At 41.9% G+C, this 144,179-nt stretch overlaps 2 protein-coding genes across 2 annotated transcripts; both read left to right on the top strand.

Moving 5' to 3' along the window:
• Positions 1–6,760: 6,760 nt before the first annotated feature.
• On the top strand, positions 6,761–107,415 carry MST1R (macrophage stimulating 1 receptor). The gene is made up of 22 exons (XM_063426567.1): positions 6,761–7,044; positions 62,494–63,433; positions 64,124–64,475; positions 67,606–67,794; positions 77,019–77,141; positions 77,236–77,406; positions 80,872–81,050; positions 81,268–81,406; positions 81,789–81,928; positions 82,064–82,234; positions 83,644–83,722; positions 91,181–91,405; positions 92,040–92,186; positions 92,954–93,122; positions 93,252–93,341; positions 94,177–94,377; positions 94,747–94,827; positions 95,005–95,186; positions 96,172–96,281; positions 104,390–104,555; positions 105,232–105,368; positions 105,826–107,415. Exons 2-22 carry the CDS (start codon positions 62,565–62,567, stop codon positions 106,067–106,069), a joined length of 4,164 nt encoding a protein of 1,387 aa, XP_063282637.1. The 5' UTR covers positions 6,761–7,044; positions 62,494–62,564; the 3' UTR covers positions 106,070–107,415.
• On the top strand, positions 24,804–26,915 carry LOC134568187 (protein LSM14 homolog B-A). Its single transcript, XM_063426570.1, has one exon. The coding sequence runs from the start codon at positions 24,870–24,872 to the stop codon at positions 26,136–26,138; it is 1,269 nt and encodes a 422-aa protein (XP_063282640.1). The 5' UTR covers positions 24,804–24,869; the 3' UTR covers positions 26,139–26,915.
• Positions 107,416–144,179: the final 36,764 nt, after the last annotated feature.

Consider the following 144,179-nt stretch of genomic DNA (forward strand, 5'->3'; position numbering starts at 1 on the left):
TATAATTCTCTATATATGAATTACCCGTCTATAACACACCCCAGTAACATCATCTTTTATAAATAGCGGTTACAGTACGGTTAGCATAGGTCAAAGCACAATTTAAGGTCACAATACAATTATTAGTGGTTATGGTGTTAAACATGCAATGGACGACAATGATTAGTACTTATATACAGTGTCAGTAAATATACAGGGTTATGGTACCGTGCACTATAATACAGCAACACACTATTAACACTCTCGCTAGACGGCTGAGCTCGCGCAATCTAACAAGATATACACTTTACTAAACAATATTTAACACATTTACAATTCCCAACTAAACTATTGGCCAGTACCTTGAATGGACTACCTAAAACTATGTACACCCGTTTTGGTTAGCCACACTGCCCAAGCACCACATATAGCGAGCTAGAGGACCGAATTTACACAGGCGCCTCTTAGTCGATTACTATCAAAAATCTAGTGGGTTCCAAATTTTTTTATTTTTTTTTTAATTCTTTATTTTTCTGTGCAAGTGCTTGACAGACATATTTAACGTGCCACAACAGCACACATACGCTTATCATAGACAGTATCATGGCACATGTACATTGCACATTTTTTTTATATGAGACATAACTGAGTAGAATACGGCATGAGATCTGGAAAACATAAATGGTTGATACATCATACTTATCCAACTAACAATATACGTGGTAGGTTTAAGAGTTATCAGATTATGCAGGCTTAATCCAAGGATTTATGACATTAGTAATTGTATGATTTGATACAGAAGTAGTTGAGAACACAGGCAGGCCCCATACAGTGTGATTGCTGGCCATGCAAGGATATAACAATAGAACAAGGTAGGTATATTTCAAACGTTGGTACATTTTAAGCAGTAACTAACTATCTTGTGACATGCTGGCTAGACATTGCTTAGGTAGGGCTACTGGAGCTGGGCATATCGCTGTCGGCTGACATAAGTCTGTGGGAGTGGGTTCCAAATTTACACGCCTTCCCACTTAGCCAAGATAGGTTGAGAGCTAGCGAACCGAATTTACACAGGCGCCGCTAAGTCTCCCGGTCCCTCCGACCTAGCGAACGTAATATACACCCTAGAACGCTAGTCTAGACAAGACACCGGTGTCCGGCTAGGGCTATTTACACCAGAACCCCGCCTGACTAACCAAATCAAACGGTCTGACTAAAGAGCGTTCGATTGAGCGGTGCGCCTTCGCTCCTTCCCTCCGACAGAGGGGGCAGATTCCATACACAAATAACCCCTTATGGGCCTACCGCACAATCGGTATACCCCTAGTGGGTCTGCCGTCTAAAACAGCAGTTGTCTTACCTCCTCGTTCCTGAACCTGAGTTCACACTCATCGACGGGGACACCCCAGCACTTCTTACGTAGAGGCTGATGATCTCCTGGACAACAGACCAGTGGCGCCGAGACGAAGGGAGGTCCACGCAGAAGTTCAGGGGTGCAGCCGTAGAGAACGTGGGCAAAGATAGACCGTCTCACGCCTCTGCCTCTCAGCTACCGTTGAACGATGAGCTTCCCGGCCAATGCACCAAATGATACCGGAGAAACTGACGGAAGCCAAGCACAGAGAGATGGACACAGGTTTCTTCAGGAAGGAAGAGATTCTTTATTGGATCACCGATCGGGACTCAGAGGGACTAATGTCACCAAAATACAGCAAGTTCTGAGCCCCGGACAATAGTGCAGGCTCCTTATATAGGCACATAACTCCTCCCATATTAAGCTCCATCCGCACATTCTCTTGACCAATCAATACAAATAAGAATTAACTTCCTGCTTGACCGCATGGCCTGTCCAGCACAATGGAGGAGGGGAATACTATATCCTGTATTCTTGCACATGCTCCGTACACTACTGATCGTATCTTGCCTCGTGCAACCAACTGATCGATACGTCAGCATATGCACGTACACATGCCACGTGGTAATCTCGGCCTACTAAATTTATTTTTACCGAGATTCCACCACACTAACACTATAGTATTCCTTTAATTCTCAACAATCCCCAGCTTAATGAATAACTGCAAAATGCCTCTTGTAAACTCTATTTATTATTCCCAAATACAAGGGCATTTTTTTTTAAATCTAATAAAAAAAAAAAAAAAAACTAACATTTCTACTATATTTATTTATAGTATTCTAGTGTTGCATTTAACCTTCACATATTTCGCCTTAGATATATTGAAAAAAATGGATTAAGCTCCCCTTTTATACAGCACTGTTTAACCCCTTAACACCGCAGCCAAATGTACAAGTTGTGAACAGAACAAAACGTAAACAAAACCTGGCATTTGCGCTATATGTCTGTCCAACCGTAATTCACCTCTTTCATATGAAATGCATCCCCCCTTATTATATATCATTTTATTCAGGGGAAACAGGGCTTTCATTTAACATCAAATATTTAGGTATTGAACATAATTTAATATAAAAAATATATAAAAAAATGGGAGAAAAAAAGAATTTTTTAATTTTTTTTAGTTCTATGTGACATTTTAACTGTGGATGTCAAAATACTGTTTGCTTTTACTGCAATACAATACACATATTTGTATTCAGCGATGTCTCACGTGTAAAACAGTACCCCCTATGTACAGGTTTTATGGTGTTTTGGGAAGTTACAGGGTCAAATATAGCGTGTTACATTTGAAATTGAAATTCGCCAGATTGGTTACGTTGCCTTTGAGACTGTATAGTAGCCCAGGAATTAAATTTACACCCATAATGGCATACCATTTGCAATAGTAGACAACCCAAGGTATTGCAAATGGGGTATGTCCAGTCTTTTTTAGTAGCCATTTGGTCACAAACACTGGCCAAAGTTAGCGTTAGTATTTGTTTGTGTGTGAAAAATGCAAAAAACGCCAATTTTGGCCAGTGTTTGTGACTAAGTGGCTACTAAAAAAGTCTGGACAAACCCCATTTGCAATACCTTGGGTTGTCTACTATTGCAAATGGTATGCCATCATAGGGGTAATTTTCATTCTTGGGCTACCATAGGGTCACAAAGGCAACGTAAGCAATCTGGCGAATTTTTATGTGAAAAAAATGAAACACAAGCCTTATATTTGACGCTGTAACTTTTGAAAACACCATAAAACCTGTACATGAGGGGTACTGTTGTACTCGGGAGACTTCGCTCAACACAAATATTCGTATTTCAAAACAGTAAAAAGTATTTCAGCAATAATATCGTCCGTGTAAGTGCTGTTTGTGCGTGAAAAATGCAGAAAATGTCACTTTTACTGGCGATATCATCGTTGTAATACATTTTACTGTTTTGAAACACTAATATCTGTGTTCAGCAAAGTCTCCCGAGTAAAACAGTACCCCCCATGTACAGGTTTTATGGTGTCTTGGAAAGTTATAGGGTTAAATATAGTGCTAGCAAATTAAATTCCCTATACTTTCGGCATGGGTTGTCAGGCAGGTCCCGCTAATTGTAATTAATTAGGATACCTAATTATGTAAAATTATTACATAAATATATGTGTAGAATTAATATATGTATATATATACATATGTGTATATATACGTATATATATATATATATATATAATTTTTTTAAATATTTTTATTTATATATAGGTATATATAGTGATATATACGTATATATTTATGTATATATATATATATATATATTATGATATATATATTATTTTGTTCTACGTGTATTTTGATATAAATATATATATATATATAATTATCACAATACAGTTAGAACGAAATAACACACATCTATATATTTTTTAATTATTTATTTTTAAATATTTTTTTAATTTTATTTTTTTACGTATTTACATATATATTTTTTTATATTATATATAAATATATATATAACAATAATTATATATATATTTAATCAGTATCAGTCTACGTGTAATTTGATATTAATATATATATATATATATATATATATATATATTTATTAATATTTAAATACACGTCGTGTATGTGTAAATGTGTGTGTGTGTGTATGTGTATATATATATACTTAGATCATATATATATAATATATATGATCTAAGTATATTTTATTTGTAACTGTAATTTTTTTAATTTATTTTTTGAACTAATATTTTTTTTTTTTTTACAGGACAGGGGGAAGAGACAGTGTCAGCCAGTGATTTCACATCACTGGCTGACACACAGGATCAGTGATCACAGTGACTGCCTGTCACTGTGATCACCTCCTGCAGATTGGGTAATTGACCACAGGGGGGAGTGCCTGGGTGGTACAAGCACTCCCCCCTTCCAATCTGCAGGGGGATCATTGTGCCAGTTACATGTGTCAGCCAATAGGCTGACACATGTAACACTGATCGCAGTGACAGCCTGTCACTGCGATCTCAGACTTAGCAGATCGCGGTCACTGACCCCAGGGGGACTGCCTGGGGGGCCAGGTAAGTCCCCCGACCGCGATCTGCACAAGGGGAAAGCCGCCGGCCGCATGTGTCAGCCGATTTGAAATCAGCTGACACATGCTGAATACTGGTCGCAGTGACAGCCTGTCACTGCGATCAGAGACTGCAGATCGCGGTCACCGGCCACAGCGGGGGTTGCCCGGGGGGCCAGGCATCCCCCCCGACCGCGATCTGCAGCGGGAGAATACCGCCGGCCACGTGGGCGGCAATAAAAGCGAGGACGTACTATTACGCCCGCCGGCGTTTAGAGCCGGTTTCTGCGTGGCGTAATAGTACGTCCTCCGGACTTAAAGGGATAATCTTGTATCAGCTTTGGGACCATCATAATGGACGAACTCTTGGCCAATCTAATGCTTATTATACAGAACTACTGGGGGGCCAACATTAATGTTTACATTTGTCAGAGTGTAGGGAAAGAGTCTTTGCACTAAAAGCACTAACTTAGAATGTAGTGGGTTTGTTACTTAAAGTGTCTCTTTAATTTATCCATGTAACCAAATGGGGCTTTATTGTTCAGTTCAAACAATTTATTTGTGGTTTTTCTTTAGAACAACACTGTTCCTATCATGTAATTAGTTCAATAATTGAGTTTATTCACTTAACCTGGAAATGTGGGGATTTAAAAGGGAAATATTTTAGGCCTAAATAGCCAAATGTCTCAGTTTAATCTATTTTGGTCTGCAATGTTGAATTCTTTAGCAATTCCCAACCAATCCCAGTTTATTGAATACACCTAGGATTGTGCTTGTTCCAGACAAGTATTTATACAGCTGGAAGTCTATTTGCAAGACCTGAGTTCTTTCTGATCTTCAAGTTTGCTTTCAATCTACCTATCATTACTGTGCTAGCCTTTCTGCCTTTCTCTTACTGTCCCCCTATGCCCTATCTCAAAAGAAAGTACAGGGAAGGACAACAAGGAAGTGAGGTGTATCACGGCATTTATTTATTTATTTTAAATTAAAGCTGTCATTACATTTATTTGCTAATGCTGATATAACTCTATTTGCCATTTATGCAGTGCCTCCATCATGTCTGTTCTCTTAGTGTTTCACTTGAGGTAACACCCCCACCCCTGCCTGCCTAACCTCTGCCCTTCTTAAACAAGATGGTCTATTATAGTACAGTGTTTCCCAACCCAGTCCTCAAGGCACACCTACCAGTCCAGGATTTAAGGATTACCCAGTTTTGTCTAAGGTGTGTTTTCTTTTTTTTCTAAAAACACCTTAGACAAAACTGGGTAATCCTTAAATCCTGGACTGGTAGGTGTGCCTTGAGGACTGGGTTGGGAAACACTGTACTATAGTATACCTGTCCCTATTACTGTGAGTTCCCCTTTCCCCCGGTGAGTAATGGGTTAAAAATAGGGTTACCAGATCCTCCATATTTTCAGGGACACATAGCAAGTATACATATTAATGGGCAGCACATGACAAGGGTTAAGGGTTGCCGTGTAGTATGTAAAACTCAGGAGAAGGTGTATAAGATTAAGTAATTAGGCAATGAAGAATCCCACAGAATATGCATTATACATATTGCAGGGCAACCCTTTCATGCTGGTAACCATAGTTAAACATCCTCTTTTACTTACTTACCTTAACAACAGCGCTGAGGCTCCCTCAGCGCTGGCTAGGTCTTCTCCTCCCACAACATCACAACGATGGGGGAACCCTAAGCTTTCCTGTGTGGAATTTGTAGATGTTTGACATCCTCATGCAATGCGTGAGGATGTCCAATGTTGTTTTATTGACCAAACTCCATTAGCGAGCAGGATGCGACTCTATTGGCTGTCTGGAAGACCACCTCTAGAGGGGCACTTCAAGCTTCAATGAGATGAAGTGGTCTGGGTGCCTAGATAGTCCCTTTAATTAAATGTTTTCTAATATTGCCATCGTGTTTAACTACCGAATATGTTGGAGCAAATGTATAAAACATTTCTAAAACATAAATACCTACTTTAATAAAATAGAAACGTTATATGCTCTTAACGTCCAGAACTTCTTGTATCATTATGTACGTTCTGTGACGCCAGACAAGACACCTTGACAAGGAAATTCCTCTCACTGCTACCTGCACTTCTCTGACAGTCCCTGAATTGTGTGCCTGCAAAGTGCACTGTAACTCTGTTACTGTACAAACATGTACCAGGCAGAGCTTGGTAACAAAAAAGAAAGGTATCTTTAAGACTGCTGATAAATTCAGCCCTGAATGGGAGAAGTATGTAGGGAGCGGACAGGGTGTTGTGGGTGGAGAAAGTAAAAGGGACAGATTTTTAATATGTATTTGCGTGTTGTTTCTGCATTGCCAGATTGTGCAATAGAAAACTGCCTGTAGATGAGGGTGGAACTTTGAGCCACCTCCCTCTTCTTCTCTTGCCTTTCAGAGCCACATATTTTCGTATTCCTACTCTTAAACAAGCTCCACACACCTCTCCTAGGTAGCCATTGCCTGGTCAAACCTGTGGATTAGGTAGCCCCCTCCTGTATGAGAAGGAAGAGGGGAAGGAATTGCAGTCCCCACACCCCACCCTCTACACATTCCCTTGCTGGAACAGTACAACAGACAGAACAGGAAGAGATACAACATTCAGGTAAGTGCAACAGTCTGTTTCAAACTAATATGCAGCTATATACAGCTTTCTGATTAGAGTGTGAGCTCATGTGTTTAGTGATTCTAAGGAGAAGGCTTAAAGTTAAACAAAGTGTGTTCATTTGGGTTATTTTTTCTCTTTCTGGGTATTGCATTGAGGTGTAGCCAGATTTTTTTAAGGGAAAATAACTAAAGCAGGTGTGCCTGAGGACAACAATGCAAAATCTTATATAACAAAATACATTGAATTTATTCATGAATGTCATCATTTTAGCCAGTGGGTATTTTGTATAGTGTGCCAATATAGCAATGTTCGATATGGCATTCCATCTGCCTTTCTGCCTCAGTGTAAAATAATGGATCTATTGACCCTTTAATCGCCTGATCTGGAACAGTAGTGAGGGAATGCCTAATAAGATAAGGCTAGGCAAACTCCCTGCTTGAACATATGTGAATCCTCTAAAATGGGTGTTTTTTTTTACTAATAATTCACCGTTTGAAATGATCATGACAGACTGCAAGTTCATGCCTGCTGCAGGTTCTTAGAAAACAGGTTTGAAAACCACTTGTTTAAAATGGAGAGTGTGCGTCTAATTTGTGTGTGTGTGTGTGTGTGTGTGTGTATATATATATATATATATATATATATATACACATATATTAGATTCTTTCATTTGTTAGGCACCTGAGCATGGTAGTAAATGGAGGTGGTAGATGGCACTTTTTTATGTATATTTGAGAAATGGTAGATGATGTATTAATGTATATATGATTCTAAATGAAATTTATTACAAATCAGCTATGTTTTTTTTAGTTTAGTGATATTAGGCTAAACATTTTAATTCACTTTTAATGTCTGACAGTTCATACTCTTTAGAAAAAGCTGTGATTTATTTTTATTGTACAGCTCTATGGAATCTGATGGCGCTATATAAATAATAATAGAAAAAGCTGTGATTATAGCTAAACGTGTGTCACGTATTCATCCGCTTATAGAAATGTGGTTAATGACATTTACTGTCCACACAGGAAAAGTTGTGCCGAGCAGCAACCTAATCCACAGAAGGGTTAATGCTGAGCAGCAATTATGCAAATGAAACCTGGTAACTGACTTTGGGGTCAAAGGCCGGTTACAGCCTATCAGAACTAAAGGAGGGGTATTTAGGCCCAGTTCTCATCCTGCTCAGTGCCCTGTCGTGGTTTCCCTTGTGGTTGTCCGAGAGCGCGTTCCTGTTATTAGTTTTCTACCTGGTTTTTGACTTTGGCTTTGCTTATTGACTTCTCTATATTCTGGTATCCTGAAATTCCAAAACAGTCAATTTGAGTATTTCATAAAGGTTTGATCTTTATGAAATACAAATCAAATTTTTGGTATGGGGTGACCATGCCGCTGTATCCTCCTTTTTTAATTTTTTTATGATCTGCTTTCTTTTAACTGTATATTTATTTAGCAATATATACCATAAACCAGTCCCAACAATGCAAAACCACGGAAAACATTTGAAATGGAGTGGAGAAAAAAAAAACCATTATTTAATTTCTCATCTACACTATACGGACTGCCCGGTGCGGAGGACAGAATCTAGAACAATGATTGACAGGGAGCTAAGATGGAGGCACCCTGTTGCAGGACATGGTGGTTTGGGTTTATATTTCACACCTAACAAATACATATGTGTTTATATATGAGGAATAAGTAAAACATTATATTACAATTCCTGGGAAGTGACACTTTACAAAACTCTGAATTGTAACAAATTAAAGTCTAAATGGCAAAACATACCCCAAGATACCTGTTCGAGAACAATTCTCCTACTCCTCTATAGTCAAAGCTTGGCTCTTTTGCCTGACCTTTTCCATTCAGTTTTCATTTTGCTGTAATTGTGAGTTTAGTGAATAAATCTATTAAAGGGACACTATAGTCACCAGAACCACTACAGCTTAAAGTATGTTCCTGCAGTCTTGGCACTGTAAACACTGCCTTTTCTGAGAAAAGGCAGTGTTTACATTGCTATGTAGTGACGCCTCTAGTGGCCACTCTTCAGATGGGTACTAGAGGTGCTGCACAGTGAGCTGCACTGGTGTTCAGCATGTACGCACCCTGCGTGGAGACCCTGAACGTTCCCCATAGAGATGCATTGATTCAATGCATCTCTATGAGGAGATGCTGATTGGCGCAGCATGGTGTTTTGCCGCACATGTGCAATAGCCTCCCAATGCTTTTCTATGGCAAAGCATTGGATTGGCTGAGATCGTCAAGTTGAAAGATCTCTGTGTGAGGGGGAAAAAAGGTGTTTTAAAAACAACTTTTCAGCACAATCAGAAGGGGGAATGTGGACCTAAAAAGCCATACCAGGACTTTTGTGTCAGGTATACATGTTTTGTATTCCTGACACTATAGTGTTCCTTTAATTACCTTGTCATAGATATACAGTTAATGCAGGTCTCATTCATAACTGTACGGGTTTCTTATAGTTGCTTTGCGCAGCAATACCACTTAAACATGAAAACCGTGATTTACTATTGACTTGTAATTAGAGAATTATCTGGTTTTCTTTCAGTCTATAACAGGTTTGTACTCTGCCTCTAGCACAGATTCTGAACTCTCATGGGGTGTACATGTTTTCAATTTCACAGGAGGCTGTAAATGTGCTAATATGATACAAAAAACATCCAGTTTAAACATCTAATAACCAATTAGTCATGAATTGAGTTACAACACTCCTTATTTACTCTTTTATCCCCACAAGGCACCATTTCCTGCACACTAAGTGACTGCAGAAATGATTACATCATTTAAGATGGATTTTCTTTATGGAATTCAGACGAAGCTATTGTCTGAACTACATATTGTACCGAGTTAATATGCAGTGAGTAAATTTGACACCAATAATAGCTTATCTAGTAATATCAATTTACCCCCTCAGTTGTAGTTGCAGCTGGGCCATTTTAGCCTAACTTTATGAATTCAGATTAGAACTTGCTCCAATACACGGTTAAGAACAATCCTGGAAAACATGACAAATTGTAGGCTAAAATGCTACAAAGAAAACCTAGTGGACTTTGAATTTCAGTTTACGCTTTAGTGAATAACACTTTCTGGATTCACTAATTTAAACTGGGAATGATTTGAGAATTAAAGCAGCATATTAAGCAGAGACCCTCGGTGGTGACTTCTCTGCTGGGTTTCTAATGACAGTGGGGTGGTCTTCCTGCCAGTCCACTTCAGTTCCAGGTGCTTTTGGAGTGGAAGGGGGGTGTTGTAGAGCAGTTTAATAAAGGGATTGTACATACATTTTAGAATACAATAGTTGAGCTGGGAAAAATAAGAGTTATAAGGAGAATTAAAGAAGTCAAGGGCAACTCCAATAACCATAACCACTACACATCTGTTGTAGTGGTTGTGGTGTGGTGTGGTTGTGGTGACAAAAGTGCCCTGGTGCGGTTTTGAAAAAAAATTTTTTTCATGAACAGATTGACTTATTCTCTGAAGTTTGCTAATACCCACTATTAATACAAGAGTGAGCTGTAGTTGTTATGGTATTCAGTGTGTTCTTTTAGTGAATAAATAACCCTGTATTACTTGTAAATAGAGTGAAAGTCCCCCAGGCTCTTACTGTAACTCCTAGATGAAACCAGTTTCATTTCAGTGCAAACATGAATTTTGAGATGATTACCTGATCAGCTGCACCAGATACTAACCTTAAAGGGACACTCCGGACCCCTAAATCACATTCGTTTACGGAAATGCTTTATGTTTGAAGAATGTGTTCTCTGTTTGTAAAACGAAGAGAAATAAAAGTGACAAATGCAATAGCAATTGGCACTTTTATAAATACCCTCCCCCCCCCCCTGCCATCTCCCTCCCCCCTCCCATGGGGGTAGTCTGTGATTGGACAGCCACAGAAAGTCTGGGCTAAGGAATAAGGTGAGGACTTTGAAAGGCAGCAGACAATAGACCTGCAACTTTTGCAAGCTGCTGTTAGATATACCCCCCCCTCCCAAATGAAAGCATGCACAATTAAATGCATTTTTTTTTTTTGAATAATTTTTTATTTTTTATATTCTTTATTTTTGCTGTGCAAAAGGCAGTCCTCAGGCGATCATTTTGTTTGACATTTGAGGCAAATGATTGACTTGCACACATTTTTTATAAGATATACATGTGTAGGTAGTTGTGTTGTAAAAGCTTAGTTAGGAGTGAAACGTGCGCCTGTTATGCAAGCATCTATTATTAAAAGCGTGTCATGAAGAGTAGTCGAGTAGATGTCGTTTGTTTGAGTCTGGTGCGATTAGTGGAGTCAGTGCTTGAGCTTATCACCCCCGGCCACCAGAGACAAGAGCCCCCTGTGAGTGCAATGAGTGGTCAGGGCTTGTGTTGTGTCGTGTGCCTGTGTAGGACCTTGTGTAGGCATTTTGGTGCTAGCGTGTCCCCCCAAGTTTTGTGCATGTGAAAAGACATGTTTGTTGTATGTGAGTAAGGCATAGGTTGTCAGAAGCCAGCGATATCAGTCCTCGAGTGCTCCGTAACCCAAACCCTGCACGGGAGGCCTGAACACTGTAGCAATGAGCGTGCGGATAGTGTCTCTTAGCCAGCCCATGGCCGCTGGCGTTGGTGGATGTGGCCTCAGTGTCTCGGTCGGGCATGGTGAAGTCCTTAAGATTGGGCCGGTATGCAGTCATAGTGGTTGGTATGCAGGTGTTTTGTAGTGCTCTGATGTTCCATTCTTGCAGTGGCAGTTGTTAGTGTGAGTGGGGCAAGTCTGCCCAATGTCCGTTTGAGCTGCAGCTCGTTGTACTTCTTTTATGGGCTTTTCTTGCTGTTCATTCCGCTGTGTGGCTGGTCTTGGGTTGCTGCTGGGCAAGAGGTATTGGTTGGCAAAGTGTTTGAGTGGTTGGGGGGGGACGCAGCGTTTTGACTAGGGCTCAAGCCCCATGGCTGTGGCAGGCAGGGTTGGTAGCTTGGCGCATGGTGCCGGTATTTGTGGTGCCTCTATTCGCTGTGAATCTCCTCCACCCCCTTCCTCGCGTCTGCCTCTTGGGGTAGGTGTCTCTCGAGGGAAACTCACTGTTAGGTGTTTGGCATGCCTGTCCGGCGGGGATCTGCGGTCTCCGTGAGTTGACGCCTTCACACACTGCCTCCGCCATCTTGGATTCAGACTTCGGGCCTTCTGGATACAGCGTGGTCTCAGAGTGCGGCCTTGGGGTGAGGGCCGGGATCACCCCCCCCGGCCCACAGTGGGGGGGACCGAGGCCGGGTCCGCACTAGTGTAGCGTGTCAATCAGGCATCGGAAAGCGGGATAGCGGAGCGGCAGTCGTCCACTCACCGCCACCGAGAGTTCCCGCCAGTTGTAGCTGAGATCACCCCTCCGGGGGACTAAAACTCAGGGAGCAAGCCTCTCCCCGGTTCCGGATGCCTTCTGCCATCGAGGGTCGCAGTGATGGGTAGGTTAGGTGGGCAAAATCTAGTTTGGCAGGCTTACAGGGTCTTTGTTTGCAGGAGCTGATCGTCCCTGCGACCGCTCTGCTCGGCGGCCCGGCCCCTCCCTCCTAATGTCCATGTTTTATATCACTGTGGGCCTGAAAAGCTCCCATTATATAACAGGGCTCTGTGACAGACAGGGAAGATTTATTCACTAGGAGGTTTCCTGATAGATATGTTAATTTCCTCCATAATATTATTATTATATTCTATATATACAGTATTTAGCCATCAGGTAGCCTTGGCAGACCCCCAGGGGCCCAGCTGCCGCCTATGGGGCCCTGCTGTGTCGAATTTTTTTTTTAAGGTTTATGTACTAAACACTAATTTAAAAAAAACCTTAATGATTTTTTTTATTTTACATTTGGCAGTGAAGTGTCCCTTTGTCAGATTCTCAGAAGAATGTTTAAATGGTTAATGAAGAAGAGAACGCACCTCACGTGTTGTGTGACGGGAGTTTTACGACCGTCACAGTGCTAATGGGCAGAATCTCAAGCCTGGAAACAGCTCCTTCATAATCTGCATTGACTTGATACCGGACTTTAAAAGACCAACTTAATTATCATAACCACCTCAGTGCGCTGTAGTATTTATGGTGCTAGGAGTGCCTCGGCTTCCCCCTAATTGTAAGAAGTCAAACCGGTTTAGGACGGTTTGACTGACTTTTTACCAGGGATCTGCCAGGTGCTGCTACCCACTTTGACCATTTCCAACAATGAGCTGGAAGTTGTTTGTCTGAGCTAAGTCTTGTAGTGCAGGGCTTATCTCATTTTCTGAGAATGGTCAGCTGACACTGTACGTCGTTAAGCTAGTGCCGCACTGCTAATGAGGAGCTTCTGGCTCTCTGCAGTGGTAAGGGGCCAGGGAGGGGAGATGGTACCTGGAGACCCTAGGAAGGAAGTCCTTTGACTATTATATAGGGGGGGACCAGGGCACGCTTGGCACCATAACCACTTTAGAAGGCTGTAGTGACTATGGTGCGTGGTGAGGGTCTTTAATTGGGTTGTTATGTCAGTTGCTGAAGGTCTTAATCCATGTTAAAGGCAAACAGCACCATTTGAAATAAGGCAACCCCTTGGCATTTTTTTTTATATATTATTAAATTGTGAAACTTCCAGAAAAGTGTCAATTTCTATTTAATAATTCTGGAAATAAATGCCGCCTTATTTCTCAATCGCTTAAAGAGTGCAGGTGCTTATGGCCTGGCAGCTAGTAAATTATTCTATTCCAGCAGTGACTTAGAAGATTACTCCAAGCACCATAATCACTTCAGTGATTTGAAGTGATCATGACTCTTGCAGTCAGTACGTGCAGAGTGTCCGTAAGAAACTGCTCAGACTGAGCTAATTTACTTTGCTGCTGGAGGTGTAAATTCACGATGGCCGCACCATCAGTCAGCCAGAGTAGGTATAGTGGCAGCAGAAATGTCTTATAGCAATAACTTTACATGAATCCACAGTAACTAAAATCCCTTGATACGTTAGTACAGGTTTAGTAAGTTTACTTTTATTACCTGACTCACCTTTGGAATATACAATTTACCAGAATGCACCTGGCATCTACCCAGCTGATCAAATTGTGTTGATTTAAAAGAACACTCCAAGCCACTAGAGAGCTCTCTGGTAAGGCAGGCCTCAGCTCAGTTTAATAATACCTTACATGTATGAAATCATATAAAAAAAAAAAAATAATAAACACAATGTACAGTAAGTGAAATGAAAATGTAACTTCACTTTACCTGTAATGATGAGAGTTGATGGCGTAAGGGGAAAGGAGAAGAGATATTATTGTTTGGATGGGGATAGGTAACTGTTCTTCCGGCATTTAAAATGCGTCGTAAGTGAGACGTAGCTTTATATTTGAACATGTTTGCAGCATGATTTGTTCGGATACCGAAGATTGTTCATGTACAGAGAAATTTTTTACTCAATTTTTGTTCGACTTGTAAATTGTTTGAGAAAGGGACCGTTCGTGTTCCGAGGTTACGCTGTATTTTTTTGTACATGGTGTAGAAAGAAGGAAAGCATTGCATTCGATATACTGGAGTTGCAATTACAGATTGTAGAGTGTAAAACCCAGATAGAAACCTTTTACATATGATAGGTAATAACTTCTCTGTCTGCATATATATATGTATTATACATGTGCATTTATATTTTGTTTTTTCAAACAGGTGCCTGAAATTGCACAGCATAATTAAGATGTGGTCTTACATTTATAAAGCGGAAAAATAATATTTTCATCCAGAGAATTAATGCCCGTTTTTATGCCTAATTGACCTTATTCACTGCTTATTAACATTGCACATTGTTGCCTAGTTTGTCATCTATAACAACTCCCAAATCCTTCTCATGTGTTGTTATCCCTTATTCACTACCATTCAGGGAATACGTTGCTTGTGCATTCTTTACCCCAAAGTGCATAATTTTGCATTTACCTGGAATCAGTGAACAGGTTTGAATGTCTTATAGCTCCACCTTCATTATTCGTTTGAAATATACGTATGGGTTAGTGGTTTTAGGATGTGCCAATAAGATGTTACTTGGAGTTTCCCTGCAAGGAAGATGCATAAAAGAAAAAATCAAAAAGGACTCTCTTCAAATGTTTCCAAACTGTCGTGTGAATCAATCACATGTGAACCTTGTCTATAAATTATGACTCATGTTAAATAACTTCATCAGGACCAACAACATGTCAGGACTATCACAAAAACTTGATATTTGCCTAATCTTGGTTCTGAAGGGGTTACATCATTATGGGAAAAAACACAGCCAACATGCGTCCATACATATAACAGGATGTGATGTCATGGATTCTGTGGTAACAGAACATTTTCAAAAAGTAAATAGACTACATTGTTACAGTCCCTATTGTAAAATCATTCATCACACATTGTTCATTAACATGTGACATCCATTAATTGTTTACATTGTAACATAGAATGTCTAAAACATATAAAACACATTTTCTAGTGTGTGCCCATACAGAATTCAATCATACAGGTACACAAGTCAAAAAGAAGCAGAAAAGTAATAGAGATGATTATTAATACTTATTATATGTCTGACATTGTAACCATTTGTAGAGGGGCAGACACTCTGACAATTAAAGAGTTGGGTTACATTTACTCAAAAGTTTAATTTGCGTTCTATACTTTTAAAATATATATATTTTATTATAGTTGATGGCACCTGACACTGCTGTGAAAAAAATAAATCAAAGTAAGTGAGCTTTTGATACTTTTGCTAGATGTGGAACAACATTTGGTGGCACTAGTAAATAGTAAGACTAGTGGAATATTACATAGTCAATAGTTTACAGAGACTAAACTTGAGTGTACCGTAAAATTAAAAAGTAGAAAAAATACTGGCAATATCAAAATGTTTCAGTAGTCAACTGTCTTGTTTTATGGCCCCTGGCCGTTTCTTAATTTGTTTTGGGATCTGTCTGCATTCCGGAAATTTGCCAGAAGTTCAGTTTGCTATCTGTACCAATTAAGAACTGAACTGCTTGGTAGATTTATAAATGCGGTATAGTATGGCATTCTGAATATACAAGAGCCCACCTTATGGAGAGGAATGATATTTTATTGCCCCTCATGTGCCAACTTTCTTGGCAGTCATTTCTTTATGCCTCACTATTTATAGCTCCCTTGTATTGACCATATAAAGGGGAAACTAATGTAGAGAGGGCAAATTTAAATTTGGGCCCCCTGTAGAGCAGCAATGGCCAAAAGGTAGATCCTCTACTGCCATACAATTCCCACAGTGCCTTGCCAGCTTTTTATCTACCATTTGCTCATCCTAGCAGGGTTGTATTTGTGAGCAGTACCTGCGTGTGAATATAGGTGTGCTTCTTGTGTGGCATATGTGTGTGTGAATGTTGTTTATATGTGTTTAATGATGATGTCTGCATGCAGGGGTGTTTGAATATAGAGATATATTTGTAGGTGGTGATTGGTGTTTGAATGCATGGGTGTGTTTGTGTGTAGTGTTGTTTGCATGCATTAGCTTATTCAACAAATATACATTCAGACAGACACACAAATACTACCACTCAGAGATGCACAGATCCACTTACTGGCACACTCACGATCTCTCCAGCTCTCCCTCCAGTGGTGCACATTTCTTTCTCCTGAGCAATGGTTAGTCTGACTCCAAACAAGTGTCCATGCAGGTTGAAGCCATATCTCCATATATTTTGTGCTGGGAGCTATCCGCAATAACAGTGCCTCCAGGAAGGTTCCCAATGGGGCCTGCAACTCTACCCTCTGACCTGCTGAGACTCTGGTGCAGTCATACTGGCTGCACTGCCAGTAGTTCTGAGCTTGGAGAAAGGGTCTGTGTGCCTGCTTTGGACACACAGATTGACTTGCATGATTTTGCAGTGGAATAACAATGACTTCTTGGAATAAAGTTTAGTATGGTCATTAACACCGGAAATCAGGAGGTGGTGCTTGCATTGTAAGAAACTAAAAGGATGAAAGTGCCAAATTAGAAGCAATCCCCAATTGCATGTTTCTTAAGATTTAGCATTTTGTACCCACAACAGCACCTTGTTTTGCCTTGGTAAATCTCCTCTTCTCCCTAGGTACAATCTAGGGAGAAGAGTACCTAGAATTCTTTTAGATGTTTGCTACTATAATATAGTGTACATATTTATCTGAGAAATATACCACACTCCCATTCTGAGATATGAACAATTTACGACAACGTTTACTTACAACCTGGGAAAATATTCTCAGCCTATTCTTACACAGGAAGTAAAGTTTCAGACTATTGTTTTAGATTTTTATGATTCCAAACTATATTTTTAATTTCCAGGAGTATCCAGTTCACATTTGGAGAGTTACAGTTAATATTCTGATGTTGCTTCTTCAATACATGTTATGCTGGTTACCATGGCAATGCTCACCCATATGATGCATCATCTTCAATTGTCTGAACGTGAAATATATACTGTTCTGAAACGTTGCTTCTGGTATTAGATTAATCCGGTTTCATGTTACCCTAGTGCACAAATAATGTTGCCATATGAAATTAGGAGTGGTATAGCTTTGCCAGAAAGACCCGAGAACATGACATGTCCATTTATGCAGGGGTAGCAGAGAGGGAAATTGATAGGAAGATATACTTACCTTAAAGTGAACCTGTCAAGACAATAATCTTAAGAGTGATATCTGGATAAAGATAGCATACCTCCCAACACTGGGAGGTAAGTGCTCAGGATAAAGATTGATGGGCCAAAACGGGGCATGCCAGTGATGTCACTTGGGTCAACTGTAACGCCCCAAACAGACAGTCCTGCCTGGAAATGGAATGGAACTACCCACAGGACTGGTGTGTTTGCCTGGTGTGAATGCACAGACTGGTGGCTCTCCTGGCTGACCGCACTCAGGACAGATTGTGCAGAGAGCACCACTGAAATGCATGTAATGACTTCTAATGATACGCTTGGAATGTGCTTGCTGGAGACAGTTTTCCGTCTGGAGACCGTTTTATTATTATTATTATTATTATTATTATTATATTTATATAGTGCCAGCAAATTCTGTAGCGTTTTACAATGGATTCATGTGAAACATCAGGAAACCAACATGGGACAGTGTACAGATTCCCCAAATTGTCACGGCCCTGCCCTATCCAGGATAGATGTGATGGGCTGTAAGCTGAAAGGTGTCACTGGAGCCATGGTGGTAAGATAGAAAGTCTATGAGAAACGTTTCAGAAATCCAAGATCAGTGGCAGAAATGGAGTACTAGGAAAATGTCTGCGGGGAGACCATTATTTTTTTTTTTTAGCAGCTGACCTTCCAAAATGCAAGGTTTGGTTCTAAATCTAAAGTGTCAGGCAAAGAGGAAACTAAAGAACTCTTCTCAAGGGAAAACAAAATTGGAATGGTATGTGGAATTCGTGCTCGGCTGAAAAGTTTACAACGAACAGTGTAAGGGCATGCAAACAGTGGTGATAGCACTGAAATATGCACTGAAAGGAAAGCAAAGCATGGTCAGAGTTCAAATGGTCAGTGTTCCTTTTTCCATTTGGTTTGAAAAGGTCATTTTGGTTTGCAAGTTCCTATTTATTTAAGGGTTTGGCAGAATATTATGCAATAATGTGTGTGTGTATATATATATATTTATATTTCTAATGGAATGCTTCCTGTGGCAGATGTTCAGCGTGTGTCATTGGGGAAAATTAACCTCTGCAAGCCTTCAGACAAATGTATTATGCAGCTCATGTCATGCTCACGCAGATGTCTCTCAATGTATGACAAGTGCTACAAAATATATAGGGAAATACAGAATGTCTCATAAAAAAGTGACCCTTTTTATTTTTTTTTAATTGGTGTTATTGTTCTTTTTTTTATAACAAACTTTTCTAGCTGAAAGAATTAAGAGAGCACTCCAAGCACCATAACCACTACAGTGAGGTGTAGTGGTTATGGTGCCATGAGTGCTATGGCCTCCTTGCCGTTGCAAGTAGTGAAATAATTTCTAAACATTACTTGCGCTAGGCGCTGCTCTCCCCCCCCACTACTGATGACCGAGAACCAGAAGTTCCTAAGCAGGAACAGCCATTCACTGTCCTAAACACTTTTATTTTTCAGCACTTTTGATTTAACACTTTCATGGTTACAGTTACTGTGTGCGTGTGCAATGGGGGAAAATACATTGTTTCTATTTCTTCACTAATATTGGTGCATATATTGGGCTCTATTACATAAATTTAAATATAAAGCAAACTGCTCAAATAAAGCACTCTCATAAATGAAAATTACTTTTGTTGGAAAAGTGTGTATGTTGGGTAAAATCTATATTTAATATAAGCAAGATGGGTAACCGAGAGGTGAAACGCCTGAAAGTCAAACCATCTAAAAAAAAAGCATGTCAAACTCAATGGACAACATGGGCCAAATAAACAATTTTACGTTTATGTGGGCCACAAAAAAACTTAAAACTTCAGTTTTTCATAGAAACGTAGGTTTATTTTGAAAAGTACAGTAAAAAAAAAAAAAAAAAAAGTTGCCTAACTGACACTGGACGACTTCACGCTCGTAGGGCTTCAAAGTAAACAAAAGAGCTAACTTATTTTAAAGCGGCACTGTCATGCCGAACTTACCTTTCCTCAATCTCTTCCTCTTCTCCCCCTCTCTCAGGATCTGTTATTCTTTTCTTCCTGTCTTCTTTAGTTTTCTTTAAAACCATAAGACAAAGTAGGGACTCTTTGTCTTATGGGATTCCTCCGCTTGACCAGCTCTGACCAGCGGAGGAGCAAAGTGTGCTTCATTTCCGCTGGTCAGAGCAATTTTCCCATGATCCCTAGCTTTCCTCCCAGTTCCCACAATACTTCCTGTCAGTATTGCCGAAAGTCCTGTCACTTAGACAGAACGCCGGCAAAACTGCCGAATTGCATCCTAACAGAATGAGCACTGTTTCTCCATTGGTGTTAGGATGCAATTCGGTACTTTGTTCGTATCGGAATTTCATTCTAATGAATGAAACTCCGATCCTATTCATTGCTGTGGCTGCATCTTGCAGCCGCTTAGTAGATAGCTCCCTAATTCCCACGGTATCAGGGAGCTATCTACTAAAAGGCTTTCAGCCAAATTTACTAACACCAAGTAAAAATGACTTGGTATTAGTAAATAATATGCCCCTACTCGCTATACCGCGAGTAGGGGCATGTCTAGTAAGCAGTGAGCAGCCTGTGGCTGCTCACTGTAGAAAAAAAATAAAAAAAATATTGCCCCCCACCCCTAAATGACGGGTGGGGGCCGTAAAGTAAAATAAGGGAGGGAGACCTATTGTCGTCCCCCCCCGGCCCCCACCCCTGAGCGGTGGGTGGGGGCCATAAAGATAATGAGGGGGGGGGACCTACTGTCCTCCCCCCCGGCCCCCACCCCTGGGCGGCGGGTGGGGGCCATAATAGTAGTAGGGGGGGGGACCTACTGTCCTCCCCCCCGGCCCCCACCCCTGGCCGGCGGGTGGGGGCCATAATAGTAATAAAGGGGGGGGGAGACCTACTGTCCTCCCCCCCGGCCCCCACCCCTGGGCGGCGGGTGGGGGCCATAATAGTAATAAGGGGGGGGAGGACCTACTGTCCTCCACCCCCCGGCCCCCACCCCTGGGCGGCGGCCATAATAGTAATGGGGGGGGGGGGACCTACTGTCCTCCCCCCCCCGGCCCCCACCCCTGGGCGGCGGGTGGGGGCCATAATAGTAATAAGGGGGGGGGACCTACTGTCCTCCAGCCCCCGGCCCCCACCCCTGGGCGGCGGGTGGGGGCCCTAATGGAAAAAAGGGGGGGGGGACCTACTGTCCTCCCCCCCGGCCCCCACCCCTGGGCGGCGGGTGGGGGCCATAATAGTAATAAGGGGGGGGGGATCTACTGTCCTCCCCCCCCCCGGCCCCCACCCCTGGGCGGCGGGTGGGGGCCATAACGATAATGGGGGGGGGGACCTACTGTCCTCCCCCCGCCCCCACCCCTGGGCGGCGGGTGGGGGCACTAAGTAAATTCCCCCCCCCCCCCCCCATCAAGGTGACTAGGGGTGCCCAAGTCCCTAGTCACCCACCCCCCACCCAAATAAAAAATGCCCCTACCTACCCCCCTCACCCTAAAAAATAGTGAGGGGGGAATAAAATTGCTAACCTGTAAAGTAAAATTAAACTTACCATTCGACGTCTTCTTTTTTCTAAAATCTTCATTTTTCAGCCCCAAAAAAGGCCAAATAAAAAAACCATCATAGCCGTCGAACTAAAAATAAAATAAAAAACCCGAGCGCAAAAAAAAAAAACCTGACGAAAAAGAAAAAACCCGAGCGCACAAAAAAATTATCCATCTTCACCCATGGAGGGCTCCGCGCAGACTGAGCTCCGCAGGGCGGGGCAAGGCTTATAAAGCCTTGCCCCGCCCTGCAATTAGCCTAAGAACACTCTGATTGGTGGGTTTAAGCCAATCAGAGTGCTCTTTGTCATTTTACAAGCGTGGGAAAGTTCTTTGGAATTTTCCCACGCTTGTAAAATGACACAGAGCACTGTGATTGGATGGCTTGAAATCCATCCAATCACAGTGCTCTGTGTCATTTTACAAGCGTGGGAAAATTCCAAAGAACTTTCCCACGCTTGTAAAATGACACAGAGCACTGTGATTGGATGGATTTCAAGCCATCCAATCACAGTGCTCTGTGTCATTTTACAAGCGTGGGAAAATTCCAAAGAACTTTCCCACGCTTGTAAAATGACACAGAGCACTGTGATTGGATGGATTTCAAGCCATCCAATCACAGTGCTCTGTGTCATTTTACAAGCGTGGGAAAATTCCAAAGAACTTTCCCACGCTTGTAAAATGACACAGAGCACTGTGATTGGATGGATTTCAAGCCATCCAATCACAGTGCTCTGTGTCATTTTACAAGCGTGGGAAAATTCCAAAGAACTTTCCCACGCTTGTAAAATGACACAGAGCACTGTGATTGGATGGATTTCAAGCCATCCAATCACAGTGCTCTGTGTCATTTTACAAGCGTGGGAAAATTCCAAAGAACTTTCCCACGCTTGTAAAATGACACAGAGCACTCTGATTGGCTTAAACCCACCAATCAGAGTGTTCTTAGGCTAATTGCAGGGCGGGGCAAGGCTTTATAAGCCTTGCCCCGCCCTGCGGAGCTCAGTCTGCGCGGAGCCCTCCATGGGTGAAGATGGATTATTTTTTTGTGCGCTCGGGTTTTTTCTTTTTCGTCGGGTTTTTTTTTTTGCGCTCGGGTTTTTTATTTTATTTTTAGTTCGACGGCTATGGTGGTTTTTTATTTGGCCTTTTTTGGGGCTGAAAAATGAAGATTTTAGAAAAAAGAAGACGTCGAATGGTAAGTTTAATTTTACTTTACAGGTTAGCAATTTTATTCCCCCCTCACTATTTTTTAGGGTGAGGGGGGTAGGTAGGGGCATTTTTTATTTGGGTGGGGGGTGGGTGACTAGGGGCTTGGGCACCCCTAGTCACCTTGATGGGGGGGGGGGGGGAATTTACTTAGTGCCCCCACCCGCCGCCCAGGGGTGGGGGCGGGGGGAGGACAGTAGGTCCCCCCCCATTATCGTTATGGCCCCCACCCGCCGCCCAGGGGTGGGGGCCGGGGGGGGGAAGGACAGTAGATCCCCCCCCCCCCTTATTACTATTATGGCCCCCACCCGCCGCCCAGGGGTGGGGGCCGGGGGGAGGACAGTAGGTCCCCCCCCCTTTTTTCCATTAGGGCCCCCACCCGCCGCCCAGGGGTGGGGGCCGGGGGCTGGAGGACAGTAGGTCCCCCCCCCTTATTACTATTATGGCCCCCACCCGCCGCCCAGGGGTGGGGGCCGGGGGGGAGGACAGTAGGTCCCCCCCCCCTTTTTTCCATTAGGGCCCCCACCCGCCGCCCAGGGGTGGGGGCCGGGGGCTGGAGGACAGTAGGTCCCCCCCCCTTATTACTATTATGGCCCCCACCCGCCGCCCAGGGGTGGGGGCCGGGGGGGAGGACAGTAGGTCCCCCTCCCCCCCTTTTTTTCCATTAGGGCCCCCACCCGCCGCCCAGGGGTGGGGGCCGGGGGCTGGAGGACAGTAGGTCCCCCCCCCCTTATTACTATTATGGCCCCCACCCGCCGCCCAGGGGTGGGGGCCGGGGGGGGGGACGACAGTAGGTCCCCCCCCCCTATTACTATTATGGCCCCCACCCGCCGCCCAGGGGTGGGGGCCGGGGGGTGGAGGACAGTAGGTCCCCCCCCCCTTATTACTATTATGGCCCCCACCCGCCGCCCAGGGGTGGGGGCCTGAGGGGAGGACAGTAGGTCCCCCCTCATTCCCATTATGGCCCCCACCCGCCGTCCAGGGGTGGGGGCCGGCGGGGGAGGACAGTAGGCCCCCCGTCCCCCCCTTATTACCCTTTTTTTTTTTTTTTTTTTTTTTTACAGTGAGCAGCCACAGGCTGCTCACTGTTTAGTGGACATGCCCCTACTCGCGATATAGCGAGTAGGGGCATTGGGGAGATTTTAATCTCCCTTGTGCTATTATGGGGGTCATATTGACCCCCATAGAGTGAGGGGGGGACCTGGGGGGCTTATGAAGTGGTGGGGAGCTCTGCTCCCTGCCGCTTCTATAGTTACATATTACAAGGAGGGAGCTGCACGCCGGTAGCTCCCTCCTTGTAATAAACTGAACGAACAAACTAACACTGATACACAGTGTTAGTTTGTTCGTCTGATTTTTTCTATTCATTCATTCGTCTGTCTGATGAATGAATGAATAGGTGAAATTCCCGTTCGCATGTCCAGGTGTTTCACTGGGCATGTGCGGGAATCTCAGGGCTATCTAGTGTGGGTAGATGACGTTTCCCACAGGGACTTCACCTACCCACACAAAGATGGCGGCGCCCTGAATAAAGATCGGGCAGAAAATAAAGAATAAAAAATAGGTAATGTGGGGGGCATAGGGGCATTTGGGGATGACTAGGGGGTCGATTGGATGTAGTTGAGGCGGGAGGGGGGTTAAAAAAAAAACGGAATTCGGCATGACAGTGCCGCTTTAAGGAGAGATATATTTGCTTATAACCAATGTTTTAGTCCAACTACCTAGACATATTAAGAAAAGTTTGGTAATGGGACTGAAATATGACTGTAACAAATGACGTTACCTTGTTGATTTTGAAGTCCTTTGAGTGTGTTCTTCATTTTGGCTGAGATAATCAAACTTGATGATCTCAGCCAATCTAATGCTTTCCCATTATTGTGCATGTGTGGCAAAAAGCTGCGTGGCCAATCAGCATCTCCATGGGGAGCGTTCAGCGCCTCCATGCAGATTCAATCTAATACACTGCCCCCTCCCTCCAATCTAATACACTGCCTGCAAATCCAATACACAGCCACCCCTCCCTCCACTCTAATACACTGCCCCTTAATCTAATACACTGCCACTCCTCCCTCCACTTTAATAGAATACACTGCCCCTCCTCCCAGCACTCTAATTTAAAACACTGCCCTCCCACAATTTCATATACTGCCTTCCCCCCCAATTTAGCACACTGACCCCCTCCCGCCCCAATAGGAGCATGCGATCGGCCGTGGGAGGGAAGACCAGAATCAGACCGGAAATATCTTTGCAGCCAAAACACAAAGTGGCCCCAGGGCAGGTGGGCCGCAAATATATCCATTTTGGGCCACAAGTTTGACATGCTTGATCTTTAATCAATACTTAATTACAATTTGCGTAGCTAACAAACACAAAAAAACCCACAAAACAGTCAAATTATGAGTCAGTGGGTTCCTCGGGAGCAGAAAGAGTAGTCTATCCCTGGCCGCGGTTCCGGGAGAGGCGGCAGGCACGATGAGTTCCGGCACCCCGTACATCGGCAGCAAAATCAGCCTGATCTCCAAGGCCCAGATCCGCTATGAGGGAATCCTCTACACCATCGACACCGACAACTCCACCGTGGCCCTAGCCAAAGTGCGCTCATTTGGAACTGAAGATCGACCCACTGACCGTCCAGCCCCTCCTCGAGAAGAGGTTTATGAATATATCATATTCCGGGGCAGTGACATCAAGGACATCACTGTGTGTGAACCCCCCAAGGCCCAGCATGGTTTGCCCCAGGACCCTGCCATTGTCCAGTCCTCTTTGGGCTCTGCCCCAGCTGCATCCTACCAGTCATCCGTGCCTTACAGCCCATTCCGAGGCATGCCAACCTACAGCCAGCTTGCTGCCACCTCCCTCCTCAACCAGCAATATGCTGCCTCACTGGGTTTGGATAAGCTGGTGAGTCCCCCGGCATCAGCCGCGGCATCCAGCGCCTGCTCGTCCCCCTCACCGCAGCCTGCAATGCCAGAGCCGGATATCGTTGCCGATCCTGTACACCTCTCTTCAAAGGCTGGCTTTCCCTCAATACCAGTAAGGAAAAGCCCCATGGTAGAGCAAGCTGTTCAGACTGGCCCTGTTGAAACTTTGGCCCAAAAGAAGTTGCAGCTGGGAAAGGGGCCTCCTATTGGCCAACTTGGAAACAGACTGGGTCCAATGCCAAGCCAGCCTGTGCCAGTGAATGTTCCTCAACCCACAGCACCAACTCCAGGGGCGATAAATGATGAGAATAGGCGACCCCCAAGGCGAAGATCAGGTAACCGGCGAACAAGAAACAGATCTCGTGGCCAGACCAAACCTACCACCGTGAAGGAAAACGCTATAAAGTTTGAAGGAGACTTTGATTTTGAAAGTGCAAATGCTCAGTTTAACCGTGAGGAACTGGACAAGGAGTTTAAAGATAAATTAAACCTGAAAGAGGACAAGCCGGAGAAAGAGGGCGAGGAGAAGGGAGACTCTGGAGTGGAAACGCAAAACAGTGATGGCTCTCCAGAAGAAGATCCTCTGGGACCAAATATTTACTATGACCGGTCAAAGTCTTTCTTCGACAACATCTCTTCAGAGATGAAATCCAGACGCACTACATGGGCAGAAGAGAGGAAGCTGAACACTGAAACATTTGGAGTCTCTGGCAGATTTCTCAGGGGCCGAAGCTTCCGTGGTGGATTTCGCGGTGGTAGGGGAAGCGGTGCTCCTCGCAGAAACCAGACTACGCAGAGGGCTGGGACTGGGAGAGTGTGACAACCGGGGACAAAATACTATCTGCAGATGAACTTGTCTTCCATATTTTCCCTTCCCGACGCATTGTAGCAAATTGTTATGACCCAGTGGCATGTCTCCAGTACTGGGTGTGGGAACCTGTGTGGTTAGGAGGTAGACTGATGGTCACACTTTAGGAAGCTGCTGGTGGATGAGCAGCTGGATTTGAGCCCCAAACTAGTGATTTGTGGCAGAACCTCAAACCCTGAACTTTTTAAGTTGCATTTTTTTTTCAGTGGCCAGCTTTTAGTGGTGGGAGTCTTACTCTGCTGGAGCCCATATGATCTCCCTCCTGTGCCCAGAGTGCTAGTATCTTAATTCTATACTGCCACTCAGGAGATTTGTGTTTTTTGGTTTTTTTTTTAAATGGTGCATAAGCAGTACCTTGGGTGGTGGGTTTTAAACACCCTTTCTTTTCTTTATGAGCACTTGTTTTCAGTATCGCCAGGTACAAAAAGCAAAAGCCACCTGGGTGGAGACAAATATGTATATATAACCAAAACTCTGACTACTGCTGATCAACCATATCGTGCTGACTTGTGATGCTTCTTACAGCACACAAAGCTGGGCTATTCCTGCCAAAATAGCTTAGGCCTGTAAGAGAACAAGGCAAAAGCTTGCATGAGAGGGTGAATTCAAGTAATTTTTCTTTGTCTTGTCTTGGATTTCTTTGTTTTATTTTGCGAAATAAAATGCACTTATCCGGTATTGTCAATGACCCCAAATGACAATTTTTAAGTTATGCATTAAATAAGTTAAAATTAAAAAAAAAAAAAAAAAAAAAAAAACAGTCAAATTATTCTTTAACGTAACTGCAAAATTAAAAATGTGTAAGGGGCAAACTTTATTATCATTACCAGAGGACAATCTGAATCCAATGAGAAGGGCCGCCCATGCAGTAATGATGGGTGAACCCCCCCCTCCCCCTCCTTTTGACTTTCTCCAGCTTTGAGCAGATCCATTATATCTTTACCCGGTATGCTGGGATACAAAGGACCAAGCACACACCCGACCATGTTGGGATGGACAGCGTCTCCCCCCCCCCCCCCCCCTTGCATTCAGTGAACAGGAATAGAAACAACAAAACGTAGGAAATGGCAGTACAATCTAAAAGACAACACAAAAACAAAACATAGTGTATTACTGTTATAAATTATATATGCGCGCTGGTAATCTTTTGCATTCACAACATTGAAGAAATAAACGCATTCAAAAGGTGCCTCCCCCGATGGTGTTGGGGGGCTGTAAACCCATGCCTTGGTCCATGTGCGTTTCTTTAAGAACCGAAATCTAGAGGATGGTGGTAAAAAAAAATATACAGCTTTATTTATAAAAGGTGAAAATACACCAATAAAGTAAAAACAGAACTGGTTCTACGCGTTTCATCCAAGTACAATTGGACTTCCTCAGAAACCTAAAATCAATATGTGTAACAGCAGCATGCAATAATGACATACAGCACCTGTTTTATTGTACTTGGATGAAAGTGCATGCTCATACAGTTTACCGCTTTTACATTGACTTTCCATAGCTTTGATGTGTTTGAAAACCAGCTGTATTTAGCAGCTGTTACATTTTATAAGCCCCCCCACCCCATGTTTGGCAATGTGTTCACCGTCCTAATTTTCATAAAAGATTTTCTGCTCATGCGATTTGCACTCTGTATCACTGCACTAGAAATGCCAGACTAACATTTTCTTTAAATACCTCATTCAGGGCTCTTTTAGTTATAATTCCTCTCTATAATGTGTATTTTTAATAGGTGTCCCTAATTCAACTGCTAATCTGGCAAACCTACAACATGCCCAGAGCTCTGGCCCGGGCATGAGATGACACTTTTAGAATCGTTCTACAAAGCAGTTTTTAGGGTGTGTTCATAAAGAAAATTGCTGGAAATGCTACTGTGCATTTGGAAGAATTGGACTTGAGCAATGGCAAGGGATGCTCGATTTACAGTTACTTCCTGAATGTCAAGGAGGATTGCCAAAGCTTTGACAGCTTTGACTTTATAGGTTTACATTCTGCAGCACCATACCTGGGAGCTCTTTTCATGTAGTGAACATCAAGACTCAGAATTAATATGGATACAAGGAAACTTGGATTGTTTTGTACAAGAAAAGTGATACAAATTACAATTCGAATACAAAAATGTATATCGTGACTATATGTAGGGCAAATATGTTATATTTTAACACAATTTACAGGATGTCCAGTACTAAATGGGAATAATGTATAATGCACTGAGGATTTGACATGGCTTCTTGCCAGGACAGTGGATTTTTATAATTAAATCGGCCACTTTATTTATGGCCCCCTTAATTCCTTCTCTTCTTGTTGCCCCAATCATTTTGCTGTCTAAAATCATATCGTGGAGCTTCGAAGATACAAACCATATGTGTTTTGTTAAACAGCCGCAAATGTGTTTATATGTTAGTTTGCAAATAAAATACTTCTAAAAATGACTCATCCTTATCAGTGGCGTACTAAGGGGGGGGCGGCCCGCCCCGGGTGCCACTGACTAGGGGGGTGCCATGACTTCCAGTGTCATGTGTCACCCCCCATCATTACGCTGCGCACAGCCGCAGCACCTTTGCGGCCAAACACCGGCGGGACTTCCTTCTGTATGAGGAGGAGGGGGAGGAGCGTTGCGGGCCGCGGCGTCGCGCAACGTGATGACGTGCGCAGCGCCGTCAGTCCGCCTTCATGGATCTTCAGCGGAAGGATCCATTTCCGGGGGGTGAGGCACCCAGTGGTCGGACTCGGCGGGCAAGCAAGGCATCATCAAAATGTAAGTATAAAGTAGTTATTTTATGTCTGGGGCTGAATTAATTAAAGGGGGGTGTATTAATTAGAGGGGGGGTGGATTCATTAAAGGGGGGGTGTATTAATTAAAGGGGGGGTGTATTAATTAGAGGGGGGGTGGATTCATTAAAGGGGGGTGGATTCATTAAAGGGGGGTGTATTAATTAAAGGGGGGGGGTGTATTAATTAGAGGGGGGTGGATTAATTAGAGGGGGTGGATTAATTAGAGGGGGTGGATTAATTAGAGGGGGTGGATTAATTAGAGGGGGGGTGGATTAATTAGAGGGGGGGTGGATTAATTAGAGGGGGGGTGGATTAATTAGAGGGGGTGGATTAATTAGAGGGGGTGGATCAGTGGCGTACTAAGGGGGGGGCGGCCCGCCCCGGGTGCCACTGACTAGGGGGGTGCCATGACTTCCAGTGTCATGTGTCACCCCCCATCATTACGCTGCGCACAGCCGCAGCACCTTTGCGGCCAAACACCGGCGGGACTTCCTTCTTTATGAGGAGGAGGGGGAGGAGCGTTGCGGGCCGCGGCGTCGCGCAACGTGATGACGTGCGCAGCGCCGTCAGTCCGCCTTCATGGATCTTCAGCGGAAGGATCCATTTCCGGGGGGTGAGGCACCCAGTGGTCGGACTCGGCGGGCAAGCAAGGCATCATCAAAATGTAAGTATAAAGTAGTTATTTTATGTCTGGGGCTGAATTAATTAAAGGGGGGTGTATTAATTAGAGGGGGGGTGGATTCATTAAAGGGGGGGTGTATTAATTAAAGGGGGGGTGGATTCATTAAAGGGGGGTGGATTCATTAAAGGGGGGTGGATTCATTAAAGGGGGGGGGTGTATTAATTAGAGGGGGGTGGATTAATTAGAGGGGGTGGATTAATTAGAGGGGGGGTGGATTAATTAGAGGGGGGGTGTATTAATTAGAGGGGGTGGATTAATTAGGGGGGGTGTATTAATTAGAGGGGGGTGTATTAATTAGAGGGGGGTGTATTAATTAGAGGGGGTGTAGATTAATTAGAGGGGTGTATTAATTAAAGGGGGTGGATTAATTAAGGGGGGGTGTATTAATTAGAGGGGGTGTATTAATTAGAGGGGGTGTATAAATTAGAGGGGGTGGATTAGAGGGGTGTATTATTTAAAGGGGGGTGTATTAATTAGAGGGGGATGTATTAATTAGAGGGGGATGTATTAATTAGAGGGGGTGTATTAATTAGAGGGGGATGTATTAATTAGAGGGGGTGTATTAATTAGAGGGGGTGTATTAATTAGAGGGTGTATTAATTAAAGGGGGGTGGATTAATTAGAGGGGGGTGTATTAATTAGAGGGGGTGGATTAATTAGAGGGGGTTTATTAATTAGAGGGGGGTGTATTAATTAGAGGGGGTGTATTAGAGGGGGTGTATTAATTAGAGGGTTGTATTAATTAGAGGGGTGTATTAATTAGAGGGGTGTATTAATTAGAGGGGTGTATTAATTAAAGGGGGTGTATTAATTAGAGGGGGGTGTATTAATTAGAGGGGGGTGTATTAATTAGAGGGGGGTGTATTAATTATAGGGGGTGTACTAATTAGAGGGGTGTATTAATTAAAGGGGGGTGTATTAATTAAAGGGGGGTGTATTAATTAGAGGGGGGTGTATTAATTAGAGGGGGTGTAGATTAATTAGAGGGGTGTATTAATTAAAGGGGGGTGTATTAATTAAGGGGGGTGTATTAATTTAGAGGGGGTGTATTAATTAGAGCGGGTGTATTAATTAGAGGGGGTGAATTAGAGGGGTGTATTAATTAAAGGGGGGTGGATTAATTAGAGGGGGTGTATTAATTAGAGGGAGGTGTATTAATTAGAGGGGTGGATTAATTAGAGGGGTGTATTAATTAAAGGGGGGTGTATTAATTAGAGGGGGTGGATTAATTAGAGGGGGGTTATTAATTAGAGGGGGGTGTATTAATTAGAGGGGGTGTATTAGAGGGGGTGGATTAATTAGAGGGGTGTATTAATTAGAGGGGTGTATTAATTAAAGGGGGTGGATTAATTAGAGGGGGGTGTATTAATTAGAGGGGGGTGGATTAATTAGAGGGGTGTATTAATTAAAGGGGGGTGGATTAATTAAAGGGGGGGTGTATTAATTAGAGGGGGGTGTATTAATTAGAGGGGGTGTAGATTAATTAGAGGGGTGTATTAATTAAAGGGGGGTGGATTAATTAAGGGGGGGTGTATTAATTTAGAGGGGGTGGATTAATTAGAGGGGGGTGGATTAATTAGAGGGGTGTATTAATTAAAGGGGGGTGGATTAATTAAAGGGGGGTGTATTAATTAGAGGGGGGTGTATTAATTAGAGGGGGTGTATTAATTAGAGGGGTGTATTAATTAAAGGGGGTGTATTAATTAGAGGGGGGTGGATTAATTAGAGGGGGTTTATTAATTAGAGGGGGGTGTATTAATTAGAGGGGGGTGTATTAATTAGAGGGGGTGTATTAGAGGGGGTGGATTAATTAGAGGGGTGTATTAATTAGAGGGGTGTATTAATTAAAGGGGGGTGGATTAATTAGAGGGGGTTTATTAATTAGAGGGGGGTGTATTAATTAGAGGGGGGTGTATTAATTAGAGGGGGTGTATTAGAGGGGGTGGATTAATTAGAGGGGTGGATTAATTAGAGGGGTGTATTAATTAGAGGGGTGTATTAATTAAAGGGGGGTGGATTAATTAGAGGGGGTGTATTAATTAGAGGGGGGTGTATTAATTAGAGGGGGTGGATTAATTAGAGGGGGTGGATTAATTAGAGGGGGTTTATTAATTAAAGGGGGGTGTATTAATTAGAGGGGGGTGTATTAATTAGAGGGGGTGTAGATTAATTAGAGGGGTGTATTAATTAAAGGGGGTGGATTAATTAAGGGGGGGTGTATTAATTAGAGGGGGTGTATTAATTAGAGGGGGTGTATAAATTAGAGGGGGTGGATTAGAGGGGTGTATTATTTAAAGGGGGGTGTATTAATTAGAGGGGGATGTATTAATTAGAGGGGGATGTATTAATTAGAGGGGGTGTATTAATTAGAGGGGGTGGATTAATTAGAGGGTGTATTAATTAAAGGGGGGTGGATTAATTAGAGGGGGGTGTATTAATTAGAGGGGGTGGATTAATTAGAGGGGGTTTATTAATTAGAGGGGGGTGTATTAATTAGAGGGGGTGTATTAGAGGGGGTGTATTAATTAGAGGGTTGTATTAATTAGAGGGGTGTATTAATTAGAGGGGGGTGTATTAATTAGAGGGGGGTGTATTAATTAGAGGGGGGTGTATTAATTATAGGGGGTGTACTAATTAGAGGGGTGTATTAATTAAAGGGGGGTGTATTAATTAAGGGGGGTGTATTAATTTAGGGGGGGTGTATTAATTAGAGCGGGTGTATTAATTAGAGGGGGTGAATTAGAGGGGTGTATTAATTAAAGGGGGGTGTATTAATTAGAGGGGGTGTATTAATTAGAGGGAGGTGTATTAATTAGAGGGGTGGATTAATTAGGGGGGTGTATTAATTAGAGGGGTGTATTAATTAGAGGGGGTGTATTAATTAGAGGGGGTGTATTAATTAGAGGGGGTTTATTAATTAGAGGGGGGTGTATTAATTAAAGAGGGGTTGTGGATTAATTAAAGAGGGGATGTGGATTAATTAAAGGGGATGTGGATTAATTAAAGGGGGTGCAGCACGGGGGAAGTTTATTTAGAGGGGGTATGTTTAATTAAAGGGGGGTGCAGGTTGGTTTTTTTATTAAGGGGGTTGCAGTATTTTATTTATTAAGGGAGGATGTGCACTGCGGATTTTTGTTTTTTATTAAGGGGGTGTGCAGGGTTTTTATTAAGGGGGGGTGCATGTTTTTTGTTAGGGGGGTTGTGAAAGTTTTTGTTTTTTATTAAGGGGGTGTGCAGGGTTTTTATTAAGGGTGTGCATGATTTTTTTTAATTAAGGGGGCTTGTGCAGGTTTTTGTTTTTTTAAGGGGGTGTGCAGCTTTTTTTTTAATTAAGGGGGATGTGCAGGGTTTTTTATGTGTAGGGAGTGTATGAAATTTATGTGATCGGGGTGCAGGGTTTTTATGTGTACGGAGTGTATGAAATTTATGTGATCAGTGTGCAGGGTTTTTATATGAAGGGCGAAGGGCAGGGGTTTTCTAGAAGGGGCGAGACCAGGGGCTTTGTAGAAAGGGGCAGGGGAGGAGTTTTCTAGAAGTTTCACACTACAAAGGCACTGGTCTTCCCCCTTCTACAAAAATGGCGCATTTATACAAAACCCCTGCCCTGGCCCCCTTCTACAAAACCTCTGCCCTAGCCGCTACATCTTTTGAACTCAAATCCCTTTCCTATGCTATTTCTAAGGATCCGCTCAATAAAGTGGTATGGGTGCCAGGTCCTTTTAGTTTTAACCCTGCAGCTGAAAACATATGTTTCACTGAGGGTTAATCCAGCCTCTAGTGGCTGTCTCACTGACAGCCGCTAGAGGCGCTTCCGCAATTCTCATTGTAAAACTCACCGTGAGAAGACGCTGGACGTCCATAGGAAAGCATTGAGTAATGCTTTCCTATGGGCAGTTTGAATGCACATGCGGCTCTTGCCGCGCATGCGCATTCGGATCTAACGTCGGCAGGAGGAGGAGAGGTCACCAGCGCCGAGGGAGCCCGACGTTGGAGAAAGGTAAGTGGCTGAATGGGTTTTAAGGGGTGACCTCTTCTCCCCTGCCGACGTCAGCTCCCGAGTGGAGCCGAATGCGGCAAGAGCTGCGCGCACATTCAAACAGTCCATAGGAAAGCAAAAAATTGTGGGTGTTTTCTTACATTTTTATTATGGGGGGGGGGGGGGGGGGGGTGCCACACTCAGGGTCCGCCCCGGGTGCCAAATGCTCTAGGTACGCCCCTGATCCTTATACATGGATATTTACCAGGAGATTTTAAAGTCACCTAAAATTTCTCAATAACACTTAACCTCTTTTCCTGTCCCAACCTCAACAAAAAGTCCTATGTTGGACAGCAGAAAAATGTTGTTACAATGTCAGACTCTGAGCTGTATCGTAATAAAATAATCCTATACATGTTTATTTTTCCTTGTTGCTTGCCCTTTTCACATACAAAGATGAATGCAGTAGAAATAATAATTACCAGAAATGCTCTTTTGAGTGGGATCCCCTGTCCTAACTGTAAATGGTTGGTGCTTATTGCGTTTATATGTAAACACTGAAACCCTGTAGATATATATATATTTTTTTGTCTTTGCTTCCGGTTGTAGTTTATTAGGTGCCTTTGGGGCAGAAGAAACTACACCTATTCAGAATGCAGGAATGCTTGAAGGGAGGTGGCACCTAGGTGTGAGAGTTTCAAGCATTTGTTTGATTATGAATAGACAAGGTGCTTAGTCAGGCAGTAACCAGATGAGAGATTATGGAGGGTGGTAAATGCTGCAAATACGTTAACCTTTTGATTGCCAGCGGTGAGCACACCTATCCAAATAATATCAGTCCAGTAAAATGTGAATGATGAACAACGGACAATGATATTGCTCATTTTAACCCAGATTATTGAAGGTGTTTCTGCTCCTAAAAGTGATAATTTTCTATTGAAATTAGTAAAAAAAACAAAAAAAAAGAAAAAAAAAACAACCAGACTTAAGACACATAAATCACTTAAAGGAACACTATAGTCATCCAGACCACATCAGCTCATTGAAGTGGTCTGGGTGCACTGTCCCAGGTCCCTTAATAACCCTGCAATAGTAATTTATTGCAGTTATTGAGAAACGGCTAGAATTGCCATCTACGGTTAACTCTAGTGGCTGTCTACCCGCAACCACCAGAGGTTGTGGCTAGACAGATTACATTTAGGCCTGACATACATTAAAATACCTGTAGCTTTCAAACATCTGTGTAAATCCACCAACCATTGTTTTAAACAATGTTTTTACTAAAGGCTGTCAAATACATTATGGGATGTATTCACTAAATACCAACATGATAATTAATTAATTACAGGGCTATTCACTAAAAAGTGAATCCATGTGTGTGGGTTTTCGCTAATGGACAAAGTTTACTTAAAGGGTTGCTCCAACTGAAAAAAATGTTTTTTTGTTTTTTTTTTTGGTTGGAGTAACCATTGCTTGTATAGTTCCCCTTTTTTTGTTGAAAATATAAATTATATTGTGTACCAGGTCTTCCAACACCCCTGATTTTAGAGCACATCATTAGACTCGCTTGTGCTACACTCATGGAACTATGACCCAGATTCGCAAGACTCGCCTGCCCTGCTTACCCCCTGTCTACAGGCGTTCAACGCCAATTTTGGGATGGTACATAATACCATCAATCCAATGCTTTGGTTATTTCTTGCAGCACAATCCACGTTTAGTGATCTATTTTTCCCATTACTGCAGTCCAATAAAATGCTTTAAACATAGGGCACATGCACACCATTCACCATCTCCCAAAGACCGCAAGGGAAGGAGAAGGATGACTGGAGGCAGGAACAGAGTGAATGAGAAGACAGCACAGGTTGGGGGGAGGGGGGGAGGATGCAGTGCAATCATTGGATGTCTGCCACCAGTATGCTATACATATGAAGATGGTCATATTTTATGCACAGAATTTACATTGGCCAGCCCATGTTGCCTAATAATGCTATCTTAGGTGGATTTACACTTCCAGCAGCTATATAAATCATCTCTGTAAATGCAGCATTTCAGTACATTGCATATATAGATTCATTGAACCACCAGCACCACTTTAAAGCAATGAAGTGGTCATGGTGCTTTGAGTAACAATTTCATAAAAATAGTTGAAGATTGATATAAGCATTAGTCGTTTTTTAATAATGGCCTCCATTAAATAGCTATAGAAAAAAAAAATATATAAATATAAAAAAAAAGATATCTGCCTACACTCTACTAAAGGCTAGGAACAAATTTCTGCAATAAAAGAAAATGAATGTAAAAAACACATTTCCCCCTATAATGATAGAGGCCTCCTTGTTTGTTGTTAAATTATTTGTTCAGTAGACAAGTTTTGGCAAAGTGTAGAATTTTAAAAATGAGTCTAGCGTTAAAAAAAATTAACTCTCGGAATGCTTCTAGCTGTACGTTCTGCATGAAGTTACAGCTTGTATTAAACCTGTTCTTCTAAACCAATCTATAACATGCTTAAAACATACAGGGATTCTGTCTAAATACACAAGTCAGTGACCAGTTTAATTTTTAATTTGTTGGTAATTTCAATCTGTACCTACAAGAGGAGCTTAACCCCTTAAGGACCAAACTTCTGGAATAAAATGGAATCATGACGTGTCACACACGTCATGTGTCCTTAAGGGGTTAAAGCGGAACTGTCACCCTGACTGGTTCAGGTGCTTGACCTTTACCCCCTCCCCCCCTCACCGGCCACTGGACCCCCAGCGCCAATGTCTCGTGATGACCGTGCAGCTTTAATTAATACTCACAGTGTTCTACACTAAAGTAAGAATTTAAAGTGAAGTTGAAATTTAAGGGCAAAGTAACAGAGCTGAAAGCATTGCTGACTTAAACATTCTCTGTGAATAATCCTGAAAGGCTTCAAGGTTTACTTTCTTTTTATGCAAATATTTTACAAATCGGATAAGTGCTGGTCTAAGAATAATAGAAATAATTGCTCAATCACAGTAACACAAACTTTACATTTACTGTTCCGCCCTTGCTTATCCTGCTGAAAATGTGACTCTGTATATTAGACATATGTGAACTTGTTCTGTCAACTACATGTACATTCTAAATAGTTGCAGCTAATGGAAACTTAGACATATATCGCAATCCAGAAGTGTCCACAATGGCTTTGCAATGTTATGTATTAACATACCCGTCAACTGTCCCTATTTAGGAGGATCAGCCTTTATTTCTGGCACATATCCCTCTCTCCCTCTCTCCCTCTTTTCTGTCCCTTTCTAGGAGCTCCATATAGTTCTCTGTTTGAGTGTATAACAGAGCTCCTCAGTAATAATACAGTAATTTTCTGAAATCAGCCCGTGTAAATAAGATACATCGTTCTTGTTTTAAATACATTTTAGTTGCATGTTAGTTTTTAGCTGCCTCTTTGTCTATTTGAAATGTTGGAGATATGTGCTCATATAAAGGTTCTGCCCTTTTGTGTTAATGGAATCTAACCCTAGAGTAAATGGTGGAAAATCTAGAGACTGCAAAAAGCCTTCTGACCCCACTTTAGAGGAAGGTGTGGGGCATGATTGAAACTGACCATATAGCTGTTATCACATAAGATCTTGAACCATACGCTGTATAGTGTTAACTCATTAGCGCAAGCAACACAGGGGGTATGGGCTGCTGTGGACCTTAGTCTGACATTAAACCGTTAAAATCTGAATGGGAGGACAGTAATATGGGATTCCATACACTATTCCTGATGGGACTTGAACCCCTGGCTCCCACTTGCTAATGCTGTGCACTGCTTGCTCTGCTACTGTGGAACCTATCATTCTAGAGGATTAAGGACAGATATGACTTCTATCTGGCCCACCTGATAGAACTGTTACTTGGTTTTCTAGGGCATAAGTGAATATCACAGATGCTGCCTTTCTGACTTGAATTCCAATTCAGCTATTTTGAGCTTAAATTTTGAACTTCACTTTGAATCCATCTTGAATTCTCACTTTAGTGAAAAGCCCTGTTTGTAATGCATGATGTGACTGTTTGTAGCTTCAAATCACTATATCCGTACTTTGTGCACGCAAAACAGCTAAAAACGGCGCCTCAGAGGGGATATGATAACATTATAAAAATATATTCGGGGCCAGTACAAACCATTATCTGGAAATCTATTCATAAACAGGGCTATACATAGGACACGAGGTCACGCATTTAGGCTGGAAGAAAGGGGATTTCATCTAAGGCAAAGGTTTTTTTACAGTAAGAGTAATAAGGATATGGAATTATTTGCCTGAAGAGGTGGTTTTATCACAGTCCATACAGATGTTTAAACTAAAATTGGATAAACACTTGCAAAAACACAACATACAGGGATATAATTTCTAATAAGTGGGGTAATAGCTGCTTGATCCAAGGAGACATCTGACTGCTATTTTGGGGTCAAGAAGGAATTTTTTACCTAGTTTGTTGCAAAATTGGAAGCGCTACAGACTAGTTTTTTTTTGCCTTCTTTTGGATCAACAGCAAATACATATGTGAGGAAGGCTGAACTTGATGGACGCAAGTCTCTTTTCAGCTATGTAATTAATTATACAAATGATTAAGGCTGATATTTTTATTTATTTTTTTTGCAAGAAAGGTGGCAACCCTAACTACTCTTCACATACTCTTGCTTAAAGGAACACTATAGGGTCAGGAACACAATCATGTATTTCTGACCTTATAATGTTAAAACCACCATCTAATCTAGTCCCCTTGGCCCGCTCTTGCCTCCCTAAATATAGTAAAATCCTACTTGTATTCAAGTCTGCAGCTGCTGGCTCTGCCTCTGAACTGACTCTGTCTGTTGGCATGATTAGAATTGGTGGTCTGAGCAATCTACAATGCTTCCCCATAGGATTTACCCATAGTATTGTATTTGTTATTGTTAGAGTGGTTTGAGGGGTCCCACTCAGGTGGTTACAACAGTCTTGTTGTCACACTCCATCACTTTTCTCTACTGTATTAGTTTTTACTTGCTCTTCCCCATAGGATTGGCTGAGCCTGTCAAGTAGGCAGATCAGGGGCAGAGCCAGCACAAGTCAAACACAGCCCTGGCCAATCAGCATCTCCTCATAGAGATAAATTAAATCAATGCATCTCTATGAGGAAAGTTCAGTGTCTGCATGCAGAGGGTGGAGACACTGAATGGCAGTGCTGCACACTAGGCAGTACTGCCCCATTAAGCACCATCTAAGGAGTGGCCAGTGGAGTTATTTACTCTGAAAAGACAGTGTTTACAGCAAAAAGCCCGAAGGGAATGATTCTACCTACCAGAACAAATACAATAAGCTGTAGTTGTTCTGGTGACTATTGTGTCCCTTTAAGTTTGGAAGCTTGTATGGGAACAAAACTTGTGTTGACTGGCTGACAATAAAATTAGTTTAGGTAATGCAGACTTTGGTCTCTCTAACACTGTGGCATGTCCCCTTTCTTCTACACTCACTACATACACATTTTCTCTCTCCCAAACTATATACCAGGAGCTTCTGCCTGCTAGTAAGATGATAAGGAGACAAGTGGACATGTGAGCGCTAGCGGACAGTCCTTAGAAAGCTTGGAGTAGGCGCATCATTTGATGCATTTATGTCAAGCTCAGGGTGCTGTCTGCCTAGTATGCCCTTGATTGGTAGGCAGCCTGACATGCATTCATGCCCGGCTGGCCTTCCAATTCTTTGGACAAACATGCCTCCTTTTTGGGCATGTTCACCCCTTTTGGCAGGTCTGGTCACGTTATTTGCGCCAGTGGCACACCCTTTTACCATGCCCATTGACTTCCTGCTTCCCTGGACACTGCTGTTAGGGGGTATGGATTTACTTGAAAGATGAAAGCATAAATTAGAGAGGGATTAGCATAGAGTATGTGTTTTCTTATAGCTGCATCCTATGAGTTTCCCTCCAACACCATCTCCATCAGATATAGGATGCTTGGGAGGTATGACTGTTTTACTGTTTTTGGTTGATAAGATTCTGTAATTAGGCCCATCATAATTGTCAGTTCCAGGCCCACTGGGCTCTTAATCTGGCCCTGGTATATTGTGCAGACGAATAATAACAAAACAAAAAACTTTGATGCAGCTACATTATATTGGTCTTGTGGGAATGAGATGTCGTTTATATAGTCTTGTATTATTTAAAAAAAAAAAAAAAGTTTGCTAGGCAATTTGTGGCAAAGTGCTAAATAGGCAGCAATCACCAGTGAAACCATTAGAATGTCTTTCAGCATTTATCAATTTGAACCCAAAATAGCACCTGTTTTTACCTTGATAAATCTCCCCCATTGAATACACCAATTTACTGTTAAATGTGTACCTGATGGAAATTCACTAGTTTTGGCTAGGAGGAAATATTTGTTAAATTTTAAATGTATTTGATTAATGTATTTGTTTTTATGATCTCCGATTAGATAATATGCCACAAATCGACTCATAACTTTTATAATGCCCTAACTGAACATTTCTTCATGCAGTTATGGATACTGTTTTTTTTTTTTCCCACTAAACTGTGAACTGTGGTGACGTGAAAACAAATTTCAGGTAAAAATGGTCTAGCTGTTACTTAAAGGGACACTATAGGCACCCAGATCACTTCAGCTCATTGAAGTGGTCTGGGTGCAGTATCCCAGGTCCCTTAACCCTACAAGGGTAATTATTACAGCTTTTAAGAAACTGCAATAATTACCTTTTGAGGGTTAACTCCACTGACTTTTGGTTGCTTTACTGACGCTGGACGTCCTCACGCTATGTCACACAAAATCCCATAGGAAAGCATTGTATAGAGCTTTCCTATGGGCAAAGTACTAATTTGCACATGCACATTAGGTCTTCACCACTAGCTAATGTCGGAGGGGGAGGTGCGGATTTGGAGCCTAAGTCAGTGCCAAGGAACATTGGCGCTGGACTCTTATAAGTGACAAATGTGTAAATCCTCATAAGTAAAAATCCACCATATGCTTCCTTATTTTGACCTTTAATACACTTGTAAATGTAATAGATGCAAAGGTGGTAAAATGAAGTTCTCGCTCTGTTATTAATTAACTTTCCATAATTTTTTTTTATATATACTCTACCCTTTAACTGATTCAATAACGTTTTTGGTTTCTTTGTTTAATGTCTCAATCCTTATCGATGTTTAGTTATAGAAATACTGTCGCTGGGAGCAAAGTAGTCTGTATTTATTTTAGTGACTATTCTGGTTTCTGATTGCGAAAGTAAGTCACCACTTTGTATGAACATGCCTTGAGCAGTAAACAAAGAATTTGCGTGATTCAGGGGCGTACCTAGAGCATTTGGCACCCGGGGCGGACCCTGAGTGTGGCACCCCCCCCCCCCCCCCCCATAATAAAAATGTAAGAAAACACCCACAATTTTTTGCTTTCCTATGGACTGTTTGAATGTGCGCGCAGCTCTTGCCGCATTCGGCTCCACTCGGGAGCTGACGTCGGCAGGGGAGAAGAGGTCACCCCTTAAAACCCATTCAGCCACTTACCTTTCTCCAACGTCGGGCTCCCTCGGCGCTGGTGACCTCTCCTCCTCCTGCCGACGTTAGATCCGAATGCGCATGCGCGGCAAGAGCCGCATGTGCATTCAAACTGCCCATAGGAAAGCATTACTCAATGCTTTCCTATGGACGTCCAGCGTCTTCTCACGGTGAGTTTTACAATGAGAATTGCGGAAGCGCCTCTAGCGGCTGTCAGTGAGACAGCCACTAGAGGCTGGATTAACCCTCAGTGAAACATATGTTTTCAGCTGCAGGGTTAAAACTAAAAGGACCTGGCACCCATACCACTTTATTGAGCGGATCCTTAGAAATAGCATAGGAAAGGGATTTGAGTTCAAAAGATGTAGCGGCTAGGGCAGAGGTTTTGTAGAAGGGGGCCAGGGCAGGGGTTTTGTATAAATGCGCCATTTTTGTAGAAGGGGGAAGACCAGTGCCTTTGTAGTGTGAAACTTCTAGAAAACTCCTCCCCTGCCCCTTTCTACAAAGCCCCTGGTCTCGCCCCTTCTAGAAAACCCCTGCCCTTCGCCCTTCATATAAAAACCCTGCACACTGATCACATAAATTTCATACACTCCGTACACATAAAAACCCTGCACCCCGATCACATAAATTTCATACACTCCCTACACATAAAAAACCCTGCACATCCCCCTTAATTAAAAAAAAAGCTGCACACCCCCTTAAAAAACCAAAAACCTGCACAAGCCCCCTTAATTAAAAAAAATCATGCACACCCTTAATAAAAACCCTGCACACCCCCTTAATAAAAAACAAAAACTTTCACAACCCCCCTAACAAAAAACATGCACCCCCCCTTAATAAAAACCCTGCACACCCCCTTAATAAAAAACAAAAATCCGCAGTGCACATCCTCCCTTAATAAATAAAATACTGCAACCCCCTTAATAAAAAAACCAACCTGCACCCCCCTTTAATTAAACATACCCCCTCTAAATAAACTTCCCCCGTGCTGCACCCCCTTTAATTAATCCACATCCCCTTTAATTAATCCACATCCCCTCTTTAATTAATCCACAACCCCTCTTTAATTAATACACCCCCCTCTAATTAATAAACCCCCTCTAATTAATCCACCCCCTCTAATTAATAAACCCCCTCTAATTAATCCACCCCCTCTAATTAATACACCCCCTCTAATTAATACACCCCCTCTAATTAATAAACCCCCTCTAATTAATACACCCCCTCTAATTAATACACCCCCTCTAATTAATACACCCCCCTCTAATTAATACACCCCCCTCTAATTAATACACCCCCCTTTAATTAATCCACCCCCCTTTAATTAATACACCCCTCTAATTAATCCACCCCCTCTAATTAATCCACCCCCTCTAATTAATCCACCCCCTCTAATTAATACACCCCCTCTAATTAATACACCCCCCTCTAATTAATACACCCCCCTCTAATTAATACACCCCCTCTAATTAATCCACCCCCCTTTAATTAATACACCCCTCTAATTAATACACCCCTCTAATTAATACACCCCTCTAATTAATCCACCCCCTCTAATACACCCCCTCTAATTAATACACCCCCCTCTAATTAATACACCCCCCTCTAATTAATAAACCCCCTCTAATTAATCCACCCCCCTCTAATTAATACACCCCCTCTAATTAATACACCCCCTTTAATTAATACACCCCTCTAATTAATCCACCCCCTCTAATTAATACACCCCCCTTTAATTAATCCACCCCCCTTTAATTAATCCACCCCCCTTTAATTAATACACCCCTCTAATTAATCCACCCCCCTCTAATTAATCCACCCCCTCTAAATTAATACACCCCCCCTTAATTAATCCACCCCCCTTTAATTAATACACCCCTCTAATTAATCTACACCCCCTCTAATTAATACACCCCCCTCTAATTAATACACCCCCCCTTTAATTAATCCACCCCCCTTTAATTAATACACCCCTCTAATTAATCCACCCCCCTCTAATTAATACACCCCCTCTAATTAATACACCCCCCTCTAATTAATACACCCCCCTCTAATTAATCCACCCCCTTTAATTAATACACCCCTCTAATTAATACACCCCTCTAATTAATCCACCCCCTCTAATACACCCCCTCTAATTAATACACCCCCCTCTAATTAATAACCCCCCTCTAATTAATACACCCCCCTCTAATTAATACACCCCCCTCTAATTAATACACCCCCCTCTAATTAATACACCCCTCTAATTAATCCACCCCTCTAATTAATACACCTCCCTCTAATTAATACACCCCCTCTAATTAATCCACCCCCCTTTAATTAATACACCCCTCTAATTCACCCCCTCTAATTAATACACCCGCTCTAATTAATACACCCCCTCTAAATTAATACACCCCCCTTAATTAATACACCCCCCTTTAATTAATACACCCCTCTAATTAATCTACACCCCCTCTAATTAATACACCCCCCTCTAATTAATACACCCCCCTTTAATTAATACACCCCCCTTTAATTAATACACCCCTCTAATTAGTACACCCCCTCTAATTAGTACACCCCCTATAATTAATACACCCCCCTCTAATTAATCCACCCCCTTTAATTAATACACCCCTCTAATTAATACAACCCTCTAATTAATACAACCCTCTAATTAATACAACCCTCTAATTAATACACCCCCTCTAATACACCCCCTCTAATTAATACACCCCCCTCTAATTAATAAACCCCCTCTAATTAATCCACCCCCTCTAATTAATACACCCCCCTCTAATTAATCCACCCCCCTTTAATTAATACACCCTCTAATTAATCCACCCCCTCTAATTAATACACCCCCTCTAATTAATACATCCCCCTCTAATTAATACATCCCCCTCTAATTAATACACCCCCCTTTAAATAATACACCCCTCTAATCCACCCCCTCTAATTTATACACCCCCTCTAATTAATACACCCCCTCTAATTAATACACCCCCCCTTAATTAATCCACCCCCTTTAATTAATACACCCCTCTAATTAATCTACACCCCCTCTAATTAATACACCCCCCTCTAATTAATACACCCCCCTTTAATTAATAAACCCCCTCTAATTAATCCACCCCCTCTAATTAATCCACCCCCTCTAATTAATACACCCCCCTCTAATTAATCCACCCCCCCTCTAATTAATCCACCCCCTCTAATTAATCCACCCCCTCTAATTAATCCACCCCCTCTAATTAATCCACCCCCTCTAATTAATACACCCCCCTCTAATTAATCCACCCCCCCTCTAATTAATCCACCCCCCCTCTAATTAATCCACCCCCTCTAATTAATCCACCCCCCTCTAATTAATACACCCCCCCCTTTAATTAATACACCCCCCTTTAATGAATCCACCCCCCTTTAATGAATCCACCCCCCCTCTAATTAATACACCCCCCCTTTAATTAATACACCCCCCCTTTAATGAATCCACCCCCCCTCTAATTAATACACCCCCCTTTAATTAATTCAGCCCCAGACATAAAATAACTACTTTATACTTACATTTTGATGATGCCTTGCTTGCCCGCCGAGTCCGACCACTGGGTGCCTCACCCCCCGGAAATGGATCCTTCCGCTGAAGATCCATGAAGGCGGACTGACGGCGCTGCGCACGTCATCACGTTGCGCGACGCCGCGGCCCGCAACGCTCCTCCCCCTCCTCCTCATAAAGAAGGAAGTCCCGCCGGTGTTTGGCCGCAAAGGTGCTGCGGCTGTGCGCAGCGTAATGATGGGGGGTGACACATGACACTGGAAGTCATGGCACCCCCCTAGTCAGTGGCACCCGGGGCGGGCCGCCCCCCCCGCCCCCCCCTTAGTACGCCACTGGCGTGATTTAAAAATGGAAAAATCATGACGCACATCCTTTTAAAGTGGCACTGTATCGTAGCAGATTTTTATTTTGCCCTTTTATGTCCCCCCTATTTTCTCCTCTGTTTATCTATAAATAAGAAAAAGTTGGAACTCATTTTCCATATATAGCGTATGATATTTGGCACTGAGCAGAGATTCAAAAGGACATTCCTTATGAGAAATACTCTCTAGATACATTTTCATTACAGCAAATAAGAGTTCAGTGTGAGCTGTGTTGCTGACATAACTCTGCCCCATAGTCAGTCTCTGTCCTCTTATTATCTGACCTTTATCGTGGCTTTAAAATACGATACAGATAACAGGGCAGTGACTGTAGGGTGAAATCCAGACAGCAGATCACACAGATCACCCATTGGCCGAGCTATACTGCGTACATTCTTGTCAGGAATAAGTTTGTGAAAAGAAGCATGGCTAAATAGATGGGGTTATTCTGCAGAAAGAAGCAAAAGGTATTTGTATTCATTTTTTCCCCCCCAATGCTAAACTAAAGATATTGAATTGTTGTAAAAACACATCATGAATATGAAGCCAAAACTGATCAAATGCATATAAGTAAAGTAGGCGCCCATTTTAAGTTTTCTATTTCTATTGCCATTTTAATTTACCCAGAAGGATGCACTTCTTTTGGCAAGCTAATTTACCCACACACTTAACCATCCGTCAAGAGTGTTTGTGGATTTGAGGGCTGAGCCATATGTGTGATGTGTGCCAATCTGTGCACATGCACAAGGCTTCAAGCTCTTGCCCACAACAGAAGGTTAAACCACAGACAACATGGTCAGATGAGCACAAAATGGTGGTACCTAGACTTTAACATCAGCTCAAGAAAGAAAAATTATCAATACAAATAAAGGCAAGTAAATGTAAATGGGATGGAGAGGGAATATAATAATTAAGGGTTACTCCCAGCGCCATGACCACTTCAGTGATTTGAAGTGGTTATAGTGCCTGGCGTCTGCAGCATTTTGCTTTAAAAACGCTGCACCTAGCAAATTTTAAAACCTTTGCTACCTGAGGTGTAACTCAACCAGCGTCATTAGGATGTCAACAGCCAGCTGGCCTGTACCTAGAGATCCAGGCTAGCTTTTGTGAATTCTTTGCAAATTTCTATACACGAAATGCCAATGATTGCCTGAGAGCAGTCAGCTGATGCTCTTCGCCAATAAATGACAGCGGTATCAGCATCTGGCTTCAGCAGCGTTGCATAAGCTCGATGTATGCCACCAAAGCAGCAGAGAACCTCCGAGCATGGCAGGATCCCAGGTAAGATCGCAAGCTGGTAAACATTTGCCTTATTACCAGTGAACAGGGCCAGTGTACTCCTGGCATCATAACTACTCCAGCGGGCTGAAGTGGTTCTGAGTTTTGGAGTAACCCTTTAAGATAAAAGGTGCATGATGAAAGGAAAACCAAAACAAAATACATTGTGCTGCAGCATCTAATATGGCACGAAAATACTAATAATGCCCAAGAAGGCGAACAACGACCCTAACGAAAACCCAATAACCCAAGGAGCACAAAGGCTCAGCAAATCATTAAATAGTAAGAAGGGGCCTTGTGCTCCTACATTCTAATTATCATTAATCTAGCACTAACATACATACAAAGTAATGATTACAGAAACAAAAGGTAAAGAGGTTGTATGTCCGGTTGCAAGATGGTGCTTGTGCCCTCTTCTTTAAAGCCATCACGATCCAAATCATCTCTCTGTATGCTTGTACTTTTAAGAGAGTCCCCAAACGGACCCAAAAATGATGGCATGAATATCTGCATAAAGCCATTGCAAGAATCATGATAACCTGATATCCATTGTCTCCTGATGTTTTGGAAGTTTCCCGAATAATTTGAACATTGGAATTAATATTACTCCTAGAACCTGCAGGAGTAAGGACAATGGAAAATAAATGACTCACAGATACCTTTTCTACATTGCTTTTGAAATACTGGACATCAGAAAGGGCAAGTTGTGGGCTCTAATTCATTTTGTGAGGTATACAGTTTTACTTGTGAAATTTAACTATCGCAACTTGCAACATCTTAACTGATTGAAGCAATTTAAGCACTGTTGCTGTTTTTTTTAAATTTTTTAAAAAAAATTTCTGTAACTTCTTTCTTTCATTGAGTGTCCAAAGGATAAATAGATCTTCCTTTTGAAAAAGAGAAACAAAAATCTTATTTATTATAAATAACACATGAAATGAAGAAATAATCCAACACCCGTCTTCATGTAATGTCACATATTTCAAGGCGAACATCAGTCTTTGAAAGCTAAAAGCAGAGTGAATTCCACATGCAGTGGTTCCCAACCTTTGAGCCATGGCCGCTTCCTCTTTTTCACTGTAATACTAAGAGGTCTCATTGAGGAGGTAGAAATGCAGATACTTGGTTGTAACGAGAGAGAGAAAAGATATTGCACTACACACAGGGCCGTCTTTAATATGAATAGGACCCTGGGCAAAGAATTTTGTTGGGCCCCCTCGGCCCTGTGACCCTCTCAATCCACCAACCCCCCAATTACGCCCAACCCCCAATCACACTGACATATTGACACATACACACACACAGACAGACATATTAAAACATTCACAGATACATACTGACACACACATACACTGACACACAAATATATACTGGCAGACATATTGACACACATTCAGACATACTGACACACACACACACACACACACAGACGCACATACATACACACACAGACACATACACTGACAGATATACTGACACACATACAGACACATACACTGACAGAAGTATTGACACACACACAGACATGCTGATACACACACGCATACTGACATACACACAGACACAGTGACACACACAGGCATACTGACACACACAGACAGACATACTAACACACACACAGACACATACACTGACAGAAATACTGACACACACACACAGACATACTGACACACACACAGACAGAAATACTGACACACACACAGTCATACTGACACACACACAGACATACTGAAACACAGACACAGACAAAAATGCTGACACACACTGACAGAAGTATTGACACACACACACAGGCATGCTGACACACACAGGCATGCTGACACACACAGGCATACTGACACACACACAGACAGACATACTGACACACACAGACAGAAATACTGACACACACACACAGACACACACACACAGACATACTGACACACACACACACACACACACACACACACACACAGACATACTGACACACACACAGATATATTGACACACACACTGACAGAAGTATTCACACACACACACACACACACACAGACATACTGACACACAGATATACTGACACACACACACACTGACAGAAGTATTGACACACACACTGACAGAAGTATTGACACACACACAGACATACTGACACACACAGGCATACTGATATACACACAAACACACACACTGACAGAAGTATTGACACACACACAGACATACTGACACACACAGACATACTGACACACACACACACACACTGACAGAAGTATTGACACACACACAGACATACTGACACACACAGGCATACTGATATACACACACAGATACACTGAAACACAGACAGACATACACACACAAACATACTGACATACATTTAGCCACCCTCCAACCGCCCTTACCTTTTCTGGAGGGTGGTTTCCCTGGGGAACAGTGGCAGGCTGAGGCAGTTGGGAGTTCTTCTCTTAAACTCCCCTCCTCCCTGCCTTTCTCCTCCTGTGCGGCTCTGATCTCCGGTGGGAGGAAGTGACGCGCGGCACTCACTTCCTCCCAGCCGGCTGACGAACAGGAAGGGGCCCGGTCGCGCTGTTTAAGCGTAACAGCGCCCGACCGGGCCCCTGCTGACACATGTCCACCGGGTGGCCCTTAGTGCATGGGCCACCCGGGGGCCCTCTTTAGCATGCGGGATGGTGCGGCTCTGTGCAGCCGCACCACTGGGTCCAAGGGGGGCTGCGCAAATCGCAGGGCCCACGGAGCAGCTGCTCTGGGGCCCCCCAGGAGCAACTGGGCCCGGGGCAGCTGCCCCGTTTGCCCCGCGCTAAAGACGGCCCTGACTACACACAGGAAAAATGTATTTGTATATTGTCTTTACTTATAACCAAATAACACGCTCACCCTGGTAATACAGTGCAAAAAAAGTCCAAGGAATAATGACCAAATATAAATGGAGTAGATAACACAAGGGTTCCTCAAATACACAATATACAAAAGAGTGTATCTACAAAATATAAAAAGGACAAATCTCACATAGGATAATACGTAAAATACACTTAATGAGTAAGAATTCAAGATTTAACTCACAAGTGTACAATAAAAAGGGCTCATCTCAAACTGGTGATGTTTTCAATGATGTTTATTCTTAAATTCTCCAAGAATTGCATGTAAGAAAAAACAGTGAAGAAATAATGCAACACTGTCAAATACTGTAACAAGTTGCTTTATGTACACACTTACAAGATCAATGGTAATAAAAAGCCCATCTGCAAAATCTCTGAAGTCACTGGATCAATGGTAAAGTGCAATAGCTAGTCACACATGATCTTCCCAAACATCAGACGATAAATGCAAAAAATGGCATCCAAATATAATAAGAACAATTAAAAAGTATATGTAACAAACCCAACGCGTTTCGTCTCATATGAGACTTCTTCAGGGGCATAAAATATCAATCTGTCCATAAATAAAGTCAGTATAATGTCTTGTATGCAAAACGAGTCTTTGAAATATTTTCAAGTCCATCCATCAGCCAACCTGGGATCAATTCAAACCGCTGGATCCATTCACAATCTTTAATTTCACGCAAAAATGGGAGTCCTTTCACTTTGAGTACCTCATGAACCGCACATGCGTTTCATCTACTTCCGTGTATTTTACTTTACGTCCATGCGTCATCACGAAGACAGACGCACCTGTGGAACACATATGCGTTTCACCCACGGACCTCACCTTTTTTGGGATAAAATTGGAACACAGATGCATTCCAGATCGCATTCATTGCATTTAAGATTCAGTATAATTAAGCCGGTTTGTCATACAAAGAGAAGAGAAAGGGGCAATTAAAAAGAAGAGAGTATCATTTAATTTACAAAGAATCTGTATATATTGTTAAAACACTGATATATATATATATATATGGTGGAACTGCACTCAACCCTTTGCTTTGGAATCTCAGGGTGCTGCTGAATCAGTCCCAGTATCAAAGAGACCATGTATGAAGTATAATTGTAGAAAATAATCCAGGCACTCCAAATTGTTCCAAACGATAGGCAATTATTATTGGACCCAAGAACCACCCAACGTTTTGACCCCTTAGCTTGACAAAGGCAATAAAAATTGCCTATCGTTTGGAACAATTTGGAGTGCCTGGATTATTTTCTACAATGATATTGTTAAAACAGACTGAAATATACATAAATCGAAAGTGCATATTATAAAGTTTATATTTTATCTTGGAAGTAAAATAAGATGTGGCAAATAGGATAACAAATACTAGTAATAAACATGTGAAACATACAAAAAAAGAAGAAAAAGAAGAGAGGGAATATTTATACAACAAGTTTAAAAACGTGTTAAAATATTGTATTACAAAAAATATAAATATCATAAAAAACATATTGAATCAACATTCAAACCCCTAGGTTGCAAATTCTGTAATTTATAAATCCAATTTACACTCTGGGTAAAAATGTACAGGCCTTACAGTGACCACAAACATATAAAAGCCCTCTCTGTTGTGAGAGTTTAAAAAGTCTCATAACTTTATGTGGGGAGGACGGGGAGACTGGCAAAGGTTAGATTTTTGGAACATCAAAATAACATTAGAAAGCGTATTACATCTCACTCAGTCCCAATGCATGGTAACCTTTATCCAGCTTTTAATCCTCGCACTTTAATTTTCACTATTATTGAACAAGTAAAATTGGACTAAAGGGGGTGATTTCGTTATTAAACTTAGAAGAAGAGAGGGATATTGGATTTATAAATTACAGACGTTGCAACCTAAGTGTTTGAACGTTGATTTTATGCTTTTTATAATACAACATTTTAACACATTTTTTAACTGGTTGTATAAATATTCCCGCTCTTCTTTTTTTGTATGTTTCACATGTGTATTACTAGTATTTATCTTCTTTGCCACATCTTATTTTACGTCCAAAATAAAATATGAACCTTCTCATGTGCACTTTCGATTTATGTATATTTCAGTCTGTTTTAACAATATATACAGATTCTTTGTAAATGAACGATTCACACTCCCCCCTTTTTAATTGCCTTTTTCTCTTCTCTTTATTTTGTATGACAAACTGGCTTAATTTTTATGAATCTTAAGCGCAACAAATGCGATCTGGAGCGCATCTGCATTCCAATTTTATCCCGGAAGAGGTGAAGTCCGTGGGTACGTTCCACTGATGTGTCTGTCTTCGTGATGATGCATGAACGTAAAGAAAAATAAACGGAAGAAGGTGTAACGCATGTGCGGTCCATTAACTACACAAAGTCAAAGATCGTGAATGGGGGGGCGGAGCCAAGCGGGCAACCTGACTAGACGCACTGTACCAGAGCTCCTGCCGTGATGGCCCAAACTCGACGGATAACCCGAGGAAAAACGCTGAGACACCTCCACAAATCAGCCTATCGGCTAGAGGAGGCACTCTGGAACGCGCCGATATCAGACTCGGCACCAATCCTGACCGGGAACCGCGGCAATAGAATGAGGCCTAGCGGACGCACGGGGGAAGGACGGCCGCCTTCCAACCTGATGCGGACCGCAACAAGCGAGTGCAAGTCGTGAACCCCCCCCCCTATGGACCGGTGGGGGATATCCCGGTCCCCGCCGGACGGAGTGTCCCGAACCCAGCACCAAGCAACAGGCACAAACACCTCTAAAAGACACGCGGTGACGGGAACACCCAAGATGGCGGCGCATTATCAGCCATCAACATCAGACAAGCTACAAACACAACCAGAAGCGATGCACACCTGGGAACAAGCAAGTGACTCCATTACGCTTATTTTTGAACGCTTCTGGGCTAAGCTAGAGGCACGCTTAGGGACTGAAGTGCCACGCAGAATCTCCTCTGCTACGTTCGGAGCCGACGGCAGTCGGGTGAGTGAGGGTCCGCTTCAGGGCAACACCACAACCCAAGAGTCCGATCCCCACGTTTTAAGCCCTCCCGGGCTGAGAGCAACAAGGGGCAAGCCCCTGAGGTGCCGGCCACACAAGCGGGGAACAGCTAAGCGAAGCCCCAAGCGACCTGCCATGATTCCTCGCACCATCCCGAAAGGGTTGAACCTGGCCCACAATGGTCTCCAGGCTCGTGGCCTACAAGCACCAGCCCTCATGCAACCCCGGGGCAGAAGGGGACTCCCGCCACCGAAACGACGCGGCTCCACGCAGACGAAACAGCAACCAGCCGTGCGACCCACATCAGTGAGACCACGGACGACCGGCAAGCGCAAGGCCTACAGCGATAGAGTCAACATCCCGGCTCACGCTGCGAACGAGAAGTCCCCAGTCTCCCAGGTCGGTACAGGCAGCTACCAGCACAGACCTAATCAGCGGAGATGCCCAGGAGCCACCACACCGTACCTGACAGCAATCACCCACGGGCTGACACCGAAGTCCGGCATGCCAAGAACCGGCATGGGTTGAAGGGGACTGGTTTGTGGACTCACAGTACTCTCTAATTTTACCTTTTTTCAGTTTTAAGATATTGACGCACAGATATGCTTATCGTTATGCATTGCATTGATAGGACTCTCTCAGATTCAAGCTACTGTTTAGCATCATACCTTCATAGTCTAACAGTACTCTTTATTTGGTATACTTAGATTTGTTATATCCGTTTAACCAACCTACTGAAACCCTAGACATATCACCTTTTACTATGTTCATGTAGATGTATGTTAATGTCTTAGATTCTATGCCTAGACAATTAGTTTAACCTGCCTACAACGCATAAATTAAAGTGCATAGGCCTCATAAGACCGACACAATAACGAAGAATTGTACATGCCTATAGCCTAGTTCAGTCATGTGTCTTAACCTCTTGTACCCACACCGCTGTTTATTGCGACCTACATTTGCCAATACCATGTCCTAATCATTACTAATATCTCGTTTACAAAATGTGTGCTGATAATCCTAATGTCCCTATTGTTTTGCCTGAAAATGTGCTCGAGGATTGCTATTGGGGCACCAAGAGCTTATTTGTTATGTTACCCAAAGCACAACAAAAATAAAGAATAAAAAAAAAAAAAACTATGCCTATGATTAGCCAAGCATACTGCCTAATGATAAAGTGTTGTACACATAGCATGGCACACGCATCACTAAACTACACTAGTAAGCCTTAGAGCACAAACACCTACTTAAAGCAGCGCCGTGTGTCATAATAGTATAGGAGTGCATAGAATGTTTAGACTCACTGCCCATACTGCGCCCTGGGGTGCATTAAGTAGGTAGCGCATTGGTTTATAACTACACTTGTATATAATCACAAGCCTAGCAAGCTGTTTTTGTCCCCTAACAAAAAACAAGCTTATTGTAATAACTCCTATATACACTATCGCAACCAGCTACTGCTATTATGCAATCCATGCCTATATACTATGACTAAGATAGCCCAGCAGAACAGAATTGATAACTAATCGTTAGTATTTCATGGTATTTTAGTCCATCTCATATCATCAACCTGTTTAGTTAAGCTTGGTTAACAAAAATATATAAAAATGTGCGAATCCTCATGCCACGGTCAATCTGTATTGATCTATTGAAATACGCTGTTGTGGCGACCGTTAATATACTGTAATCATCTGCACATCAAAATTAAAGAATTTAAAAAAAAAAAAAAAAAAAATCGTGAATGGATCCAGCTGGTGAAATTGAACCCGGGGATGGACTTCAACATATTTAACCCATGTTATGTGTCCTTAAGGGGTTAGAAGACTCGTTTTGCATCTAAGACATTATACTGACTTGATTTATGGACATATTGATTTAAAAAAAAAAAAAACATTTATATACCCTTGAAGTCTCATATGAGACGATACGCTTTGGGTTTGTTACATATACTTTTTTAATTATTTTATTTGGATTAGCATTTGCACTTTACCATTGATCCAGTGACTTCAGAGATTTTGCAGATGGGCTTTTTATTACCATTGATCTTGTAAGTGTGTACATAAAGCAACGTGTTACAGTATTTGACAGTGTTGCACTATTTCTTCACTGTTTTTTCTTACATGCAATTCTTGGAGAATTTAAGAATAAACATCATTGAAAACATCACCAGTTTGAGATGTGCTCTTTTTATCGTACACTTATGAATTAAACCTTGAATTCTTACTCATTAAGTGTATTTTACGTATTATCCTATGTGATATTTGTCCTTTTTATATTTTGTAGATACACCTTTTTGTATATTGTCTTTGTCTGGAGTTATATATTTGTGTGTGTGTGTGTGTGTGTGTGTTCCTGAGCATAATCATGCGCATCAGACACATTTTCAACCACCATAGAATTGTCCCTAATTTGATGAAAAAAACTAAAAAACTGTTATATTGGGACTGTAAGTTTAACAGCCGCCATTGAACACCAATTCACGTAAACTATACAAGATTTCCTCATCAAGTGTATATATGCACTAGTGATTAATAGAATCACATATAATGCATCCATTTTGTCAGCAGTTGCCAAATCAACACAAAAGAACAACCTCAAAGGGGGGAAAATTCAACAGAATGTAACCTATATATGAAATGTTAAGTCCCTCTTCATAGTTTTTGTCCAAAAATAATTTCTGTGTAATGTAAAGGTGAATTCTTCCCCACTAGATCCAGCGTCCCTCACTTTCCTACCTCACTACAATTATTTATTTGTAAGAGTAGGGCGAGATCTAAGCAGGAGTGTAGGATAAGAATGAAGGATCATCGAGGCATAAACTCTTCAGAGACATTGAAAAACTTTCTGGTATTGCTCAAACATGTAGGAGTATTTTGAAAACCATTCCTTTTAGTAAACTGCGCCATTAGCCGTATAAACAATAAATATATTTGACATTATATGATTGTAGAGCAGGATTAGGCAAACCTGCCTTCCTCATTACTTGTGGTCTCCTGTCACCCCTATGTCACGACTGGTGTTAGGACTGCCGCCCCTACCACCCATAGGCAGAGAATGTATTAGATCTTATATTAAGCATAGTCCACATATAACCAGGTGGTACGGATTCCCATTCTGTAGACATACAGTTGTTGGGACACGATCAAACTCTCCTCGTTGGTAAATAACTCAGTTCAACAGAAGGAAACAAGCAAGAAAAAGGAAATATTGCAAAATTCAGGAATGAAATCCAGAAAAACAAGCGGTGACAAATTACATGGGAGAATCCAAAAAAAAATACCAGGAATGAGTTTTATTAAGCATTTTTTTTTTTTTTAAACTAAAATTTTTATAGCTGCATCAGATCTATGAAATGGTGACGAGAATCTGCCAGAAAAAAAACCGCACCTTTGACAATATGTGCTACCTGTGACTGTCTTTTGTCCATGAACAGAGACGACACCCTAGTTAATTAGTGGAGACAGAAATTACTTCTGAGCTAAATGTAAATGAGGTGGGGGGTTAATTTATCAACCAAAGTAGAAAAATGCAATGGCATCTTCCTTTCTGGCAATAGGCCCATATCACATTTGATAACAAAGATAACTTGTTTTATAATAAAAGCATTTTCTGACGGTCCGCTTCTCTTCTTAGGGAGAATTCTTGAGAGAGCTTGATGTCTGAGAGTGATGGGTGTCTTTGCAGCGTGTATGTGTGCAGGATAAGTTAGGACCTCTTCTTTATAAGGCTTATTGATCAAACATTCTCAAATCCTGCTGTGATATTTTTTTTTTCCCCAGAGTCCCTTAATTTGCCGCCTTGTGAGGACACATTTCACTGGGACTCCCTCTACCCACAATGGCCATTTTATGCTGACCACCATTAAAGGGATTCTCCAGTGACAGGAAAACAAACCTGTTTTCCTGGCACTAGAGGATTCTGCAGTGCCCCCATCCCACGACGCTGGAGGGGTTTAAACCCCTTCAGACACTTACCTGGATCCAGCGCCGATGTCAGGCTCCCCACACACTCCTCCCCAGCCAACATCCGCCGGCGGGGGAGACCTAATGCGCATGCGTTTCAACCCCTTAGGGCCTTTGTCAAGCTTCCACCTTCTACATGTTTAGTGTGTATGAATCTGACACACAGATACACACTGGCACATAGTGGCACACAGATATACACACATATATACACACAGTGACACACACACACCGATATACACACAGTGACACACACACACACACTGAAAGATACACACAGTGACACTCAGATGCACACTGAGACGGGTAAACACGGTGACACATACACACTCAGGTACACACACTGACACACAGATACACGCACTCAGATACATACAGTGACACAAAGATTTCACACAGATGCGCACACACACTGTGAAATACACACACATGACATTTTTTTTTTTATATTTGCAGTCACCCTCCTGTTAGAATACCTGTTGTCTGCAGGAGGGTAAATTGCTGGTTGGGGCTGGTGTGTGTGGGGGAAGCTGCTCACTTCTGGCTGCTGCCTCTCTCCCTCCAGCGTGGCGTTTTCTATATGAAGCTGGAAGGAAATGACTGTCCTTCACTTCCTCCCAGCACCCCATACTACGGTGACCCAGTCGTGCAATTAATCTGCCGCAGCGCTGAATGGATCCCTCTGCATTAGGGACCACCCGATGGGCAAATCCCCGTGGAACCATGGCCGGACTGGTGATACGAAGCAGCCCTGGAAAAAAATCCTATGCCAGCCCCATAAGTCATTGTGCTATGTAGGGTGTGTGCGTCATCACGCCCGTTTCCATGACGACCGGACGCTTAACGCGGTCACCATGGGAACGGAACTGCAACTGCCGAAGTCACTGAAAATCACCCTGGCCGTGAGGGGAACTATTGAAAAAAGATTTGTTGATAAAGTGCATTGAGTGTGTGATTGACTAATAGAAGTCTAAGTTTAATAAGGCAACTGCTGTTGCTAATGATAGTGCTATCTATATAAAGTGCTAATAGCTGGAATACATTAAAGTGCAAGTGCATATATAATTGACACTGTGGGTATAGCAAGTATAGCAAACTGTGCAAACAGTGATATGTACAAAAAGTGCTCAAAAAATATATATGTATAAAGTGCTAAAATAATATTTTCTAAAGGGTTCATCAACATCACATGCCATATATCTCATGATTACTTAAAAGAATTTTCTTAAAAAGATTTTTTAAAAAAGTAGTTTAGTCATTTTTAACAGTAATAACCTGGTGCATGTATATCTCTCTCCACCATAACATACACACAGTACAAATCCAGAGAATCTATCATGGACTATACTGTGTAATTATGGACATCTTTTAGTACTACATAGGGGAAATTTAACAAGCTACACTGTAGTATATTCATTAGAATTTTGCTTTTTCTAGTTTATATGTCATAGTTCCTCCTATGGTGTATGTTATGTAATATACTGTGCACTCTACTGTAAAACTCCACCTAAAAATTTTTTTTCAAAAAAAATTATTATTATTAGGGTAAAACTACTGCATAATCATAGTAAAAACATTACAAGCTGGAGACAAGGTTCATAGGAATGAAAGGTACGATATGGTTTCATTAAGTCCCTTTGGAGACACCGTATCCAACTCCGAGATCCAAAATGTTTCCCGATTCAACAACGCCTTCCCACGATCACCAGCCCTGCGTGATACGGGTACGTGGTCTATGCCCAAAAATTTCAATGAAGCTAGTGGGTGATTAAACTGTAAAAAGTGCTTAGCCACCGGCTTGTCTGACTGGCCGTCCCTGTAGGCCAACCTGATACTGGAACGGTGGCCTCTTATCCTCTCACACAGGGCGGTCTCAGTCTTACCCACATATGCCAGTCCACAGGGGCATGTGAGTTTATAAATCACATGCGTCGTTCTACAAGTAATGGTATGCTGTATGGTATACTTCTTCGTTGTGTGTGGGTGGTTAAACATCTTGGAAGGCGTCATATGTCCGCATGTTACACACCCTAAGCAACGTACTGACCCCCGTTTCTGGGTGTCAATTTCTTTGGAGTAACTTTTGTATGGGTCTGTATGCACCAAAATGTCCTTTAAATTCTTATTCCTCTTGTGGCAGATGAGGGGCCTTTCACGAAACACCTTGGGGAGCGTATCATCAGTCGCCACAATTCTCCAATTTTTTCGAACGACAGCTGAAATCTGAGGACTTAATGTATGATAAGTCATCGGAAGGACTAACTGCTGAGGTGGATTTGTCTCCTTATGGGCTCGTGGTGCTCTGGCACCTTCTAGGGCCTTATTCAAACTGTGTCCATAATATCCACGCTGCAGGAATTTGTCAGTCATCTCCCTTATCTGTGTTTCTTTTCTTATCTCATCAGAGTTGTTCCTCATAACCCTAAGGTACTGTGCCTTAGGTAACGATCGTTTCAATGGTTCCGGGTGTGCACTTTGTGCATGAAGAAGGGTGTTTCGGTCCGTATCTTTGGTGTACAGACTGTATTCGATGTTGTGTTCGCCAACAGTCAATTCAACATCCAAGAATTGTACCTTGGTCGGACTAATGTTGGCCGTTAGTCTAATTGGTGATGGTAATAAATTCAGCTGCTCAACCATTTGGTGTGCTTCAATGAGTGTGCCATTCCATACTATTAACAAATCGTCAATAAAGCGATAGTATCCTTTGATCAAATGGGCATATGTTGATAAAATATTTTCTTGTTCATAAACGTACATGTACGCATTGGCGTACATGGGGGGCCATAGCCGCCCCCATAGAAGTGCCCAATGTTTGCAAGAACCACTCTTCCTCGAAGCGGAAGTAATTTTGTTCCAATGCCAGTGTCAATACTTCCAAAACGAATTCTATAGGAGGACCTTTGTACAATAAAGAATGCGTTAAAACCGACCTCATAGCCTCTCGGTGTCTCCAAAGGGACTTAATGAAACCATATCGTACCTTTCATTCCTATGAACCTTGTCTCCAGCTTGTAATGTTTTTACTATGATTATGCAGTAGTTTTACCCTAATAATAATAATTTTTTTTGAAAAAAATTTTTTAGGTGGAGTTTTACAGTAGAGTGCACAGTATATTACATAACATACACCATAGGAGGAACTATGACATATAAACTAGAAAAAGCAAAATTCTAATGAATATACTACAGTGTAGCTTGTTAAATTTCCCCTATGTAGTACTAAAAGATGTCCATAATTACACAGTATAGTCCATGATAGATTCTCTGGATTTGTATTGTGTGTATGTTATGGTGGAGAGAGATATACATGCACCAGGTTATTACTGTTAAAAATGACTAAACTACTTTTTAAAAAAATCTTTTTAAGAAAATTCTTTTAAGTAATCATGAGATATATGGCATGTGATGTTGATGAACCCTTTAGAAAATATTCTTTTAGCACTTTATACATATATATTTTTTGAGCACTTTTTGTACATATCACTGTTTGCACAGTTTGCTATACCCACAGTGTCAATTATATATGCACTTGCACTTTAATGTATTCCAGCTATTAGCACTTTATATAGATAGCACTATCATTAGCAACAGCAGTTGCCTTATTAAACTTAGACTTCTATTAGTCAATCACACACTCAATGCACTTTATCAACAAATCTTTTTTCAATAGTTCCCCTCACGGCCAGGGTGATTTTCAGTGACTTCGGCAGTTGCAGTTCCGTTCCCATGGTGACCGCGTTAAGCTTCCGGTCGTCATGGAAACGGGCGTGATGACGTCATCACGTCACAGGGGCGGAGCCTGGTTTGCACATGCGCACAGGGCGGCATAGGACGCCGATCAGGAAATGCACTTCACCTGAGGGTAAGCTCGTTTATGCTATGTATCTTGTATATAAATCGATTTGTATGCATGTATTAATGTGTTTGGTCCTGAGGAAAGTCCTGTTTGTAGGACTGAAACGTCGACCTCATTTTAATTTGTTCGAAATAAAGATTGGATTTTAAAATTACTCCGTGAGTGCTGCTACCTTGTTGGATTTTCTGGATATTCAAGCCCTGGCAAAGCACCCGGTTCTCGAGGCATATTACAGCGTGAGTGCAAGAACTTTCTCCTTTTTTCTTTATATATATATATATATATATATATATATATATATATATATATATATATATATATATATATATATATATATAATGGAAAATCCTTGCACACGGGCTCCAGTGGTATATACTTGCTGGGTGCATGGATCAACGTTTCAGTCCCTAAGTGTGACTTTCTTCAGGATCAATATATCATATTGATCCTGAAGAAAGTCACACTTAGGGACTGAAACGTTGATCCATGTTTTAATCTTGCAAATAAAAGAAGATTTTAAGTGAAGACCGTGAGTGCTGCCGTTTCTTAAAAAATAAATAAAAACATATATGTGTATATATATATATGTGTGTGTGTGTGTGTGTGTGTGTGTGTGTGTGTGTATATATATATATATATATATATATATATATATATATGTGTGTGTGTGTGTGTGTGTATATAAAAAAAATTAGATAGATATACAAAATCCAATATGCTTGCACTCCTGGTGATAATCACGATATTGCCCGGTGCTGATCCAGCAAAATTAGTAGAAATCCCAGTAAACGGAAAGCACTCCAGGGTCTTTGAGGTATAGTAAAATGTAACTTTTAATTCATATAAAAAAATAATAAAACAAACATCAACGTTTCGGCTCACATCTGGAGCCTTCTTCAGGATGACAAACATGCTCCGGGCACTGACTCTACTACTGAAGGGGATTGGCTAAACCTAACACTAACCACAAAGCTTGGACCACGTGTCACTTGCCATGGACGCTGCACACTATGCTCAACACACTGTGTGCAACCAACTTATGCCTGCACCTGAGCTAGTCACATATCTAGCAAGCACCATATCATATATCATTATTAGCCCTAACTTAGTCCTATTATTGCAGATGTCTATACACAATCTTCACTGTACCTCTCTCTCAAGCATATTCTGCCCTTGTAATGCTATAATCTTAGTGCTACTTTCAGGTTATCTTGTTCTGTTATTACACATATATTCATATTCACAAAGCTCAACAGGCCTAGCATCTGTCCTGCACCCAAACACAAGTGTCCAGCTCTTACACACGATAAAACAGTTATGCAAGCTACTTCCAGGTTACTAGTATTAGCTCATACATGTTACATACTTGACTAACTTAAATCCTATCACTAGTATACCACATGCATCTCTCACTAGTCCTCGCAACCAAGCTACTCAATCTGAGACACCGCAGACTAGTAAATTAGTTAACATAAAATAAAAATTTTCACATTTCCATGCCACCTATATACCTACGTTTATGTATAAATGTACGCTGTTGTGGTGTTTGACATTGCCTTGTACTCACCTGCACAACAAAAATAAAAATTACAAAAAAAATGTCACATAGAATTTATAACCGTATAAAGATAGCAACTTCTCCTTAATGCAACACACTCTCTCTGTGCAAAGATTAAAAGTTACAATTGTATATAGATGGTACTTGGTACCTATCAGGCTTAAAAAATGTTCCCATCTACATCAGACTTATGCTGGAGACAATGTGGGGAAATTGGTAATATGTATCATATTTGGTGGACTTGTATTAAATTAAAATTGTTCTGGGATTTTATCCTCTCGTTAATACAAATCATTGTCCCCACAATCACAAAATTGTCACCAAAATTGGGCTTATTCAAATTGCTTTCAAATTTCTTAAACAAGGTAAAAAAATTGTTATCTCATATTTTAATTGCTGCTACGTCCTTGATACCCAGATATTGGAAAAAGGGTACATTACCATCTGAATGACACGTGGGATTCATATTCAACGAATAATACAGAGGAGGTGGATTTATTTTCTTGGCATAGATAATTGAAAACATTTCTCTTTCTCAATAATATATTATACATGATTATTTCAGTTATTAATATTAAGGTCAATTGTTTTATTTACCTCTATTTTCTTTTTGTTGTTGTTGTTGTTTTATACTGTCAATATTGCTTAATTGATACTTTCCTTTTATCATATTAACATTGTATTTGATATAAATTCTTTATAGATATATTGTGATCTACTAATTGTTTACAACAGTGTTATGTAATTATAAAAAAATTCAATAAAAAATATTTGAAAAGAAATTGCAAGTATTGTATACAAGAGAATTTGGTGGATTAGGTTGTCCCATTCTAGGCTTGTCTGGTAAATTGTGCCTTATTATGGCTCCATCATCCATGAATAGTCTCTGACTACTTCTCATTGTGTTTCTTTTAGGTACATTATTATGGATATTCTCTGCTTGACCATCTGTTCCTCACTGAGGTGAAGTTCAATACATTATCCACATGTGTTCTGGATTCTTCCCAGTAATGCTCACCTTCTCGGGTTTCTTTTTGTCCCTCCTTATTTTATCGGGCAGTCTGGAACCTCCCTTACAATGCCCTGAATTTGCCCGTGGTTGGACTCTGGACCCTGACGTGGAGTATTTGCTCCCCAACTTCACAGCCCCTAGTTCTATCCAGAGAATTGTTGCAAAAGATGACAATGAGCCATTGCTTTTCCTGACCACCACCAATCGCTTATATGTTCTCAATGGCTTGGACTTTCAACTTCTACAGACCATCATCACTGGACCCACAAACAGTCCTGAATGTGAGATATGCTCACAGTGCAATATGGGTGATGATCTTCCTCTTCAGCCTGAGGACACTGAAAGCAAAATCCTAGTAATGGACCCAATATACGATTATTTGTATAGCTGTGGGTCTTCTTTACATGGACTCTGTTTTATGCATGAGTTTTCAGGTTCTAAGATCTTCAGACATCAATGTCTCTTTAGGAGCCAAGACAACTCTCCAGCTTCATGTCGGGACTGTATTGCCAGCCCCATGGGGACACTGCTCACGGTGGTAGCACGAAGAGCAGATGTTTATTTTTATCTTGCTTCCTCTATAAATTCCACCATTGCTGAGAGTTATAGTCCTGACTCTGTGTCTATACGAAGGCTTCTCTCTTCAGAAGATGGTTTTGCAGGCAACATCCATAAACTGACTGTGGAACCACAATTGAGAAACTCTTATCCCATCCATTATGTATACACGTTCGAGAATGGTGGGTTTGTATATTTTCTCACAGTGCAACCCGAGAGTCTTGGATCCTCAGTTTATCACACTAGAGTGGTGCGCCTCAGTGCAGAGGAGGAGGAGATGAAAAGGTACGGGGAACATAAAGGATTAAGCTGGTGGTGGGGTTGGGGGATAATTATAGTATTTACGAAAAGGAAGGAGTTGCCTGTCAATACGAGGCTTAAGACCGTGAACTCGAGGGTTAGGTGTGTTCTGATTCCACAGCAAGGTTATCTTGCATTAGACATATTCATTCCATATTGATTCCTTATTTGATTTTCCATCAAATGCACTTCCTGCACATTAGATCCACCCCTTTGTCTCCCCCTTCCTAAAAAGAAATGAGAGACGAGCTGGCAGGAAGTGTCCAACTTTACATTTCTCAGAAACCCAAATTCACAGAAATTAAGAGCAATGTTGGATTCAGTTGCAGGAATAAAGAAAATAAATTGAAAACCACTCGTACAAGGTTTATAAATGTCCCGTGACTTCCAACTACTTGTTTGACTGTTTCATTGTGAGCGAGTGTTGGAGGCTGTTAGGGAGAAATTAGTGAGGAACCCAAAAAACCTAGATCTTGGATTCCTAATGTTGGTCTCCAGTTCTTTGCACTACAGATCCCATAATCATAGATGAAGCTGGCATGTAATTTAGAGAATTGTCTAACAGGAAATATATATATTTTTTTCCCTTTCAGCAAAAATAATTTAATTACTAAATTATGCTTCTTTCTCTCCCCATACCCCCACTTCCCGTGCTTCACCTATCTCCGTTGATAGTTACCGAGAGCTGGTTCTAGAATGTCGACATGAGCAGAAGCGCAGACGGAGAAGATCAGAGCCTGAAGTCTTTAATGTTGTACAGGCTGCTCATTTGGTCACGGTTGGAGACACACTAGCTCCACAACTCGGAGTAAAAAGTGATGACCCTGTCCTCTTTGCCGCCTTTGCACAAAGTGAACCACAGAGTGAAAAACCAAGTAAAAAATCTGCACTCTGTGCTTTCGCTCTCCAGTACATTGACTCTTCTATTGATGATGGAATGAAAAAATGCTGCGAATTTAAATCAAAGCCTGATGGCCTCAAGAGAGATCTACAGTTCTACCAACCTGATATGTACTGTCCGCAAAATGTAAGTGTAAACAAGAGAAGGAACACAGATAATGGGGAAGGGTCAGATAAACCATAATATATATATATATAGTGTGAGTCAGACGCTAAGAGCAAGTCACCAACTAGTTTGTTAATCCGCTTCTCAGTGGTCTTACATGTTCCCAACTTGCCCCATTACAGTCTATAATGAATGCAGTGACAAGGCTTATCCTCCTGTCCACCTGCACCTCCTATGCCTCACCCCTTTGCCAGTCCCTTCCCGTAAGATATAGGACTCAATTTAAGATCCTGATACTTGCTTACAAATCTCTACACAATGCTGCTCCAACATACTTATCCGCAGTAATACACAAATGTCCCGTCTAGTTCCCTACACTCTGCCAGAGACCTACGTCTAACCTCTGTTTATACTCCTACCTCTGATGCTTACCTTAAAGACTTCACCAGGGTTGCACCGTTCCTATGGAACGCCATTCCCCTCTCTGTTAGACTTTCATCCAGTCTCCACTCCTTCAAAACATCTAGGAAAACTTAATTCTTTAGGAAAGCATATCAGTTAAACTGTGAACAACTTTCCCTCCCTGCACCCTGATTCTGCTCCTGCAACTGTCATCAAAACAAAGCATTAAGCTCTCAGTGAATACTATCCTATCAACCTACTTTTCTACCCTACCCGTACCTTTTGTGTCACTAAAGCCCACTCACGCTAGCATGTAAGCTCATTGAGCTGGGCCCTCAATCCCCCTAGGTTCTTGTGTGTCCAATTCGTCTGGTTACAAATACGTGTCTGTTAGTCCACCCATTGTACAGCGCTACGTAACTTGTTGGCGCTTTATAAATAATATCAAAATTATGGAATAAATCTAAAATGAAAATGGATTATTCAATAAAGTTAGAACTCAAAGTGAATTTAAAATTGAAGGTAGAAAAGGCCAAAGTGGAAAAATTCAGTTAGTCCGCTATGCTTCCAGTCTAATTACTATGGCCTCAAATTTTCAATTAACTTTAAATTAATATTGAATTATCTTTTTAATGAATAACAATGTTACGTATTTGGGTAGTTCTTGACTTTTGACTCATACTGAATATAAGTTTTTATTGGACAGCACTATGAAAATTATAAAACTGGTTTTAAGAAAAAGACAAATGTCATGGCTAAAAGGAATTTATGGAGGTAATTATAGTATTGAATTATAAGTGAGAAGCCCAGTCAAGTCTTACAAACTTCCACAGGGTTATCCATTAAAGTGAGATTTAAAATTTGAGGTTAAAATAGCTGAACCGGGAAAAAGTCTCCAGTACATTTAAGCTACTTTGGCCTTAAAGGACCACTATAGGCACCCAGATCACTTCAGCTTAATGAAGTGGTCTGGGTGCCAGGTCCAGCTAGGATTAACACTTTCTGCTGTAAACATAGCAGTTTCAGATAAACTGCTATGTTTACATATGGGTTAATCCAGCCTCTAGTGGCTGTCTCATTGACAGCCGCTAGAGGCGCTTCTCACTGTGATTTTCACAGTGAGAAGACGCCAGCGTCCATAGGAAAGCATTGAGAATGCTTTCCTATGGGCTGGCTGAATGCGCGCGCGGGTCTTGCCGCGCATGCGCATTCAGCCGATGACCTCAGAAGAGGGAGGAGAGTCCCAGCAAAAAGGTAAGGGATTAACCCCCTTCCTCCCCCCTCAGTTCAGCGGCAGTGGGATCCTGAGGGTGGGGGCACCCTCAGGGCACTAGTGCCAGGAAAATGAGTTTGTTTTCCTGCCACTATAGTGGTCCTTTAAATTTGAAATTCACTTTAAATTATTACTTTAGTGGAGGAAAAGGCAACCTTTGGCACTCCAGACGTTTTGGACCACACCTCCCATGATGCTTTGCCAGCATTATAGCTTTAGGGGCATTGTGGGAGATGTAGTCCACAACAGCTGGAGTGCCTACCCCTGCTTTAGTAACCCCCTCCCCCCCTTGCATTCAGTAATGCTCATTGTGGCTGCAGGCTCTTAACTGACGTCCAATAATTATGGTGCTAGCGGACTGCTAAACTGTACATTGGTTATGGGTAACAACTTTTACAAGCATGTCTACTGTCCAAATACAGACCTGAGTGTTATTGCTAATCTAGAAGTAGAATTTCTGAATTAGCAATATGGTAAGTGGGTGCCAGCCCACAGGTGCCCTGGGATCCCTGATATTGGTGAAAATACACAAGCAGTATGATTTAGAACCAATGGATCCCCCACACAGCCTATTAGTACCATGTCACTTCAAATACATATAGTGCTTTTGGTGTTTAGATTGTGTCTTGAAGGCAGGGTGGACTTATCAGTGTGTGGGTTATTGTTTAGGAGGATTGTTTAATCAGGCCTGCCTTTAGGACAGGATGATGCAATTATTTCTAGAGTTTATGAGGTGGTTCAACCAGTCCTGCCCTTAAGGCAGGTTTTCCTAATTCCTTTTTATTTACTTATTTGACAATTCTAAAATATCAACCATATCCAAAGTTCCCTGTTAAATCAGTGTTGTCCTGTTTAGAATTGCTTTGGTTTGTATGAAGCCTACTAACATTCATTATATAGCACTAAATATCAATTCAACAATTTAATGTTGCAGAAATATGACACTTTGCAAACAATTTTCAGTGCGTTGCTTATATGCTTCCCTTAAAAAGATAGTTTATCTATTTATACTGATCAGCTACAACATTAAACCCACTTTCCTGATCATGTATAGGTCCCCTTGTTCTGCCAAAACAGCTCTGATGCGTTGAGGCATGAACTCCACGTGGCCTCTGAACGTGTTCTGTGATACTTGGCACCAAGAAATTAGCAGCAGATCCGTTAAATCCTGCAAACTGCGAGGTGGGGCCTCCATGGATTAGGTTTGTTGTTCCAGGATCTAGATCTGGGGAAATTGCAACCCCGAACTCTTTGTCATGTTGCTCAAACCATTCTTGCTCTGAACACATGAAATTCAAGAACTGACCACTTTTATTTCATTTATGAAATATTTTTTACCAGGAAAGATACATTGAGATTTCTCTCGTTATCAAGTATGTCCTGCAGTATGTGCTTTTTAGGGCCAGTTATATTCTGTTGTTTTGACCAATGATTTTTAACTTGTCTTTGAATTAATATTTTGCCTCTACCCTACAGGTAAACTTATCTGACCCAGTTCCAGATTTGAAGTGTTGGCATGTCCCCACACTGTTATCTCCATCCTTAAAACGTATTGATTTATTTTATGGGAAGCTGAGTGGGGTCCTTATTACATCTGTGTATGTCACAAAGCACGAAAATCTTACTATCGGGCACCTAGGGTCATCTGATGGAAGAGTGACACAGGTGAGATTATAGAAATGAATGCATAGAAACACAATCATTTTGTGTGTAATGTCCTGGCACTCTAAGAAACAGTTGTATGTGGGGAAAAATATAAAATTGTAATGACTACATCTGCATAAAATATTACATAATATATCTAAATTAAAGCTGATTTGGTTGGTTGATCCCATAACATTTCCAGCAATGCAATACATACAAAAACAAGTTGGAGTGAATTGTTTGTATATGTAAATTCTACCATCAACGATAAAAAAAAAAAACACTTACTACAACCATAAGTATATATTTACTTTATTGTTGATTGAACAATTTACATATTTTAATATTCGCACAGATGTAACAACTTGGGTTATTTTGTGATATTCCCTTTAAATAGACACTACAGACCACTGAAGCACTTGAGCAGGCTTCCCCCTTTGTTCTCGTTCATAAAAGTGCTTATTTTAAGAGAAATCAGCACTTTTATGAATTGATTTGGGAAAAGTAAAGCTGACGGCTAATAGTGCTTCCTGATCCATTCCACTTGGATGATTGTTTAAATGGAAATGGGAGCTTTCATAGGGAAGTATTGGTCTTATGCTTCCCTGTGAGAATCATGCTATTGGGTGATTGCCACATTTGATTGACACATTTGTGGCAATGGCTGTGCTCACAGTTTTGTTCGAACAGGAAGGTGAGACTGCCGCCATTAACCGTCTGCAAGCAGCAGCAGAGGGAGGGAGGAGCAGAGAGACGGGACTAGTAGCCACTTGGTAAAAAATAAATAAAAAGTAAGCTTTGTTGCGGGGCGTGGCTGGACTGTGCATGAGAGCAGACGTGTAGACACAGAGCTCCGTGCCCTCGGCCTACACTATTTGCTACCAAAGCCTGCAAAAGAGCCCTCAAATGGTTCGAACGAAGAAGCACCTGCTCCTGGGAACCCCCCACGCCGGTTCCCCGCGGATCGGCAAAGGTACCTTGGACGATTTTGTGTCCACTCCGTAGGACTCCCGCTCCGCTGAGCCTGCAGCAAAGATGGCGCCGGCTTCTCCTGAAGCAGAAAGCGCGGGAGTCTCCTCCGAGGACGGAGACCAGACTCGAGGACGGAGACCAGACTGATGCACTGACACTAATCCGGCAAGAACTTACCCAGATCTCGGCCAGCATGCTCACGAAGGCGGACTCTACAGGAATGCTGAGGGAGTTCCGAGAAGCTATGCGAGAGGAGATTGCCGCCATGCGCACAGAGCTGACCGCAGTGGAGGTGAGAGTGGAGGCCCTGGAGACAGAGGCGGAGGCGAGCCGGTCTCAACACAGGGCTGCTGAGGTTGCCACCACCAGACAGGGGAACCTCCTATTAACACTGAGGCGGCAGGTAGAAGACTTGGAGAACCGCAGCCGCCGCCAGAACATACGTATCCGCGGCCTACCGGAGCCGGACTCAACCCCGCTGTCAGAAACGGTACAGGCCCTTTTCAAGCAAATCCTGGGCCGCAACTGCCCTGAAGTTATCCAATTCGATCAGATTCACAGAGCCCTGGGACCCCCGAGACAAGATGGGAAGCCTAGAGATGTATTATGCTGCCTGCACGCCTATAGCCTGAAGGATGCATTAATGGCGGCCACCAGGGGCACAGATAGTATCTTGTTCCAGGGCGCGCATGTGGCGCTGTTCCAAGACCTCTCTAGCCTGACTCTGGACGCAAGGAGAGCACTAAGACCCATAACGGCTATCCTGCGGGAGAAAAATGTGCCCTACCGCTGGGGTTTCCCATTCAGTCTGCAAATACGACATGGCAATACCTGGCTACACATCCGATGGCCTGATGATGTGGCCCCCACACTACGAGCGCTACACATCCCCTATGTACGCACCCGCAACTGGTTGCTGGAGACACCGCTGGCGCCCAACCGGAGACGAGACTCGACTGCAGGCTCCTAGGGCCAGACCGGCACTTACTGCGGCCTTAGCATGACTTCCTGAGTTGATCCCTGACCTGTGCATCCCGCCATATCCATGGAGTCAAAATTGAGTTTCCCCCCAATACGACGAGGCTATTATACTTAGCTAGGACTCCAGCTTTCACAACATAAAGGAGATTCCTAAGCACGCACTTCTTCACTTCCGCACATGTACTACCCCCTTCTGTTTATTCCGTAAAAATTGTTACAGCTTCATTGTATGGTACTATGTATTGTGTGTTTTACTCTCGTTAAAACCTAAATAAAAACACAGAATGTCAAAAAAAAAAAAAAAGGAAGCTTTGTTTTCTTTTATAGGGGTGGGGATCACCTGTACTCTACATGGTTAAAGGAGTGTTATATTAATAGAGCCCATACTTGTGTAGTTTTAGTATTCACTAAATTCTGAATTGTCTTGAATACAAACTAAGAAGGTTACTCACTAAAGTGACAATTCAAAGTGATTCAAACAGAATCCCAAATTTAAGACCAGAGTAGTCGAACTGAAAGCATAGCTGACTTAAATGATTTTTACAGATTCACTTTTTTGACCTTAACCAGGCTAGCGGTATTCCCGAGCGTGACTCGGGGTTAATTTTCGCTGCCAGAAGCGGTAACCCCGAGTCACGCTCGGGGTAGATAACAGAGCTGGCAGCGGAGTCTCCTTACCTTCTCCTTGCGATCCAGCGATGTCCCCGCGCTGTGATTGCCGGTGAGAGCGCCGGCGGATGCCTCCATCTGACTTCCTGGTTCCGTCTCTGTGAGCCGCAGAGGCTCATGGGGGCGGAACTGGGCGGGTAATTCAAATGTTTCAAGCATAAAAGTGACACACACACATAAAGTTAGGTGATACAGTGAAATCCTGTCAGATTACATTGTATCACCTCAGATTTGACACAGTATCACCTCAGCTTTGAAATTTGATCATCCTACACTGCCCTGCCTGCCCTTTTTGCTGTAATTTCTGCCCATAAAATAAATTTTTTACCATGGCATCAAAGCGTCACTTTAGCATCTCCAAAGCGGGTTTGGATCAGATGAGTGACAGCGGCAGCGACACAGAGCCCCTCGCAGAATTGAGCGACTGCGATAGCGATTCGTGGCAAGATTCGTCATCCGACTCTGACAGTGACCAGAGAAGTGGCGACAGCGACGATTCTGCACCCGAGCTCAGTGATGTGCGCACTTGGTGCCTTATTGATTGCGGTATGGATGAGGTACCGCCGCCAAGATTTCCGTTTACTGGATCACCTGGGATGAAGGTAGACGTTGAGCACAATGATCCTTTGGCATACCTAAAATTATTTCTCACAGATGACGTCATTGAAAAGATTGTCACAGAGACAAATCGCTACAACGAGCAGCAATCAGCTACTCTGCATAGCAAGTTTTCCAGGAACAGAAAATGGGAACCGGTATATTATTTATTAGATTATAATTCATGATTTTATGTTTCGAACTTTATCACATCTGAGAGTACTTTTGGTCAGGTTTAAGAAAGTAATTACTGGCCTACAAGACATAACACCAAATTTCCATGCAAAAAAATGGTACCGCTTTTGGTACAAAATTCCTGACATAATCATACCGCCAGGGAGGTTAAATTTGAAATTCACTTTGAATTTACCTTGAATTTCACTTTAGTGAATAACCCTGTAACTTAAAAAAAAAAAAAAAAGAATTAGGCCAAATAGTTAAAGGGACACTATAGTCTCAAAGACAACTATAGCTTATTGAACAGTTTGGAATATAGATCATGCTCCTTGTAGTCTCACTGCTCAATGCTGTCATTTGTGGAGTTAAATCACTGTTTATACAGCCTTAGTCACACCTCCCTGCATGTGACTTGCACAGCCTTCCTGAACACTTCCTGTAATGAGAAATCTAATTTTTACACTTCCTTTATTGCAAATCCTGTTTAATTTATAATTTATTATCTCCTGCTCTGTTACTAGCTTGCTAGACCCTGCAAAGCCCCCCTTTCTGTAGGTAAAGTTCAATTTACAGAGCAGGAGATAAAACATTTTAAAGTTACATCTGATCGAAAATAAAACTCTTTTTTTTTTTCATGCAGGCTGTCCGTAACAGCCAGGGGAGGTGTGGGTAGGGCTGCATAAACCGATACAAAAGTGATTTAACTCCTAAATGGCAGAGAATTGAGAAGTGAGACTTTAGAGGCTTGATCTATACACTAAAACTGCTTCATTAAGCTGAAGTAGTTTTGATGACTATAGTGCCCTTTTAAATTAAAGAAAAAAGGTTACTTGGAGAATTTTGCCAACTAGACGTACCTAGGATCTTACACTTATATGGACATTATAGCGTTTGGAATACAAATGTTTTTCTAATGCTATACTCGCTATACAAAACTGTATTCCTGTCACTATAGCTCCCTCTGCCTCCCCCCTTCCTTGCGCCACCCCACCTGGGTGAATATAGGGTTAAAAAGTCTTTATTTACTTACCTTAATCCAGTGCCGATGTCCATCTGCATTGGGTCGATGCTCCGCCCCCTCCGACGGCCTGCAATGAGCAGGCGCGGCAAATGCTGCGTGTGCACTAGACCTCCCAAAGGAAAGCATTGCATCACTGCTATGGATAAAATCTGACGCCTGATGTCCTCACCAAAGGTCCGTCTTGATCCAGGAAGCCCTCTAGTTCCTTTCTCTGGAACTGCAGCACTAAGTGCAAAAGGTACACTGTACCCAGCCCACTTCAATGAGCTGTGTACAGGGCCGGACTGGCCCACTGGGATAACTGGAAATTTCCCGGTGGGCCGCAGCACTTGGGGCCGGGGAGAGACTGGAGAGCCCTATTACCTATAACTAATACCATTTGGTAAGTTTTTTTTACCTCAGACTGTGCGAGTCCAAGGGAATTATGAGCTTTGTGCCGGTGCGGCCGCATTGAGGTTGTGGCGGCTGGAGGGGGCACTGCAGGGAGAGAGCTTTCTGTCGCTAAAGCTCTGCCCCCCGGGCCACAAGCTCGCGAGCTCCACACCCGGCTGCAAGCTGTTGACCTCAGGGCAGGAAGCGGCCAGGGAATGGAGTCCTCACCTCCCAGGACTACCGCAGCAGCTTGCAGTGCTAGGTAGGCTTCAATTACACTGCAGCTAATGAGTGAGAGTGATCTCTTGTGTGTGTGTGTGTGTGTGTACGTGTGCCTGCTATTGTGAGCATGTGTGTTTTAGTGAGCATGCCTGCAGTGAGCGTGTGTGTCAGTGAGCACGTTTGTGGTGAGCATGTACGTGTGTGTCAGTGAGTGCGTGTCAGTGAGCACGTCTGCAGTGAGTGTTTGTCAGTGAGCACATCTGTAGTGAGCACGTATGTGTCAGTGAGCATGTCTGTAGTTATCATGTATGTGTGGGTCAGTGAGCATGTCTGTAATTAGCATGTATGTGTGGGTCAGTGAGCATGTCTGTAGTAAGCATGTATGTGTGGGTCAGTGAGCATGTCTGTAGTAAGCATGTATGTGTGGGTCTGTGAGCATGTCTGTAGTAAGCATGTATGTGTGGGTCTGTGAGCATGTCTGTAGTGAGCATGTATGTGTGGGTCAGTGAGCATGTATGTGTGGATCAGTGAGCTTGTGTGTGTCAGTGACCATACCAATAATAAAAGTATATATTTATATATCCTTTTGTGAGAATTGTTAAATATCCCTTTCTAAAATTTAAGATATGGCTACGTTTTGCTACCCCAGATTGAGTGAGTAATTCTAATTCATAAAAAAAGAAAAAAAAATATATAAAAACATGTATGCCAGTCCTATAAGTCATTGTGCCACGGTTGTGTGTGTGTGTGTGTGTATATATATATATATATATATATATATATATATATATATATATATATATATATATATATATATATATATATATATATATATATATATATATATATATGTATGTATATATATATATATATATATATATATATATATATATACACACACACACACATACTACTGTGGCACAGTGACTTATGGGGCTGGCATACATTTTTTTTCCCGGGCTGCTATGCCTTCCGAGTCCAACCCTGGCTGTGTACCTTGTGTACACTGTAAAAAAAATATTTTGCTTGCCTTTTCTCCATCACAGAGTCTCCCTTGGCGCTGTTGCCTGCTTCTCCTCACATGACACCTCCAAGATGACGGTCCAATCCAATGCACCTCATGGAGGAGCACTGGGAACCGCTATGCACCAATAATTCTCTTGTCATAGAGAATCATTGAATGCAGTGTACATGTGCATGTGATGTCTTGGTATGACGGAATACGTAACAATCCCAGTTTTCCTATCCAGAGGATTTGGAGGTGCGCTTGAAGATGCATTTCCAAGCCTTCTAACTATTAAAATGAATTGTTTTTGGGGCACTTACAAGGGGGGAGGGGGTGGGGGGCTTCTAAAGCAGATTTAGTAAGATGAAGTTGTTATAGTGAGCACAGTATTCATTTAAGTAAATAGCCGTGCTGATTCTTACATTATGAGAAATTAAACTGTAGACTTTAGATATCTGTACCTTTTGTCAAATCAAGGCAGGGTCACAGTAAGCACAATGGTCACATTATCAAGATCTATCAGGAGATAGGCTCATGTTACTAACAATCTTTACTAGCCCCTAGGGTCGTGTGATGAAGAATGTCCGGGAGCCCTGAGGGTTACTTTTTCAAGAATTTCTAGGGGCTGCAACAGCCATGTTATCAACATAATATAGGAGCCCTGAAGGTCCTTTCAGGAAAAGGATTAGGCCATCAGTACATTCTAGGTCCCTGAATGTGATTTTGTTATCAATACTCTTACAAGGCCTAATAGTGAATTTAACTGCCCCATAGCCTCAAGGGTAACTTTTTGTATACTAAGGTACATTGCTCATTTAATGTTCTTCCTCCTCCATTCCATCCCAAGAATGTTTGATGGAAGATGTAAAGTTTATCTATAGCTTAGTTCAGTGGGGACGTGTATAAAAATGCTCTTTGATGAAGTTTATATTGTACATGCTTTTTGGGGAGAAATAAAGTTGTATGGATATGGGTAATGTACTGTTCAAGCTTGATTGGTCATACCGATAGCCTTCAGCTTCTTCTCTTTTAATGAGAACTGTTGTGACATGTTATTTTTTCTGATGTTGGCCATGGTTTAATTAGAACCAATCATATATTTTTTGAGAGTTTGTTGGCTCCCAGTAAGCAATTTTCTGCTTGGCTTGATTAAATAGTTGCCATTAAAGGCTTATTGGAATCTGGTAATTATGGGTCTGAATATAAAAACTGATGCATATACTTTACAATTAAAATATTGAGTGGATTCAATAGCTTTTTGGGGGGCCTGAATTGCCAATAAATAGCCTTTTGAATTCTACATTAGCAGCCAGCGAGAGAATAGTTTAAAAAAAAACAAAAAAAACTGCTAGGCAGGAATAGAAAGGGTAATGGGATCAATATGACGTCCATATTTGCATATTGAGATCTCATATGCCCCCACCCGCCATACCACAGGTAGGAAGGTAATCAAAAACTAGTGATTGGACAGCTAGTGCTACCCAGTCTCTAATAAAATATGGGGTTGGGCTAGCACCGGTCTCACCCATTGTAATCAGGTCGGGGCTTCAAATATAATAATGAGAATGTGCTCAAATATTTGCCAGCCCCCACCCATGAGCAGTGGGTGAGGGTTTTTATTAATCAGGGGGGCACTAAACTGTCCCCCATTGCCCTAACCCATAGGCTGCCATAGACTTGGGTTAGGGGGGTGTTACTGACAATGGCGGTGGTGGACATGATATTTCAACCCTTAATCTATAGGCTTTAAAAGGGAGTCTGTATTAATTACAAAAGGTGGGGGTTGGTATACCATTGTCCACGCCAAATAGTGTGGGCAAGTTGTCTCCGCCCACCTTGGCGTAACTAGGGTTCTTAAAATATAATAGTGAAGGGGCCCAATAAATCTAAGACCTGGGGAAAAATCATATTTACCTTTGTTGTTTTCTCATTTCTTAAGTCTTCTTTTCTTCAGCCCACAAAAGGCCAAATAAAAGTGCATAATAACTGATGCTACTTTTAAAAATGTATAAAAACAAACATTGCATAAGGCACAACTAAAAAAAAAAAGTTGCACAATAATAAATCCAACTGAACCCTACTAGGACTTTATAGAAACTGCATAATTTTCTAAATACATTCATTAGTCCCTGGTCTTCTCTTATAGCTAGGATAGTCTTATGCCTATTCCACATGCTTAAACTTTCACTGTGTTAACGTCTACCACTTCAGCTGCATCCACTACCCTCTTAGTAAAGTAATACTTCCTGAAATTATTTTTAAACCTTTGCCCCTCTAATTTAAGATTGTCCTCTTGTTGTGGTAGTTTTTCTTCTTTGAAATATAGTCTCCTCTTTTACTTTAATCCCCTTTCAATGGTTCTGTTATATCCCTTCTGTCTCGTCTTTCCTCCAAGCTATACATGTTAAGATCCTTTAACCTTTCCTGGTAAATTGTATCCCGCAATCCATGAACCAGTTTAGTAGCTCTTCTCTGAACTCTCTCTAAGGTATTAATATCCTTCTGAAGATATGGTCTCCAGTACTGCGTACAATACTCCAAGTGAGGTCTCACCAGTGTTCTGTACAATGGCATGAGCACTTCTCTCTTTCTACTACTAATACCTCTCCCTATATAACCAAGCATTCTGCTAGCATTTCCTGCTGCTCTATTACATTGTCTGCCTACCTTTAAGTCATCAGAAATAATCGCCCCTAAATCCCTTTCCTCAGATGTTGAGGTTAGGACTCTATCAAATATTCTGTACTCTGCCTTGGGTTTTTACGTCCAAGATGCATTATCTTGCACTTATCCACATTAAATGTCAGCTGCCAAAATTCTGACCATTTTTCTAGTCTACCTAAGTCATTTGCCATTTGGCCCCTCCCTCCTGGAATATCTTTATAAAGGCTTTCCCATGCTTTGTAAAGCTTGGTCAAAGGCATTGGTTGGTTTATAAGCCAACCAATCAGAGCAAGTCTCCCCTATCTTAAGACTTGGGTGGCTGTTCACTGTGCAGTAGACATGTCCCCACTGTCAGCATGGCTGGTGAGAACTTAAGGGGAATATTATACATCCCTCATACTAATGTGGGGCATCATATAGACTTTTCTAATTTTATATAAGATTGTCAGCTCAACAGTCAAGACCGTTTCACTGTCAAAATATTACAAGACAATTTTATCAAAGTAATGTTTAATAAGTGTATGTTTTGTTTTTTTTATCCCCCACCCCCCCCCCCCCCCCCAGGTTATCCTGCTGCGCAACACTGAGCCACTTACACTGTCCAATTTTTCCCTAAGTGACAGTCATCCTGTGTCACGTGAGGTCACTCTCATTGGGGACAACTTGATTTTTGTCACTGGGAATAAAGTGAGTAGAAAGCCATTGTTATTAATTGTTGCAGATGTGGGAGTGAGGAATTTAGAACTGATTCCCAAATACCTATGTCTGGTCTTCTTTGTAGGCAACACAGGTCAAAGTCACTGGTCCTGGGTGTCGCCATCTTCTAATCTGCAGCCGCTGTCTGCGTGCTTCCCGCTACATGGACTGTGGCTGGTGTGAAAATGGCTGCTCCAGAAAAGAAGAATGTCAAGGGGTGTGGAACCAGCAAACTTGTGCTCCTACTATCACGGAGGTAAATACACTGTTCATAATATGATACAAATGTGTCCTATACAGTAGTTCACAAGTGGAAAGGGTTTTCCAGGCGCCATAGGTCAATGAGCCTTTCACGTCATCTCATCTAAGTCCACCTTAGATCATGATCATGTAACACAAATGTTCCCATACATTGCTTTGTGAAGAAATAACCATGAATTGTTTTGAGAAACTGAATTGCAAGTTTTAAGCAAACTTAGTAGTTTTTAATAATTCCAAACTGATCTTTTTCTATTTATTTATTGTATACATTTTTATTTTTTAAAGTGCTGATTACAATTATAAATTACCCCATCTGTTTTGGCTCTTCACCATTCTTTCCCCTGTTGTCTTTTCCACCTCAGTATCTATATTCACCATTATCTACCTCCCCATGGTTTTCTGTCTTTCTCCCATGACAAATTCCCTCATTTCTCAAGGTCTTTTCTTTATTTCCCTGGTCATTTCCTCACCCGTCTCTGCTTCGTCCCTTCAGCAATGTTGGTTGTCTTTTCCCATCCCCAATATTGCATGCTATTTACTCCCCACAAGTCTCTGTAATATCTGTGCCTTTGAACCTGTGGATCTCTTCCTACCCGCTGTGACCTTTATCAAGTCATAGATGGTGACTAAATGTTGTCCTGTGTGATGCTTCATTAACAAGCAGCTAAATTCACAAGCTGAGTACCTTGACTGTAATGTAGCTCCTTGTACCCCTGGCTGGGTACCTCTGCCAAGGACCGCTTCCTAGCTGGAACAGGGGACAATCCTCAGCACTCTAGCCCTCAGTCGCCGTGGCTTGACTGGGGTCCTGGAACCCCTCTCTCCTGGTGCCGAATGCTCCCTACTCGGCTATATCCCCTTTTTACATTTCTATAGACACTTGACTGACATTGAACTCACATTTCACAGTGGGAAGGGCCCAGCACCTCCACAGCCATAAAACTGGACGACACTCAGTCCTGGGAGCTCAAGTCCTTACAAGAACTTTCCCAGTTGAATCCTTCACACTGGAAGAGTGATAAGCCCTTTCACCTCCCAGGAACCAGACGACACATAGTTCTGGGAGTACAAGCTGGAATACGTTTATTGGCAGCTACAATTGGCCCTATATGCAGGACCCCATGCAAGGGGCATTCCCCCTTGACCTGAGAGTAGTCTACAGTAAAAACATACACACGATTACATTGGCTCTCAATTCCAGGACACTCCCATACAAAACAAGGTAATCCCTCCCCTGTGCCTGGGAGATAATTGAGTCAGGATCTGAACTAACTCCATTATCTCCTGGCACAGAAAACGCACATTTCCCAAACACCCCCAAAGCATCTTAAAAATACATAAAACACCCTGAAAGTTACATCCCCTGATAGCTCCGATCTGGGTTACCAACCTATCCAAATATCACCCAGATCAGTTCAGGGGCTCAGGATTTTCCTGAAAGTCATAATTTGACCAACCGCACACATGGTCCTATGCCCAAAATAGATCCATAGAATCGCGGCTAAGTGCCACTGGGGATCGACCGGGAACCGCAAAGTCTTCATGCCGAAAATAGTTCCAGCGCATTCGCAGCTAATTCCCCCTGAAGTCTATTCGCGATTTTGGTCCATGCGAATGGCTTCTAGGGAGCTAGTGTTCAGTTCTATGCACACGAATCGAAAGTGCCAAACCAGGGGGAATAAAATATGGGTCTTTACAGTTGCTGACCTGGCCCATAGTCGGTGGGCAGGAGGCCAGCTTCCACACTCCTCCAGGAGTCCGTGGCAAACGTCTGTGGAAAGCGGCGTTTGTCACATGACCTTCTTTGATTTTCCTGAATCCTGTTACTAGAGGTTGGGGCTAACCCCAGCCCTATTGCTAGGCTTCTTACTAGACCTGTTACACCACAACTTTATTTTTGATTGTTTGCTTTTAGGAGTTTTATCCCTTTGGGAGTGCAGTCCTATTCACTGGAGTTTTTTTAAAACAATCCCCATGTAAACCAGTAGGGTTAGCAGAAACACACCTGTTTTTCCCATTGTGAAAGCTCTATTTCTACAACCCACAGTGTTCTTAGTGACATTTTTCTAAATGTCCCAGTGTGTGTCTGTGAAAAGTCTGGTTATATAAACACTCCCAGACTTGTACTTAAAGGGAAAGTGAAGATTCCTGACATATTATCTTAAAAGCAGTATTGGTGCATTTTATGCCGTATTTAAAGAGAATTCTTTCTATGACAGTTAATGTTAAAGTTCGCCTCTTTTCTAAGGCTTGTTTAAACAAATACCGTAGTCTGTAAATGCCTTTAAAGAAACAAAGATGCATTCTGATAATAGTTTCCCATGACGTCTAAGCTACAAACCGATTCAAACTGCTTTATGTGATACTGCTTTACAAGTGTCACATTTCAGGCACAATGTAGCCACTGATTATCCAACTACCAACCATTTTGTGACTTTTTTTCACTAAATAGTCAGTTGTAGTGAATGTAAAATCAAATTGCAAAATGTAGGTCAAAGTAGCTGATCTGGAAAAATTATCTTACTCCGCTATAGTCACAGCTTAAATATTTTAGACTAACATTTACTATTGGGTTTTTATTTCACTAAAATTCACTGTCTATAGAGTAAACCTTATGATGTTTGTAACTATGAGGAATTCCTGTATTATTGCTGATTTACACCTATACTATTCTAGCCTGATGTCTTGGTTAAGGTATGGAGTTGTGTAGAACATATTAATAAAGCACTTCATCTTTATTGTGAGATTACAAACGTAATACCACCAAAAGAGAAAATATAAACAACTCCACATGAATTTATTTAAAACGTTGGTTATGAAACTTAAAAACCCAAAAGAGAGCAAACATTTAGTTTGATATACAGATAACAGACTTCTAGTGTAAATAGTGAATATATAGTGGTTATAAAACCGTGCAAAAGAACATTAAACACGTTAATCTTCCTACGTGTTGTTTTAACAAGCAAGCCATTTTGATTCTGCTATTAAATATAGGAAATTATCTCCCCAGTTAATTGAGTATTTCTCTGCCTGTAAATCGCTGACAAGTCAAAGCCTTGTAACCTATATATATTTTTATATAACCAACTTTTAGAATAGCTTTATATTGATTGGTAAACTTGTTTCTTTATAGTTCCATTATTCTCCGCTATCCCCCCTTTTTACAGTTCTATAGACACTTGACTGACATTGAACTCACATTTCACAGTGGTAAGGGCCCAGCACCTCCACAGCCATAAAACTAGTATTATGAGCAATATTTTTGTTAAGATAAAATGATCTGCTCTTGTTCGAAATAATATAAATCGTTTAGGTCATGAGGTTACCTAGAAGGTTCTGCAATATGCCTACACAACTGGTTACAACTTTAACTACACCTCTAATCCAATGTCATGTATGTCCCGGTCATGTATATTTAATTTTAATTATGCTTGTCTTTTTTTTTTTTTTGTGTGTGCAGTTTTTTCCAAAAAGTGCACCCTTGCGTGGTAATACCGACATTACCATATGTGGAAGAGATTTTCAGGCTCATAGCGTGTACCAGGGCCCTGCTAACGCCCCAATTAGCAACAACACCCACAGAGTGACCATGGGTCCTCGACAATGTCTTGTTGTCCCAGAAAAGTGCAACAACAAAAGGTGAAGAATTGTATTGTAATGACACAAGTGTGTGAAGTAATGTGGTAGATCATTTTGTGAGTGTGCAGAGATAGTCCGTGTTGTACAGCATGGCAGGATACAATCCATTGATTGAAAGGTAGTACAAGTAACAGAATAGCTGATTAGTAAATTATTGGTAATGGCTATCGTAAAGGTACACAGCGGGGCTAAGTGAGTGTCACCTACTTTTTTGCAGGCTGGTTTGTACATTGCAGTCGCAGGGACCTCCAGATGCCTTGTCTGCTGCAGAGATCCTTCTAACGATTTCTGAAAAGGTGCCACAAAACTCCTACTACATACGCGGTAGTGTGTCAGTCAGCGGCTTCACTTTTGTGGTAAGGAGTCACAAGTTGGGGATCGAAAAAAACATCTTGGGTGGTGGGATACAACGAGTCAATGTTATTAGTGCAGGATACAGGGCAGTAATGGCACTGAGAGTGTGTAATGATAAGAGCTGTGGGCAGATATAGGGCATTAACTGGATGGCACGAGATATGGTAAGGAAGGTGATGCCAAAACTTGAGTGATGGCATTTATTAAATGATCTTTAATCCTGGAAATATAATGAGAAGGTTAACAAATGCTATTGAAAGACGTAAAGATTTATACAGTTGGAAAACACAGTAGTAATCAGACAGATTATTGTACAATTATTAAAATACTAGCCAGTATGCTCCCCTCCTGCACACCCACACTTGTATTTCCGTCTGTCATCAGAAACCAGTTATTACATCTGTTTCCCCATCGTATGGACCACTGGTTGGAGGCTCCAGTCTTATCCTGAAAGGAATAAATTTGACAGCTGGAGAATCCCAAAGGGTGTTAATTGGCCAAACAGAGTGTACGATGATTGATGGGTGAGATATCATTTTAATGGCTTAATATGCACATTTAATGTGGTACCAGCAGTCTGCTTGGAAGACTGGAGGCACCTTGCAAGGAAAATTAGGTTAACATTTGTAAATTTCTGAATCAACTTGTTCCTTGTACAGATCTTCTTGCCCTTTCGAAAGTTTATGCTGCGTGACTCCACAAGCTGATACTGTTGGGCCTGCAAATATCGCTGTTTTGTTGGACAACGATGAGATTGACTCATCAGAACCATTCCATTATAAACCTAATCCATATGTGCAACGGATCACCCCAAACTGTAGTTTGGCTCGGTAAGACATATAATCAACACAAACTGTCTAATCCTAAAACAAATTGTATAACATACTATGTAAATTACCCTGCAGGTAAGTGCTCCATCAGAAGGGTCACAAGGTGCTCAGAGCCTAGAACACTTACATTGTATGTATATTTTATTGGAATTTATATAATAAAATATTTTCTACACAACCAGCATCAATATGAACTACACGTACAAAAGACTGTGGGACAGAACAACTCACATGTTGCACTGACTAGGTCTTGTTTATGTGATACATGTGAGCTGGTTTCTATGTTTTTCTGGGCCTCTGACAACCTGCTACTGCTGTTTTGTAGTTAAATGTTTGAAGTCAAATAAAGATTATTGTAACATGTCATCATTCTGTGCCTTCACTTCTACTTTTTATTGGTAGTCTTCTTAAAAATATTGTCTACCGCAGTAAGACTTGTCTTAAAGGGTCACCCAAACACATTGATGTAATCATATTTGTGGTTAATTTAGTCACCCGAATCGTTTTCTTTAGGTCCTCTCCGCCCCCCCACAATTTCCAGGCCATGTTCTCCCCGTTCTCTTCCACGCTTTTCCTGATGGAGAGGAGGCAGGGCTAATCACGGCAGAACAAAAGGTTTATAGGCTTCACTTGCAGGTGCGCACACATCGGTGCTTGCAAGTTAAGAGCCATATTACGGATTTTGCCAGCGCGCAGACGTAACATATGAACAGGATTGCCATTAGGCAGTCAGGAACACAGTTCCTGGCTGCCAAAGTCCTGTGTGCCAGGGGTGCAACTTACTCCCCGCATAAATGTGCTAATACGTCTGGATGTGCAGCGGTTTAAGCAGATACACTGCACATCCAATTTCCTTCCCCCTTGACCTCAAAAAGCACCTAACATTAGTATGCAAACATCCAAATGCTGGCTGTTACATCTGAGTAACCTAAGGGTGATTAGTGCCTGTACTGCAGACAATATAAAGGGATTAGACTCTACTTTCATCGGAGTAATTCTGTGCTTAATTTTCCAGTGAAAGTTGTTATATAAGCAGAGGAGATTAATATCAAGCTGTTCAAATCCATACTTCATAAACAGAGCAGCATAAAGATTATGGAAAGATCATTTAAACAATGCATTTGCTTACTGCAGGGATATGAAAAGCTTACCACAAATGGCTTTAAAACATTTCAACTTTCTGCCTTCTGTATGTACCAATGATTGACCCATCACTCTCATTGTCAGAGTCTCGGTTTTAAAATGGCCAGGAACACTTAGAATATTGACTCAATTATCATGTTGTTTTTTTTTTTTTTTTTTTTTTTTGTGGAGGCATTATACATCTAGCAGATCTTTAATAATGGTTAAAGTTAATAATGCCAGTTTATTTAGAGGTCTGTCCTTATACCAAACCTTTTCTTTTCCAGGGGTACCAAATTTACTATCCACGGTACGAATCTGGATTCAGTCTCCAGCATCACTGTTGCATTTGCTAATTTGAGACAGGTCAGTGCAGAGTCTAATATGCTCACTCAACAGTTTGTGCTGTATATATCTCCATATGACATGATCGATCGATATAGACTAGAACTAATTGTTCCTTCGGTAACTGCAAGTTGTCCGCAAAATAATCTCCAAGCAATGACTCTACCATTGGCAAGCTTGACTGATGGCATGAGCTTTCTAATGTAAAATGCAGCAACCAGGTTTTATGAGATCTACCAGGATCTGTGTTGCTCAAAATGCCTCACATTTTACTGGTTCGTTGAAAGAACTTCGTACCATTATGCTTGAGGATTATTCAACTGATTTTTCAAAAACTCATTTTTGTGAACACTGATTCATAATGAATGCATGTATGCCCAGTTTCATTATGATGATGGTGTCATGAATTCTGACCTCAGCTTTTTAAAAGGGTTTGTCCTTAGAACGGTTGGATTTAATGTTAGGATGCAAAAATACAACAGTGCATGATCTGAGAACTACTCTGTCATGAGATGCCAAAGGGCAGCACCAAAAACACTCTAAGCCAACTAGGGTCTATGATAACAGAGAACAGGAATCCAAAAATACAAGACTAAATAAAAAAAATTCAGACCAGAGAACTAGGAGTGAGCTATCAGGTCTACAGAGAATCATGAAAAGGCTTGTACCAAGTGGAAATTAAGGTTTAAATAGGGGAAAGGAGTATGTCCTTTAAACATCTCCAGAATGTCAATGTGTGTCAATTCTGGAGAGGCATTGTGGAAAGACATGAGGCAGGAAGACTGTATAATGACATGGTTTGGAAGACCAAAAGTGACCAAAGTCTGGGCCTCAACATCAGAAGTGAGACAGATGGAGGAGAAATTGCCAGCAGCACCGACTGGTAACATGACACGTGGGACCCTAGTGATTATGTAACTCTTTCAGCATTGGTAAATGTTTACAAAACATGTTAGAAGACTTTCTTTTAATTTTGGCATGATACCGGTATATGTAACCTGTCTTGATTATATGACAATGCACAAGCAGCATGTGCAGGAATTTATATTTTCTCTATAGTGTTTATGCAAACTTGTGGTCTCTTCCATTAAACTTTGTGTGTTTCTGGTTTACACTCGGCTTTTTTGATATGTTGGCCTGCAGGAGGTGTAATTGAAGCAGTAGCTATGCTGCCATCTAGTGCTGAAATTGTGCTTGACGCTGCTTTCCTTTCATATATAAAGATACTAAACATGTTCTTTCTGTGTATGATTAATTGTCGTTTAAAATAAAAAATCATCATTTTTTCCCCATTATTTGTATAAAGGAACTGACATGAAATTTTCCTTGATATTGACTATTCCCAATTTAGTCTCATATCTTGATAGCTAGTGATATAGATCAGGGAAGCTATTGGCAAACAATATTTAGAATGTTCCCTTTTTGTGGTAGTTTGCTTATTTTTTTTTTTTTATTTTTTTTTAATTCTTTATTTTTGCAATGGTATGTGGTAGACCATGCATAATATTGTGGCTCGTGCAAGAGCCTATTGAGTTTCAATAGATAGTATCCATTTACATTCATGTTACAGTACATGTTTGGTTATTCAAGTTAGGCATGGCATTGCTACGGTTAACCATTGTCTTTTATGTGATTATAAGAGAAATTAAGAGATTAGAGAGAGGAACAGAAGAACATAATTAACACAATAACAATAGAGTAATTACAGTAAATACACGGGTCGGGACACCGGTCGTCTCGACCCAACTATGGTGGTCGTGGAAGGGGAGGGGAAAGGGGGGGTAACTCAGTCTGTTGTGAGTAACTACTCTTCACTCCATTTTCCCTGTTCTTAACGGTCACTATATGTTTCCCATGGTTCCCAGGTCTTAGTGAAGGCCCTGGTGGTACCCCGCACTTGGGCCGTTAGCTTGTCCATGAGGTATTGTTCTTTGATCTTATTTATCACTGTCGTGACCGGTGGGGTGTCGGGTTGTAGCCATGTTTGGGCCACTGCTCTCCTGGCTGCTAATGCTATTTTGTTAAGTAATTGTTGGCTTGGTTTAGGCCAGTCTTCTTGGGGTCTGGCCAATAGGAAGGTCCATGGGTTGAGGGCGATAGGTCTGGCCAGGACTTGGGCGGCTAGGGTTTGGATGGTTTTCCAGTATGTCTGGATTTTAGGGCAGTGCCACCACATGTGGGCATACGTCCCCTTCTCTCCGCAGTTACGCCAGCAGAGGTCTGTGGGTGTTTTTTTCATGTGGTATAACTGAACCGGGGTGGTATACCACCGGAACATTGTTTTGAATGATTGCTCCTGCATCGTGACGCAGATGGAGGTTTTGGTATTTGTCTCCCAGATGTCCTGCCAGTCTATGCCCTCTAGGGTTTCCCCTAGATCGTTTTCCCACCTGTCAGTGTAATGAAGGGTACCCCATTCCCCCGTGGTGGAGCAGAGGTGGGAGTAGAGGAGGGATATCATGCCCCTGCGGTAGCGCTCGGCTAAACATATATTTTCAAAGAAAGTTGGTTTGGTTTTAGCCGCTGATTTGACCGACTCTTGGTTAGCGTAATGTCGAATTTGTAGGTATCTAAAAAAATCTGCCGGGGTTAAAGTCGTTCTCGTTTGCAGTTCCGAGAACTGGACGACCTCGTTCCCTATGTATAGTTGATAGATTCGTTGTAGGTCCGCATTTTCTAGGCCTTTAAAATCTTTAGGCCTCATGCCTGGGGTGAATGCTCTATTTCGATATATGGGGGTGAGTGGGGATGATGTTACTGTTAGGTCATATTTTATTGCATACTTGTCCCAAATGTGGATTGAGTTTGTGATGGCTGGGCAGTCGGTCCGCAGGAGCGCTCTATACTCTTTCGGGGTCCAAATGTAGAACTGTGGAAGATCCGATTGCATAATCAGAGACTCCAGGTCTACCCATCTCCTGGTCTCAGGGGGGGTGTGCCACATTGCAATTTGCGTCAATTGGGCCGCTAGGTAATAGAAATGTAAATGTGGAAGGCCCAGGCCGCCTCTTGCTTTGGGGCGGTATAGGATGTTGCGGGCTACCCTATGTCTCTTGTTGTGCCAAATGAAGCGGTCAATAGTCCGCTGTAGCGGCTTTAGGTCATGCTTTGTTATGGGGAGGGGCAAGGCCTGGAACAGGAAAAGGATGCGGGGTAGGACATTCATTTTGACCGAATGGATCCTCCCGATCCATGAGATTGGTTTGTCCGCCCAGGTCTCCATATCCGCTATAAGTTTTTCGATCTGGGGGGTATAATTTAAGTTGTGGAGTGCTGCATGGTCTGCTGATAGTTTAATGCCGAGATAGGCGAGATAGGATTGGGATACTCGTATGTGGTACTCCGAGGTAATTCGGGTGGTCTCGTGTTGTGTAAGAAGGATTGGGAGGGCACTGGATTTCTCCATGTTGACCTTGTAGCCCGAAATAGTGCTGTAGTTCTGCAGGAGGGGCATTAGTGCGTGTAGGGAGTTGAGGGGGTCGGTCAAGGTGAGGAGGACGTCGTCCGCATAACCGGAAACTATGAATTCCTGGTCTGCTATTCTCGCCCCTGTTATGTCGGGGTGTTCCCTGATCGCCTGTAGGAGGGGTTCAAGAGTTAAGACAAAAAGCAAAGGGGAGAGAGGGCAGCCTTGTCGAGTACCGTTGTGTATACGGAAGTTTGCTTATTTTTAATGGGAACATTGTAATGTATGAAAGCTATACAAACTTAGAATCTCAGCTTAAAAGGACACTATAGTCACCAGTACCACTACAGCTTAAGAGAAAATGCAGTATTGACATTGCTGGCTAGTTACACCTCTAGCGGAGTCCCTCAGTGGTGCTTCTTGAGTCAGTGCTGCATAGTGTGCATCATTGGAGATGCTAAATGTTCCCCATAGAGATGCAATTATTCAATACAGCGCAATAACTTCCCTGGATTGGCTGAGATAATCAAGTTTGGATGGCGTTGCCAGCCGTGCTGCGTAAAGTCACCTTTTCAAAGGGGGGGAATGTGGTCTGGGGACCTAAAAAGTTAATTTACCACTATAATGTCAGGAATGCATGTTTGTGTTTCTGACACTTTTATTGTTCCTTTAACCTGGAGATGGAGGAATGCGTAGGGGTGGGTAATAGGAGTTTAACTGCTTGGTAATAAACCACATGCTATGATGTTACAGTTACTGGCTCTTGATTTCCAGTGACCTATTACATTAACATATTGTCGTTTAATTTACAAGAATGCAAACCATGTTGAACTGACAAAAAAAAAACGGCATATTTCAGGGCAAAACCGCAAATCTGAAAAAATAAAACAAAACAAAAAAAACAAGATATGAGCTTGGAGAATAATTTTACACTTTTGGCAAGTAAGTTCTCCTAATTTCCTATTTTAATAAACAAACTCCTTTTGTGTATGAGCAAAGTACATACGCAAATGGTTTTGGGACTTGTCTATCTTTCCATTATATTGATTGAGGTCATGTGTAGCTAGTGCATATCAATTACAGGATAAGTTACAGCAATCTGATTGACTCAGGGCACCCTTCTGTTCAGAACACTTTTTTTTTTTTATACATTTGTTGTTTTTTTTGGAGGATGGCACTACTTAGTCTGGACTATGTGAATAATCTGATCTTACTGTGGGGTCTTCACCCTTTTTTCACTCTATTCAGATCTAGTGGTAGGTTTTTCATCCTTGCTTGATTGCTCTACTGATCACTGATCAGTGACCACCTGTTATTGCAGAATCCTAACTTATTTTTACATCATCTATCCATGACTTCCTCGGTGGAATTTACATCCCTAGTTCTACATTCCTCAACTCCCAATCCACAGTAAATCACATCATTTCTTAGAAGCCAAAGTCTTATCACAACCTACATAATTTTTGCTTTCCGGGAAGCTAAGCAAAGATCAGGGTCCTATTACCACAGGCAATCATGGGTAACACACTATTTATTTCTTATTTTTAGTAATGCTCTTTATTGGAGCAATTGTGGTGTGTTTTCCTACCATTTCTATATAGGGTAGCAGGAGATTCTCCCGAGGTTTAGCTTGAAATGTTTTCACAGCAGCAATTGTAATTTTCTTTTCATCTTTTGTTATTTCCTGTATGAATTTATAGATTGAAACAATGGTCTTGTTTGTTTGTTTTCCAACAAGATCAGTTGACAGATTGGACTTGTCTTCATGCTTGTTGTTAAAAAAACCTGCCATTAAATATTTTGTACAGTAGGTGTTTGCAGCTAAAAATACAGACAGGTTTTAGATGGTACCCTGTACGTTACTCACGCAGTCCTCCACTGATACCGACCACTGCAAACTCTTTTACAAACTGGACGTACAGTAAGAAAAGGGCACTTTTTCTAAATTATTGCCATAGCGATTCCACCAAAACAGTATATACAAAAGGTTTACTCAGCACATGCGCACTTTCCTGCGAATGTCTGAGCAATTTTCCCTTGGTGTCTACATACACCTGATTTATGGAATACACACAACATGCTTATAGATAAGGCTTTAGTGCTTAAATATAGAATTAATGTATTTTTCATACAGAATATTTTGTGAATGTGCAGTCTTTAACATGTGAGTATTACCAACAATCTAACTATCTGACCCCTGATCAATCGGGTTTCCGCCCGAATCACTCCACTACAACTGCACTCTTAAAAGTTTGCAATGACATCCAAACTGGCATGGACAAGGAGACCTAACTGGAGCCATTTTCCTTGATTTTTACAAAGGCCTTTGACACAGTAGACCACAACATTCTACTGCACAAACTAAAAAAAAATCGGTATCGGTGATCATTCGCTAAACTGGTTTCAATCATATGTATCGGATCGCTCAAAATATGTGTCCATTTCTGACAGCGACTCCCTCCCTCTCCCAGTCACGTGTGGTGTTCCCCAAGGTTCTTTTCTCGGCCCCCTACTATTCACATTAATTATAAATAGTCTTTGGCATCTGCCAAGTACCTGTCATTAAATGTAAAAAATAAAGGCATGGGAATAGCTGGTAGTTGCTAACAACAGTGACAGCCATTTCAGAGAATATAATTTGGTGCTAAATAAACAAGCCCATTGTCCTGAGAGATGCTCATGTCTGTTCTTCTGTGTTAGTGGGTCCTAGAAACATGTGCGGCATTATATTAATTTTGTCTTGAACCATTTTAGATCATTGCAGGGCCATGATCTATAAATTGCTGGTGCTTAGAGTAGCCATTTAATCTCTACATTCATTCTACGTTCTCTTAAATCTAAGTCAATGATTGGTAGAGTTCTAAGGTTTTTGAACTGGACAAACTGTGCTGAATAATCCTATTGACCCTGTGTGAATGTGTCCAAAGTTTTTATTATCTTAATTACCCCAAACAGCTCTCGGGTCTGCATGCAACAATGTGCATATTTATTTATTTAAACTTACATTAATAAAAGTAAAGGCTGATGCAATATATCAGTTATTCGAAGCAATGATCATCGATCAGAGGAGGTTGTTAGAAAATTAGGGGAAATGTAGTTATACAGCAGTTAGGGGGAGTTGGAGCAAGGCTGGGCTCCCATGGTGTAGCCTAATGAGCATAGCTACAGGCACCTATTTTCTCCTTCACTAGCAACAAAAATTGTATTTCATTACAAACTATATTGCTGCACCGAAGAACAGGGGAAATAGGGTCAGCAGCGGATCTTTAAATCTGCGCACAATATATTTTCTATTTTGAGCCTACTACAGTATGAAGGATTTTTCATAATTTCCCCCAGGAAACTCAAATATTGGAATTTCCAAAAATAATCTGTACGATTCTATTTAAAGTGAGTAAAAAAAAAAAACCCAAACCAAACTGCATTTACAGATTTTTATTTCCTTTTTGTTAATGATGACAGAAGAGTAGTTTGTACTATATTGTTATGTAATTATTTCAAAATGTATGCTCTTATTTTTTTTTTTATCAGGAATAACACATTGTAATTTCTCTTATTTTTCAAGGAAATCTTGTTGGGTAGAAACAATTCAAGGTTAAATATTTAAAACAAAAGCAAAATTTAAAATTTATTTTTTATTTTTATTAACAGTATGGCTTAATTTCCAACTTTAATGTATGGAGGTGCTCGTGATACAAACTTAGCCAGTCAGGTTTCTGGTGTGTTTAAAGATGCATTTATGATGAACATTCTCTGGTGTCCTCAACAGGAAAACCAGAGAGCTAAAACTTGGATGGCATGATAAGGCTTCAAGGACACTCAGATCTTCTGAGTGACTGCAGTAAAGGGGATACGCACTAGTGTGTTACATGTTTTACCTGTCAACTAACACTGCTAACAACAAACTTATTTGCCAGAGGTACAATGAGCTCCTGAAATTTCATCTACGCTTGTCTAGAAGATATTGAAATTGAAAATCAAATATAGGTGCAAAACCCATAGGAGTAACATGTCCTAAACAATAAAAAAAAAAATAATTATTCTTCTTTTAACTTCCCTTTTTCCTCCTGCAGGTCTGTGAAGGCAGCTTCACTTCACAAATTGCTGTGTGTAGTACCCCTGCCTACAATTCTGCTATGAATACCCCAGTCTACCGTGAGAATCTAAGCTTGATATTGGATGGCATTACGTATACATTTCCTCAATTCCAATACCTGCTGATCTACAGCATCGATCGATTGGAACAAGATGGTGGGGCTTACCAGCTTAAAAAGGGTGACCGTAAAATAGAGGCACAAGTAAGACTGTGTGTTGTAAAGTCCAGTTAGTAGAGGGAGTTCCATTAGAACAAACAACTGGAACCTCCTACATATAACATTTTATTCGCTTTACTTCAGTGCATCCTCTCTTCCCTTTAACCTCCTCAATATCCAAAAAGCTTGATACCCTCTTTAACAGCAGCCTTTTAATTCACTCTACTTACCCAACATCATGTTGTTCTTCTGTGCAAAACCTTGATATTTGTTTCATTTCTATGTCAACTTTGCTGGTCATTTTTCCCCATCCTTCATAGCAGTTCCCCCCCTCCCCCCATATCTCTCTAACTAAACATTTTTAAGACTCTTTCTCTCTTGCATGCTTTCTTATCAAATAGTGGTTTTAGTAGGAACGATCTGTGCGGGTCATTATAACCAAACACTTTCATGATCCCATACACTGTGCATATCTGGTTATGTTTGGGATAGGGGTTCCATAAAACAATCAGATCTCCCATTGGCCCTCTTCTTGCTCTGGTCCTCCTTGAAGTGCTCAAAATAAAAAGCTTACTCTGGTACTGCTTGGAGTAGAATTTTACTGTAGGGCATGTTCTTTTTCTGAATAGGTTAATACGACCATTTTGTTCATTCACTCTGTTGCCCTCTTATCTCTTAGCACCATTACCTGGATCTTCTGGACAACTGCCTTAATGTCTCCATGACCATTAATGGCAGAGAATGCTATCCTAAAATTACGAAGAAGGATATCACCTGTCAAATTCCTAAAGACATGGTTCTCCCTTCGGAAGGGGCTACAGTGAAGGTAGTGTATGTCAATATCCTATAGGTTAGGTGTGATTAAAACCCCAAGTTTGTCTTCAGGTCTTTATTGCCTTGAAGTGTGTGTGTGTGTGTGTGGGGGGGGGGGGGGGATATATATATATATATATATATATATATGTGTGTGTGTGTGTGTGTATATATAATCTTTCTGCTAGCTGTCTAGCTAATGAATATAAACTTGTGCATTTTTAATTATCAAATATTTCTATATTTCTTATAATAAAAACATTTAACTTGGGTAATATGTTTCTCCCACACTTCTTTCAGTATAGTTTTCTCGTTAAACGCTTGATTTATGATATGGCATACTTCATATGTCTTAAATTCTCTGGTCTGACAAGATCCCCAAATTGATGTCTTAGGAATTGGTATTTGTAAAGTCCTTGCTTAAACATTTACTTTGTTTCACCTATGGTTCTTGCTTTATATGGTTAATATGCCAGACATCTCTACTTAGTCCACCACTATTCAACCACCGCCTATCCCATTTACCATTTTATGCGCACAAAATGTAAAAAAAAAAATGTCCTTCTAAAAAGCCAATGTTCAGTTTAGAAATGTGATTTCACAACTTGGTCACCATGAATTGCCACCCAAATATCTGACATGTTGGATCATATACCAAGTTTGTATCCAGGTCTATATTGCCTTGAAGCATGCATAGGTAGGCTGTATGTGCTGTTCCCATTGACATACCCATATGCTGATGCTATGTTCATCACTGGTCTTTGTAATCGTTGTCTCCAGGTTTGCGTTGATGAGTATTGTACCACATTGGGCCAAGTGGTAATTGTCAATTATTTGGATCCGGCTTTGGGGATTGTTCTTGGCAGTGTGGCTGCAATTCTGGTTACCTTAACCCTCATTTTCCTGCTCCTGAAACAGAAGAATAAGAATAAGAAGAAAAAAAAGCTGGGTGAGGATATTTTCTAGAGCAGTAACCACTAAACTTTGCACCTCACATGTTTGTGAGCATTATAGTAAACATAGCCATTAGTGACCAAATGTTACTGGAGCAGGTCTAACTTGTTTTATTTTGTTTCAGCTGTGGAGAACTTGGAGTTACTAGTCAATAATAATCGAAACACTGTATTGAGCCCGATCAGCAACACACATGGAGACTACCGGGTATCCTGTAAGAAACTGATATATATTGTTACACCATTTTTGGCCTGAACTTGTTACACAGTGAAAAATATTCAGTGCTTAGAAAATTATGTTTTAAAATGTGATAAAGATAAAAGTTTGATAAATACTTCGTATCAGGTTGAGATGTCACAGGGTCAGATAAAATAATACCTTTGATCTGAGGACCATCCATTCCTTATTTACCCCCCACAAAATAAATTGCAGAGTTTGTGTCTATGTTCCCTCTAATGAGTAATTGCTCTTCCCCATATTTTGTTTCTTATTGCTATAACCACACAGTGATGACAATAGGCAGTTTCAAAAGCAGTTAAAGGGTAATTCCAAGTATCATGTGGGTGTCATCAGAATTTGTCAATTTGTTGTACAGAATCTGTCATTGTTTAGAGCTGTCAGCTGATGCTCTCAACCAATGAATGGGGACAGCCATGGCCTCTAGCTTCTGTTGCTCTGCAGAAGCCAGAAGCACATCACCAGACAACTAGGGAGCACTGAAGCCTGTTGGGGACTCCTGTAAGGGCTCATTGCTAAACAGCTTGCCCCACAACAATAAAACAAGGCTGTAGTTATGTTGCTTGGAATAACCCTTTAATGTAAGAATTTCCATATTTTGTTCTCTTAAATTCTTTTTCATACTGCTCATTACATTGCCTTTATAATGCCTGCCTGTCCTTATTCATCATTGCTCTCCAAATCCACATCAAGCTTAATCTTCCAGACACGTTTACATACTACTTTTTTCATTCTGTTTTGGTCACCTGTTTGTTGGTCCAACACTTCTGTATTCCCATTGACTTTGTTTTATCTGTGTTTTTCTCATACAGATATCCCCAGTAGTAGCTCTGGAGGCATGACGTTCCACATTGGTGGAGGTTATTCAGGAGGAAGTGTTGGGGCTAGTTCCATGCCTCTCCTCATCACCAACTTTTTTGACCATTTAAGTCCAGAGGTTCTGGAGGAAGTGAAGGATGTTTTGATTCCTGAGTCTCATTTGACTACCCATCGTGATCGTATTATTGGAAAAGGTAAGCCGTAGAGCAATTAATCTCTAAGCTTTTTGTCACCATATCTTTACACAACTCCATAAGTAAACTAAGGACTCATAGTTGGCATACAAAGGCACTCACTTGTTTCCAAGACTACTAGGGATACTGATCCACACACATCAAATATAAAGCCACATTCTGTCACGTGGTTTTATGCCATTACAGTTCTATCTAACAAAAGATTTCACTATTGCTTCTGGTGAATCTGTAGAGCATGGACTTCTCCAAAAAGTCATGAAGCATTTTGTCTCAGAAACAGGGTGTTAGTGTCTATCTCTGCTTTACAGATGTATTATGTATAAATAAGTATAATCCAGGGACAGTGTGAGACATTTTGACTCTTTACAGGTCACTTTGGGAGTGTTTATCATGGAACCTACCTGGATGAGGAACAGCAAGAAGTTCACTGCGCTGTCAAGTCTCTTAACAGTGAGAACATAAAAGGCTTTATTAAAAATCAATTGCTGATGCACATGTGTTAAAGGCATATTCCAATTAGTCTTGTTTTCATGTTGCTTGAAACCTTCATTTTTATGGTACATGTTCTGGGAAGTGTTATGTGTAGCTTTAATTGATTGCCTCTCATGCCTTCATTGTAACTTCCAGGGATCACTGATGTATATGAAGTGGAAGAGTTTCTCAGAGAGGGAATTATAATGAAGGGCTTCCACCACCCACATGTATTGTCGCTTATTGGCATTTTCCTTCCTCGCGATGGTCTTCCACTGGTAGTTCTTCCATATATGACACACGGAGACTTAAGACACTTCATTCGTAGTGAGGAGAGGGTAAGATTCCAAAACTAGTTGTTGCCGCTACTATCATTTTTTATTAGTGTTTTTTATGTATAGATAATGATTCAACATGCATCTTATACCACTGAACACCAGTTAATTCAATATGAATTTAGGAACTGTGAAAGGACAGAATGTCCCTGTGGAGACTTACTAACTTTTTGGGGGGGAAAAGTTTGTAAGGAACATTTCAGAGCATATTCACAACATTTACACGCATGGCATGCCCACTCCATATGAGCTCTGATTTGAAGCCCATCTAAATTAATAAAAAATGCCCCCTTCCCAAATAACCCTGAGATGAGACAGCCAAAAGAAATGAAGTCCAGAGCAATATCCGAGTTGGTACCAAAATAAACTGGTCTACTGTTTAGCAGGCAAGCAATTTGACAAACAAGAAAAGAGACAAATTTAAAACCATTGGAGGGCCAGTAACCAATATAGCACATAACATGGCATGCAGGTTATTCTAAAACAAATACATGGGCCTGCAGCTTCCCACCAGATTATTCCCCCATCCCAAACTTTGTGATCAGACAGAAGGGAGCCATCCTATTCTTAAATTACATATGCCCCAAGTGTATATATTTCACCATGTATTTTAATAAGCAGATAAACTGTAATCTATAAATGGCCAGAATTACAATCCGTTCAGTAGAAATTCATGATTAAAAAAATATATATAATTAACCCCTTAAGGACACATGACATGTGACATGTCATGATTCCCTTTTATTCCATAAGTTTGGTCCTTAAGGGGTTAAAGGCGAAGTCCAGACCCCTAATGCGAAGTGCTTAATGTGTGAATAGTGTATCCTTGTTTTTTAATATTTTAAAAAGTGCAGATTTCAATAGAAATTTGAGTGTGTTCAATTATGTGATGTTAATATGGCATAGTCTCAAAGGTTCTCCTGTGATCTTCACACCTTTCCGATTTATAAGCATTCAGCATCTAAGTCCTCGTTCTTAATCTTATCAGAATCCTACAGTGAAAGACCTGGTCGGCTTTGGGCTTCAGGTTTCCCGGGGAATGGAATACCTGGCAAACATGAAATTTGTGCACAGAGACCTAGCAGCTCGAAATTGCATGTAAGTAAACATTATTTTTACAGGAGCCAAAAGCCTGCCAAGCTGCAGGAAGTCACACTGTATATATAAGGGGTATGTCCGGAGTCCCCATAATAGTCTGATTGGGCAGTTTCCATGCTTACTTATATGTGATGTTCCATACATGTTTTCTTGTGGAAAAGATTCACCTTTAACTTTTAGGTACAAATCACCTAGCTATAAATAATGCCCAGGGATGGGTTGTTCAATGCTATTTTTCTTCTTAGCACTGGCTGGATTAAAACACATTTATAGGTTACCTGAATAAAGGCACACTAGAAGAAGTGCAAACATAAATACCAGGGGCGACTGACCACTCGAGTAGAATCGTCATGGACTGAGGGCCTGAGACAGCCATGCACCAGCTGGGAAGATCATAGGTCTCTCCAGCTGGATAGGAACATTTTACAAATAAATCTGTTTTATCAATAGGTTGCTGGTCCCCTGATGACATGCAGGGCTCTATCAACCTATGGCACAGCACATTACCACTCTCACAAAGTGAGACCTGGCAGCATTACCTGCTCTCTGTGTCTGGTCTACTCCATGGATGGGTCTTCTCCCAGGCAGGGATAGGAAGTGACATCACTTCCTGCACTCTTATCTCACACAGAGTGCTTTCACAGCCAATGAGGTGAGTAGGCAGTAGCCTGACAATGACAACAGGGAGCGTGTGTGAGTTAGGTAGAGAAAAGGGGAAGATGGAGCGAGAACGAAACGTTGGTGAAGGCAATAGAGGCACAGAAGAGAGGCAAAGCGTGCCGTGGTTAAGAGAAGAACTATGTAAGAAACAGAGCATGTAATAACCCTGGGGGAGCAATCCGAGAGAGAAAATCGTGATAAAGGAATTAGGGAGAACATAAGTATAGGAGGACAGCAATGGAAAATAGAGATACTTGAAAAGGATGGGGAGATGGAAAATAGGGGCTGGAATGACAGAGGCACATTTGGGAATAATGGGTCTAATGGGGTAGAGGCACACAGGAGTTTTGTATATGTGCGGTTAATGGGAAGAGAGACAAAATAAAAGGGGTGGGTTATAAAATCGGGAGAGAAATGTGTTTGGGAAGAACAAGTATGACATGTAAGAATTGTAAAGGTCACAGGGGGGTGATGGGGAGGCAAGGTGTGACAAACAAAAGAGGAGATAATGCGGAGAGAAACAGGTTAGTGAAAGATGGTGAAAAGGACACCAAAGGAGGATGAGGGGGGGCAAAAGATATTAATAACACAAAAAATAAATACACATGCATTACTTAAATAATCCTTTATACGCATACATTTTGACACAGGTTTCAATTAAGCTCCTCATTAACACACAGACAGTGACACAGATTTCAACTACAGCACTCATTCACACTCATGCTGAGACAGGTTTCTAATACACTTATCATTTACACATGCTTACACTCTACACACATACACCCCATCACACTCACACTAACACTACTCACAATTTCACTACTAAAGTCACACACAATGCTGAAATGTACTCCTGTGTTGACACACAGACAGTCCTTACTATTCTATCCCTGAATACATGCACACTCCACACACTAATGCATTTTGGCATTCGTACACAAACACTTCCCTGTATTCAGACATATGGGCCTTGACAAAAATACACCCAAAGCATTTAGATATTCAAAATAAAATCACCCTTTACATTCCATACAGATGCCTCTATTTTTACACATATCTGTTATACTTGTAGAACACTGTATTAACACTTACACTACATGCAAATTAACCTCTGCCACTACAGATATTGTACTTTAAGATTGATACACATCAGCATTACACACACACATACATCCCTACTTTGAGCATAGTATGGTAATATGTATGGTATGGTATTTATCATTTTATATAGTTGCAGCCAGGGCTGCCATCACAAATTTTGGGGCCCCTGACAAAGCACAAAGTCTGGGCCTCCCGGGCCCGCCCACGCCCTACCTAGTCCGCTGACAATGATGCAGGACTGAATGTGGTGTGTATAGTGGAAGTGAATTAGAATGTGTGTAATGGATGTAGTGTTTGTGTGTATTAGATACTGTTTGTGCAGTGAATGCAGAGTGTGTGTTTGTGTAGTGGATGTAGTGAGTATAGTGAACGCAGAGTGTGTTTGAGTAGTGGATGTAGTGTGTGTACAGTGATGTAGTGTTTGTATGTACTAGATGAAATGTGTTTAGTGGATGCAGTGTCTGTAGTGTGTGTATTAGACGCAGTGTCTGTGTATAGTGAATGCAGAGTGTTTCAATTTGTGGTGGATGTAGTGTGTGTACTGTGAATACAGGATGTTTGTGTAGTGGATGCTGTGTGTACAGTTAATGCAGAGTGTGTGTCAGTATAGTGAATCCAGAGCGTGTGCATAGTTTAGTGAATGCAGAGTGTGTGTTAGTGTGTAGTGAATGTAGAGTGTGTCAGTGTAGTGAATGTAGGGTGTGTGTTAGTGCAGTGAATGCAGAGTGTGTGTTAGTGTGTAGCGGATGCAGAGTGTGTGTTAGTGTGTAGCGGATGCAGAGTGTGTGTTAGTGTGTAGCGGATGCAGAGTGTGTGTTAGTGTGTAGCGGATGCAGAGTGTGTGTTAGTGTGTAGCGGATGCAGAGTGTGTGTTAGTGTAGTGAATGCAGAGTGTTAATGTGTAGCGGATGCAGAGAGTGTTTGAGTAGTGGATGTAGTGTGTGTACAGTGGTGTAGTGTGTGTTTGTGTAGTGGATGTAGTGTTTGTATGTACTAGATGAAATGTGTTTAGCGGATGCAGTGTCTGTAATGGATGTAGTGTGTGTATTAGATGCAGTGTCTGTGTATAGTGAATGCAGAGTGTTTCAATTTGTGGTGGATGTAGTGTGTGTACTGTGAATACAGGATGTTTGTGTAGTGGATGCTGTGTGTACAGTTAATGCAGAGTGTGTGTCAGTATAGTGAATCCAGAGTGTGTGTGTCAGTATAGTGAATCCAGAGTGTGTGCATAGTTTAGTGAATGCAGAGTGTGTGTTAGTGTGTAATAAATGCAGAGTGTGTGTTAGGGTGTAGTGAATGCAGAGTGTGTCAGTGTAATGAATGTAGTGTGTGTGTAAATTTGTAGTGAATGCAGGGTGTGTTAATGTGTAGTGAATGCAGAGTGTGTTAATGTGTAGTGAATGCAGAGAGTGTGTTAATGTGTAGTGAATGCAGAGTGTGTTAATGTGTAGTGAATGCAGAGAATGTGTTAATGTGTAGTGAATGCAGAGAGTGTGTTAATGTGTAGTGAATGCAGAGAGTGTGTTAATGTGTAGTGAATGCAGAGAGTGTGTTAATGTGTAGTGAATGCAGAGAGTGTGTTAATGTGTAGTGAATGCAGAGAGTGTGTTAGTGTGTAGCGGATGCAGAGTGTGTGTTAGTGTAGTGAATGCAGAGTGTGTTAATGTGTAGTGAATGCCAGTATAGTGGATGCAGTGAGTGTGTTAGTGTGTAGTGTATGCAGAGTGCATGTTGTATTAGTGAATGCAGAGTGTGTGTTAGTGTGTAATGAATGCAGAGTGTGTGTTAGTGTGTAATGAATGCAGAGTGTGTGTTAGTGTGTAGTGAATGCAGAGTGTGTCAGTGTAATGAATGTACGGTGTGTTAGTGCAGTGAATGCAGAGTGTGTGTAAATGTGTAGTGAATGCAGAGAGTGTGTTAATGTGTAGTGAATGCAGAGAGTGTGTTGGTGTGTAGCGGATGCAGAGAGTGTGTTGGTGTGTAGCGGATGCAGAGAGTGTGTTGGTGTGTAGCGGATGCAGAGAGTGTGTTGGTGTGTAGCGGATGCAGAGAGTGTGTTGGTGTGTAGCGGATGCAGAGAGTGTGTTGGTGTGTAGCGGATGCAGAGAGTGTGTTGGTGTGTAGCGGATGCAGAGAGTGTGTTGGTGTGTAGCGGATGCAGAGAGTGTGTTGGTGTGTAGCGGATGCAGAGAGTGTGTTAGTGTGTAGCGGATGCAGAGAGTGTGTTAGTGTAGTGAATGCAGAGTGTTAATGTGTAGTGAATGCAGAGAGTGTTTGAGTAGTGGATGTAGTGTGTGTACAGTGATGTAGTGTGTGTTGAAATGTGTTTAGCGGATGCAGTGTCTGTAGTGGATGTAGTGTGTGTATTAGACGCAGTGTCTGTGTATAGTGAATGCAGAGTGTTTCAATTTGTGGTGGATGTAGTGTGTGTACTGTGAATACAGGATGTTTGTGTAGTGGATGCTGTGTGTACAGTTAATGCAGAGTGTGTGTGTCAGTATAGTGAATCCAGAGTGTGTGCATAGTTTAGTGAATGCAGAGTGTGTGTTAGGGTGTAATAAATGCAGAGTGTGTGTTAGGGTGTAGAATGCAGAGTGTGTGTTAGGGTGTAGAATGCAGAGTGTGTGTTAGGGTGTAGAATGCAGAGTGTGTGTTAGGGTGTAGAATGCAGAGTGTGTGTTAGGGTGTAGAATGCAGAGTGTGTGTTAGGGTGTAGAATGCAGAGTGTGTGTTAGGGTGTAGAATGCAGAGTGTGTGTTAGGGTGTAGAATGCAGAGTGTGTGTTAGGGTGTAGAATGCAGAGTGTGTGTTAGGGTGTAGAATGCAGAGTGTGTGTTAGGGTGTAGAATGCAGAGAGTGTGTTAGGGTGTAGAATGCAGAGAGTGTGTTAGGGTGTAGAATGCAGAGAGTGTGTTAGGGTGTAGAATGCAGAGAGTGTGTTGGGGTGTAGAATGCAGAGAGTGTGTTGGGGTGTAGAATGCAGAGAGTGTGTTAGGGTGTAGAATGCAGAGAGTGTGTTAGGGTGTAGAATGCAGAGAGTGTGTTAGGGTGTAGAATGCAGAGTGTGTGTTAGGGTGTAGAATGCAGAGAGTGTGTTAGGGTGTAGAATGCAGAGAGTGTGTTAGGGTGTAGAATGCAGAGAGTGTGTTAGGGTGTAGAATGCAGAGAGTGTGTTAGGGTGTAGAATGCAGAGAGTGTGTTAGGGTGTAGAATGCAGAGAGTGTGTTAGGGTGTAGAATGCAGAGAGTGTGTTAGGGTGTAGAATGCAGAGAGTGTGTTAGGGTGTAGAATGCAGAGAGTGTGTTAGGGTGTAGAATGCAGAGAGTGTGTTAGGGTGTAGAATGCAGAGAGTGTGTTAGGGTGTAGAATGCAGAGAGTGTGTTAGGGTGTAGAATGCAGAGAGTGTGTTAGGGTGTAGAATGCAGAGAGTGTGTTAGGGTGTAGAATGCAGAGAGTGTGTTAGGGTGTAGAATGCAGAGAGTGTGTTAGGGTGTAGAATGCAGAGAGTGTGTTAGGGTGTAGAATGCAGAGAGTGTGTTAGGGTGTAGAATGCAGAGAGTGTGTTAGGGTGTAGAATGCAGAGAGTGTGTTAGGGTGTAGAATGCAGAGAGTGTGTTAGGGTGTAGAATGCAGAGAGTGTGTTAGGGTGTAGAATGCAGAGAGTGTGTTAGGGTGTAGAATGCAGAGAGTGTGTTAGGGTGTAGAATGCAGAGAGTGTGTTAGGGTGTAGAATGCAGAGAGTGTGTTAGGGTGTAGAATGCAGAGAGTGTGTTAGGGTGTAGAATGCAGAGAGTGTGTTAGGGTGTAGAATGCAGAGAGTGTGTTAGGGTGTAGAATGCAGAGAGTGTGTTAGGGTGTAGAATGCAGAGAGTGTGTTAGGGTGTAGAATGCAGAGAGTGTGTTAGGGTGTAGAATGCAGAGAGTGTGTTAGGGTGTAGAATGCAGAGAGTGTGTTAGGGTGTAGAATGCAGAGAGTGTGTTAGGGTGTAGAATGCAGAGTGTGTTAGGGTGTAGAATGCAGAGAGTGTTAGGGTGTAGAATGCAGAGAGTGTGTTAATGTGTAGCGAATGTCAGTATAGTGGATGCAGTGAGTGTGTTAGTGTATAGTGTATGCAGAGTGCATGTTGTATTAGTGTATGCAGTGTGTGTTTTGTCAGTGAATGCAGTGTGTGTTTTGTCAGTGAATGCAGTGTGTGTTGTGTCGGTGTATGCAGTGTGTGTTGTGTCGGTGTATGCAGTGTGTGTTGTGTCGGTGTATGCAGAGTGTGTGTTGTGTCAGTGTATGCAGAGTGTGTGTTGTGTCAGTGTATGCAGAGTGTGTGTTGTGTCAGTGCATGCAGTGTGTGTTGTGTCAGTGCATGCAGTGTATGCAGTGTGTGTTGTGTCAGTGTATGTAGTGTGTGTGTGTGTGTTGTGTCAGTGTATGTAGTGTGTGTGTGTGTGTGTGTGTGTGTGTGTGTGTAAATGTGCAATCTGGGGGGGAGGGGGAGGGGGTTGAAGGGGCATTTTCACATAAATTAAAAAATTAATTAAATGTTATTCCCCCCTCCCTGCTTACCTGGTCCAGGGAGGGGGAGATTCCATCCCTGGTGGTCCGGTGGGGGGGCCCCCCGGCTCCCTGTTACCACAGAGGGGGCCCAGCACAAGGCCTGTTCTCTCTTCTCTCTTCCAATAACTCTCGCGAGACCCGCGGAGCGTTGCCATGGCAACCGGGTCTCGCGAGAGTTATTAGAAGAGAGAAGAGAGGAGAAGAGGCCTTGTGCTGGGCCCCCTCTGTGGTAACAGGGAGCCGGGGGCCCGCGGCTGCACACATAGATAGCGATATTCGCTATCTATGTGTGCAGAAAGGGAAAGTGGGGCCCAGGACTGCTAGAGCAGTCCGGGCCCCCCAGGGCCGCCGGGCCCGTGACAACCCTCATGGTTGTCACCCCCTGATGGCGGCCCTGGTTGCAGCAGATAAAAATACATTCCTTATTCACACACACATTCACGAAAACCAAATGTGTACATGCAGACACACTAACGCTCTATAAACATACACATTCCTACTGAGACATAATGCAAAAAAGCACATCCATCCAGATTATGCACAAGTGCATTGACATATTTTACACACTCAAATACATACATGTATTTATACACAGGTCTTCACACTGTACACATCCAAAGGAACGCAGTATTACATGAAAGTTAGATTTAACATTTAATGCATATATACTGTTTTTTTCCGTGTAGAAGACGCCCTCATGTATAAGACGACCCCTATTTTTTAAACCCAAAATTAAGAAATCAATATTTTAAACATCAAATAGAACAACGTTGATATTTTAGAGGTGACTTTTGAGGAGAACAACACACTTCTGATTCTCATGCCTCCCCTGTGCTACACAATTCTGTGACTTTAACGGCTATATAGTGCATGCTTAGAGACTACAGCTCCCACAATACAGCAGGTGGTGTGGGGGCATGCTGGGATATCACAGTAGTATTGATGTCTGCTGCAGCTCCCATGCATATAGGGACCTCTTCCTCCATGCCACAGCATCCAGGATTGGCGGGAGGGAGGCCAGGTATGTGTGTGGCACACTGAAATGCGGCAGGTGCCATCTTAGCTTGGGCCCCACACACGTGTTTTTTTTTTGTTTTTTTTTACCCCTACAGTGACATTCAGTGTATAAGACGACCCCTAATTTTAGACACAATTTTTTTTAAAAAAAAAAACATGGTCTTATACATGGAAAAATACAATAGTTGGCCCTCAAAGGGCATGGAGATTGCGATTGTCTTTCTGAAAATAATTTGTTGCGATGGGATTTGGGGGTAAATCTATAGAAAAGGTCATTTATATGATATACAGTATCTCACAAAAGGGAATACACCCCCTCACATTTTTGCAAATATTTTATCTTTTCTTGTGACAACACTGAAGAAATGACACTTTGCTACAATGTAAAGTAGGAAGTGTACAGCCTGTATAACAGTGTAAATTTGCTGTCCCCTCAAAATAACTCAACACACAGCCATTAATGTCTAAACCGCTGGCAACAAAAGTGAGTACACCCCCAAGTGAACATGTTCAGTACAGCTTGCCTTTTTGGATTAGGTAGTTAGTAGGGTTTTCCAAAGTAGATGCACATGTTGAATTCATGTCATACATGCTTATGGCACTTCAGGGGTTAACGTAATTGCCATGCCAGAATAAAAAAAATGAAAACAACCAGATTTTTTGTAAAAATAAAGGCACAACTCATAGCTAACTTTTAGTTGTGCAAAAAAACTAAGTACATCACTCTGCACTGACAGCAATGTATTTTAATGGATAACTTTATTTTTGGTGTTTTTTTAAGGTTGGATGAGGCCTTTAGGGTGAAGGTGGCAGACTTTGGGCTGGCAAGGGATGTTTTTGACAAGGAATATTACAGTGTGAGACGCCACAAGAATGCACGACTGCCGGTGAAGTGGATGGCCCTGGAGAGCCTGCAGACACAGAAATTCACTACCAAAAGTGATGTGGTAAGGATTTGCCAGTTAGCAAGTAGGAAACCTATTAGGAGGTTATAATGTAGAAAGAAGTGTTAAAATAGAGCAGGTGGCTCACAAAAAGTTGTTCATGGGAAGGATCACATTAAAGGGACACTATAGTCACCCAGACCACTTCAGCTCAATGAAGTGGTCTGGGTGCCAGGTCCCTCAGGTTTTAACCCTTCATATGTAAACATAGCAACTGCTATGTTTACATTATGGGTTAATCCAACCTCTAGTGGCTGTCTTCCTTACAGCCGCTAGAGGTGCTTCTCCGACGCTGGATGCGAAATTTGCATCCAGCGTGCAGCACATCCATAGGAAAGCATTGAGAAAGGCTTTCCTATGGACTGTTAGAATGCGCGCGTGGCTCTTGCCGCGCATGCGCATTCTGCTCCAATCTGGAGCTGACATCGGCGGGGAGGAGAGGTCACCAGCGCGAGGGAGCCCGGCACTGGATTAAGCGAAGCTGTTGAAGGGGTTTTAACCCCTTCAGTGCTACGGGAGGGGGACCCTGAGGGTGAGGGTCGCCCAAGGATGACATAGTGTCAGGAAATGGGTTTGTTTTCCTGACACTATAGTGATCCTTTAAGAGAACATTTATGGAGTAAAGAGCTTTGGGAATAATGATTTGTTCAGTGAAATTACTATGCTTTTTGCCTTTCAGTGGTCATTCGGGGTGCTGTTTTGGGAACTTATGACGCGTGGAGCGCCACCATATCCAGATGTGGACCCTTATGACATCACTCGTTACCTGTTCAGAGGAAGGCGTCTTCCACAACCTGAATATTGTCCTGACCCACTGTAAGTCTAATACAGTAACACACAAATAGTGCCCCTCTTTCTTAAGATCCACGTTTATTGGATTTAATTTGTATAGAGCAAAACCCCATAAAGAAAACAGTGCTGGAAGGGTAATTCAGATTATTATTTATTTAGAGTTTTGATGGATAGCATTGACACTCAAAGTATTTCTGATTTAAATTTCTCATGATGATCAACACTTGGTCTCCTTAATAAATCACTGCTGCCTTTAGACTTCCTTTATATCAGTGTTGGCTTACCTTGGAACCAGGGATATTTGATCATTTACATTTCCCATTCAGAGACCCAGCTCTGGTAATTTTGATTATGTGCATTACAATTGAATATGTTTTGTTTAGAGCCTGTATTTAGTAATTCCTCTGTAAAATGAAGAAATGTGTTTATTAATGTCATCCGAGAAATTATGTAACCAGAGTAACCCAAATTCTCCCAATAGATACACACTCATGTTGCAATGCTGGAGTGCACATCCTGAGGAACGACCAACATTCACTCAGCTCATCAGTGAAATAGAGGTGATCTCCAATTCTCTGCAAGGGGATCACTACATTAATCTCAATGTCACCTACGTTAATCTGGATCGGGACCAGCTCTTTCCACCTCCACCACCAGGCTCTGAGGATGAGTTAGGGGATGATGACACAGAAACTGATGAACAAGAGGACTTAGATGAAAAGTAATGAACATTGTTTTACACCACTGGAGCTGCTAATATCTTCTGAAATGCTGGAGATGGGAGGAAATCGTGACAACTACTATAAGTAGTCTTGACTGTCCACTGGTCATTTATGCATAATATGTATAGAGCTTTCTGGGAATACAAGGAGTCCACCTTAATAATTTCATAGTTTCCATATTTCACGGACCCCATATTAAAGGCGGTAAGAACCTTTTAGCCTAAAAACATATATGCACCATCACTTCTTTAAATGATTGGTGGTTCTCCTGCTGCACTGAGATCCACCATTAAAAAGATGGTACTTTAATTGATTGTTCTCTGTCCTGTACGTGCATATGACCTTCAAGTGCACATATATGGTCCTGTTTTTATGTTCTAGACCAGAAATCTCAAACCAGATCTCATATCCAGGATTTTTTTATAACCACACTGAGAAAAAATGGGTATTAACAAGCCTTCTGGCAAAGCTGGGGGTCATCACCACCAGAGATCATCAATATAGTCATGTATTCCAATATAATTTCTACTTCCAATGACTTCTAATCCTGATTAATACTAATGTAATGTTTTACCCTAAATTACGGCCCTCGTATTGAACCGGAATAATCATCTTTTATTTTTTGGTGTGGCTGACAATCTCTTCATGAATTGTCCTGTTTTGCTACAGCAAGATGCAGAACTAGTCAACTAGACCAAAGCTAATATTTGAAAACTATGTTTTGAGAAAAATAGCTCCTGAACGCCAACAATAAAATTAAAGATGTTCCCCTTCAGTAAGGACAGTTGCATGCACAAATTTCTCATATAGCAGCAAGGAAACTGATAAATATTTAAGACTTTACTTTCTACCCACCAATGGGGCAATGGGTCACGGGAGAGATCATTACATGCATATTGACAACACATTCAGGGTTATTTATTAATCACCAAAATTAAATCTGAATGTCAAAATCCAGGTTAAAATAGCTGATTTGGTGAAAGTTTTACTGCTATTTTAGCTTCCGTTACCAAAAATGTTTGGTGAGCATCCCTGTTATGTTTGGAAGACCATGAGAACCTTATTTGCAACGAAATGTATTTGTACCGTGGGACAGTAATAATACTTTAACAAGGGAGAAATGGTTTGGGGTTGCAGTAAGAACACTCTGGGACAATGGTTATACTTGAATTGGACATGACTGTGTAGTGTGTGTGTGTGTGCGTTTATGTATAAGATATACTTTCTAAAATAATATTTTTTTATGGAGATGTCATTTATAAATCCTTTGTAAAACTGATACAATACTCCCTGCACTCGTGTTGAGGAGCAGGGAACTGGAGTGTAAATAAATACGATTTTTCTTTTTACTATGATATAACGTGTCTTGGATTGGGATGGCAAATTAGCTGCAAAAAGCAGTACATTTTAAAGGGAAGTGAGTTGCTGGATAGTAAAATAAGGTGCTGGTATTTTAGTAAAAAAAATGTACTCAGTGCTGTCAAAACCTCAGATCAGTGGCACCAATGATCTACAGAGTGATGGTACCGGGATGGCAATCCAGGAAACGCCTATATATGTCCTTAGAGCAGATTAGCGTTCGAACCCATGGGAGGCTAGCTTATCTTTGGAATGGTATCTCAAGAACCAAGAAAGGTTTGCCTAATTATTTCCTTATCAAGCCCCTGGGAGAACAGACTAGTTTGCCTGGGTCATTATTAGTCTACTTAAGGAAGGTTACTCTAACATTCCATGATAGGATAGACTAAGCATCCAGGGAAAGCTAAGCTAGGGACATAGTGAAAGTTGACTTAAGGACACAAGGTAGCCTGGAATTTCCTGGCCTGCACTTAATATATTGTGTACAGCTGGCATTACGGACCAGTACAATAAGTTTAAAGAACTGTAGTATGCTTACAACTGATGTACAACTTCCTGAAACCACCTACCTTACCGGTTTAATACATGTATATGAACAACCAGAGGAAAAATGATATCCGAGCACAATTCCACCCAAATGCCATGGAACATATGTATCACACTTTGGCTTTCCTGTAGATTTGGACATTTATTCCCGGAATCATCAACACAGATTGTCGATAAATGTCCAAAACAGTTATAAGGAGAGGAAAGGCCACTCCTGCTGTAGAATCTTTAAAGGGAATCCAGATGTTCCTGGAAGCCTATGCTTTATAGGAGTGACTGGAATTCTTGCATCTCTCTATATTTAATGTACTGACCTGCCATTTAATGCACTGAAGTATTCATTTTTCATGAGCATCCTGATTTGAAGAAAGCTGCCACCTTTCTGCACTTTATTTCAGTGTGTAACCTGTCATTCTCCCTTATTGTCACCAATTCCCATTTGTCACTCACATACACATGTGAATTATTTAGTTGTGTATTGTTTGCCCTCTTTCTATACTTTTAGATATAATATATTTTTGTAAATATTTTTTTTTCCAATACAAATGCAACAATGAACAGGTTGGGTCCTTAGGGTTGTAGTTCTTAGTAAGTCACACAGGACCTTCAGCTGGACGAGTTGGTAATGAGGAAACTAGTAACCAGAGTGTGGACTCGCAGGTCCCTGCAATGTCATGCTGTCTGTTGGTGCTCACATCAACATCACCATATCGGCCTGATATATTCTTTCATTGTAATATTTCGACAGTCATATTCCTCCAACTTACCTCACTGTTCTTTATTTCGGAATTGTTTCCAAACATATTTCTCATTCTTCTGTTTGATGCGAATATCCCCAAAACAGGGGTTCTTTAACCCCTTAAGGACCAAACTTCTGGAATAAAAGGGAATCATGACATGTCACACACTAAGTTTGTCATAAAAACCTCACAAATGTCAGTAGATAAATTCATCTCAGTGGGAAGCAAGAGAAATGTAGGATAGCTCTCAAAATAAATTAATCTCCCATTCAAGTGATTAAATTAGGTTTTGCCAATAATGGGGTAGTCTGATACAGTAGCAGTCGAATGATATGACCAACAATCCCATTTTTTTTTTTTTTCATAAAATAAGTTTGTATGTAGCTTAGCTGCATTATATTATGTTGTCAGTGTGTTGTGGCTAACATAAGCCCAATAAATGAACCAACTGGCAAAGAAAGCAGTGTATGTATTCCCACTTTTAAACTTATTTTTGTTGACTATAGTACTACCTGCTTAAAGGGGCAGTGGACATATCACTGGGCTACAACTCTGGGTGTGACAAGTATAAATGTTAATGCACCTTGTAAAATGTACAATTGAGTTAATATCTTGATGCATTAAAGAATTCTTTATGCGCTTCCTCCATACGTGTAACTGTGGGCAGCCACCTTTTGCTATATATAATTTAATAAACTAAAAAGACCTATTTAATGTACTGAAATATGATTTTTTTTTTATTATAAACAATTTGCAAAAAGAACAGAAGAACTAACCATGTAGGAGATAAACCCTCATGGATGGAGAGTAACCCTAATAAAACATAACTTTTAATATAAATATATATATATGAATAAATATTAAAAACTTCGGTCTCAAATAAAGAGAATCAGTATCTGTAATAGGAAAGGAAAAAATAATTCCTGCAAAAAAAATGAAAAATAAAATATATATACACTTATAGTAAAAAAAATAATAATCTAAATAAAGCAATATAGAACAAAAGTAAATATAAATGATAAAGCAAAAAGAAAAAATAAGAGACTGTCCACTGTATCTCAGTGGGATAGGTGGAGTAATTACACTGAAAGTTGCAGTGTGTAAAGAAAATGTAAAAAAGTAAATTTACAATTGGTCAATAGTAAATTAACCGGAGGGGGAAAGCAAGATGAAGCAAAATTGCCGTTAGTATAGTAGAGCAGAGGGGGATCCTACAGAGTAGAAAAATAAGCACAGACCGTCCCTACACTGCTGTGCCTTCGAGGGCACCCCTTAGAAACCCTAATCCCCCCTCCCCTCACTAAAGAGAGACAGAAATGTCCTAACGGAAGTAGAAAAAACTCTAATTGTAAAAAACAAACACCCTGTGGCTGAAGTGAAAAATAAATCAAACGAAAATAAAAATAAAAAGTATAAAAAGTAAAGATTAAATATAGTATGGGTGGTATTGTCTCTAATTGTATTTGTAGAATGTTGTCCCACATCACTTAACCAACCCCATACACAAATCGTCTCGACGCGCGTTTCACCAAAAAGGCTAATGCAGGGCTGGCACTGTCCAAGCACTAGCCCTGCAATGTGCCTTCACGGACCGGAGGGAGGGAGAGAGGACCCAGGAGCTCAGCCTGCAGCTCCTCCGGGTCCTTATCTCGTGAGCACGGAGCGTTGCCGTGGTAACTGGAGCTGCGGGCTAGAGTTCACTCTCACCACTGTGACCACCAGAGATTCCCCATGGACCACCAGGGATCGAGAAATGTCCTCCCTCAGCAAATTTATTTATGAAAAATTATGAAAAAGCCCTCCTCACCACACATTCACACACTAGCCCCACACACACATACACTGCCCACACACACACACTGCCCCCCATACACACACTGCCCTACACATTACACTACACCCCCACTCCTACCCCCACACTGCACCCCTTACACACACCACTCCTCCTATGCCCTAGTACAGCCCCATATCCCAGCAGACCCCAGGAAAGTTGTCAAACTGATCTTAAACGGTTTGACTACTTACTCTGGGAGAGGGTCTTGGCACTCCTGGCACCATAACCACTTCACAGAGCTGTAGTGGTTATTGTGCATGGATTATTTCTTTAAATAAACTACAAGTGCCCCTCCTGAAATCAGTCTCTGGATCCGCCACTGACCCACAGGGTGTTTGTTTTTCACAATTAAGAGTTTTTTTCTACTTCCGTTAGGACATTTCTGTCTCTCTTTAGTGAGGGGAGGGGGGATTAGTGTTTTTTAAAGGGGTGCCCTCAAAGGCACAGCAGTGTAGAGACGGTCTGTACTTATTTTTCTACTCTGTAGGGTCCCTCTCCGCAATTTTGTTTCATCTTGCTTTACTTAGATTATTTATTTTTTATTATTTTTGCCGAAATTTTTTTTTTCTTTCTATTACAGATACTTATTTGATTCTCTTTATTTGAGACTAAGGTTTTTAATATTTATATATATATTAAAAGTTATGTTTTATTAGGGTTACTCTCCATCCATGAGGGTTTATCTCCTACACGGTTAGTTCTTGTGTTCTTTTTGCATATAGTTTATTCATCTTGTGGGTTACCCCCCCCTTTACCATTAGAGTAACTTGAAACCCTTTCCCTAGAAGGTTTCTTTTGTTTGGATTCTTTTAAATAATTTTTATTTTTTTTATTTTTTTTAAGAATCTAGATTTAAAATCTCTACCTTTTATTCTTCTCAACCTGTCTTGTCAATATGTAACTTGTCATATTTCCTTACTGTCATCAATTGCCCCTTTTTCACTCACATACTTATTTTAATTATTTAGATGTGTACATACTTATTTTAATTATTTAGATGTTCAGATGTGCGCTGCAGATGCAGCCTTTTCTACTTTAATTTTATGACAAACCGAAAAAAAAAAAAAAAAGCAAAGAGTTCCAGTAGAATGTCAATTTTTTAAATGGCAATAACTAATATAACATCTTGTAGAAGAAAAAGGATGGAGAGGGGAAGAATGTTGTGCTGCAAGATGGCTTAATCAAAGAGCCCAATGCAAATGATCAATATTTGCATAATTATGCCATAGAGTCCAGTCAGAAAATGATTTTAAAGAACCATGTAACATAGTGGTTACCAGACAATCCGGTTTTAATATCTGCTTATTATACATATATAAATGGACTATTCTGCATACATACTTTATTAATATATATCTGTTTTTATTTTCGTAACGGGTTTCTTTTTTTAACATAAGGTCCAATTTATATATATATATATTTATATACACTTTTCTCCATGCCAGTATTCTCTTTGTTAGTGATAAGATCAAATATAGTCATGAATGTGAACACAAATCGAAAAGATTCTGAACTTTTCAAAGTTCGTAAGTTCAGAGATGCGGCTGTGTAAATTGTCAATAAAGTTAACTTGCGTCCCAGCGTGGATGGTCGCGCATGCACGAAGCAACCGTCGGTGCGTCATGATGTATGATGTTACGCCAGGCGTGGTTCGCGCATGTGCGTTCACTTGAGAAGGCGCATGTACCGGCGGATTTAAAAGGAAGAAGGCCGGTAAAGAAGATAGAAGCTCCTGAGTAAGTCGGATCGACGAAACGCGTCAAACCCTCTGAGACAACCCTGAATTTTGGTATAAGCAGTCTTTGAAGCACTTTTGAACTCCTGTGCTATGAACTGTGTGCTGTGCAGGGAACGGTTGTGTCAGCTGCCATTCAAGCGGCTATTAACGCACCTTACACTACCCTTTACTCGAAAATACACATTTGTGCATGTATGTAGACATATTCCCCTGCTGTCATGGTCAAAGCATGTTATGTAGACTTTTGTCTAAAAAATAAGGACTAAGAAGATGTTTACTTGACCTGTACACTAGTTGATAAGCTTGCGTGTGTGTTTCACATCTAGGCTAGATTGCATGTTGGTTTTATTGGTAGGTTTGGCTCCTTATGGATGATTTGCAACAGAGGAGAGCGTTTATTGCATACACCTAACAGCATGTAAACAGTCTTTCAAATGCTTTCAAGCAAACTCTGCTGTGCCCTTTATACATGGCGAACTATTGGACAACTAAACCATGAATTGAGCAGCAGAGGGCGCTCTATAACAGTAAGTGAAGTGTAGTTGGAGAGTTTTTTGCAAAGGTTGCAGTACCAGCAAGGAAATGCTCTTCTGTGTCCCAAGATTGGGGTGGGATGTTTGTATATAATGTATACGAGCAGAAAGTCGGTTCATCTGGTTAAAAAACACAACAACAAAACAGCTGACAAACTAGATTTATAACCATTGGGAGAAACAAGATAAAAAATGTATTTGGAGTTTTGTCGTTTAGCATTACCTGCAGAGAAGCCGGATGGTTAAAAAGACCCTCCAGTCTCTAAATTATTCAACCACAGGAACCGCTGGGATAGCGAAAATAAAATCCATTCAATGTGCTCGGCTGCTTTTTTTAGCAAGAGAAAATATAACAAAATTCATATACATTTGCCATCTGTGCACCAAACCGTGCTAACCTGTGCCATGCCTTCTCTCAATCACTTCTACTAAATATATTTACCCAGACCTAAACCTTCACTAAGCATCAGAAACCGGTGTACTTATTACTAAACTATCCCTTTTCGTACAAGATCTTCAGCTGTGCTACTCCAACCTTGCCCCCCTCTTCTTCAATAAAACCTGAGCTAGCCATTTTCAATGTTCCAATTGAATCTAAAAAACAAACATATGCTAACCACCATATGTGATACGAACAGGCCCCGGGAAATCTCTTGGGGGTGAAATATATGTAACTTCAGTTCAGTACCCTGTTGCAGACTCTCTTGCGCCTTTGGTGTCCCTTATTCTCCTGACTCGATGCTTGCCTATATTTTTCTGTACTTTCATTCCTGGCAGTGATTCTATCCCAAGATTCATTCTTGCAGTGTATGCTATCCCCCATTCATTCCTGGCAGTGCATTCTACCCTCCCTTTCATTTGTGACAGTGCATTCTATCCCCCCCCCTCCCCCATTTATTCCTGGCAGTGTATTCTATCCCCCCCCCCCCCATTTATTCATGGCAGTGCATTCGACCCTCCCCTTCTTTCCTGGCAGTGCATTCTACCCTCCCCTTGATTCCTGGCAGTGCATTCTGTCCCCCCCCCCATTCATTCTTGGCAGTGTATTCTACTCCCCATTTATTCGTGGCAGTGCATTCTACCCCCACATTCATTTGTGGCAGTGCATTCTACCCTCCCCTTCATTCCTGGCAGTGTATTCTGTCGCCCCCCTCCCCCCCATTCATTCCTGGCAGTGTATTCTACTCCCCATTCATTCCTGGCAGTGCATTCTACCCTCCCTTTCATTTGTGACAGTGCATTCTATCCCCCCCCTCCCCTCCCCCATTTATTCCTGGCAGTGTATTCTATCCCCCCCCCCCCCCATTTATTCATGGCAGTGCATTCGACCCTCCCCTTCATTCCTGGCAGTGCATTCTACCCTCCCCTTGATTCCTGGCAGTGCATTCTGTCCCCCCCCCCATTCATTCTTGGCAGTGTATTCTACTCCCCATTTATTTGTGGCAGTGCATTCTACCCCCACATTCATTTGTGGCAGTGCATTCTACCCTCCCCTTCATTCCTGGCAGTGCATTCTACCCTCCCTTCCATTTGTAGCCGTGCATTCTATCCCCCCATTCATTCCTGGCAGTGTATTCTGTCGCCCCCCTCCCCCCCATTCATTCCTGGCAGTGTATTCTACTCCCCATTCATTCCTGGCAGTGCATTCTACCCTCCCTTTTATTTGTGGCTCTGCATTCTATTCCCCCATTCATTCCTGGCAGTGTATTGTAGCCCCCCCCCCCCATTCATTCCTGGCAGTGCATTCTACCCTCCCATTTATTCCTGGCAGTGTATTCTAACTCACCATTCATTTGTGGCAGTGCATTCTATCCAACAATCATGTGTGGCAGTGCATTCTATTCCCCATTTATTCCTGGCAGTGCATTTTACACTCTGTTTCATTTGTGGCAGTGCATTCTACCCTCCCATTCATTCCTGGCAGTGCATTCTATCCCACAATCATTTGTGGCAGTGCATTCTATGCCCCATTCATTCCTAGCAGTGCATTCTACACTCTGTTTCATTCCAGGCAGTGCATTCTATCCTCCCATTTATTTGTGGCAGTGAATTCTATCCCCTATTCATTCCTGGCAGTGCATTCTAACCCCCTCGTTCATTCCTGGCAGTGCATTCTAACCCCCATTCATTCCTGGCAGTGCATTCTATCCCCCATTCATTCCTGGCAGTGCATTCACACACATCAGCACTCACACACATCACACACATCATTCCCAGCACTCTCACACACACATCATCCACAGCACTCACACACAGCATTCATTCCAGGCATTGCATTATATCCCCTATGCATTCTTGGCAGTGCATTCTAACTCCCCATTCATTCCTGGCAGTGCATTTTATCGCCTATTTATTCCTGGCAGTGCATTCTAACCTCCTCATTCATTCCTGGCAGTGCATTCTATCCTCCATTCATTCCTGGCAGTGCATTCTATCCCACAATTATTTGTGACAGTGCATTCTAACTCCCCATTCATTCCAGGCAGTGCATTCTATCCTCCCATTTATTTGTGGCAGTGCATTCTACCCTCTCTTTCATTTGTGGCAGTGAATTCTATCCCCTGGCATATGAGTTTCAGCGCTTAGTAGATATTCCCCTTTAAAAATAAAAAGGGAGCATTTAATATGAAAAAAAAAACAATAATATAAAAAAATCATATAGATCACAGAAAAAAGAAAAAAAAAAAAAAAAAAGAAAAAAAAGGGGAAAAAGATAAAAATGTGTCCAAATGTTCTATCTGTAACAAAGTCCTGAACAAAAAATCCAAATTTCGTAATGATTTGCAGGGACTCGAAAGTGAGTTGAGATACCTTTAAAAAAACGGAGACAGGGAAAGATACATAGCGTAATACTGTATCAAAAAGGTATTTATTGTCCAATATACAGGAACAAAGTTAAAAGGATCCCCCCCCAACATAAGACTCTTACATAAAATAAAATGTAGTACTCATCGTAATATATATTGCAGGCAAAAAGATCTGTCCCAGCGGCTTGTGTGTTTCCCTATGACAGCTCCTCTCCGGTGCACTCGGGTAGGTTGTCGGTAATATGCTCAGAGGGAAAACGCTGGCTGGAAAAACCGGCTTCTGGTAGGCGCTGGTGCAGTCTGCTGCAAATGGTAGTTCTCAATGAAGAAAAAAGCACCCTATCGACGCGTTTCGCCCTTCCACAGAGGGCTTTTTCAAGATAGGTGCTTGAGGCTTGATGTGGCAGTTTTATACCTTGCCGGGTAAAAAAAATTTAAATTTCTTAAAGGGATACACTCCTTTTTTTGAAAAATAAATGAAAAATAAATGTTTTACATAGGGGAGAGCTGAGGAAAACTTGCTTATAAAACATATGATAAAATATAGTAAAATACAATGTTTATATGGACTAAAATTAGTGCATCTGCACTCATAACACATCAAATTGAAATTGAAATATAAAGCTACTCTGTAGTGATACTTATTACAAATTTATAGATCTAGCTTAATTCTGACATAATTATTTACGTTTGTCATGGAACAGTCATAAGAACAGACATTTGCAATAATTGCATATAATCACATTTTGATGTGATATCATTAATTGAAAGTGTTTAAATTGTATTTAAATTATGTATTAGCATAAGGACAAGTATAGTCATACTGTAAATGATTTCGGGATATATACTTTGTTTCGAGTTTTCCCATCAGGACTGAAACTCAATAACAAGACATCCTAAAGCGTGATAATTTTATAAATTTATAAAAAAGAAAATTTTTTTAGAGGAAAAAAAAAAAAATGTTGGATTCTAAATCTTTGGATGAACCTAGAGCTCAGAGCCCATGGTTAAGACAGAAACACATGAGAAGATATGGAGACTAATATACTACTTCTTTTCTAGAAAAGCTCCGAACTTGAGAGAAATCTGGAATTTGAGGCTTAAGCTATTTCTTTTTAGTAAGTGATAATCCAAAGCTAATTACAGTTCCGGTTCTCCTTTATAGTATGTTAGCTAATTCTAGTTCAGCATTCAGACCCAAAGGGGTCAGGGTCTTTAAGGTATAGATCCAGAACATTTCCCGGTATGTTAGGGTTTTGCTTGGTTCGCCTCCCCTCCATGGTATTTCCACCTTCTCTATCCCACAGTATGAAAGAAGTGTTGGATCTCTGTTGTGGTGTGTTCTAAAGTGGTTGGAGAGAGAATGTTGCTCAAAGCCCCTTTTGATGTTGTAGACATGTTCTCTGAGTCTAATTTTGAGTATCCTTTTTGTTTGACCCACGTATTGGAGGCCACAAGGACACTCCAACTTGTAGATCACTTGTTTGGTATTGCAAGTGATGCAGTGTTTGATATTGTAGGTTTCTTTTGTGACTGATGACTGGAAGGAGGTTTGGTTTTTTCCTTTGGAACTGGTTTTACATATGTTACAGTTCCCACATTTGTAGAATCCCTTTTGACTTGTTAAAAAGTGAGTGGGTTTCATAGGTTTATGATAACTATGAACTAATCTATCCTGTAATGTAGGGGCCCCCCTGAATATTATCCTGGGTCGTATAGGTAAAAGTGTGGCTAAAGCCGGGTCTTGCCGGAGTAGATGCCAATGCTTTTGTACACTCGCCTTTATAAAGTTCGCTTGTGCACTATAGTTGAACACCACCGGACACATGTTTTCCGTATCCTTGTCCCTTTTGGCTTTCTCCTGCTTAGTTTGTAAAAGGGTCGTGCGTTCTATTGTTTTCACTTTTCGGAGAGCTAGTTCCAGTGATTCCTCGCTGTAGTCTTTCTCAGCAAACTGCTGTTTTACTTTTAGTGCTTGCGATTCATATACCTCAGGGTCCGTGCAGTTCTTTTTGACCCTTAAAAATTGGCCAAATGGGACATTTGACAGCCATGATGGATAGTGACAGCTTGAAGTCCAAATGTAACTATTTACGTCCACACTCTTGAAAAAGGTCTTTGATTTTAAAATATTCTGTGAGTCGGTATAGAGGATCAAATCCAAAAAATCGATGTCTGTAGAGCTATATTTGTATGTAAATGATAGATTATATATGTTCTGGTTAATGTATGCCAGGAAATTGATGAGTTCCGTCTCCTCCCCCTTCCACACAAAAAACAATCATCAATGTACCGTCTATAGAAGACCAGGTTCGCCTCCCACTGGTGCCCGTGCCAAATAAATAGATTCTCCCAGTGGGCCATAAAGATGTTGGCATAGCTGGGGGCGAACCTGGTCCCCATAGCGGTACCATTGGTCTGTAGATATATGTCACTGCCATACCAAAAAAAGTTGTTATTTAATATAAAATCGATGCACTCAATCAAAAATTCCACTTGTTCCATTAGCATTGTGGGTTCTTCATATAATGTTTTTCTTATTGCCTCTATCCCCTGGTCGTGTTTAATGACGGTGTACAAAGATGTTACATCACAAGTCACCATATAGTAGTCCTGGTCCCATTTTAGGCCTTCTATTTTTCTCAAAAGGTCTCCACTGTCTTTTAGGTAGGATCTTGCTTTTTTAACAAATGGTTGCAATATGACGTCTATATACTGGGATAAATTGCATGTTAGTGATCCTATCCCGGAGATAATGGGTCTTCCCGGGGGATTTGAGAGGTTTTTGTGGATTTTTGGTAATTGGTAAAATACTGTTTTTTTTGGATATATCACCATGACAAACTCCAGTTCTTTTTTGGTTAAAATGTTTAAGAACTTCCCTTTCTCTAAAATATGGAAAAGGCGTTGTTTTGTGTCCAGTGTGGGGTCGCTATTGATTAATTTATATGTTGCGGTATCATTCAAAATTCTCCTGCACTCCATATCATAGTCTTTAGTGTTAAGGACCACAATTCCACCTCCCTTGTCCGCCGGTTTTATTGTAATCTCCATGTTGTCGCTAAGTTCCTTAAGTGCCGTGCGTTCCCATACACTTAAATTTTGTTTATGCTTAGCTACTTTCTTGGGTAATTTGTCTATGTCCGCGATTACTGCCATGGGCTCTGAGCTCTAGGTTCATCCAAAGATTTAGAATCCAACATTTTTTTTTTTTTCCTCTAAAAAAATTTTCTTTTTTATAAATTTATAAAATTATCACGCTTTAGGATGTCTTGTTATTGAGTTTCAGTCCTGATGGGAAAACTCGAAACAAAGTATATATCCCGAAATCATTTACAGTATGACTATACTTGTCCTTATGCTAATACATAATTTAAATACAATTTAAACACTTTCAATTAATGATATCACATCAAAATGTGATTATATGCAATTATTGCAAATGTCTGTTCTTATGACTGTTCCATGACAAACGTAAATAATTATGTCAGAATTAAGCTAGATCTATAAATTTGTAATAAGTATCACTACAGAGTAGCTTTATATTTCAATTTCAATTTGATGTGTTATGAGTGCAGATGCACTAATTTTAGTCCATATAAACATTGTATTTTACTATATTTTATCATATGTTTTATAAGCAAGTTTTCCTCAGCTCTCCCCTATGTAAAACATTTATTTTTCATTTATTTTTCAAAAAAAGGAGTGTATCCCTTTAAGAAATTTAAATTTTTTTTACCCGGCAAGGTATAAAACTGCCACATCAAGCCTCAAGCACCTATCTTGAAAAAGCCCTCTGTGGAAGGGCGAAACGCGTCGATAGGGTGCTTTTTTCTTCATTGAGAACTACCATTTGCAGCAGACTGCACCAGCGCCTACCAGAAGCCGGTTTTTCCAGCCAGCGTTTTCCCTCTGAGCATATTACCGACAACCTACCCGAGTGCACCGGAGAGGAGCTGTCATAGGGAAACACACAAGCCGCTGGGACAGATCTTTTTGCCTGCAATATATATTACGATGAGTACTACATTTTATTTTATGTAAGAGTCTTATGTTGGGGGGGGATCCTTTTAACTTTGTTCCTGTATATTGGACAATAAATACCTTTTTGATACAGTATTACGCTATGTATCTTTCCCTGTCTCCGTTTTTTTAAAGGTATCTCAACTCACTTTCGAGTCCCTGCAAATCATTACGAAATTTGGATTTTTTGTTCAGGACTTTGTTACAGATAGAACATTTGGACACATTTTTATCTTTTTCCCCTTTTTTTTCTTTTTTTTTTTTTTTTCTTTTTTCTGTGATCTATATGATTTTTTTATATTATTGTTTTTTTTTTCATATTAAATGCTCCCTTTTTATTTTTAAAGGGGAATATCTACTAAGCGCTGAAACTCATATGCCAATTTGTTTCTTAGAATTTGGGAGAATTCTTTTCGTTTTAGCTGCTATTACTGTCTAAGTACCAGAGGGTACTATATTCACTGTATTATTCTAACTATATCTTGACTTTTTGTTTAGGACATTTGCTTTAATTTCATATTGCGCTCTCTTTTTAGTATTATTGTATATTGTATTTTCCCACTCTAGAGTAGCAGCAGATTGAGATAAGAATATGTCTCTGTTCACATTCAGGGAACAGTGCAAGATTGACCTTGCCTTAAAAAACGATCAAAATGAGTGTGTCACGGTAAAAGACACACACTGGAGAAAACAGGTATTTCAGCTTGAAAAACTGATTATTAAAGAAATTAAACTTAAATTAGAAATAGCTTCCCTGGAACAGTACTGGGATAAACGTATTATCCCGAGAGGTTTACGCTTAATGCTAAAATCAGCGACGGATAAAGAGGATGAGGAATTTAACATTGTTTGGGACAGAATTCTGGATCACTGCTCTTTTGAGCTTATGAGCCATATTATCTGCAAACGGAAACGTATGCTGGCAGCCCTGGATGAGGAGATTAATGATATAAAGGAAATCCTGTCTCCTCACCTAGCACTGCCAGAGTGCATACAACTTATGGAAAAGATAAAAGAAAAGCTAAGTTCTGCATTTGAGGAAACAGTGTCCCTTAAAAAACGGAAATTTGAGAGGGACCAAGAGGACTTCAGGGATAACAAGGTCAGAAATTATAAGAGAACCCAGAGGGATAGACCTTATAAATCGACACCTAGGGGCAAAAAATATAATGCACCCAGAAATCCGAGATACCAAAACAACACCCATGCTCGAGTTGAAGGAACAGGTCATAATTATATTGAAAGGGGAGGGCAGAATCCGAGACAACATACACCTAAGAGACAGATAAACCATGAATGGACCACAGTCGCCTACAACAATAACAACAAAAAGAGGAACCCTCAAAAACTACAAGGCAAACAAAAGGATATAACGCCTAGAACCAAACATCAGAATCAAAGTTGGCGTTCACATAATAGGTATGAGGCACTCCAGATAGAGGAGATGAACCATAAAGTAGAAAAAGAAAAGGAGGGGGAAACTCAACAACCCTCTAATGATTTTTTAGGACCACGAAGTCAATACTTCAGCCGGTACCAACAGGAGCCCCAACAACCCAGCACCAGAAAGAGACCTTTTTTAGAGGATGCAGGGGGGGGAAGAGATACCGCAGAAGACAAGAGAATGAGAAAATGGAGCAGATAGGTATATTTAATCTATCTGAGGTCAACTTAACCAAAAACCAGATAAAGGTGCTAAACAAGGGATTAAAATATGCCCCGACAGTGGGGTCAGATCCCTTCATGGCGTTTTTAGACGTACAAAAATATATGAGAAAACTGACCTTAAAGAAATTCTTCCTAAACTATCCAGCTCCTGGGGCACCGAAACCAGAATACAGCACTTTCCATCATACGAACCTAAGAAACAACTCTACCTTTTGTCCCTCGAACCAAACCAGTGGCCCCATGTCAGCTTTTAGCCTGGCAGTAATCGCGGACATAGACAAATTACCCAAGAAAGTAGCTAAGCATAAACAAAATTTAAGTGTATGGGAACGCACGGCACTTAAGGAACTTAGCGACAACATGGAGATTACAATAAAACCGGCGGACAAGGGAGGTGGAATTGTGGTCCTTAACACTAAAGACTATGATATGGAGTGCAGGAGAATTTTGAATGATACCGCAACATATAAATTAATCAATAGCGACCCCACACTGGACACAAAACAACGCCTTTTCCATATTTTAGAGAAAGGGAAGTTCTTAAACATTTTAACCAAAAAAGAACTGGAGTTTGTCATGGTGATATATCCAAAAAAAACAGTATTTTACCAATTACCAAAAATCCACAAAAACCTCTCAAATCCCCCGGGAAGACCCATTATCTCAGGGATAGGATCACTAACATGCAATTTATCCCAGTATATAGACGTCATATTGCAACCATTTGTTAAAAAAGCAAGATCCTACCTAAAAGACAGTGGAGACCTTTTGAGAAAAATAGAAGGCCTAAAATGGGACCAGGACTACTATATGGTGACTTGTGATGTAACATCTTTGTACACCGTCATTAAACACGACCAGGGGATAGAGGCAATAAGAAAAACATTATATGAAGAACCCACAATGCTAATGGAACAAGTGGAATTTTTGATTGAGTGCATCGATTTTATATTAAATAACAACTTTTTTTGGTATGGCAGTGACATATATCTACAGACCAATGGTACCGCTATGGGGACCAGGTTCGCCCCCAGCTATGCCAACATCTTTATGGCCCACTGGGAGAATCTATTTATTTGGCACGGGCACCAGTGGGAGGCGAACCTGGTCTTCTATAGACGGTACATTGATGATTGTTTTTTGTGTGGAAGGGGGAGGAGACGGAACTCATCAATTTCCTGGCATACATTAACCAGAACATATATAATCTATCATTTACATACAAATATAGCTCTACAGACATCGATTTTTTGGATTTGATCCTCTATACCGACTCACAGAATATTTTAAAATCAAAGACCTTTTTCAAGAGTGTGGACGTAAATAGTTACATTTGGACTTCAAGCTGTCACTATCCATCATGGCTGTCAAATGTCCCATTTGGCCAATTTTTAAGGGTCAAAAAGAACTGCACGGACCCTGAGGTATATGAATCGCAAGCACTAAAAGTAAAACAGCAGTTTGCTGAGAAAGACTACAGCGAGGAATCACTGGAACTAGCTCTCCGAAAAGTGAAAACAATAGAACGCACGACCCTTTTACAAACTAAGCAGGAGAAAGCCAAAAGGGACAAGGATACGGAAAACATGTGTCCGGTGGTGTTCAACTATAGTGCACAAGCGAACTTTATAAAGGCGAGTGTACAAAAGCATTGGCATCTACTCCGGCAAGACCCGGCTTTAGCCACACTTTTACCTATACGACCCAGGATAATATTCAGGGGGGCCCCTACATTACAGGATAGATTAGTTCATAGTTATCATAAACCTATGAAACCCACTCACTTTTTAACAAGTCAAAAGGGATTCTACAAATGTGGGAACTGTAACATATGTAAAACCAGTTCCAAAGGAAAAAACCAAACCTCCTTCCAGTCATCAGTCACAAAAGAAACCTACAATATCAAACACTGCATCACTTGCAATACCAAACAAGTGATCTACAAGTTGGAGTGTCCTTGTGGCCTCCAATACGTGGGTCAAACAAAAAGGATACTCAAAATTAGACTCAGAGAACATGTCTACAACATCAAAAGGGGCTTTGAGCAACATTCTCTCTCCAACCACTTTAGAACACACCACAACAGAGATCCAACACTTCTTTCATACTGTGGGATAGAGAAGGTGGAAATACCATGGAGGGGAGGCGAACCAAGCAAAACCCTAACATACCGGGAAATGTTCTGGATCTATACCTTAAAGACCCTGACCCCTTTGGGTCTGAATGCTGAACTAGAATTAGCTAACATACTATAAAGGAGAACCGGAACTGTAATTAGCTTTGGATTATCACTTACTAAAAAGAAATAGCTTAAGCCTCAAATTCCAGATTTCTCTCAAGTTCGGAGCTTTTCTAGAAAAGAAGTAGTATATTAGTCTCCATATCTTCTCATGTGTTTCTGTCTTAACCATGGGCTCTGAGCTCTAGGTTCATCCAAAGATTTAGAATCCAACATTTTTTTTTTTTTCCTCTAAAAAAATTTTCTTTTTTATAAATTTATAAAATTATCACGCTTTAGGATGTCTTGTTATTGAGTTTCAGTCCTGATGGGAAAACTCGAAACAAAGTATATATCCCGAAATCATTTACAGTATGACTATACTTGTCCTTATGCTAATACATAATTTAAATACAATTTAAACACTTTCAATTAATGATATCACATCAAAATGTGATTATATGCAATTATTGCAAATGTCTGTTCTTATGACTGTTCCATGACAAACGTAAATAATTATGTCAGAATTAAGCTAGATCTATAAATTTGTAATAAGTATCACTACAGAGTAGCTTTATATTTCAATTTCAATTTGATGTGTTATGAGTGCAGATGCACTAATTTTAGTCCATATAAACATTGTATTTTACTATATTTTATCATATGTTTTATAAGCAAGTTTTCCTCAGCTCTCCCCTATGTAAAACATTTATTTTTCATTTATTTTTCAAAAAAAGGAGTGTATCCCTTTAAGAAATTTATTTTTTTTTTACCCGGCAAGGTATAAAACTGCCACATCAAGCCTCAAGCACCTATCTTGAAAAAGCCCTCTGTGGAAGGGCGAAACGCGTCGATAGGGTGCTTTTTTCTTCATTGAGAACTACCATTTGCAGCAGACTGCACCAGCGCCTACCAGAAGCCGGTTTTTCCAGCCAGCGTTTTCCCTCTGAGCATATTACCGACAACCTACCCGAGTGCACCGGAGAGGAGCTGTCATAGGGAAACACACAAGCCGCTGGGACAGATCTTTTTGCCTGCAATATATATTACGATGAGTACTACATTTTATTTTATGTAAGAGTCTTATGTTGGGGGGGGATCCTTTTAACTTTGTTCCTGTATATTGGACAATAAATACCTTTTTGATACAGTATTACGCTATGTATCTTTCCCTGTCTCCGTTTTTTTAAAGGTATCTCAACTCACTTTCGAGTCCCTGCAAATCATTACGAAATTTGGATTTTTTGTTCAGGACTTTGTTACAGATAGAACATTTGGACACATTTTTATCTTTTTCCCCTTTTTTTTTTTTCTTTTTTTTTTTTTTTTTTCTTTTTTCTGTGATCTATATGATTTTTTTATATTATTGTTTTTTTTTCATATTAAATGCTCCCTTTTTATTTTTAAAGGGGAATATCTACTAAGCGCTGAAACTCATATGCCAATTTGTTTCTTAGAATTTGGGAGAATTCTTTTCGTTTTAGCTGCTATTACTGTCTAAGTACCAGAGGGTACTATATTCACTGTATTATTCTAACTATATCTTGACTTTTTGTTTAGGACATTTGCTTTAATTTCATATTGCGCTCTCTTTTTAGTATTATTGAATTCTATCCCCTATTCATTCCTGGCAGTGCATTCTAACCCCCTCGTTCATTCCTGGCAGTGCATTCTAACCCCCATTCATTCCTGGCAGTGCGTTCTACCCTCCCATTTATTCCTGGCAGTGCATTCTATCCCCCATTCATTCCTGGCAGTACATTCTATCCCACAATCATTTGTGACAGTGCATTCAAACTCCCCATTCATTCCAGGCATTGCATTATATCCCCTATGCATTCTTGGCAGTGCATTCTAACTCCCCATTCATTCCTGGCAGTGCATTTTATCGCCTCTTTATTCCTGGCAGTGCATTCTATCCCCCATTCATTCCTGGCAGTGCATTCTATCCCCCATTCATTCCTGGCAGTGCACTCTATCCCCCATTCATTCCTGGCAGTGCATTCTACCCCATCCCCAGTCATTCCTGGCAGTGCATTCTACCCTCCCATTTATTCCTGGCAGTGCATTCTACCCTCCCATTTATTCCTGGCAGTGCATTCTATCCCCCATAAATTCATGGCAGTGCATTCTATCCCACAATCATTCCAGGCATTGCATTATATCCCCTATGCATTCTTGGCAGTGCATTCTAACTCCCCATTCATTCCTGGCAGTGCATTTTATCCCCTATTTATTCCTGGCAGTGCATTCTAACCTCCTCATTCATTCCTGGCAGCAGGCCCGGACTGGCCATCGGGCACACCGGGCAAATGCCCGGTGGGCCGCGGTGGCCGTGGGCCGAGGCCGGCAGGGGAAGGTCCCAGTATCTCCCCTGCCGGTCTTTGCAGGGCCGGCACTATCCTAGAACCGGCCCTGCTGTATTCCATGGAGGGCCGGTGGGGAGATCAAAGATCTCCCTCACCGGCCCACATGCTATCAAAGGAGGCCGCCGGCGGAGAGAGAGGGAGGGAGCCAGCCTGCCAGCAGAGGAACCCGGTGGAGCTCTATCTTGCAGCTCCGCCGGGTTCCTCTCGCGAGATCCGGAGCGTTGCCATGGCAACGACCGGATCTCGCGAGAGTGAACTCTAGCCCACAGGCTAGAGTTCACTCACCGCTGGACCACCAGGGATGGTGCACCATGCCGGTCCCCCCCTCCCACTCACCAGCGTGCCGGTCCCCCCTCCCACTCACCAGCGTGCCGGTCCCCCCCTCCCAGTCTAAAAGGTAAGAAGGGAGGGGGGACATAATGCTTACTTATTTTTTTTTTTTTATTTACCCCCTACACACACACATAATCCCTTCTAACATGTATACAGAGCACTCACACATATCACACTCAGCACTCACACACATCATTCCCAGCACTCTCACACACATCATCCACAGCACTCACACACAGCACTCTCCCACACATCACACTCAGCACTCTCACACACATCATCCACAGCACTCTCACACTCAGCACTCTCACACACAGCACTCTCACATCACACTCAGCACTCACACACATCATCCACAGCACTCTCACACACACACATCACACAAGGCACTCTCTCACACACACAGCACTCTCACACACACACATCATCCACAGCACCCACACACACATCACACAGCACCCTCACACAAATCAATCACACACAGCACCCAAACACACAGCACCCTCACACATCACACCTCACACACACATACTGCACCCCTCACATACACACAGAACCCCCCCGACACACTGCACCACACACATACACAATACTTTCAAACATACATACACACACACTAGATTCCTTGTAAGCAAACACATACTACACTCCTAAACACACACTCTCTACAAACACTACATCACTTATACACACACACACACACACACACACTATAGCCTGCATGCACACTCTTGCTACATCCCCTATACACATTCTCTATAGCCCCTAGCCACATATGCATTACATTACACCACAAACACAACACGACTAAAACCGACCTTATAACACAATACCACACCACAATCAGCTCACTCTACACACACGCAATCCCACAAGCAGGCTCCAAACACATACACTATACTCTTTTCTGGCATTTTTGTCTCCTGGTATCCATTTATAGAGACACCAGAGACAAGTTGCAAGGAAACACAGTGCAAGCATGTTATTAAATTTGCTTGCACTGTGCAGAACAAATACAGGGCTTTTTTCTCATGCTAGAGCTCTTTAGCAGAGCTCTGCGCATGGTCTGCCCTGGAAGAGCATTGAACCAACATGCTCACTTTGAGAGGGGGCGTGTTTGTCATTGGTGATGACAAAACACACCCTCTCTGCCCCGCCCCCTTCTTAGTGGGCCGCTGTGGTAAAAAAATGCCCGGGCCAATTTTTTTTCCCAGTCCGGCCCTGCCTGGCAGTGCATGTTATCCTCCCATTCATTCCTGGCAGTGCATTCTACCCCACCCCCCATTCATTCCTGGCAGTGCATTCTATCCCACAATCATTTGTGACAGTGCATTCTAACTCCCCATTCATTCCAGGCATTGCATTATATCCCCTATGCATTCTTGGCAGTGCGTTCTAACTCCCCATTCATTCCTGGCAGTGCATTTTATCGCCTATTTATTCCTGGCAGTGCATTCTAACCTCCTCATTCATTCCTGGCAGTGCATTCTACCCTCCCATTCATTCCTGGCAGTGCATTCTATCCCCCATTCATTCCTGGCAGTGCATTCTACCCCCCTTCCTTCCTGGCAGTGCACTCTATCCCCCATTCATTCTTGGCAGTGCATTCTACCCCACCCCCAGTCATTCCTGGCAGTGCATTCTATCCACCCCCCCATTTATTCCTGGCAGTGTATTCTATCCCCCCCCCCCCCATTTATTCATGGCAGTGCATACAACCCTCCCCTTCATTCCTTGTAGTGCCTTCTACCTCTCCCCCCCATTCATTTGTGGCAGTGCATTCTACCCTCCCCTTGATTCCTGGCAGTGCATTCTGTCCCCCCCCCCATTCATTCTTGGCAGTGTATTCTACTCCCCATTTATTCGTGGCAGTGCATTCTACCCCCACATTCATTTGTGGCAGTGCATTCTACCCTCCCCTTCATTCCTGGCAGTGGATTCTACCCTCCCTTCCATTTGTGGCCGTGCATTCTATCCCCCCATTCATTCCTGGCAGTGTATTCTGTCACCCCCCTCCCCCCCATTCATTCCTGGCAGTACATTCTACCCTCCCCTTCATTCCTGGCAGTGCATTCTACCCTCCCTTTTATTTGTGGCTGTGCATTCTATTCCCCCATTCATTCCTGGCAGTGTATTGTAGCGCCCCCCCCCCCCCCCCCCCACCCATTCCTGGCAGTGCATTCTACCCTCCCATTTATTCCTGGCAGTGTATTCTAACTCACCATTCATTTGTGGCAGTGCATTCTATCCAACAATCATGTGTGGCAGTGCATTCTATTCCCCATTTATTCCTGGCAGTGCATTTTACACTCTGTTTCATTCCTGGCAGTGCATTTTATCCCCTATTTATTCCTGGCAGTGCATTCTAACCTCCTCATTCATTCCTGGCAGTGCATGTTACCCTCCCATTCATTCGTGGCAGTGCATTCTACCCCACCCCCCCATTCATTCCTGGCAGTGCATTCTATCCCACAATCATTTGTGACAGTGCATTCTAACTCCCCATTCATTCCAGGCATTACATTATATCCCCTATGCATTCTTGGCAGTGCATTCTAACTCCCCATTCATTCCTGGCAGTGCATTTTATCCCCTATTTACTCCTGGCAGTGCATTCTAACCTCCTCATTCATTCCTGGCAGTGCATGTTATCCTCATATTCATTCCTGGCAGTGCATTCTACCCCACCCCCCCATTCATTCCTGGCAGTGCATTCTATCCCACAATTATTTGTGACCGTGCATTCTAACTCCCCATTCATTCCAGGCATTGCATTATATCCCCTATGCATTCTTGTCAGTGCATTATAACTCCCCATGCATTCCTGGCAGTGCATTTTATCGCCTATTTATTCCTGGCAGTGCATTCTAACCTCCTCATTCATTCCTGGCAGTGCATTCTACCCTCCCATTCATTCCTGGCAGTGCATTCTATCCCCCATTCATTCCTGGCAGTGCATTCTACCCCCCATTCATTCCTGGCAGTGCATTCTATCCCACAATCATTTGTGACAGTGCATTCTAACTCCCCATTCATTCCTGGCAGTGCATTTTATCCCCTATTTATTCCTGGCAGTGCATTCTAACCTCCTCATTCATTCCTGGCAGTACATTCTATCCCCCATTCATTCCTGGCAGTGCATTCTATCCCACAATTATTTGTGACAGTGCATTCTAACTCCCCATTCATTCCAGGCAGTGCATTCTATCCTCCCATTTATTTGTGGCAGTGCATTCTACCCTCTCTTTCATTTGTGGCAGTGAATTCTATCCCCTATTCATTCCTGGCAGTGCATTCTAACCCCCTCGTTCATTCCTGGCAGTGCATTCTAACCCCCTCGTTCATTCCTGGCAGTGCATTCTACCCTCCCATTTATTCCTGGCAGTGCATTCTACCCTCCCATTTATTCCTGGCAGTGCATTCTACCCTCCCATTTATTCCTGGCAGTGCATTCTATCCCCCATTCATTCCTGGCAGTGCATTCTATCCCACAATCATTTGTGACAGTGCATTCTAACTCCCCATTCATTCCAGGCATTGCATTATATCCCCTATGCATTCTTGGCAGTGCATTCTAACTCCCCATTCATTCCTGGCAGTGCATTTTATCGCCTATTTATTCCTGGCAGTGCATTCTAACCTCCTCATTCATTCCTGGCAGTGCATTCTACCCTCCCATTCATTCCTGGCAGTGCATTCTATCCCCCATTCATTCCTGGCAGTGCATTATATCCCCCATTCATTCCTGGCAGTGCATTCTACCCCCCATTCATTCCTGGCAGTGCATTCTATCCCACAATCATTTGTGCCAGTGCATTCTAACTCCCCATTCATTCCAGGCATTGCGTTATATCCCCTATGCATTCTTGGCAGTGCATTCTAACTCCCCATTCATTCCTGGCAGTGCATTTTATCCCCTATTTATTCCTGGCAGTGCATTCTAACCTCCTCATTCATTCCTGGCAGTGCATTCTATCCCCCATTCATTCCTGGCAGTGCATTCTATCCCACAATTATTTGTGACAGTGCATTCTAACTCCCCATTCATTCCAGGCAGTGCATTCTGTCCTCCCATTTATTTGTGGCAGTGCATTCTACCCTCTCTTTCATTTGTGGCAGTGAATTCTATCCCCTATTCATTCCTGGCAGTGAATTCTAACCCCCTCGTTCATTCCTGGCAGTGCATTCTAACCCCCATTCATTCCTGGCAGTGCATTCTATCCCCCATTCATTCCTGGTAGTGCATTCTACCCTCCCATTTATTCCTGGCAGTGCATTCTACCCTCCCATTTATTCCTGGCAGTGCATTATATCCCCTATGCATTCTTGGCAGTGCATTCTAACTCCCCATTCATTCCTGGCAGTGCATTTTATCCCCTATTTATTCCTGGCAGTGCATTCTAACCTCCTCATTCATTCCTGGTAGTGCATGTTACCCTCCCATTCATTCCTGGCAGTGCATTCTACCCCACCCCCCATTCATTCCTGGCAGTGCATTCTATCCCACAATCATTTGTGACAGTGCATTCTAACTCCCCATTCATTCCAGGCATTGCATTATATCCCCTATGCATTCTTGGCAGTGCATTCTAACTCCCCATTCATTCCTGGCAGTGCATTTTATCGCCTATTTATTCCTGGCAGTGCATTCTAACATCCTCATTCATTCCTGGCAGTGCATTCTACCCTCCATTCATTCCTGGCAGTGCATTCTATCCCCATTCATTCCTGGCAGTGCATTCTACCCCCCATTCATTCCTGGCAGTGCACTCTATCCCCCATTCATTCCTGGCAGTGCATTCTACCCCACCCCCAGTCATTCCTGGCAGTGCATTCTATCCCACAATTATTTGTGACAGTGCATTCTAACTCCCCATTCATTCCAGGCAGTGCATTCTATCCTCCCATTTATTTGTGGCAGTGCATTCTACCCTCTCTTTCATTTGTGGCAGTGAATTCTATCCCCTATTCATTCCTGGCAGTGCATTCTAACCCCCACGTTCATTCCTGGCAGTGCATTCTAACCCCCATTCATTCCTGGCAGTGCATTCTATCCCCCATTCATTCCTGGCAGTGCATTCTTTCCCACAATAATTTGTGACAGTGCATTCTAACTCCCCATTCATTCCAGGCATTGCATTATATCCCCTATGCATTCTTGGCAGTGCATTCTAACTCCCCATTCATTCCTGGCAGTGCATTTTATCGCCTATTTATTCCTGGCAGTGCATTCTAACCTCCTCATTCATTCCTGGCAGTGCATTCTACCCTCCCATTCATTCCTGGCAGTGCATTCTACCCCCCATTCATTCCTGGCAGTGCATTCTATCCCACAATCATTTGTGACAGTGCATTCTAACTCCCCATTCATTCCAGGCATTGCATTATATCCCCTATGCATTCTTGGCAGTGCATTCTAACTCCCCATTCATTCCTGGCAGTGCATTTTATCGCCTATTTATTCCTGGCAGTGCATTCTAACCTCCTCATTCATTCCTGGCAGTGCATTCTACCCTCCCATTCATTCCTGGCAGTGCATTCTACCCCCCATTCATTCCTGGCAGTGCATTCTATCCCACAATCATTTGTGACAGTGCATTCTAACTCCCCATTCATTCCAGGCATTGCATTATATCCCCTATGCATTCTTGGCAGTGCATTCTAACTCCCCATTCATTCCTGGCAGTGCATTTTATCGCCTATTTATTCCTGGCAGTGCATTCTAACCTCCTCATTCATTCCTGGCAGTGCATTCTACCCTCCCATTCATTCTTGGCAGTGCATTCTAACTCCCCATTCATTCCTGGCAGTGCATTTTACCCTCCCATTCATTCCTGGCATTGCATTTTACCCTCCCATTTATTTCTGGCAGTGTATTCTATCCCCGCTTCATTCGTGGCAGTGTATTCTATTTTCCCATATTCTGTCCTGGCAGTCGCTGACTATACTCCTTTCCTTTAAATGGGAGCCACTGCCTAGTCTCAGTTTCCCTCTACCATACATTAACCGCCGCCTCATCCTATATTTGCGTTTCTATTACTTTCCATGTATCCTCAATTCTCCTTATGCCTGTTCCTGCATTCATTCTCCGTCACTTACCTAAAGCTCATAATACCGTGCCACCCCACATTATTGAAAGAACCAATGGATGCCCAAATATTGCCATTATGGGGTTGTTTAGGCCAGCATATCTGAACACTGAATTTATTTCCAAAAAACACCAAACACTTTTTAGTGAAAAACGTTTCTGTGTCTGTGGATTGAGCATCTCTGACCACATTGCCAGTCCCCTTTATGCCCTAACCTATCTAAGAAATTCTGCCAAATAATAACTTCTACCAATGGAGATAGACTCTAAAAATACAACTCTAACTCGCAAAGCACCTGCTTTAGAAACCTCATCCCAACTAAAGTGCTGTGTCTATGGCTGACAGCTGCATTGTGTCTCACTCATTACCAGGCATATACAAGATGTACCACATCCACTGAGCACAGCAGGCGTACTCCATACTGAATGCTTATATGGATATGGTACATTATTTACAGTGCTTACTCAGTGAACACTTGTATAGAAAAGATACAGGAGGTGAATTGTTTGTATGAAAGGGGCGTATCTCATACAGTTTATTCAGAGAATGACGTGTATACTCAATGAGTGCTTGTGCAAACAGGGCACACATAGGACAGTGCATACAGAGTGCATCAAATACATAAAAAAACAAATAAAATAAAAAAGTAGAAATACTCTTTCCTAAAAAGGCTGCACTCCCCAGGACTCCCCGCAATCCTTTATAAGCCAATACTAAACACAAGAGAATTAGTAGAACATAAATAATAGCGGAAAACAATCAAACAATAAAAGGTAAAATTGGTTCATTTGTCCCTTTATGGATCATATATTCCTATATATCATTGTGACGTCCTCCTCATTTGTAAGTTGCCCCCCCTTTATATTTTTTGTAGCATTTGATTTTAATACATTGTAACATTTCCTTATCTCGTATAATGTAACACTGTAGCTTAAATGTACAATGATAGTAGCTTTATTCTGATAAGGTCACTTAAGCTGAATATATGTTGAAGCAAGGATTTCTCTCTAATCGTATTTCTTACTTAACATATGAGTACATCAATCACTTTGACGAGGAGACAGAGTTTACAGAGCGCTACGATCTATGACTTGAAAATACATATGCCGAATAAGCAGGGTTTATAAGGATAACAAGACTGGGAGCCACAAGTGGAATTTGTACTGCTATCAATTATCCCTGAGGAAGACCGATTATAAAGATGAAACGTGGAGGACTGGGATTTTTTATTTCTTTATTTTATGTCAGTTTATTGTTTTTCGTATATAGTTTTTTTTTTCCATGTTCTTGGCTAATCTGTTCCATTGTCCTTAGCTGAAAAACAGTGTGGGTCATGACCAAGAGGGGTAAGACGGTCTTTCGGCTGTGGGATCTTTGATGTGTTTTTAATATTTAATAAAGCGATACTGTAGGCTCCCAGACCACTTCATCTCATTGAAGTGGCCCTCTTCATCTCATTGTGTATCTTTGTGTGTGTATCTGTGTCCTATTGTCTCAGTGTGTGTGTGTGTGTGTACTGCTGTGGGCGGGATTTGAAGGCGGACATTGTGGGAGGGCTTGGAGGCGGGCCCTGGGGCCCAGACCCTAAGCTGTGTTAAGGGCCCCAATATTTCTCATATCGGCCCTGACTGCAGGATTACCGTCATGGTTTTCACCTCCTGATGGTGACCCTGCCTGCAGTTGCTGATTCTGAGAAACTGTAACAATTATATTTGCAGGATTAACTCCTCCTCTGGTGGCTATCTTCCAGACAACTACTAGAGGCACTTCCTGCTGACTCATGGAGTTTTACACTGAGAAATTACAATGGAAGTCCAGCATCTTACCCTAAAGAAAAGCACCAATTTACTGTATGCAGGGAAAGACTGTGATATGCCTTTTACTCTCCTGTGAATGTAACTCATGCAGCCTGTAGGGTTTATTTGTATGGTTAATACAATATGAGTTGTTTTGTTTTTAATGTTCAAGTATATCCCCTTGTGTTTAGTATTGACATACTTGAAAACGAGAGAAATCTCAATATATCTTTCCTCGTAAAATATTTTATAAATAAATAAAACATGTATAGATAAGTCACTGCAGATACAGTTCTCAGTATCTAATGTATTGTATTGTGTTCACTCAGTGAGTGCATCATACATGGATCTGTCCTCATCCACTCACTGCTCACGAGTGAGTAGACAAGCTGGGGTGTCCTTACCCACTCAATAATCAGGAGTGAGTGTGCCGTCTCAGTGAATAGACAAGCTGGGGTTCTGTCCTACTCACTCAGTAATCAGGAGTGAGTGTGCCGTCTCAGTGAATAGACAAGCTGGGGTTCTGTCCTACTCACTCATTAATCAGGTGTGAGTGTGCCATCTCAGTGAATAGACAAGCTGGGGTTCTGTCCTACTCACTCAGTAATCAGGAGTGAGTGTGCCGTCTCAGTGAATAGACAAGCTGGGGTTCTGTCCTACTCACTCAGTAATCAGGAGTGAGTGTGCCGTCTCAGTGAATAGACAAGTTGGGGTTCTGTCCTACTTACTCAATATAGGTCTTCCCAATAGCCGTATTGCACCGCTACAGTCCGTAATAAATGCTGCCGTCAGACTGATTTTCCTCTCTAATCAGTCCTCTCACACCTCACCCCTCTGTCAGTCCTTACATTGGCTTCCTTATCCTATAGGAGCCAATTCAAAGTGCTAACCCATACCTATAAAGCACTGAATAATCTTAGCCCCTCTTATATCTCCTCACAGAACCATAGGTATGCCCCTTCTCGGTCTCTCCGCTCTGCCCGTGACCTTCTTCTGTGCGCTGCTAGTACTCACGCTTGCAGGACTTTTTGCGGGCGGCTCCCGTCCTATGGAATAGCCTGCCTACCGCCATCAGACTCTCCACTAGTCTTCAATCATTTAAGAAGTGCCTTAAAACGAATTTCTTTAGGAAAGCCTATGGCCTCCCAGAATAACCTCTACCTCACATACCTGTCTCTTGCTCTCTCCTAAAGGGCAGCACTCTACTCTCTCCTCCAGCTCTGCTCCACTCCCACCTTTTCCTTGTCCTAATGTGTTTTATACCCCACCTCCTATAGACTGTAAGCTGGTTTGAGCAAGGTCCTCTTCAACCCTTCGTTTCTGTAAGTTTTCTTGTAATTGTCCTATTTATAGCTAAACCCCCCTCTTATTATATTGTAAAGCGCTACGGAATCTGTTGGCGCTATATAAATGGCAATAATAATAATGAGTGTGCCGTCTCAGTGAGCGGCAGGTGGAGCAGAATGCTGCATTCTGTGCATAAAACATGGGTTTGTCTGAATGACAGGCATATTAAAGCCCACAGTTGGAAATTAATCTGCATATTTGTGTCAAGTGCATGTTACAGGATTTAAACAAAATGTTCCTAATCCTGAAGCAGACACAGTGTGACAGACACCCTTTCCCATATCCACCTCCCTCCATTCCCATATCCCTCCCCCCAAGCACCCAACACCAGTACTTTAAAGAAAATCCATTTTTATAGAATACTGTGATTTATTTACTAGACTGGGACTTGCAAAGAATTGAGAAGGGAATCCATTGTTTCAGCTTTTAGGCTATATTGCCCTAAAATGTCATATTCTCTCACCAATTCCCACAATTTCTGGTTTAGTAATTAAACCCCAGAGAATTCGCGTAAAAAAAAATAGCAAATGTTAACATTATAGCATTATTTAACATTATAAGCATCATTACAGTGCCAGCTGTATTCCCGCACCCGATGCTGTAATGACACGGGGCACAGAGGTGTAATTGTGCTGTTGTCCTGTAGATTTAGGGGTACTTGGTAAAGGGACACTATAGGAACCTAAAGCACTTCATCTCAAATGAGTGACATGTGCCCCTTGTTTTAACAAGTAAAATGAATCTAAATGTAATTATACAGACCATCTGATTGGCGCAGTGTAGCATTTTATTGTACATGCGAACTAGCCTCCAAATACTTTTCTATGGGAAAGCATTGAGTTGGCTGAAACAGAGGGGACAACAGAGGGGACACCGGCGCTGTAACGCAGGTATGGTAAGTAAAACAACCGTTTTCCTTGGGACTTGGAGGGGTTTCTAACCTGCTAGCAAGGCACTATAGCAGTAATACACATTTGTATTCCTAATGCTATAGTGTTCCTTTAAAGGGCGCAAGACCTGCACCAGCCAAGCTTATCTCAGAGGTGGTGGAGGCAGGTAGCGGTGCTTGCCAGACCCCAGTAAGTGGTTAAACCATTTTAAAACAGTTTGACAATTTACAATTGGAGAACATTTGGGCACTTATGGCACCATAACCACTACAGCACCCCGCAGTGCTTATGGTGCTGAATGTTCCTTTTATAATTACAATAACTAAAGAAATATATATATATATATATATATATATAAACAACGTGGAAGATACTATGCCAGCTGAATTGACTAATCGGTTTACATGCATTAGCTAATGTCAATATACTGACAAGTAATCTTTGGCAAGCTGGCAAGGCTAAATCTAGTTTTGCCAGGACACCATTATCTTACAGAAAATCTGAATTAAAGAATACTAATTCATACAATCACCGAGCAACTGAAACACATACAGACACATGTCACTTGTTGAGGTCATCCATACAAATTAACAGGAAATCAGTATTGCCTTTTCATTAAGGAGAGGAGCTATTTAACCATGAAGCCTTAGCAGCATCAGGGACAGCAAGGCAGAGCTGCCCATCCACGCAGACCAGAGAGTTGTATTAGAATCCTTGGTAATGTGGAAATAGTGGATCCTCAACTCCCCTGAGATTGCATGACATTCTTAAGGTTGACTTCAAGTCATTGTTCCAGAGGCACAGAGCAGTACCTGGGATGGCACAAATTTTAGGTTGCATACATTTGCTTGCATCTGGAAGTTTTAAGTGGACTGCAGGTGTGTGAGTGAATATACCACCTTCTCTATGGTGCTGGGACATTTCCTCACTGTCAAATGTTCATTTCCTTTTCTTCAACCAATGAAGACTTGAATATGGACAGGAGGATAGGATTGCCCAATCTCCAGGGAGCCATAGATTGCACCCACGTGGCTCTCAGGCCACCCTAAAATCAAGTGGTGCTATATAGAAATGGCAAGCTATTCCACTCTCTTAATGTGCTAGTTGAGATCATTTCCAATATATGTCAACCGCGTCAAAACTGTTTTGTGAGTGTCATCAAATTTCAGATTCCAATTCAACCAGCTGACCCGTTTATCAAATTTGGCTTGTCAAAAATTGGACGATACTAAATCATGCCGAAGCTAGTTGAACACTTTCCACTGGGTTTTTCGAAATATATTAAACTGTCCCTATGGTTTGTAAGATTTCCTTTTAAATGTTAAAGCTACAATCCAAACACCTAAAGCACTTTAGCTTGCTGAAGTGCTATATATGTGAAGAGTGTATCCTTTCTTTTATTTCACAAAAAGTACAGATTTCAAAAGAAATTGGGACGTTTATAAATTAACCTTGTTACACCCCCCTGGCTGTCAATCAAACATCTGGTCCTGCTTCTTCCTGGTTGTTTAGCTTAGTGACAAGATCCAGGAATTGTTCAGATCAGCTGCCTTGCAAAGACTTCTCCTTGAGCTGCTTTAAGAAGTCTGTAATTGGACAGCGACACAAACTATTGGCTGTATTAGAATGGGAGCACTTGCAATGGCTTCACACAAGAGATCTGCAGCTTTGCAAACTGCTTTTATATACCCACAATGAAAAAATGCATAATTATATGCATGCATGTTTTCATTCGGGGTATCTGCTTAACAGTGATTTATATATTTGGGCAGTGTAATGTTCCTTTATAAAATAAAATAACTGAGGGCTACTTGATAATAGGGAGTCCTGGGAACCTTGCACACTTTTTGGGGGACTCCACCAAGCAATTCCTGGTTTCTAGGGAATTTTGGGAACCCCTCCATTATTTAATTTTTCTTTTTACCTGTAGTGAGCTCTTACTCTCTCTCTCATGGTTTCATAGGGGACCCCAAGCTCCAACACCACAGATAAAATAAAGCCCAGTTGCTAGTGAGTGTAGAGATTGGAGCACGTTTTATAAGCTAGCTAGCATAGGCAGTGTGGGCTGTGACAATCTAGACATGATTTTTTTTTTAAATGAGCCTGTTTAATGCTTATTTAAAAAAAAAAAAAATCCTGTCTAGGAGAACAGACGCATGTCAGCCAAGCTCCTGCGACTTACCTGATTTACACCACACTTATCATCCATCCACTCACAGAATTACTCCAGGATCCACTCTGGACACCCTGGATCCACATAGGGAAAAGGGCTAAAAAGCTTAAAGCCTTACAAGGGAAGACTCCCATGACATCAGCAACCTGCTTCAATTGCGGTCTAAAATTAAAATGGCATTGCAGCCATATACCTGCCTCTCCTACTCCGAGGATGAAATAATGGATGCTCCAGATGACATTCCAGGCACAGGGGGCCTTGCCACTCTACTGCCAGAGGAAGACCTAACATCTCCAGTCAACAAGGGAGACTTCAAAACATCAGGTTGCTTTTTAATGCAGAAGAGCCAATGGAATTAACTGCCAGAATACAGGTGTCGGAAGAAGACATTTCCACCATAGGCCAAAGGCAAGCAGTTAACACAGAAAATATGGGTCAGCTACAGGCCTTACACCAGGCCATACAAGACAGAAATGACACCCTGGATGAGGCGCGGAGGCGCAAGAACTTGCAGTATTTTGCAGAGATTTTGCAGTATTGCTGAAACAGTCGATGGGCACGAACAGCTACACTTTCTCAGGCACCTCTTGGCCACTCTTCTGCCCCAACAACAAACTAAGGGACTGCAGATTAATAACTGCTTCCGACTACCTAAACCAGCTAAGGTGCCAACCGTGTCCCCCCACAATGTCCTGGTCTGCTTTCCCCTATTCCACAACAGGATGGCAGTATTAGAGGCTCTGAGGGGAAAGACAAACTACCAATTTGAGAGGACCAGCTTCTATTCTTACAGGATCATTGCCGTTCCACCCTTAAACTGAGACAATCCTTTGCACAGGTCACAAAGACCCTAAGAGCAGCGAACATCACCTACAGATCTGGCCCCTGCCGCTTACTGATGGCTCTCAAGGATGGCCGCTCTCATCACCTTACCACTATGGCTGAGCCTACTGCCTTGGCCTCATGCCATACACCAACAACTCAGCCAGGCCCAGTCACTCCTTGGACATGTCTTGAGTAGTCCCCATCAACCCTTGTACAGCAGCAGATAACGGGTGAAGAGCTCAGGACATTCTGGTTCCCCAAGCAGTGACAGACTGCCTTAAAAATATATATATTTTTTAGTGCACAAAAAGTTTCTCTGTTGAATATATATTCTTTTAACAAATTTTTTCTTTTATTATTAATTTCCTTTTCTTCTCTTCTGTTAGACAACTTGCTTGTCCTCGTCCCAAACATGATGCTGGCTTGCTTAGGTATATTATGTGGCCCCCTCCCCCCTGGCTCTGGAGTCATGCAGCTAACCGCTCATAGTCTACCCACGACACGCTGCCCTAAAGTTGTTCTGTATTTCCCCTATGACATCTACCTGGCCACTCCGGTGAGATCAACGGGGCCACACTATTGATTACCATCCTGCCGTACATTTTTTTGGGTGCAGGGTTACATTCACAGGTTATTAATGACAGACAACAGAAACATAATCTGGTAACATAGGTATGTAAATGTTACAGGTCACGTCATGAGACTGCACTTTTTTGAAAAATATAAGAAACAGGCTTGATAAGTACATATAGACAGTGGGTGGGTATTATGCTTGTAAGAAACACTTTCCAGACATTCAATATAAACATAGTAAGTTAGGGCATAAAGCATGGTATTAGCTAGGTAGTAAAATTAAGAAGATTATAGGATTACATTCTAATATTAACATTGGAGATGTAAGACCACAGGGTACTTGCCACTAAATAGGTTTAGATTAGTAGGAATATAGGAATCCCTGCACTATGGACAGGATTAACTGTGGAAGAGCAGAGCCACCTGAGATTCATCTCACACCACACGCAGGCCAGCCTATGCAGTCCAGCTCTATTCCAGGTATGATTACGTTGCTCACTCCTCTGTGGTACTGGGAAATTAGCAAGGCTCATGCATGCGAGTTGTAGTGAGGCTGCTGCACCAGGGTTCTGCACCCCTCAAAGCCCAGGCCCAGGGTTCTGTTGATGCATGTCCATGTACCCTCCTTCTCCTCTTGGCAGTGTCTCAGACCAGAGGGGTCTTCCGAGATCAGGGAACCCATGAGGGACGTGAGCAGGTGAGTAAGTATTTCCCCATGCTGACCCTCAGCTGAGAGGGAGGTCGATAAGCTGGCTCTGTAGCAGGTGTTGTGGTCATTTCGTGCAGAGCAGTGGTGTGAGATCTGTTGTTGCTTTCCTAAAACTCCTGTGAGATCTTGAATTGGATGTTAAAGCGCTGCCTCCAGGTCAGGATAGATATGCTCTCTTGGTGTTGGGTGAGCTGTGATGTAGCAGCCATCTTGGGAATGCCATGTGGTCGTTTGTTCTGAGGGGGATTCCTCTGTAGTGAAGAAGCGAGTTTCCCCAGCAGGGACCGGGATATTCCCCACAGATCTAAAGGGGATGTTGTGGGGCTGCAATACGAGTGTTGTTGGAAGCATGCCGGTGTTGGGAGATCGGCTGCCTCCTCCAGGAACAAGGCTGCACACCAAGCTAGGCCTCATAGTTGGACGCCATGAAGATTCGATTTAACTGGTCTACTCAGGTATCTGCGTGTTCCCGACGAATTTCAAAAGTGCCGAAGTGCTTCGGATTTCTGAAAAGTGGAAAAACAAGAGAGGGAGAGAAAATTACGGGAATGATGACAGGAATCTAACCCTAACCCTACCCCTACCCCTAATCCTACCCCTAGATGTGTAAGTGGTTGTGGTGGTTAGGGGTAGGGAATTGCAGACGTCCCGAATTGCCAAAGTGACGAATTCCCGAATTTCACAAGTGCCGAACCGAAGTTCCAAAGTGCCAAGTTGCCGAAGTCCCGAATTTCGGAAGTGCCGAACTGAGCCAAATTTTTTGCCCATGCACATCCCTAGTCCGGATGTGCTAAGGCTTGATCTCACATAGAATTCTCTATTATTTTCCCTTACTCCACCATTATGGCATTACCCCTGAAAACGCCTTCTTGTTACACTCACATTATTAAAAATAGAGCCACAGTTCATTATATACCCCCGGGTACACAACTGAATTTTGCGCATGTTAGAGCTCTGTTTATTCCGGATCAGCTCTCCCACATGCCCGTATATTCTTTATGGAGAACCATGTACTGGCTGTATTGTTTTTTTTTGTATTTGGTTTTTCTACTGACTCTTGCTACTCTTATTATAAAAATATGTGCAACTAACATGAATACCATGCGAAATCATTATATTTTCTGGTTGTCTTTAACTTGTCTTGCTGTCGTGACACCACAAGCTTGTCTGTTATTACTTGCACAGTAAAAATAAGGAATATAAAGAAAAGGAAAAAAAAAAAGCCAAGTTGGAAGTTTTTGCAGCCAGTGTAAATTATATCAGTTATTGACGATCATTCTAGGCAGTATGTTGGGCTATGCAGTATGTGGGCTAAAAATGTAGTCTCCGGGGGGCGGGGCCTGACTGCCATGGAGAGAAGACGTGCCTAGCTGAAGCTCCAGACTAAACTACAAAAAAAAAGGCTACAATGGCACCTTCAAACCACACGAAACGACAAATAGTTACCCTAAGCGAAGACCTACCATCCAGTCCAAACGGTGAACCGGTGATGCGGACCGTACACGGACGACAGGCAACAGGCCATGCCCGCGGAGGCATGTGGCCGGGTGCGCAATGGCGGGGAACAACGGCCGAGTTCCCAGCCCAGAGTGACCCGAGAGCTGGATGCCACACGCGGGTACACCGCAACCCCCCCCTATGGACCGGTGGGGGTGATCCCGGTCCACTACTGGGAGTTCTCCCAGCCACAGCAGGCTCACAGAAATCCGCCGGTGGGCCGAGAGACTCACCAAAGATGGCGGCGACCACGCGGCTTGTCGGCAACCAGGACGAACAGGGATATGCGGCCAGGCTGGAGAGCATTTTTCAAGATTTTTGGCGCAAACTACAGGACAAGATGCTCTATCCAGCCCAGACCTACCCGGCTGCCAAACTGCCGCGGAGGCGACTGCTGGACCCACGACTCAAGCACCCGGAGCCCGCGCAGCATCAAGCCCCAGTAGGGCGGCAAAGCAACTTACACCTGCACAGACAAGCAGGAATCAGGGACTCTAGCTGTACTCACACACGGCCTGCCTCACGACAGCTAGCCACGGCAACAGGCATCGGCTGCAGGATCCCGACTAGGCCTGGTGACCTGCCTCCGGAACCAAAGCTGTCCCCACAGCGGCAGAAGTACAGGACCCGTCAGCTACGACGGTCCACCCAGAACCTCTATCACCTCACTGGGGCGAACACCGTCGGCCGCCCACAATACCTTCCCAGGCCGAAGACCACATGGAGTATACCTCCTAGGCACCGACCACATCGCCGGAGGAGCACCCGTCGCGGGCGGCGGGAGGACACCCGAGCTCCCCATGGCGCCCGACAAAGGGATGACCCGGCCTCACCGAGAAACCGAGTCAGTGGTACACAAGTGCAGGCCTTCCCAACGACCTGGGGCTGGAGAGCGACCGACACCCATCCGCACCCTGCTGCTCCCATGGGGATCCACCAAAGAAGCGGTGCCAACACCCAGGCGACCAGGAGCAACACCGGGGTAGACATGGATCTACCGAGCCGAGGTATTGGCTGACCGTGCTACATACCCTCGAGCAAGGTACCCATGCCCCCTTAAGGACATGCAGTGTAACCCCAACATGCCAGTACTTAAATAGTGGCCAAAAATACTCTATCTTATCGCTGTACGTTATTATATTCCCTTAATCATACCGACCTAGCTAAACTGTTTGCTTGATATCAATGTTTGTACATAAGTCTGTTTCCCACGTAATGCCACTGATTACACTCCCAGCCTCAGACTCCAGGCCACTCCCTGGTCCGTTAGGATGATTGTACAACTCAGCAGGCCAATAACGTGTGTTAGTCATGTCGTGGGTAATATTAACATATACTCTTAAATGTGGCCAGCTTATGTTATGCAGCTGTCAGACATGGGTCCTAGAATGTAATTAGTTGTCTCCATTAAGTGTCCAGGCCATGCCAATGTCAATTTTTAACCGGCCTGTTGGTGCTTCTTGTCACACACACTTGCCTCACGTAAATAATAGCTTATGTCTAAAGCTCTTCTGACTAACACATACTCCCTTAGACGACCCACAAAACATAACACTAAGGCACCAAGAAACTGGAAATGTACTCGACAATGCTACTACTGTGGTAACCTATGCTGAACCACTAATGCTCCTACCACACTTTTTCTCGTAACCTGCTTATTAGCTTTGATAAAAGAAACATATTTGAGCAAGCATACATGCTTGGTGACACAAACCTTACACCTTTATACGCCTCACCGCCTTAGTCACAAAAACTCAGCCTGCACATCACCTAGTTGCTTAACACATAGCCTGACTAAGCAGATATATTGTACATGCGACAAATACTGTACGAGCAATCTTTAACTATCCCTCGCAGACACACTGCATGAAACATGCTTGAATCCTTGACGTTTACCTCAGCTTGTTAACAATACGCTACTGTTCATCGACATAAAAATAAAAAAAAATGAGGCATTAATGGTCAGGAAATGTATACGACCACTGTTAGCACTGTTTTGACCCTACTTTGTGAAACATATATGCATCTCCCACTCTTTATTCTGTA

The sequence above is a fragment of the Pelobates fuscus genome, chromosome 7 (assembly GCF_036172605.1).
Source record: "Pelobates fuscus isolate aPelFus1 chromosome 7, aPelFus1.pri, whole genome shotgun sequence".
Classification (NCBI taxonomy): Eukaryota; Metazoa; Chordata; class Amphibia; order Anura; family Pelobatidae; genus Pelobates; species Pelobates fuscus.

Coding starts and splice junctions, on each gene's coding strand:
- LOC134568187 (XM_063426570.1), top strand. CDS start 24,870: ATGAGTTCCGGCACCCCGTACATCGGCAGCAAAATCAGCCTGATCTCC.
- MST1R (XM_063426567.1), top strand. CDS start 62,565: ATGTGTTCTGGATTCTTCCCAGTAATGCTCACCTTCTCGGGTTTCTTT. Junction 64,476..67,605: donor ATATGTACTGTCCGCAAAAT/GTAAGTGTAAAC, acceptor TCTACCCTACAG/GTAAACTTATCTGACCCAGT. Junction 77,407..80,871: donor GTGCTCCTACTATCACGGAG/GTAAATACACTG, acceptor TTGTGTGTGCAG/TTTTTTCCAAAAAGTGCACC.